General features: G+C 38.5%; 2 protein-coding genes and 1 long non-coding RNA gene across 4 annotated transcripts in view; 1 reads left to right on the forward strand and 2 right to left on the reverse strand.

Moving 5' to 3' along the window:
* The window catches only part of slc35a5 (solute carrier family 35 member A5), a 23320-nt gene extending 6636 nt beyond the window's left edge, over positions 1-16684 (forward strand). The window contains exons 2-10 of one of the 2 annotated variants that reach the window (XM_062059730.1): positions 2567-2715; positions 2799-2897; positions 2977-3110; positions 3335-3402; positions 10423-10611; positions 10682-10882; positions 12070-12197; positions 14130-14398; positions 16214-16684. In XM_062059730.1, the coding sequence (XP_061915714.1) occupies positions 2595-2715; positions 2799-2897; positions 2977-3110; positions 3335-3402; positions 10423-10611; positions 10682-10882; positions 12070-12197; positions 14130-14398; positions 16214-16282 (1278 nt within the window). In that variant the 5' untranslated portion in view covers positions 2567-2594 and the 3' untranslated portion in view covers positions 16283-16684. The remainder of the gene's footprint in view (positions 1-2566; positions 2716-2798; positions 2898-2976; positions 3111-3334; positions 3403-10422; positions 10612-10681; positions 10883-12069; positions 12198-14129; positions 14399-16213) is intronic. The other variant, XM_062059731.1, reaches the window with a different exon arrangement.
* A 6652-nt stretch (positions 16685-23336) lies between these two features.
* On the reverse strand, positions 23337-61104 carry ccdc80 (coiled-coil domain containing 80). The gene is made up of 10 exons (XM_062061661.1): positions 60014-61104; positions 42933-43130; positions 42439-42848; positions 39572-39883; positions 36358-36514; positions 30358-30494; positions 28589-28740; positions 28155-28258; positions 27239-27322; positions 23337-24361 (listed from the first exon to the last, which is right to left on the reverse strand). Exons 1-10 carry the CDS (start codon positions 60606-60608, stop codon positions 24051-24053), a joined length of 2460 nt encoding a protein of 819 aa, XP_061917645.1. The 5' UTR covers positions 60609-61104; the 3' UTR covers positions 23337-24050.
* Positions 61105-65396: 4292 nt separating this feature from the next.
* On the reverse strand, positions 65397-113899 carry LOC133659039 (uncharacterized). The gene is made up of 3 exons (XR_009827592.1): positions 113538-113899; positions 69578-69662; positions 65397-66254 (listed from the first exon to the last, which is right to left on the reverse strand). It is a non-coding gene; the product is annotated as an uncharacterized LOC133659039 (long non-coding RNA).
* Positions 113900-144179: the final 30280 nt, after the last annotated feature.

The following is a 144179-nucleotide window of genomic DNA, read 5'->3' on the forward strand; positions in this document are numbered from 1 at the left end:
TTGACCCCACAAATGTGATGCTCCAGAAACTCAATCTGCTCAAAGGAAGGTCAGTTTTGTAGCTTCTGTAACGAGCTAAACTGGTTTCAGATGTGTGAACATGATTGCACAAGGGTTTTCTAATCATCAATTAGCCTTCTGAGCCAATGAGCAAACACATTGTACCATTAGAACACTGGAGTGATAGTTGCTGGAAATGGGCCTCTGTACACCTATGTAGATATTGCACCAAAAACCAGACATTTGCAGCTAGAATAGTCATTTACTACATTAGCAATGTATAGAGTGTATTTCTTTAAAGTTAAGACTAGTTTAAAGTTATCTTCATTGAAAAGTACAGTGCTTTTCCTTCAAAAATAAGGACATTTCAATGTGACCCCAAACTTTTGAACGGTAGTGTAGATGTTCATACAGGACTTTAGATGGATTTTGTCCAAAAAACAGTGGTTTTACACTATTTTATTAAGATTTGGTACAAAATTTACGCAGATATTCTCGCAAGACTAATCAGATTTCGTACAAAATTTACACATTGATGTTCTCAAAAGACTTTAGTAGGATTTTGTACAAAATATAGTAGATTTTACTCTAATTTTATCAGGATTTTGTTCCAAATTTACACAGATTTTCTCGCAAGACTTTAGTCAGATTTTGTACAAAATTTCTACATTTTTATTTTTTTTTAAAGACTAGTATAATTTTGTATAAACTACAATATTCCAAGGTTTCTCATAGTCATTCACATTGACATCCCACTGGGTTGTGAGTTTTTCCTTGCCCTTATGTGGGATCTGAACCGAGGATGTTGTTGTGGCTTGTGCAGCCCTTTGAGACACTTGTGATTTAGGGCTATGTACACTACCGTTCAAAAGTTTGGGGTCACATTGAAATGTCCTTATTTTTGAAGGAAAAGCACTGTACTTTTCAATGAAGATAACTTTAAACTAGTCTTAACTTTAAACAAAATACACTCTATACATTGCTAATGTGGTAAATGACTATTCTAGCTGCAAATGTCTGCTTTTTGGTGCAATAACTACATAGGTGTATAGAGGCCCATTTCCAGCAACTATCACTCCAGTGTTCTAATTAGGGATGTCCGATAATGGCTTTTTGCCGATATCCGATATTCCGATATTGTCCAACTCTTTAATTACCGATACCGATATCAACCGATACCGATATCAACCGATATATGCAGTCGTGGAATTAACACATTATTATGCCTAATTTGGACAACCATGTATGGTTTTTCCTTGCCCTTATGTGGGATCTGAACCGAGGATGTTGTTGTGGCTTGTGCAGCCCTTTGAGACACTTGTGATTTAGGGCTATGTACACTACCGTTCAAAAGTTTGGGGTCACATTGAAATGTCCTTATTTTTGAAGGAAAAGCACTGTACTTTTCAATGAAGATAACTTTAAACTAGTCTTAACTTTAAACAAAATACACTCTATACATTGCTAATGTGGTAAATGACTATTCTAGCTGCAAATGTCTGCTTTTTGGTGCAATAACTACATAGGTGTATAGAGGCCCATTTCCAGCAACTATCACTCCAGTGTTCTAATTAGGGATGTCCGATAATGGCTTTTTGCCGATATCCGATATTCCGATATTGTCCAACTCTTTAATTACCGATACCGATATCAACCGATACCGATATCAACCGATATATGCAGTCGTGGAATTAACACATTATTATGCCTAATTTGGACAACCATGTATGGTGAAGATAAGGTACTTTTTAAAAATAATAATAAAATAAGATAACTAAATTAAAAACATTTTCTTGAATAAAAAAGAAAGTAAAACAATATAAAAAGGGTTACATAGAAACTAGTAATTAATGAAAATGAGTAAAATTAACTGTTAAAGGTTAGTACTATTAGTGGAGCAGCAGCAAGCACAATCATGTGTGCTTACGGACTGTATCCCTTGCAGACTGTATTGATATATATTGATATATAATGTAGGAACCAGAATATTGATTACAGAAATAAATGGGGGGAGGGAGGTTTTTTGGGTTGGTGCACTAATTGTAAGTGTATCTTGTGTTTTTTATGTTGATTTAATAAAAAAAAACAAAAAAAAAACAGATACAGATAATAAAAAAAACGATACCGATAATTTCAGATATTACATTTTAACGCATTTATCGGCCGATAATATCGGCAAGCCGATATTATCGGACATCCCTAGTTCTAATGGTACAATGTGTTTGCTCATTGGCTCAGAAGGCTAATTGATGGTTAGAAAACCCTTGTGCAATCACGTTCACACATCTGAAAACAGTTTAGCTCGTTACAGAAGCTACAAAACTGACCTTCCTTTGAGCAGATTGAGTTTCTGGAGCATCACATTTGTGGGGTCAATTAAACGCTCAAAATGGCCAGAAAAAGAGAACTTTCATCTGAAACTCGACAGTCTATTCTTGTTCTTAGAAATGAAGGCTATTCCACAAAATTGTTTGGGTCACCCCAAACTTTTGAATGGTAGTGTAAATAAACATTGATTGATTGATTGATAAATCTTACCACTGTTTTTTGTGTTTTTGGTGTTCAGTTTTGTGTGTCCTCATTTTAGAGCAGCCATGACGTGCTCTTGCCCTCGCCTGTGCTCCCGCTCGTCGGCCTACACGCTGGCCTTGGGCGTGGGTTTTGTCACCCTGGGCACGAGTCGCATCCTGCTGCTTAAATTCTCCGCCAATGCCGGTAAGCGGCAACAGAATGTGCCCCGGTCGTCAACCGTCGTTTAAAAAAAAAAAAGAAAAAACGTTTTGGTTTGTAACGTGCAGAGAACAAATACGACTTCCTGCCGGCGTCTGTCAACTTGCTGGCGGAGGCGCTGAAGCTGGTCTTCTGCCTTATCATGTCAGTCAGGGTGTTCATCCAAGGTAAACACGGACGCCATTGTTGTCTTTCTCACTGTGTTTGCATGTGTGATTATGAGTGTTTGTTTTTTACTCCTTTCAGAGGGGCGCTCATGCAGAGAGCTTCGCTCGTCCTCTGTCTTGTCTCTCCTCGGAACTCTTAAGTGGGCGATCCCTGCTTTCCTCTACTTTCTTGACAACCTCATCATCTTCTACGTCATGACCTACCTACAGCCTGTAAGTCACTTTCTCGGCCTTGTTCACACTCATTGGACACCTCACTGCTACTAAAAGCCTCATACTCTCCGCAGTGGAGGAGTTAAACCCCCATAAAAAATACCCCAAACATATTGGATCTTATTAGACTGCACTAGTTTCCCATGTTTGTTGTCTGGCCAAGAAGATTTGGTTGTCTTCCGTGTCCTTCAGTTTTATCTCCAAGTTGTTGTTCTTGTCCCCAGGCCATGGCTGTACTGTTCTCCAACTTTGTTATCCTCACCACGGCTGTTCTCTTCAGGATTGTTCTTAAGTAAGCAACCAGTCACTCAAACAAAAGAGTGCTACTGTCCACCTTAAAAAAACAGCCGAGCCCTCATTTACAGAGGAAGTTTGACTAGTTCTTGGCATAGATGAGTGGTTTTCAAACTTTTTTTCACCAACTACCACCTTTTAGAAAACACTTGGCACTCCCAAGAACCACCATAATGACCAACATTAAAACACAGTAGCACACTAGGCTTAAGTATTCATTAAATACAAGGCAGAGTTTATTTTTAACAAGTATATTCAATATTTTTGGCCAATCTAACATTACACATAATTTGAACAGTTACACTTAGAGATGTCCGATAATGGCTTTTTTGCCGATATTCCGATATTGTCCAACTCTTAATTACCGATTCCGATATCAACCGATACCGATATACACAGTCGTGGAATTAACACATTATTAGGGATGATGTTTGATAAGAAATTATCGAGTTCGAGTCTATTATCGAATCCTCTTATCGAACCGATTCCTTATCGATTCTCTTATCGAGTCCAGATAGGTTGTTGTATATGGAAAACCCCCCCACAATATTTGGTTTAACAAAAGCTCACTTTTATTATATAAGAAAAAAAAAAAATCTAATAAATAAATATTGACTGTTACCCCCCTAAAAAAATTTAATAAAATAAACAACTAATTACTGTTGTTACCCAAAGTATATTAAGTGGGATTTTTCATAAAAACAAATATTTACAGTAACACAAAAACAACCTGTCTCTGTGATCACTATAGGTGTATAAATAATAATATAGTGTTAAATAAAATCAGTCCCTTGGGCACAAAACTGAGAATAATACAGCTCTCCAAAAAGTGCACTTCTGCTGCTATTGGAACATAACTGTTTGTTATGATGCTTTGACATTTTTGCACTTTATTTCTTTATTGAAAGAAAATTCTATGAAGAGAAAAGTTGTTTGCAAATGTGGTTACAATGCTAAAAAATGAAAAGTTAAAGCTAAAAAAAGAAATACACTTTATTGAGTTAACGTTATTTCTTTATAGGGGGAAAGATGTGATGTTATGAGCTAGGGAATATAACAACTACACTACCCAGCATGCAACGGGAGTGACGAGCATGCGCGGTAGCCCCGAAAAGAGTTGTAGCATGTCGCCAACCAGGCAGCTAAGAATGAGGTTAAGAGCACGCTGTGAAAGTAAACGTCAAGAACCCAGCCAACACGCCTCGTCTGCATTATTTATAATTAGACAGACAACACATATACAGTGTGATTTTGTTTTGTTTACAAGCAAAGAAAAACAAAAGTTAAAAAAGGGAGATGTGTTGTATATATATGTATGTGCTGCAGTTGCTTAAAGAACGTTGCGACAGCTGCCGTAAAGGAGGTGCGTTGCTAGCCTGGTTGCTATGTTTCCGGTTGGTCGTAAAAGTGTTCGTCATGTGTTTGTACCCTGCTAAAATCTCTCAGTAAAGTTATTCATTGGATTATACCTTTTGTTTTGTACTTTATTACACCTTTGAGCGCTTTTTCCGGTGCATTGTTTTTCCTGCTTTCCCTATCTGCGCCTAATGACTGAGCTACGTGACGTCATTTCTTGTGATGTCCCACGGGGCATTTCTGGTCGGGACGGGATTCGTTCCGAGGGATTCGAATAAAGAACCAACTCTTTTTCTTTACTATAGTGGTCTCGATAACGGGTACCGGTTCTCAAAAAGGAATTCGAGTCCGAGGACTCGGTTCTTTTCTTATCGAACAACCGGGAAAACCGGTTTCGAGTATCATCCCTACACATTATTATGCCTAATTTTGTTGTGATGCCCCGCTGGATGCATTAACACGCGAAGTCCCAGAGAAGGGTCAATTGACATTTTTACCTAGAAAACACACAAGAGGGTCATTTGACCCCTAGTCCCCCCTGTGGACACTCCTTTTGTTATGAAAATGTGGCTGTTAGTGGCACACGGCAGGGGGACACTTGAGCCTGTGTGGGGGAGGGGACCTTACAGCTCAAGCTTTAGTTCTGAGGTAGGTTGTGTGTGTTTTTGCAAGGATCAACAGAATGAAGGGATCAACACTCTGACATTTATTGTTAAAAAAAATACAAAACAAAACATATTTACAAAGAATGAAAAAGCAACTGTTTTCCCAGTTTTGGTGTGGAGGGTTGTTGCAGAAGCAATTGTTATTTTTGTGTGCCAAAAATAGTTTAAAAAAAAAAATTTACAAAGAAAAAAGCATATTTACAAAGAATGAAAAACCATGTCCATGTAAACGTGACTGACATACATTTGAGCAGTCACTCACAATCCTGGCACTGCCATTGCTCCTTTCGGCATTTCCCACATGTATAATTTTTCTGTCTACCTAGACAAACTGCCCCTAACAGCCTCATTACCATAACAAAATGAGTGATTAGTGTATTCGGGAAAAGCGTCGGGCCAAATGACCCCTCTCTGGGTCTTCTAGGTAGACAGAAAAATGCTGGGACTTCTAGTGTTAAACAATGTAACAAGGTTTTCCAAAATAAATCAACTCAAGTTATGGAAAAAAATGCCAACATGGCACTGCCATATTTATTATTGAAGTCACAAAGTGCATTATTTTTTTTAACATGCCTCAAAACAGCAGCTTGGAACTTGTGACATGCTCTCCCTAAGAGAGCATGAGGAGGTTGATGTGGGCTGAGTTGGGGGGGAGAGCGCTAGGGGGTAGCGGGGGGTGTATATTGTAGCGTCCCGGAAGAGTTAGTGCTGCAAGGGGTTCCGGGTATTTGTTCTGTGTGTTTATGTTGTGTTACGCTGCGGATGTTCTCCCGAAATGTGTTTGTCATTCTTGTTTGGTGTGGGTTCACAGTGTGGCGCAAATTTGTAACAGTGTTACAGTTGTTTATACCGCCACCCTCAGTGTGACCTGTATAGCTGTTGATCAAGCATGGCTTGCATTCACTTGTGTGTGTGAAAAGCCGTAGATATTATGTGATTGGGCCGGCACGCAAATGCAGTGTCTTTAAGGCACGCCCCCTATATTGTTGTCTGGGTGGAAATCGGGAGAAATTCGGGAGAATGGTTGCCCCGGGAGATTTTCGGGAGGGGCACTGAAATTCGGGAGTATCCCGGGAAAATCGGGAGGGTTGGCAAGTATGACTGGGAGACGCAACTGCTCTGTACTTCTCCCTACGTCCGTGTACCACTCCGTACAGCGGCATTTTAAAAAGTCATAAATTTTACTTTTTGAAACCGATACCGATAATTTCCGATATTACATTTTAAAGCATTTATCGGCCGATAATATCGGCAGTCCGATATTATCGGACATCTCTAGTTACACTGTGTCTGAATAGAGGAAACAAAACACTGTACTTCAATCAAGTGATTCTTTGGCGTACCACTACATGGAGCCTTTCGTACCACTACTGGCAAAATGGTGTATAAAGACAGTATGGCCAACTAAACAACAGGCGCCATGATTGCTACCAAGGAGGTGTGCGGCTGTGCCCGGATGCATGCAATTGCTGTCGTTTTGACCTTAGTTTTTCTGACGAAATAAACCAAAATAATATGTTTATATACAGTACAGGCCAAAAGTTTGGACACACCTTCTCATTCAATGTGTTTTCTTTATTTTCATGATTATTTACATTGTAGATTGTCACATCAAAACTATGAATGAACACATGTGGAGTTATGTACTTAACAAAAAAAGGTGAAATAACTGAAAACATGTTTTATATTCTAGTTTCTTCAAAATAGCCACCCTTTGCTCTGATTACTTTTTCGCACACTCTTGGCATATTTTCACCTACAAAACCATTCTGGGTATCACTGCATCTTATCTGTCTTGTCTTTTAACAAAGAAACAAGGAAGTCACAATCTTCGTTCAATGAATGTTCTGCAATTTGTCGTCCCCAAAGTAAGAACTGAACTGGGCAAGAAAGCATTTAGGTTTTCAGCACCGAAGGCTTGGAATAACCTACAATCCAATATTCAACTTCAAACCCGTGTTACATTAAATGAGTTTAAAGCTTCTGTGAAAGGACTGCAGTCTACCTTGTCTGTATGCACATGTGTCATGTGAGCAAGTTTTAATGTTGTACATTTCATGTTTACTGTTTTTAATGTAACCTTGCTGCTGCCCTTTTGGCCAGGTCTCCCTTGGAAAAGAGATATTTGATCTCAATAGGATTTTTACCTGGTTAAATAAAGGCTAAATAAAAAAATGAAAAATTCTCTCGTTGACCTTCAAGAGTTAGTCACCTGAAATGGCTTTCACTTCACAGGTGTGCTTGAAGCTCATCAAGAGAATGCCAAGAGTGTGCAAAGCAGTAATCAGAGCAAAGAATGACTTTTTTAAAGGAACTAGAATATAAAACATGTTTTCAGTTATTTCAATTTTTTTTGTTTAGTAGATAACTCCACATGTGTTCATTCATAGTTTTGATGCCTTCAGTGACAATCTACAATATACTAATATTGTATTTAATATAATATTTATAATTTATAATATTGTATTTTAGTATGATTTTATGATTACATCGATATTTTTTAGCATCACAAAATCTTTTTTCATTTAAAAAAAAATAAATTCATGTTATGTTTATAAACTCAGGAAATATGTCCCTGGACACATGAGGACTTAAATTATGACCAATGTATGATCCTGTAACTACTTGGTATCGGATCGATTCCCAAATTTGTGGTATCATCCAGAAATAATGTAAAGTATCAAACAAAAGAAGAATAAGTGATTATTACATTTTAACAGAAGTGTATATAGAACATGTTGAAAGAGAAAGTAAGCAGATATTAACAGTAAATGAACAAGTAGATTAATAATTCATTTTTGTACCACTTGTCCTTAATAATTTTGACAAAATAATAGAATGATAAATGACACAATATGTCACTGCATATGTCAGCAACTAAATTAGGAGCCTTTGTTTGCTTACTTACTAATTTTACTAATTGTCTCCTATGTTCACTATTTTATTTAAGAACAAAATTGCAATAATAAACATATGTTTAATGTACCGTAAGATTTAAAAAAAAATAAAATAAAGCCAATAATGCCATTTTTGTGGTCCGCTTGATTTAGAAAAATATCGAAAAGTATCGAAATACATTTTGGTACCGGTACTAAAATATTGGTATTGGGACAACCCTATAAGGCAGTGGTCCCCAACCACCGGTACCGGTCCGTGGATCGATTGGTACCGGGCTGCACAAGAAATTTAAAAAATATATATATATATATATTTTTTTTTTTATAAATTAAATTAAAAAAAACAACAAAAGATACACTTACAATTAGTGCACCAACCCCAAAAACCTCCCTCCCCCATTTACACTCATTCACACTCATTCTCACAAAAGGGTTGTTTCTTTCTGTTGTTAATATTTCTGGTTCCTACATAATACATCAATATATATCAATACAGTCTGCAGGGATACAGTCCGTAAGCACGCATGATTGTATTTTTTTATGACAAATTTTATGGGGCAAATTTTCAAACGTTGACCGCAGCTACAAAAAGGTTGGGTACCACTGCTATAAGGCACACTGTCGATTTTTGAGAAAATGAAAGGATTTCAAGTGCGCCCTATTGTCCAAAAAATACGGTGATAGAAAATGCATATACATTATATAGCGTTGATGAATTGATTTTGATTTATTTATCTATTTTTATTAATTTGACAGTTTATGTCAAACTGTCAGCTGTCACTCTACAACTAGCATGCACACCCACAAAACAACAGACACAAACGGATGTCGAAGCCCACCCTTAGGTGTCACTGTTTCACAAACAGAACTCTTAACATTACAATAAGCATCAAGGTGGTTATGTAAACAAGTAAATAAATAGGAAAATAATGTATAGGAAATAGGGATGTCCGATAATATCAGGCTGCTGATATTATCGGCCGATAAATGCTTTAAAATGTAATATCGGAAATTATCGGTATCGGTTTCTTAATTATCGGTATCGGTTTCTAAAAGTAAAATGTATGACGTTTTAAAACGCCACTGTGTACACGGACGTAGGGAAAGGTACAGAGCGCCAATAAACCTTAAAGGCATTTTCCTTGCGTGCGTGCCGTCCGAGTCACATAATATCTACCGACTGTTCTCATCACGAATTAATGCAAGGCATACTTGTTCAACAGCCATACAGGTCACACTGAGGGTGACCGCATGAACAACTTTAACACTGTTACAAATATGCGCCACACTGTGAACCCACACCAAACAAGAATGACAAACACATTTCGGGAGAACATCCGCACCGTAACATAACATAAACACAACAGGACAAATACCCAGAATCCCTTGCAGTACTAACTTTTCCGGGACGCTACAATATTAAATTCCAGCAGCAGTGTACGGAATTGAGATCGAATTTAAAAAGTAAAAAGTAAATAATGGGGGTATAAATGGAAACAGAATAGAAAAATATTACAATAAGAATAAAAATAAAAAGCAACAATGACAATAAAAATATAACAGTAAAATAAGAACATAAAGAGAAACTAGGCAGTAGTGACCATGTTATGAAAAAGTATTGCACTGTTATTGTGTTGAGGAATGTATAAAAAAATAATGCACTTTGTGACTTCAATAATAAATATGGCAGTGCCATGTTGGCATTTTTTTTTCCATAACTTGAGTTGATTTATTTTGGAAAACCTTGCTACATTGTTTAATGCATCCAGCGGGGCATCACAACAAAATTAGGCTTTTTGATTGATTGAAACTTTTATTAGTAGATTGCACAGTACAGTACATATTCCGTACAATTGACCACTAAATGGTAACGCCCGAAAAAGTTTTTCAACTTGTTTAAGTCGGGGTCCACGTAAAAAGGCATAATAATGTGTTAATTCCACGACTGTATATATCGGTTGATATATCGATATCGGTAATTAAGAGTTGGACAATATCGGATATCGGTAAAAAAGCCATTATCGGACATCTCTAGTAGGAAACACTGGAATCATTGGCGAGCTTTGAACGTTTCCGTGTTTCTCCTCCTTCCACCACCAGGCGGCGTCTGTCCTGGGTGCAGTGGGCAGCGTTGGTCATGCTCTTCCTGTCCATCGTCTCCTTGACAACAGGATCAGGGTCCAGCCAGAAGTCCGTGTCCGTGCTTGGTGTCCACTCCAACTCCCTCTCCAGCCCGTCCAACTCCTGCCGGCTGTACACGCAGCTGCTGGAGCAGATGAAGAACAGCAGGTGGCGTCTTAGCGACACCGTCTCTATAAAGACAGCAGGGACGTGAGTTTTTAATGTTCCTCCCCCACAGCGCCAACGGCTCGTGGTTGTCCGCCCTGCCCGGCCAAGCGTGGAGGGACAGCCTGTTGGAGAAGCTGCGCTCCCTGGGCGTGGGCCACATCCTGCTCCTCCTGCAGTGCTTCATCTCGGCCATGGCCAACATCTACAACGAGAAGATCCTCAAGGAAGGGGACCAGCTCACCGAGAGCATCTTCCTCCAGAGCAGCAAACTGTGAGGCGTCGCTGCAGCAACATCTAAAGCAGGGGTCACCAACCTTTTTGAAACCAAGAGCTACTTCTTGGGTACTGATTAATGCGAAGGGCTACCAGTTTGATACACACTTAAATAAATTGCCAGAAATAGCCAATTTGCTCAATTTACCTTTAACTCTGTTATTATTAATAATTAATGATATTTACACTTAATTGAACGGTTTAAAAGAGGAGAAAACACGAAAAAAATGACAATTAAATTTTGAAACATAGTTTATCTTCAATTTCGACTCTTTAAAATTCAAAATTCAACTGAAAAAAAGAAGAGAAAAACTTAAAAAAAGAATTTATGGAACATCATTAGTAATTTTTCCTGATTAAGATTAATTTTAGAATTTTGATGACATGTTTTAAATAGGTTAAAATCCAATCTACACTTTGTTAGAATATATAACAAATTGGACCAAGCTATATTTCTAACAAAGACAGATCATTATTTCTTCTAGATTTTCCAGAACAAAAATTTTAAAAGAAATTCAAAAGACTTTGAAATAAGATTTAAATTTGATTCAACAGAATTTCTAGATTTGCCAGAATAATTTTTTTGAATTTTAATCATAATCAGTTTGAAGAAATATTTCACAAATATTCTTCGTCGAAAAAACAGAAGCTAAAATGAAGAATTAAATTAAAATGTATTTATTATTCTTTACAATAAAACATTTTTTTTACTTTAACATTGATTTAAATTGTCAGGAAAGAAGAGGAAGGAATTTAAAAGGTAAAAAGGTATATGTGTTTAAAAATCCTAAAATAATTTTTAAGGTTGTATTTTTTCTCTAAAATTGTCTTTCTGAAAGTTATAAGAAGCAAAGTAAAAAAAAAAAAGAATTTATTTAAACAAGTGAAGACCAAGTCTTTAAAATATTTTCTTGGATTTTCATATTCTATTTGAGTTTTGTCTCTCTCAGAATTAAAAATGTCGGGCAAAGCGAGACCAGCTTGCTAGTAAATAAATAAAATTAAAAAAATAGAGGCAGCTCACTGGTAAGTGCTGCTATTTGAGCTATTTTTAGAACAGGCCGGCGGGCTACTCATCCGGTCCTTACGGGCTACCTGGTGCCCGCGGGCACCGCGTTGGTGACCCCTGATCTAAAGACACGGGTGGCATCTATTGACTTTGTTATTTTTCCTCCAACATTGCAGGTATGCCTTCGGTTTGATGTTTAATGGATTGACCCTTGTCACTGGTCCAGAGGCTCGGGGTCTCACCGTCCACTGTGGCCTCCTTCATGGACATAACGTCTACTCTCTCGCTTTGGTGGTGGTCACTGGTGAGTAGCACATAAATATTGCTCAAATAAGTCAAAACTGAGCATGGTTTTCTTTGTAAATACATATTTTTCCCATACAGCTTTTGTGTTTAAAATAATAAATGGCTACTATGTGGACGTGGGCCTAGTGAAGTTGCAGAGTTGTATCAGTAGGTGGCACTGTAGTACCGCCAAATATTATCGTGGTGGTGTAGATCTATATATTAATATTTTCATTACAGTATGATTGGAATAGTATTGTTTTATTTGGTTGCATAGTACTATTTTATACATATGTTTCTATGATATAACCAGAAATCATCATACTATTTTTTTATTTAATAATAGTATTGCTGGTATAATAATGTATATTATTAAAATACCAATATACTATGAATATAATATAAAATCAAATGTAAATTTTTTAAACTCATTTATGTATGAGGTATTTAATGTGCTTTGTTTACCGGTTTTATTCAATATACTGTATTGATTTTCTTACTTATATATCTATATGTACATTTAATTTATTTATTTAACTATTTTATTTTTAAAATATATACATTAATACAGTATTATGTATACTATATTTATCAAATGATTATAGCCTGTCAATGGGGATGTGAATCTTTGGGCAACTAACTATTCAATGCGATTCCAATTCCTGGTGTGACAATTCGATTCAGAATCGATTCTTGATTCAACACGATTCTCAATTCAAACAGATACTTGCAATGTATTATTTGTAGAGATGTCCGATATTATCGGCCGATAAATGCTTTAAAATGTAATATCGGAAATTATCGGTATCGTTTTTTTTATTATCGGTATCGGTTTTATTTTTATTTTATTTTTATTATTAAATCAACATAAAAAACACAACATACACTTACAATTAGTGCACCAACCCAAAAAACCTCCCTCCCCCATTCACACTCATTCACACAAAAGGGTTGTTTCTTTCTGTTATTAATATTCTGGTTCCTACATTATATATCAATATATATCGATACAGTCTGCAAGGGATACAGTCCGTAAGCACACATGATTGTGCATGCTGCTGGTCCACTAATAGTACTAGCCTTTAACAGTTAATTTTACTCATTTTCATTACCGGTAATTACTAGTTTCTATGTAACTGTTTTTATATTGTTTTACTTTCTTTTTTTATTCAAGAAAATGTTTTTAATTTATTTATCTGATTTTATTATTATTATTTTTTTTTAAATGACCTTATCTTCACCATACCTGGTTGTCCAAATTAGGCATAATAATGTGTTAATTCCATGACTGTATATATCGGTATCGGTTGATATCGGTATCGGTAATTAAAGAGTTGGACAATATCGGAATATCGGATATCGGCAAAAAGCCATTATCGGACATCCCTAATTATTTGGTATAATAATTATAATGAAACTTTTTCAAAACGGGTTACAGGTTAGAATAGCTACCTCTGGTTGCTTGGAAATGGCCAAGAATTAATTTAAAAAAATGTATCTTATGAAAAAAAAATGGTTTTAAATAACCAATTTTTTGAAATTATGAATCAATTAAGAATCGCAATTTGGATGTGAATCAATTTTTTTTTTTTTGCTACCCAAGCTGTCAACATATTATTGTTCAAAATAATTAATTATTAATATTTAATAAAGTATGATTACAACTATTTTAATTGTGTCTGAATAAATATGTAATTATTTTTATTTCATATGGTGATAATTAATGTAGATTTTTGATATAAATACCTCTTTGACCGTGTCAATCAAATAGGATTTATTTTTTAGGGCATTTTATCAGATTATGCTGTACCTAATTAAGTGGCTAGGCTGGTGAAAATGGTGTTGTCAGTAAATGTAATGTTTTACTAGACTAAAAGTAATTGTCGGTGCTTTATGATGCATGCTAATGACAGCACCTGAGCCTTCAAAATCAATTGTTCCTCTCCGCCAGCTGCCCTGGGTCTATTCGTGGCCTTCATCTTGAAGTTCCGAGACAACATGTTCCACGTGCTGTCGGGCCAGATCACCACGGTCCTGGTCACCGCCCTCTCCCTCTTGCTCTTCGACTTCCGCCCCTCTCTGGACTTCTTCCTGCAGGCTCCCATGGTCCTACTGGCCATCTTTATCTACAACGCCAGCAGGCCCCGGGACCTGGAGTACAGCCTTCAGCAGGAAAAACTGCGGGTCATCAACGGGGAGGTGTTAAAGCGGTCCAGAGGGGTAAGAAGGGCAAAACACACACACTTGTTAAGCTGTCCGTGGGAAAGGGACTTCATGTATTTTGTGCCTTTTTAAAAAAATTCTTCAGGAGTTGTACAGGCATGTGATTTTTCCGTCTAAAGTCGGAATTCCGTCTTTTTTAATCTCGGGAAAAAAAAAAAAAAAATCTTCCGTTTTTCCGTTTTTTTTGCCGACCCTAAATCAAGATTCGAGACGTAGTTTATATTACGCCGTAGTTGATTGGTCGATATGTTCCTTGTGACCAATCAGGACATCTGTTATAACGTCATCATACCGCCATTTTCCATATGTAAACGATGTCGGTTCTCGAGAGAAAGGACGCTTTACGAGTAAAATAGATTGATAAACATGTCAAAAATAAGTTTCGATGGGACTGGATGGAAAGGGAAATCACTGATACTGTTGGGAAGAAGGAAGTTACGACTTTGTTCGGTGATTTTATTCGGAAAATCGATCGTCCCGGAAAGGTTTTGTGCACGTGGTGTCATGATAATATTGACTATGGATCACGAGGTTTCAAGGCTTTGGAAGTACATGCGAAACGCCAAAAACATATGAAACAACTTGAAGCAAGGAAAACTAACTTTTCACTAGCTGGTACTTTTGGATGTCAACCGAAAGTGACATGGAGAGGAAAGATCCACCCACAACCCACTTCAGTTGCAGACAGGGTTGTTAATAATGAGGTAAGCTAAAAAATATTTGCTTGCGAAATACGCATGTTTGTTTTAAATATTAACCAATTATTGCTTAGCGAAATATAAATGTTTTTTTCTACAAATAAAAAGCCACGTGAAAATATATTATGAAATTACAGAAATTCAAAGAGTCGCATTATTGATTCCAGTTAACAATTTATTTGAAATAAATTTGCATATAATACTATTTTGTAATATTAAGTTCTTATGTAGTCTGTTGAAACTATTGTCAGTGGTGTAACAATCTTGAAGGTCAATATTTTCACACCTGTTTCATGCAATATGTCAGTGTCCTCACATTATTATTATTTCCTATATTCAAATATGAGTAAACAATACTAAACATGTTTAACTATTTTCATAAATTTATATCCTATTTTGGCGAAAAGAATGAAATGTTTACATTTGGTATTTTGTTATATTTATTCAAAAATCCAAAAAAGAAGCTACAAAAGCAGAGACCAAAAGGAAAATGCAGGCTGCTCAGAAATTTGCAAGGAAAGCTCATGTTAGGGCTGGGCTCTCCGAGAAAGCTAATGTGTGAAGTGAACTGAAGTAATGTGGTAATACTTTAAATAAACTGTAGATAATAACACTGATCAATGTGACACCTGTGGATGTGAAATGAACACAAGATGTAAATATTAGTGACTAAATACTGTTGGGACTGAACCATATACAGTGATTCATTATTACAATTGGGTTATGTATGTTCTATTAATGATGTTTTCATGTCTTTAAACACTAAAATATTTTCTTGAAATGGTGTTGTCTTTGTTAATTTTAGCATGTTAAATTGGTGAAAAACCAGGAGCTTCGGGGGGCGTTGCCCCCCTTGTCCCCCCACCCTGGACCTGGCTGGGGGCCTTCGTCCCCCAGACCCCCGGAAATTTTTTCAGTCTTTTTCATTGTGGTCAAATCACATGCCTGGTTGTAGGTATTTTAGGAGAAAAAGCAACATTCTCACCAGTGCGATTGTGCATCAAACACGTACAGTAGAGTATCTCCACTCCTGCTAAAATCACCTTCGCTGTCTCCAGCGTTAAACGATGTACTTTTAGCTGGATTCCCTGAACGCACCACTTCTGCGTTTCAGGACGGCGAGGAGCTGGAGCTGCTGACGAAGACCAACACGGACAGCGATTCCGAAGAGTCGTCTTTGTAGCGCACAGGAGTGTTCAACTAGGAAAAATGTTGTCTTCTCGTGGCTGGCCCGGCGCAGGGCCGAGTTACAACGTCGGTGCCGTGATGAACTCGTGACAGGTTTGTCTTGTCCTGCGGTCCAACCTCAGTAAGGAAAGGACGTAAGTCTTCTGCTGTATTTCGTTCCATTTGGAATCGTCACCATTTTTTTTTTCAAATCTTTGCTATCGTGACCAATCTAATATTTCAAAAACGTTTCCATCTTAAGGCATGAAACAACAAATATTTCTTTTTTGTGACCTTTTTTTGTCCTGTCACACCGCAAGTATTATTTTTTTGAGTATTTATGTATTAAAAATGAAGTCTTTGTTTGTGCCGCTTGTGCTAAATGGCTAATTGTGCAATAAACTGCAAGTATTCTGCATGTTTGGTATTTGATTGTGACAGGAGAAAAGGAACATGATGATTTGAAAACATGCTTTTCTGTTAAAAGATTCCTCCAGAAATTCGGAGCCAAATCCAACCGTAAACTCATTTATGAGCGTTAACATGTCTTAATCCTGATAATTGAATGCACTAAATGGTTGCTCACAAGCCACAACAAGTCATACAAAATTCTGCCTTGAAAAAGATTATTTAAACCTGGGGTTCTTAACCTTTTTGACGTCGGGGCCCAACTTTTCCACTACAAAAGGGCCCGGGGCCCACTCAAATATTAACACTGAATTAGTAATTTTATTCTTGACTTTAATCATATTGAATAATTATACGTACCCTACTTCATACTTGCCAACCTTGAGACCTCCAATATCGGGAGGTGGGGGGGGGGGCCTTGGTTGGGGCGGGGGCGTGGTTAGGGGCGTGGTTAAGAGGAGAGTATATTTACAGCTAGAATTCACCAACTCAAGTATTTCATATATATATATATATATATATATATGTATATATATGTGACGGTCCACAACTGTATGTGGCAAAATGCAGCTCCACACTGCTGTCGCTTCAACATATCACTGGCACCAGGTGGATTATGAATTTCTTTTATTACAGTGTCCTGCAAAACAGTGCAAATTGTGAGACTGTGGGGCCACTTGGGTCACGGGATTATCAATTGGAAGGCGTCACAGTTCTGAGCACTTCCCGCAGGTAAAGTACATACCACTTCTCGCCAGCAACAGGCGCTGTTGCAACACTTCATTCATAATTTAAAGGCCTACTGAAATGAATTTTTTTTATTTAAAAGGGGATAGCAGATCTATTCTATGTGTCATACTTGATCATTTCGCGATATTGCCATATTTTTGCTGAAAGGATTTAGTATAGAACAACGATGATAAAGATCGCAACTTTTGGTATCTGATAAAAAAAGGCTTGCCCCTACCGGAAGTAGCGTGACGTAGTCAATTGAACATATACGCAAAGTTCCCTATTGTTTACAATGATGGCCGCATGAAGTGAGAGAGATTCGGACCGAGAAAGCGACGATTTCCCCATTAATTTGAGCGAGGATGAAATATTTTTAAATGAGGAAAGTGCAAGTGAAGGACTAGTGGGGAGTGGAAGCGATTCAGATAGGGAAGATGTTGTGAGAGCCGGGGGTGACCTGATATTCAGCTGGGAATGACTACAACAGTAAATAAACACAAGACATATACAGTATATACTCTATTAGCCACAACACAACCAGGCTTATATTTAATATGCCACAAATTAATCCCGCATAAAAACACCTAGGGGTTTGTTATGCTAGCTCCTAGCTACTAGCTCGAGCTAGTTATAGCTCGAGCGGGTAATATGGACGGGATCCTGTATATATAACCCGCCAATACAATTCAAACACCTGCACAACACACACACTCACTCAGCCCAAACAACCGTTCACCTAACCCAAGGTTCATAAAGCTTATATATTTAATCAAAGTTACGTACATGACACGCACGTACTGGCAAGCAATCAAATGTTTGGAAGCGCGCGGGTGGGACCTGATATTCAGCTGGGAATGACTACAACAGTAAATAAACACAAGACATATATATACTCTATTAGCCACAACACAACCAGGCTTATATTTAATATGCCACAAATTAATCCCGCATAAAAACACCTAGGTGTTTGTTATGCTAGCTCCTAGCTCCTAGCTACTAGCTACTAGCTCGAGCTAGTTATAGCTCGAGCGGGTAATATGGACGGGATCCCGTATATATAACCCGCCAATACAATTCAAACACCTGCATAACACACACACTCACTCAGCCCAAACAACCGTTCACCTAACCCAAGGTTCATAAAGCTTATATATTTAATCAAAGTTACGTACATGACACGCACGTACGGGCAAGCAATCAAATGTTTGGAAGCGCGCGGGTGGGACCTGATATTCAGCTGGGAATGACTACAACAATAAATAAACACAAGACATATATATACTCTATTAGCCACAACACAACCAGGCTTATATTTAATATGCCACAAATTAATCCTAATGCTAGCTCCTAGCTCCTAGCTACTAGCTCGAGCTAGTTATAGCAAGCGATCAAATGTTTGGAAGCGCAGCTACGTACTCACGTTATTGCAACTGTGTATCCAAATCAAAGTCCTCCTGGTAAGAGTCTCTGTTGTCCGAGTTCTTCCATCTTGACTGTATCTTTCGGGAATGTAAACAAAGAAGCGCCGGCTGTGTACGTGTTGTTGCTGACTTCCCTCGCAAAATAGACACTTCGCACCGACAACTTTCTTCTTTGCTTGCTCAGCTTCTTTCTCCATAATGCAATGAACAAATTGCAACAGATTCACCAACACAGATGTCCAGAATACTGTGGAATAATGAGATGAAAACAGAGCTATTTCGTATTGACTTCAATGGTGTCCGAATACTTCCGTTTCAATGATTGACGTCACACGCATACGTCAACCCTCAGAGGCGCTTCGAACCGGAAGTTTAGCGGGAAATTTAAAATTGCACTTTATAAGTTAACCCGGCCGTATTGGCATGTGTTGCAATGTTAAGATTTCATCATTGATATATAAACTATCAGACTGCGTGGTCGGTAGTAGTGGCTTTCAGTAGGCCTTTAATCAACCATAATGAACGTCTGTTTCTACACCGTTACATATATATATATATATATATATATATATATATATATATATATATATATATATATATATATATATATATGTATATATATATATAAAAAAAAAGAAATACTTGAATTTTAGTGTTCATTTATTTACATATATACACACACACACACAACACTCATCTACTCATTGTTGTACTTGAAAGTACAATGCTTTGTTAAGGGTTGAATTGTCCATCCTCTTTCTATTCTCTGTCACTATTTTTCTAACCATGCTGAACACCCTCTCTGATGATGCATTGCTGTGTGGCACGCACAAAATTGCTTTCATCAAATGCACGAGAGTGTGGAATCTTCCATCTCTCCCTAGCATGGCCCAAAACCGGTCAATCCTTGCTTCCTGGGGAAGATCTTCCCTGGCAAGCAATTGGTACTCCAGTACTTGTACCCGGAGGCTGGTCAGGTCCAATCGCAGCTGCGGCAGACTTTTTTTTTGGGGGGGGGGGGGGGGGGGGGCGTGGCCTCCAGCTCCGGCTGAATACCGGGAGTTTGACGGGAGAAAATCTCTGTCGGGAGGTTGTCGGGAGAGGCGCTGAATATCGGGATTCTCCCGCTAAAAACGGGAGGGTTGGCAAGTATGCCCTACTTACAGATTGCAACCTTGTCAAATGATATGAAAGCATGTGTTAATCACAAAGATTATAATTCATATACCGTATTTTTCGGAGTATAAGTCGCATGGGCCGAAAATGCATAATGAAGAAGGAAAAAACATATATAAGTCGCACTGGAGTATAAGTCGCATTTTTGGGGGAAATTTATTTGATAAAACCCAACACCAAGAATAGACATTTGAAAGGCAATTTAAAATAAATAAAGAATAGTGAACAACAGGCTGAATAAGTGTACGTTATATGAGGCATAAATAACCAACTGAGAAGGTGCCTGGTATGTTAATGTAACATATTATGGTAAGATTCATTCAATTAACTATAACATATAGAACATGCTATACGTTTACCAAACAATCTGTCACTACTAATCGCTAAATACCATGAAATCTTATACGTCTAGTCTCTTACGGGAATGAGCTAAATAATATTATTTGATATTTTATTGTAATGTGTTAATAATTTCACACATAAGTCGCTCCTGAGTATAAGTCGCACCCCCGGCCAAACTATGAAAAAAAACTGCGACTTATAGTCCGAAAAATACGGTATTTAAACCTGGGGTTCTTAACCTTTTTGACGTCGGGGCCCAACTTTTCCACTACAAAGGGGCCCGGGACCCACTCACATATTAACACTGAATTAGTAATTTTATTCTTGACTTTAATCATATTGAATAATTATACCTACCCTACTTACAGTTTGCAACCTTGTCAAGTGATATGAAAGCATGTGTTAATCACAAAGATTATAATTCATATAGCTGTGATGAAATAAGTAAGCTAAATTAATAGTGAATATTTCTTAACTAAACTGTCAATACAAGTAAAATGAAAATACAGCTTCACCACTTTAATCATAATTATTGCGCTTAAGAAACTTGTCTTTGACTTTAGCTTCAGACTTCTTCTGTTTGTTTGATATTGACATTACTGCCATAAGTGGGGGAAAAGTGTAGTACAACTGCGGCTGCGGCTCATACGGACCACAGCTGAGAAACAGGTGTTTGTGGCGGCCCTCTAGGGGGCGCTCCCGGCCCAACAACGGTCAGTGTTAAGAAACCTTGATTTAAATAATACATTACTTTTAGTTTAGTTTGCACTGCATTATTCTGAGAACTTCTCTTGCATTAGTTTTCATCAGCAGGTGCTTTTCAAGACTTTTTTTTTGTCATGCCCCCCAAATTGAAATACAACTTTATTTATTTTTAATTTATCCGTATAAACCACCATTATGAGTTGCTGGTACCAGCACCTACATGTCACTGAGCTACAGACTTGTGTATTGTTTTCTCACGCTTACCCTAACACCTTATCACGCCCGACCCACAATAAGAAGTACCCGGTGTAATTATTATAAAACTTTTGGAAATTTCCGTGTAAATACAAAGTCCTGAATGTAGTATACATTTAACACCTCAAGTACTGGATCAAGGTCTCTGTCCTCTGCGTAGGTCGTCCATCCATCCATCCATTCATTTCCTACCGCTTGTCCCTTACGGGGTCGCAGGAGGTGCTGGAGCCTATCTCAGCTGCACACGGGCGGTCTGTGTAGGTCAGTGGGTCTCATTTCTTTTCTGTCACGCCCACTCTAGCAGACAAACATTTTTCACACACTCCCTGAATTTAAATCCTACTGAAAACCTGACAATATTGGTTTATTTATTGTTTTTAAATGAAAAATTCCTGGAATTTCTGGAAAAAAACAACGAGAATTTTTCTAGTTCCTTAACCAACTTGGTTTTGTCCTGACTATAAAGAGTGTTTTTACGGTTGAACGGTTGAAAATGATTGAAAAATGTGAAAGGAGTAGTCGAACTTAAGGGTGGAAATAGGTTATCGAAAAACGGGAATTCCTGGAAATTTGTTCAATGTGGAGTAATGGTAGTTTGAATGTCCAGGACAGGCCTGGCCCTAACCAATCTGGCGCCCTAGGCAAGATTTTAGGTGGCGCCCCCCCACATCGGCAGTGAAGTGTATATACTCACAAGAAACCGAATAGCTTTGTCTTTGACCTTTTTTTTTACTTAAAGAAAGCAAATTAACATATTATATGAGAATGTTATGTTATGATTATCTTTAACCGAATCACAGCAGTGCTCAAATTAAAAAACAGCATTCCCTCTCATGTGATATTGCTTAATGATGTGCACTTTAACAACTAGGCTTACAACTATACCTAATATATAAAGGAGTGGAAAAGTGACTATTACCTGCAGGGCAAACATTAGCTAACCAGAAGGCAATAACAATGTAAACAGAAAACACCTGCTTAAAAGATCTAATACAAATGTCCCTGAGGAATGTAAGGTGGGAGTACTGTAATTACCTAACGTTACATTATTTTCCATAACAATTTAGCCCCCTCCACAATATTAACCCGACGTTAAAACAGAACTAGCTATTTATTGATGAGCAATTGCCAAATCATGTAACATTAGCTTAATGCTAAAAAGCCAGGTTACTATCACATTCTGTAACAGACAAATAATTTCATGTAGGCTAACGTTACCTACCTGCTACCTCTGTCTTTTTCTCGTTTCTCCTCTTCTTTTCTCTTTTTTCTTCCCTGGGCACCTGACAGTTTTGGCCGTTTTGACATCTTGTGTTGATTTTTTGATGCGGTGACGTCCATAAACAGTCATGATACGGGAAGGGAGGGGGCGCACCGTGCGGGGGGGGGGGGGGGGGGGGGGGGCGTAATGTTGTAACAAATAATATTTCTATTAAATAGGCTTTACTTTGCATTTTAATTAACGTGGGATTATTTTTTGTATTTAGAAATAATAGTACCAACTTTTTTTTTTTTCTCTCCAACATTTGTGGCACTGGCGTGGCGCCCCCTGATGGACGGCGCCCTTAGCATTTGCCTATACGGCCTATGCCACGGCCGGCCCTGGTCCAGGATACGTTTAATGTGTTGAAGGTGGAATGGTTTCAATCGGTTGAAAAATGTGGGAATTGTGAAAGTAAAAAAAAAAATCATTTTGAATGGGGAAAATGAAAAACAAAGAAGGAATCATGGGAAATCCGGGAATTTTTTTTAGAATTGTTGAGCTAGAGCACACAATTCCTGAACAGGCTGAATATTTTGAAGTTGGAACATTTTGAATCAGATAGAAAAATGTGGGAATTGTGGAACTTTGAAAAAAGTCCCATTGATTTCATTGGGAATTTCGCCAAAAATTTGGGAATTTCGGGAAAAGCGGGAATTTTTTTGAAAGTGGTTAAAAAAAATGCCTCTCACGCCCTCTCTGACACCTCACCGCACCCTCCCGGGGGGGGTCCACCCCACTATTTGAGAAGCACTGACCTAATCCAAGCGAATATTTCACATTTTATTACAAGAAATGTCATTATTTTAACACATCGTCTTATGGTATTACACATATTTTACACAAATATCTCTCCAGAGGCCAGGATTTCATATCATACTCATAATTCAATAGTGTAAGCTTCTGAGAACCAGCATCCTCCGCAGTGGATGTTTGTGTCTAGCATAACGCGGCAATTTCTTTCCGAAATGTGAGACTCTGACTTAAGAAATAAATGTCCACTGTAGTAGACGCTGGTTCTCAGGAGGATAAAAAGCTAACAAAACAAAACAAAAACAGATTGACACTGAAATTGATAGCATTGCTAGTAAGAAAGTGATGTATTACATAGCCACAATAGAATATAAATAATAATGCAACACAAGAGCAGCTGAATAACTGCAACAGAAGTCCAATAAATACATATTATGACTCCAATAATAAAACTGAATTCAAAATACAACCATTTCCCTCTAAGCTCGGCTACTTTTATTGGCGAACCATCTCTTGATTAGATGGAGCCTCTTGCAAATGACCATTAAGTGGCGCCATACTGAACTATACTTGGGAGAAGTGGTGAGGTGAAAGCTGTCATTTGACTGCCTCCACTTTGTACTGCAAAAACACCCAATGACCTCATCTTGGGGAAATTAAAGGGCTGCCTACGGAAGGAGAGCGAGTGCTCTCATGTACTGCGGTGAGCATCCACATGTTTAAAGAACCAGCTAGTAACCGTAGCCCTGGTGATAGCCGTCCTGGTAGCCGTGCTGGTGGTAACCGTAGCCGCCGTACTCGTCCTCAGGGCAGCGCATGCCCAGCGACTGCTGGATGGCCATTTCCTGTCGCCGCAGCTGCATGGAGTCCACTAGGTCGTAGATGATCGCCATGGACCACATGGGCGAGGGGTACCACGACTTGACGTTGCCGTCCTTCCCGACCAGCAGCATGGAGAAGTATTCCGGGCTGATTTGGAAGTAGTTCCTCATGTCCTTGACGAGGGTGGCTGTCATGCCTTCTCGTTCCACCGTGGCGCTTCCTGGATGGAGCAGAAGCCTAGACGTTAGGACCAGGCCTTGTTTTCCCAAACAGTTGGATTAACGACACGTTTTATAGAATGAACTGTCCTGAGCCTCATTAACATGCTTTATGGGGGTTATACGATGTAAATCACAGCAGCTCAAATGGTGCTTGGACTTGGGGCCGCTTGATATGTTTGGCGAACCGATGGAGCAGAGCAACAATAAGAAGCAGGACACACAACGCTCTGGGAATTCTGAGTAAGAACAGCTTTATTAAGAAAAGCTGTCTTGGAATCAGAATGTCAGCCTTTCTTTGAAGAATTCTGTGTCCCTTTAAACCAGGGGTCACCAACGCGGTGCCCGCGGGCACCAGGTAGCCCGTAAGGACCAGATGAGTAGCCCGCTGGCCTGTTCTAAAAATAGCTCAAATAGCAGCACTTACCAGTGAGCTGCCTCTATTTTTTAAATTGTATTTATTTACTAGCAAGCTGGTCTCGCTTTGCTCGACATTTTTAATTCTAAGAGAGACAAACCTCAAATAGAATTTGAAAATCCAAGAAAATATTTTAAAGACTTGGTCTTCACTTGTTAAAATAAATTAATATTTTTTTTTACTTTGCTTCTTATAACTTTCAGAAAGACAATTTTAGAGAAAAAATACAACCTTAATGATTTTAGGATTTTTAAACACATATACCTTTTTACCTTTTAAATTCCTTCCTCTTCTTTCCTGACAATTTAAATCAATGTTCAAGTAAATTTATTTTTTTTATTGTAAAGAATAATAAATACATTTTAATTTAATTCTTCATTTTAGCTTCTGTTTTTTCGAGGAAGAATATTTGTGAAATATTTCTTCAAACGTATTATGATTAAAATTCAAAAAAAATATTCTGGCAAATCTAGAAAATCTGTAGAATCAAACTTAAATCTTATTTCAAAGTCTTTTGAATTTCTTTTAAAATTTTTGTTCTGGAAAATCTACAAGAAATAATGATTTGTCTTTGTTAGAAATATAGCTTGGTCCAATTTGTTATATATTCTAACAAAGTGTAGATTGGATTTTAACCTATTTAAAATATGTCATCAAAATTCCAAAATTAATCTTGATCAGGAAAAATTACTAATGATGTTCCATAAATTATTTTTTTAATTTTTTTCCAAAAGATTCGAATTAGTTAGTTTTTCTCCTCTTTTTTTCGGTTGAATTTTGAATTTTAAAGAGTCGAAATTGAAGATAAACTGTTTCAAAATTTAATTGTCTTTTTTTTTTCGTGTTTTCTCCTCTTTTAAACCGTTCAATTAAGTGTAAATATCATTAATTATTAATAATAACATAGAGTAAAAGGTAAATTGAGCAAATTGGCTATTTCTGGCAATTTATTTAAGTGTGTATCAAACTGGTAGCTCTTCGCATTAATCAGTACCCAAGAAGTAGCTCTTGGTTTCAAAAAGGTTGGTGACCCCTGCTTTAAACCATTAAGAGATACAGATCACTGTTCGGAACACTACTCAGTGGCCTAGTGGTTAGAGTGTCCGCCCTGAGATCGGTAGAATGTGAGTTCAAACCCTGGCCGAGTCATACCAAAGACTATAAAAATGGGACCCATTACCTCCCTGCTTGGCACTCAGCATCAAGGGTTGGAATTGGGGGTTAAATCACCAAAAATGATTCCCGGGCGTGGCCACCGCTGCTGCCCACTGCTCCCCTCACCTCCAAGGGTGATGGGTCACATGCAGAGAATAATTTCGCCACCCCTAGTGTGTGTGTGACAATCATTGGTACTTTAACTTTAACTTTTTTTGTAACCCGTTGACCATGGACCAAAATACCTGTAGATCCCTCACAGTGACACGACATACAATGTATTTTAGAAACATGTCTCATTCGAGTATTCCCTGGTGGTCACGACCCAGAAGGTGCCCTACCTGAGAAGCTACTATACCTCAAGTCAGATCATTCTCCGGTAAGTGGCTGATCCTTAAACAAGTTCACTGATTAGGACTCTCCTGAGAAGCTCCTACGAAGTCTGTTCATACCAAATATTTTTTTCATGGACTTTGCACCAAAAAAGTTCAGTATAACACCTAACAACATCTCCAGATCAGGTGCAGGATGCCATGGTACGTGAACTTTGACAATTTAGCAATGTTACACCTTATATTTTTTCAAGAAGCCGATTGTTTTATGCAAAGTTGTTCTATCAGTACAGGAGAACTGGCTACGGCTTTGAAGTCCTAATGCAAGTACACCAAGACTAAAGATTTTGACTTTCCTTGTTTTGGATGTCCATCACGCAAACACTCCACACAGGTTCAAGGACTCGCTTGGTTCGCCCTCACATCTGTTGACTTCATTAGCACAGTCACCAGAAGACGAGACCGGTCAAAGTAGGTCGACCTGTCTATGATTTCCACGTTCCTACAACCCCACGCACACTGAGTTATATTTTCTTCAGGTTTGACCTCATACTCATCTGGCAAACTACACTGTCATTTGGCAATAGTTCATTTCTTAGTTGAAGGGTACAGGCAAGGCTGCTTTAACGCATGGGCTTAACACCCCCCCCTACACACCACCCCTCCGGTTAAGACGAGCCTGAGTACAAGAGAATGTTATGGTATGGATCAGTTAGTTTTGGTACTTTTAGCATGGAAGATGGACAGATTTCCAGGGGCTTTTGATGAAGAGGTTTCTGGTGATCAATTCTAAAGTTTAGACTTCCTTTCGTCCTAAGTTGCTTGTTTGGTTCAAGTCCTTGCCATAACCCTGAACAGGATGAACTATGGAAAGCAGATTTAGTCCCTTGATGTTTCGTAGAAGTAGGTTTCTTAGGAGTTGTACAACTCCACAGTCAAATCAGAATGTCGTGTTTGTCAGAGAGGGCTCTTACCATTAAAAGGATATAGTTCCAAGACTCCTCCCATGTCCAGCAGGTCTGTCCCAACCAACTTCAGAACGGAAATGTGCCTTAAACCTACAAAGATACAAAGTGCATTAGATTAAAAAGTCCAGATGTTAAAATACCGTTTTGCCTCCGAATCCTAATTCTTTCTGCTAATCTACCATGACCTCACTATGCCTGTTTGTTTTTGTAGCCATCCTAAACTAAGCAGGCGGTTGCTAGGTAAGAGGAGAAGGAAGTGGTCTGGGGATTGTGAGCCAAAGAGATTTTTTTTTCTTTTGGAACACGATAAGCATGTTTTTGTCTTGTTGAGAAGTGCTGAATAGCACAATCAAATCTTTTTAGGCCTTGTCAGCAGGACGGGTCTTTGTTTGGGATGTGACGGGAGGGAGTAGTCCTGAAACCTGGCCAAGAACAACTTGATATCTAAAAACAAAATGTCTGAACATGCTGATAAGGAATCCCTCCATTGCCTGGCAACTTTTAAAATGAAGATTTTTAGATATTTACAGCATAATCTACACTGTTAATGGTAAAAAATATATATATTGTTGTAGTCAACTAGCGAGTTGTGAACACCTAACCGACACACTACAGTGACTCACTATTGTCGCTTGTGGTTCAAAACCACCGCTATTTTTATATTTATTGTGTTTCCATGGTAAAGAGTCCCAGCATATTATCTCTGTCTTGACTGGTTAAGCCTAGTCAGGGTTTTGCTGATCCAACTCAAACCTTGGTGACCTGAACCACTGCTTTGTGTAAATGTGGCCTTTGTTTAATTGTCAGTTTGAGTCGTCTGCCCATTTTGTTATTTGAAAGTCGCAGTTAATTTGAAAAACTATTGACCATTTGAGGCAGGTGTAGCCGCCCTTGTTAGAAGTCCATTTTAGGCTACACTCACCCAGGTTGCAGGCCTGGCTGCTCAGGCCGTAGAGCTGCTGCTGATAGGCCCACTCTTCGTCATTTGGGGTGGAGATGATGAAGAGACGACGCCTCCATCGGAACCTGTGATCGTAACAAATTTAGAGACTTGAGTGGAAGTGAATGCTGAATACTTTGGACATTTTCTAAGTTATGGCCAAAACAGATCGCTTCATTCTTGATCCAGGTTTTTGTGGCAATAAAAATATCTCCGGTTACGGAATGCCTGTTGTTTAAATTACTGCAGAAATCTGGGGGTTATAAACCGGCTGTCAGAGTCACTGTAAATTGTGGACAAATTCATAACAGAGCACAGGAACAGGTGCTTGAAAGAGGAAAGAGTCCAATGGGACCACCCAAGCAAGCAAGGCCAAAAATGTTATTCAGGATCCACTCCCAGAGTCCAGTCTTTACCTCGAGAGGAAGTTCTCCAACGATCTCGGCTTGTCTTCTTTCTTGCAAACTACGTCGTCTCGCTTCTGCTGCTCCATCTCTCGGATGCGCGAAGAGAACGTGTCGATGTAGTTGAACACGGCCTTCATGGCGATGGGAACCTCGTAGGATTGCTGACAGAAGAAGACCATCATTGATCACTCGGGTTGATTTGAACGTGAGTAAAAACCACATAGACCGACACAGCTAAGGAGGGGGAATCATTTACAGAAAGTTTTAGAATATTTATCCTGTAATTTTGGTGTGGCCTGTCACATATTTTGCATTCTTGATCCTGAATTCTGGGAAGCAACACCCAAAATGCTGAGCTATCAGTATTACAAGAAAAAGCCTAGAAGCCACATCCAACACTTATTTCCTCAGGGCTACGGTGAATCCACTGCACACCCATCTCCCGCCCACGTTCTTCGCAAGTCCACAGACGTCCCTGTCTCTGTCTCTGGCGGCTGTCAGCGGAGCTGGCGAACACTAGCCTCTTTGATGGATTCGTCCAAAAACAACCTGCTGATTTTTTCCTGGCATGAGCGCACACATGCACAAGCAGCTGTCGGGCAAATGTTAAGTTGTGTGAATTAAAAGGGTTTTTGCGTCAATGCAAGGACTAGGATAGTCCATGGGACGTGATGGACAGATGCTTTAAAAATGAGAGGAAAGATATCAGGACAGTTCTTTGAATAGTTATCCAATGCACAGAAGGGATGGTTTTAGCTTAAAAAAAGATCAAGCCTTGCATGAGAACTGCAAGAACTTTCCACGGAAATCTGGCGTGTTTGGACCACAGGAATCATAGTCCAAATTTTGTGTTGGGATAATTTTATCTAGTCCTAAAATAGTACATATGGTAATCATAATATACTTGAATGTTTTCAAACAGCATCACTGTCAGACAATCCCAGCAACAAAGAAAGTCTGTCATTTATGGCCACGAAAACATTCGGATGTATTTACTACTTTTCTGAAAAAATCCGTCCAGGTTTAGGATTATGAGCAGACCTGTCAACCCTCCAGTTTTTGCCAGTAAATCACGTTTTTTGTCCTTTAGTCTGGCTCTAGTTCTGCCGCTGGTGCAGCAATCTTAACTTAACCCTCAACAACACTCGGGGGTTGGCTCGTAACAGCCGTGGGGCGAGTTGCATGTTCCAAGATTCAATCAGATCAATGTGTAAACAATATCCAACTGAGAAACATTAGATCAAACTGGCTAACTGCCCATCATCAGAGTGGCTAGTGCAGTTGTCAGTGACACTCCTGTGTAAAACAATGGACATGGGTTTGAGTGCCGCCTCAGGGATGTCATTTTTTGTCTAATTATTTAACCGTGATTTGTGACGAAAAGGAAAATCCCTTATTTTTACCCATGTTCCCGAAGAAAATTCCTCTATTTTCCATTCAGACGCTGTAATTTTAGCTGGTTCTAAGGCGCTTCAGTCTGGAAACCGGCACCCTACTGGTCAAAAACATTTACTGTAATTTGCAGACTATAAGTCGATACTTTTTCCCCACACTTTGAACCCTAAAGACTTTTACAAACCTGTGGCTGATTTATGGATTAGTCCAGGTTCACAGGCTTCACATGTCGGCAATAAACTTAGCCTCGTCACATCAATGGTGTAAAAAAAACCCCTCTGTTTTGCTTCAAGAGTCAGTCTGTCAGAATCCACCTTAGGTGAACCTTTGACTGGTTCCTGCAGTATACACAAACTCTTTCCGTTGGCCGTCCAACATCTTACCTTCACCCTAATGTCTGTGTCAGTCAGTACCATGTTGAAATCATCGTGGATCATACTGAATTCTTTTCTCAACTCGGTAATCAGGTCCTGGTTGACGAGATCCTCCTGACGCAGCCCCTTCATTGGCTTGTCATTCTCTAGACGAGGGAAAGCAAGCAGGGAAAGATCTGTGAGCGTGTTTCCAGACAGGACCGGACGTGAATTAGGTATTTGAAGGACACGAGGTAAGTCAATCGAGGACAAACTTGACAAAGAGTTGCTTTTACTCGCAGACTTATTGGCGTGCTGGTTGGTAGACGCCATGCTAGCTCCTAAAAGAGAGGTCTTGATTGTGGTGCTGGTTATCTTTGTTTGACTAAAACAATACAGATAAGGGTACCTTTTTAGCTTGAGCATTTATGTGTCCAACAGTTTGTGTTTTTCTACTGTAGTTCTAAAATAAGTCACTCCAAATGCCCTAGAGGTCGCTACTTTCCGATGTGTTTAGGTTTGCGTGCGGTTAGGTAATGATAGCGATTTAGATTGCTAACGTTAGCGATCTATAATTGTATATTCTATCGTAACAACAAGACTGCAAATTGTTAGTGTGTTCTCTGGGGTTGCTTTTGTGTATGTGCGAAGGACATCTGTGAGCGGCAAATAGGGCTGCAACAAGGGGTGTAACGGTACACAAACATTTCGGTTCGGTACGTACCTCGGTTTAGAGGTCACGGTTAGGTTCATTTTGGGTACAATGAGAAAACAACAAAATATAAATTTTTGGGTTATTTATTTACCAAATTTGCAAAATCTTCCACCAAAAATATTTTTTAAAGTGGAATATTTGATGTGAAGTAATGGGAACCTTGGATAGGTCAATAATTCATAATAACATTGATTTTGATTCAATATTATGTTTTGAGCAATGACAGTTTGAAAGGAAAAAAAAAACAGCTTTGTTTTATTAGTCAACATTGCAACTTTTTCTAAATTACATTTAACCTTTAAGCTTTTTTATTTCACTTTTGTTATGTTTTTGTTTATTTTAATAGTATTTTTAGAATGTCGGCCTTTAAAACATTAGCTGTGGGCCGCAAATGGCCTCCGGGGCACACTTTTGACACCCCTGCTATAGATAATAAAAAATTAAATCTGATAAATCTATGGATAAAAAGCAGAACCTGGCGACGCATGCGCATTTATCATAACTCTCTCGCTCTCTCTGTCTCTGCCCCTCCTGCGCTCGCAATTTGTTTTGTTTTCAACCCCTTCTTAACCCTGAACGTACATTGAAAATACACGCAACCCTAACTCAAAATGCCGGACATTTGAGGCATTTAAGAAACTCCGCCCTGACAGCTCCGCAAAAGAGGACATGTCCGGTGAAAAGAGGACGTATGGTCAGTCTATTGTAGCCCGTTAGCTGCTAGCATGCCGTGTGTTGTGCCTCGGTGTGCATTGTTTACACAACGTGCGTTACGCTACTTAATATGTCCGTGTGGAAACTCGTTCGGTACACCTCCGAACCGAACCGGAACCCCCGTACCGAAACGGTTCAATACAAATACACGTACCGTTACACCCCTAGCTGCAACGATTAGTCGTCATGATCGACAACGTTGATTATAAAAAATAATTCGACAAAGATTTGTTATTGTCCACAAGTCGCTTGAAGGGGTCGTATTATGATTTTTCTCTACATTTAAACCACTTTCTTGTGGTCTACATAACATGTAACGGTGGTGCTTTGCTTTGGTCAAAATTTTGCATAGATTATGTTTTACAGACCGTCTTTCAAGCCGCTTTCTGACCGTTGCTCCACTTCGACTGTTTTTTCTCCCGATCAGCCATGTCATATAACTTTGAACTATACGCAAATTTGTATTAGAAAAGGCAAAAGCGGAGGATGCATGCTTATTGACCACAACGTCAGACTACAATACATTTTTTCCATATATGGATAATCCGCTGACGTCACCAATGGGAACAACGTCACCAATGGTAACAATGTCACAATTGGGGAAAATTCCAAAGGTCTTGATTAAAGGAAATATGAAGGAAGGCAAGGTTGTTTTTTTAAATATCTTCGCAATGCCTCTATGGTTTTACATAACATTTTTGTGACTTATGCAGATCCCAACTACACAACAGCAAGTACCAAAAGGTAAGAAAATATGATTTTGCATAAGTCCCCTTTAATTGCATTTTAATTCACAGACCGCCAGGAATGTTCTCGTTTATACTTTTATCACTTTAGATCAGTGGTTCTCAAACCTTTTTCACCAAGTACCATCCTTCAGCGTACCACTAGTTTGAGAATCACTACATTCGATGAATAATTGCAGCTAAATAACCCTAACAATACTGGATACACATACTTTTTGTACTGAATGTCATATTTACAGTGCATATTTTTTCACTGTGGTTATAAACTTTGTGCGGTATCGTCAAACCATTAGTTTCTTATTCATTTGTTTCATTTGTCACAATGGAATTTTCCATAATACGTTTTAAAAATGAGTTAAAATCAACACCATAGTCGAATGTGTACAACCGATCATAATAAAAATTATCTAGTTAGTTGTATCCCTGAATGCCGGCCAAATTCTTCGGACCGACGAGAAATTTTCATTCAATATTATTAATAATTGTGAACTTTAAAAATATACAGTACAGGCCAAAAGTTTGGACACACCTTCTCCTCATTCAATGTGTTTTCTTTATTTTCATGACTATTTACATTGTAGATTGTCACTGAAGGCATCAAAACTATGAATGAACACATGTGGGGTTATGAAAACCATTTCAGGTGACTACCTCTTAAAGCTCATCGAGAGAATGCCAAGAGTGTGCGAAAAAGGGTGGCTATTTTGAAGAAACTAGAATATAAAACATGGGTAACACTTTAGTATGGGGAACATATTCTAAGTAACAAAGACTTAATTTAGAGATATTTGGTTAGGGTTAGAATTAGAGGATTTGGGTTAGGGTTAGAGTTAGTAATGGTGAATATGTTCCCCATACTAAAGTGTTACTGGCTTACTGGTTGTATAATAAGGCCATGCAGAATAAGGCATTAATAAGTACTTAATAATGACTAATTAAGAGCCAATATGTTACTAATTTGCATGTTAATAAGCAACTAATTAATAGTGAATATGTTCCCCACACTAAAGTGTTACCAATACATGTTTTCAGTTTATTCACCTTTTTTTTTGTTAAGTACATAACTCCACATGTGTTCATTCATAGTTTTGATGGGACAATCTACAATGTACAAAGCTACGAACAATGGGAGGCCGGGCTTTCTGCTCCGCCGCTCCCAGTCTGTGGAACGCTCTCCCTGACCACCTGAGGGCACCACGGACTGTGGATGCTTTTAAAAAAGGCTTAAAAGCCCTTCTTTTTAAAAAAGCATTTTTTTTAGATATATGCATACTAGTTATAGCTATTTGGCTGTTCTAGTTTTTACTTTTATTTATTTCTTTATTATCTTTTTATTTATTTATTTATTTTTAATACACTGTAGCACTTTGAGATTGTTTACTCAATATAAAGTGCTTTTTACAAATAAAATCTATTATTATTATTATTATTATTATTATTAAATAGTCATGAAAATAAAGAAAAGACATTGAATCCAAACTTTTGGCCTGTACTGTACATGTTCTGGTAAACCACTAAGTTAGCCCTTGTTGTCCATGTTGTATTTTTATGGTTTTGAATAATTAACTGTGAGCAAGTTGCAAAGAGCCCCATTAAATGGTGAAGTCCACTTAAACCAGGGAGGGGTGCCCCTTAAAAGGCCCAGTTGTTTTCTACACGCAAGTTTGTTTTTTCCTAGTACGGAAAATTAGCATGTGGGTGCACAGTGACATCACCTTCCAGTGTTTTCCCCCCAAAATTCCATGTGGATGAAACCTTGTCTTGCGGTGGGACATGCAGACTCATAAAGTTAAAAAAAAAGTGTATTTTCTCTTTGGTGGAGGTACAATATGTGGTACAATGGTCAAGACAGAGACTTTTCATGTAAAGTCTACACTGCAAAAAGTCAGTGTTCAAAAACAAGAACAAACAAAAAATAGGGGTATTTTATTTGAAGTAAGCAAAATTATCTGCCAATAGAACAAGAAAATTTCGGCTTGTCAAGACTTTCCAAAACAAGTCAAATTAGCTAACCTCAATGAACCCAAAAATACCTTAAAATAAGTAAATTAACACTAATAACAAGTGCACTTTTCTTGGTAGAAAAAAAAGAGACCTTTTTGCTCAATATGTTGAAAAATATTCTTAAATGAAGTAAAAGCTAGTGGCATTATCTTGACATAATGGTTTGTTGATTTTATATTTAATTTTATATATTTTTTTATATTTATATTTTTAAATATATAATTTCATGCTTGAAGTAAGAAATTATTACTTTTAAAAAAGTAGCATATTTTTCGGACTATAAGTCACAGTTTTTTTCATAGTTTGGCCGGAGGTGCGACTTATACTCAGGAGCGACTTATGTGTGAAATGATTAACACATTAGCGTAAAATATCAAATAATATTATTTAGCTCATTCACGTAAGAGACTAGACGTGTAAGATTTCATGGGATTTAGCGATTAGGAGTGACAGATTGTTTGGTAAACGTATAGCATGTTCTATATGTTATAGTTATTTGAATGACTCTTACCATAATATGTTACGTTAACATACCAGGCACGTTCTCAGTTGGTTATTTATGCCTCATATAACGTACACTTATTCAGCCTGTTGTTCACTATTCTTTATTTATTTTAAATTGCCTTTCAAATGTCTATTCTTGGTGTTGGCTTTTATCAAATACATTTCCCCCAAAAATGCGACTTATATATGTTTTTTTCCTTCTTTATTATGCATTTTCGGCCGGTGCGACTTATACTCCAGAGCGACTTATACTCCGAAAAATACGGTAGTTTTTGTTTAGTCATTGTGCACTAGACACTTTATTTTGTTAAAAAAAAAAATGTAAACAGCATTCAATACGACACATACATCATCTGATTTACAACAATACTAGCAAATTCTAAATTTATAAAGATAAGCTTTATAAAAATGTGTTATTTTGCTAACTTTGGTTACTTGCTATTTACATTTTCAGTCCTATAATCTATCGTCAATGTTTTGGATCGGAGGTCAAAAAAAAAAAATTGGATCGGAATCGGAGGCCAAAAAATAAATAAATCGGATCGGGGTCGGAGGCCAAAAACAAAAAATCGTAATAGGACGGGATGAGAGGCTGAATAAAAAAAATCGGTGACAGATTGTTTGGTAAACGTATAGCATGTTCTATATGTTATAGTTATTTGAATGACTCTTACCATAATATGTTACGTTAACATACCAGGCACCTTCTCAGTTGGTTATTTATGCCTCATATAACGTACACTTATTCAGCCTGTTGTTCACTATTCTTTATTTATTTCAAATTGCCTCTCAAATGTCTATTCTTGCTGTTGGCTTTAATCAAATACATTTCCCCCAAAAATGCGACTTATACTCCAGTGCGACTTATATATGTTTTTTCCCTTCTTTATTATGCATTTTCGGCCGGTGCGACTTATACTCCGAAAAATACGGTAGTTTTATACTTGTGAGTGTTGATGACACAGCTTTGCAACAGTTGATATTCTAGTTTCAAGCATGTTTTACTCAATATAGGTCATCAAATCTCAGCAACAAGCTGTAATATCTTACTGAGATCACTTAGGACCAAAACCCTTAAAACAAGTAAAACACTCTAACATAAAATCTGCTTAGTGTGAAGAATTATCTTATCAGACAGAAAATAAGCAACTATCACCCTTATTTGAGATATTTAATCTTACTTAGATTTCAGTTTTTGCAGTGTAGTGTTGTGTTTACAAAGCTCCAATCGCTACATGTCTGGAAAACATCCCCAGAGTGGGCGTATGACTCAGCAACTGCAAGCTGTTGCCAAAAAAGCGGTCGGTCCGGCGCACAGCAGTACAACGCGCGAGCCTACTTACTTACCCAACTGGTAGTGGTCAATTTTCATGGTGGAGTTGACGAGCGAGCCAAAGATGGTGATGATGGAGACTTTCCTGATGGCCATCTCGCACACTGACTCCAAGTACTCGTCCCTCTGCTGGACATACATCTTGTTCTCCTCGCCGGGTGATGTAATCAGCTGCAGGGGAGGGGGGAAAGTCAATGCGTAGAGGTCACACTCCTACGTGGCACGCTGCAGAGTTGGTGTTTACGTTAACCTGCGAGCGGAGGACCCGGCCATATTTTCCCAGCCTTTACCCGCGCGATAAGAATCTATGGGGGCTGCAAAACAGAGACGCGCAGTCTGGCTAGCGGATGATAGCGCCGTGTGAAGCAAACCTCGACGGCGAGTGCGTCACTACGAACAGAAGTGCAGTTGTTACTGCGCCCGGATCTAAAGTCTCGGAAAGATCCAGCTTGCACAACTATTTTCAAGAGTGTAATCGGTCTTGCCGTTGAACTCCCCCCCCCACGCCCCCCTCAAAAAACAATAATAAACAATAAAATGCAAATTTTTGCCACTAAAATGTTGCCACTAAAGGCCTACTGAAATGATTTTTTAAAATTTAAACGGGGATAGCAGATCCATTCTATGTGTCATACTTGATCATTTCGCGATATTGCCATATTTTTGCTGAAAGGATTTAGTATAGAACAACGACGATAAAGTTCGCAACTTTTGGTCGCTGATAAAAAAAAAAGCCTTGCCTATACCGGAAGTAGCGTGACGTCACAGGAGGTAGGATTCCTCACAATTCCCCGTTGTTTACAATGGAGCGAGAGCGATTCGGACCGAGAAAGCGACGATTACCCCATTAGTTTGAGCGAGGATGAAAGATTCGTGGATGAGGAACGTTAGAGTGAAGAACGAGAGGCAGTGCAGGGTGTATCTTTTTTCGCTCTGACCGTAACTTAGGTACAAGCTGGCTCATTGGATTCCACACACTCTCCTTTTTCTATTGTGGATTACGGATTTGTATTTTAAACCACCTGGGATACTATATCCTCTTGAAAATGAGAGTCGAGAACGCGAAATGGACATTCACAGGGACTTTTATCTCCACGACAATACATCAACGAAGCTCTTTAGCTACTGAGCTAACGTGATAGCATCTGGCTCCAATGCAGATAGAAACAAAATAAATAAATCCCTGACTGGAAGGATAGACAGAAGATCAACAATACTATTAAACCATGGACATGTAACTACACGGTTAATAATTCTCAGCCTGGCAAAGCTTAACAATGCTGTTGCTAACGACGCTGAAGCTAACTTAGCAACCGGACCTCACAGAGCTATGATAAAAACATTAGCGCTCCACCTACGCCAGCCAGCCCTCATCTGCTCATCAACACCCGTGCTCACCTGCGTTCCAGCGATCGACGGCGCGACGAAGGACTTCACCCGATCACAGATGCGTTGGCGGCTAGCATCGGCTAGCGCGTCTGCTATCCAAGTAAGTAGTCCTTGTTGTGTTGCTACAGCCAGCCGCTAATACACCAATCCCACGTACAACTTTCTTCTTTGCAATCTCCATTGTTCATTAAACAAATTGCAAAAGATTCACCAACACAGATGTCCAGAATACTGTGGAATTGTTCGATGAAAAGAGAGCAGTTTGTATGGTGACACATTGGGTACGTTGCCGTCGTGACGTCACGCGCATACGCATCATCCAAAGACGTTTCCAACCGGAAGTTTAGCGGGAAATTTAAAATTGCACTTTATAAGTTAACCCGGCCGTATTGGCATGTGTTGCAATGTTAAGATTTCATCATTGATATATAAACTATCAGACTGCGTGGTCGGTAGTAGTGGCTTTCAGTAGGCCTTTAAAGCAGGGGTGTCAAAGTCATTTTAGCTCAGGGGTCGCATGGAGGAAAATCTGTACACACGCGCGCCGGGCTATTAAAATCATGGCATTAAAACTAGAGATGTCCCATATTCCGATATTGTCCAACTCTTAATTACCGATTCCGATATCAACCGATACCGATATATACAGTCGTGGAATAAACACCTTATTATGCCTAATTTTGTTGTGATGCCCCTGCTGGATGCATTAAACAATGTAACACACGTTCCACATGTTTTTCACCATGTTTTCTGTAACCAACCGGACCAAACTCACACGCATTACAAACATAGCAGCTAAAATCATCGGCCTACCCACACCCAACATTTCAGATTTAAACCACAGGTCCATCACTCGACTGGCAAAAACGATAGTCCAGGATATCAGTCACCCACTACAGCAATACATAATCCCACTACCATCAGGGCGCAGGTACAGAACCATCAAATTCTGGAGGGTCCGCCTCAGGAAAAGCCTGATCCCTGCAGCTATAGCCACCCTTAACAGCAGGGCCGACCGACCTGTCTGACAAGCCTATAAATGTGTTGGTCATGTATGATGTCTTTTTGTTATTTTTGTTTTGTGATGTGTAATGTCTATTGTTTAAATGTACGGCAGTGAAAATGAATTTCCCCAACGGGGACCAATAAATCTAAATCTAAATCCAGCAAGGTTTTCCAGAATAAATCAACTCAAGTTATGGACAAAAAATGCCAACATGGCACTGCCATATTTATCATTAAAGTCACAAAGTGCATTATTTTTTTTAACATGCCTCAAAACAGCAGCTTGGAGTTTGGGACATGCTAGAATCGGCTTAAATAAGAATCACGATTCGGATGTGAATCGTTTTGATTTTTTTCAGCGCCCCTATTTTTTATGGTACATTGTCATAAACAATTTTAAGATGCCTGGTGGCAAACTTTGTTGACATTAAGGACCAAGCCTTCCTAGGTTTTGTAAGTCCATCTTATTGGCTGTAGTGAGTTGACTGAAGGTTCAGTCCTAAACTTCAGTCCTGCACTTTCTCTGGATTTATTACTAATATGGTAAGAAATATATTCTTGTACTGCTATTTTATGCACCAGTACCGCTCTTATCTGGAAGGATATGATCCAGATGTATCGTACGTACTCTGTATCACCTAATTCCAACAAGACAGCAATGCTGCCTTCAAAGACGTTATTCTTGCTGGGTGTGTCCTAGATTATGGATTCTATTGTGATGCAATTAGGTTTAGCACCACTGAGGGTCTTGGTAGGGTTACTTAGATCCAGATGTTAGGAATGCTGGCTCTACCTCTCCCTCCCAGTGTATGATGGACAAGAATGTTCTCTTACCAGCAGTCTTCTCCGGTTCTCAAAGTAATCCAGGAAGGAGGCAAGAGATCCCTTCGGAGGAGGTGTTGGCTGCTTCGTGGGTTTGGGGTAGTCATCCTTCTCCGGGTACTTTGACAGCTTCTTTCCATTCTTCTTGCCGCCTTTGCCCACCTTCCCCCCTCGCCTCTCAGCCTTCTTGGCCGCCTTCTCGTTCTTGTTCTTCTTCTTCTCGTGCTTGGCCTTCACCTTCTTGGTAGGGCTGATGTCCGGGAAGCCTTCGTTCTCCTCGGGATAGGTGACCGTAGGCTTGTCTTCATACTCGTTTGTTAGCACCTGTATGGATGTGTATGATAAGAAACGACTTGTTAATAGGAATTTTCCTGATCAACATGGCCTTGTTACGGCGGGTTGCAGCTGGCTGCGCGGTTCGTTCTCCCGGGATGCAAACTGACGACTCTGGACAGGACTTGCAGGTAGGAACGTGATTTAATCTTCGAAAATCAACGAAGCACCAAAAACAGAAAGTGCCGATCGCACTGGATGCTATGGCTAACACTTAGCATAGACTAGAGATAGGAATACTCACGTAACAGAAGCGTGACGCAAACAAAGACGCCCGACCGACTGACTGGCAAAGGCAGGCTTAAATAATGTCTCTTGATTAGCAACAGGTGAGCGTCCCGGACACAAAAGGCAGGTGAAAATACGTAGCCATGGTAACAAATCAGAGGTGCATAAACAGGAACTAAAGGAGTCAAAAATTAACAGAAAACACAAAACATGATCCGGACCAGGGATCATGACAGGCCTCCGATCCCAATCCGATTTTTTTTATTGTGTTCTTCAATCCCGATCCGATTTATTTTAAATTTTTTGGCCTCCAATCCCGTCCTGATTCGATTCTTTTTTTTGGGGCCTCCGATCCCAATCCAATTTTTTTTTATAATGACCTCCCTTCCCTATCCGCTTTTTTTTATGGCCTCCGATCCGATTTTTTTTATTATGGTCTCTGATACCGATCCAATTTTTTTTTGGCCTCCTATACCAGGGGTCGGCAACCCAAAATGTTGAAAGAGCCATATTGGACCAAAAAAACAAAAACAAATCTGTCTGGAGCCGCAGAAAATTAAAAGCCATATTACATGTGTCATGAGATATACATTTAATTAAGAGGACTTAAAGGAAACTAAATGAGCTCAAATATAGCTACAAATGAGGCATAATGATGCAATATGTACATATCGCTAGCCTAAATAGCATGTTAGCATCGATTAGCTTGCAGTCATGCAGTGACCAAATATGTCTGATTAGCACTCCACACAAGTCAATAACATCAACAAAACTCACCTTCGTGCATTCACGCACAACGTTAAAAGTGTGGTGGACAAAATGAGACAGAAAAAGAAGTGGCATAAAACACGTCCTAGAAAGTCGGACAAAGTTATACATGTAAACAAACTATACGGTGAGTTCAAGGACCGCCAAAATAAGTAGGACAAAACGGCGCTCGCCAAATACTTGAATCAGTGAACCATATTTAATATAAACAGTGTGATTTATAACAATTACGGAGGTTTGTGTCATGTTTGTCCTCCTACACAAACCATACTAAAACAAAAAAATTGATTTTTTTTCCCCTCATCTTTTTCCATTCTTCATACATTTTTGAAAAATCTCCAGAGAGCCACTAGGGCGGCGCTAAAGAGCCGCATGCGGCTCCAGAGCCGCGGGTTGCCGACCCCCGTCCTATACCAATCCGATTGTTTTATTATGGCCTCCAATCCCGATTCCGCCTTTTTTTTTGGCCTCTGATCCTGTTCCGCCTTTTTTTTTTTTTTTTTGGCCTCTAATCCCGATCAGATTTTTTTTATTAGGGTCTACGATCCCGATCCAATTTTTCTTTTTCTTTTGGCCACTTATCCCAATTCGATTTTGTTATTTATCCTCTGATCCCATCTTGATACGATTACATTTTTTTTTGGCCTGCGATCCCAATCCGATTTTTTTTTATTATGGCCTCCGATCTTGATCCGCCTTATTTTTACATTTTTTTGGCCTCTGTTTCAATTTTTTTTGGGCTTCCGATACTGGTCATATTTTTTTTTTTTGGCCTCCGATTCCAATCCAATTTTTAAAATTATGGTCTCAGATCCCGATCCGTCTTTTTTTTTTTTTTTTTTTTTTTGGCCTCTAATCCCAATCCGATTTTTTTTATTCAGCCTCTGATCCCGTCCTATTACGATTTTTTGTTTTTGGCCTCCGACCCCGATCCGATTTATTTATTTTTTGGCCTCCGATTCCGATCCAATTTTTTTTTTTTGACCTCCGATCCAAAACATTGACGATAGATTATAGGACTGAAAATGTAAATAGCAAGTAACCAAAGTTAGCAAAATAACACATTTTTATAAAGCTTATCTTTATAAATTTAGAATTTGCTAGTATTGTTGTAAATCAGATGATGTATTAAATGTGTCGTATTGAATGCTGTTTACATTTTTTTTTTTAACAAAATAAAGTGTCTAGTGCACAATGACTAAACAAAAACTACCGTATTTTTCGGAGTATAAGTCGCTCTGGAGTATAAGTCGCACCGGCCGAAAATGCATAATAAAGAAGGAAAAAAACATATATAAGTCGCATTTTTTGGGGAAATTTATTTGATAAAAGCCAACACCAAGAATAGACATTTGAAAGGCAATTTAAAATAAATAAAGAATAGTGAACAACAGGCTGAATAAGTGTACGTTATATGAGGCATAAATAACCAACTGAGAACGTGCCTGGTATGTTAACGTAACATATTATGGTAAGAGTCATGGAAACAATAACCTGGAGGACCACAATCCCAACAATTAACCGTGAAAGTATGGCAAAGTTCTGCTCACCTTCTCTCTGCCGTTCTTTCTCTTGGAGGGTTTCCGCGTGACGGGGACCAGCTTGTGACCGTGCGGAGCCTTGTGGTCCTTGTCTGTGTGGTTATCTCCGGACGGTGTGGTTTTGGCTGGGTAGCGCTCCCTCTCCCTTGGGTTGTAGTAATAGGAATCGGCAGTGGTTCTCGGTGGTGGGGGTTCCACCATAACCGGGGTGTGGGGTCTGGTCGGTGTCAGGGTGGTTGTGGTGGTGGCGGTTCGTTTGGTGGTGGTTCTTCTTGTGGTCGTCGTGGTCTTGGTCGTTGTGGTGGTAGTTGTTGGTCGAGTTGTGGTTGTTGTTGGTCGAGTTGTTGCCACAGATACGGTTGTTGTTGTGGGCTTTCTGAGGATTTTCTTTACTGGTTTTCTTTCAACTGGTGTATCCACTGCCCAGACACACACATTATCAAATGACCTAAAAATCAGGTTTTAGTTCATGATTTGAAAAGTTTTATACGGTTGATATTTACCAGGTAGTGTGCCCTCTTCCACTTGACCTTCCACGCCCGCTCCTTTACACTTCTGGACAAAACCTTTCTGGCGAAGCTTCTCCAGCCTCCTCATGGGCACCTGGTCGATCACCTCGTACATGGCCTCCAGCCTGACGGGGTAGGGGTACCGCTCCTGCACTTGCAGGGTCTTCTTCAGCAGTACCATGCCAAATTTACCTACAGGGTTAAAGATACAACACACTGGTCAAACTTGGGTCCATCCCACACTGCAAAAACTGAAATGTAAGTAAGATTAAATATCTCAAATAAGGGTGATGTTTGCTTATTTTCCGTCTGATAAGATAATTCTTCTCACTAAGCAGATTTTATGTTCGAGTGTTTTACTTGTTTTAAGTGTTTTGGTCCTAAATGATCTCAGTAAGATATTACAGCTTGTTGCTGAGATTTGATGACCTATATTGAGTAAAACATGCTTGAAACTATTTTTGTCCAAATGTCCAAAACACACCCAGCAATGGTGCACAGGAAGGCGGGGAAGAAAAGGGGAAAAGGCGGCCAAAATGGTCAAAAGTCTCAATTGTGTCCAAAATACCTCGAACATAAAATCTTATGTATGGCCGCGCAAGTTTCGTGATGCCCAAAATGTCCATAACACACCCTGCCGAGTCCCACGGGGAGGGGGGATAAAAGTTGGAAAAGTCTGCAAAAGTCCCAAAAATGTTAAAAATACCTACCCAGGTTCCAGTCCCACGAGTCCCGCCGCCGGCCGCACAAGTCCCGGGATGCAAAAAATTTCCAAAACGCGCCCAGCAAAGTGCCACGGGAAGTGGGGGATAGAAGTGAGAAAAGTTGGCAAAAGTCCCCAAAAATGTTCACAATACCTACCCAGGTTCGATTCCCACATGGATTTTTTTTAACATTTTACCGACTTTTCTCACTTTTCTCCCCGCCTTCCCGTGGCACTTTGCTGGGCGCGTTTTGGACATTTTGGGCATCCCGGCCGGCGGCGGGACTTGTGGGACTCGAACCTGGGTAGGTATTTTTAACATTTTTGGGACTTTTGCCGACTTTTCCAACTTTTATCCCCCCTCCCCGTGGGACTCGGCTGGGTGTGTCATGGACATTTTGGGCATCCCGAAACTTGCGCGGCCATACATAAGATTTTATGTTCGAGTGTTTTACTTGTTTTAAGTGTTTTGGTCCTAAATGATCTCAGTAAGTTATTACAGCTTGTTGCTGAGATGTTATGACCTATATTGAGTAAAACATGCTTGAAACTATTTTTGTCCAAATGTCCAAAACACACCCAGCAATGGTGCACAGGAAGGCGGGGAAGAAAAGGGGAAAAGGCGGCCAAAATGGTCAAAAGTCCCAATTGTGTCCAAAATACCTCCCCGGGTTCCGGTCCCACGAGTCCCGCCGCCGGCCGCACAAGTCCCGGGATGCAAAAAATGTCCAAAACGCACCCAGCAAAGTCCCACGGGAAGTGGGGGAGAAAATTGAGAAAAGTCGGCAAAAGTCCCCAAAAATGTTCACAATACCTACCCAGGTTCGAGTCCCACATGGATTTTTTTTTAACATTTTACCGACTTTTCTCACTTTTCTCCCCGCCTTCCCGTGGCACTTTGCTGGGCTCGTTTTGGACATTTTGGGCATCCCGGCCTGCGGCGGGACTTGTGGGACTCGAACCCGGGTAGGTATTTTTAACATTTTTGGGACTTTTGCAGACTTTTCCAACTTTTATCCCCCCTCCCCGTGGGACTCGGCTGGGTGTGTTATGAACATTTTGGGCATCCCGAAACTTGCGCGGCCATACATAAGATTTTATGTTTGAGTGTTTTACTTGTTTTAAGGGTTTTGGTCCTAAATGATCTCAGTAAGATATTACAGCTTGTTGCTGAGATTTGATGACCTATATTGAGTAAAACATGCTTGAAACTATTTTTGTCCAAATGTCCAAAACACACCCAGCAATGGTGAACAGGAAGGCGAGGAAGAAAAGGGGAAAAGGCGGCCAAAATGGTCAAAAGTCTCAATTGTGTCCAAAATACCTCGAACATAAAATCTTATGTATGGCCGCGCAAGTTTCGTGATGCCCAAAATGTCCATAACACACCCTGCCGAGTCCCACGGGGAGGGGGGATAAAAGTTGAAAAAGTCTGCAAAAGTCCCAAAAATGTTAAAAATACCTACCCAGGTTCCAGTCCCACGAGTCCCGCCGCCGGCCGCACAAGTCCCGGGATGCAAAAAATGTCCAAAACGCACCCAGCAAAGTGCCACGGGAAGTGGGGGATAGAAGTGAGAAAAGTTGGCAAAAGTCCCCAAAAATTTTCACAATACCTACCCAGGTTCGAGTCCCACATGGATCGAACCCGGGTGTGATTTTTTTTAACATTTTACCGACTTTTCTCACTTTTCTCCCCGCCTTCCCGTGGCACTTTGCTGGGCGCGTTTTGGACATTTTGGGCATCCCGGCCGGCGGCGGGACTTGTGGGACTCGAACCCGGGTAGGTATTTTTAACATTTTTGGGACTTTTGCCGACTTTTCCAACTTTTATCCCCCCTCCCCCCGTGGGACTCGGCTGGGTGTGTCATGGACATTTTGGGCATCCCGAAACTTGCGCGGCCATACATAAGATTTTATGTTCGAGTGTTTTACTTGTTTTAAGGGTTTTGGTCCTAAATGATCTCAGTGAGATATTACAGCTTGTTGCTGAGATTTGATGACCTATATTGAGTAAAACATGCTTGAAACTATTTTTGTCCAAATGTCCAAAACACACCCAGCAATGGTGAACAGGAAGGCGGGGAAGAAGAGGGGAAAAGGCGGCCAAAATGGTCAAAAGTCCCAATTGTGTCCAAAATACCTCCCCGGGTTCCAGTCCCACGAGTCCCGCCGCCGGCCGCACAAGTCCCGGGATGCAAAAAATGTCCAAAACGCGCCCAGCAAAGTGCCACGGGAAGTGGGGGATAGAAGTGAGAAAAGTTGGCAAAAGTCCCCAAAAATGTTCACATTACCTACCCAGGTTCGAGTCCCACAAGTCCCGCCGCCGGCAGCGCAAGTCCCGGGATGCCCAAAATGTCCATAACACACCCAGCCGAATTCCACAGGGAGGAAGATAAAAGTTGGAAAAGTCTGCAAAAGTCCCCATTTTTTTTTAAATACCTACCCAGGTTCGAGTCCCACATGGGTGTGATTTTTTTAACATTTTACCGACTTTTCTCACTTTTCTCCCCGCCTTCCCGTGGGACTTTGCTGGGCGCGTTTTGGACATTTTGGGCATCCCGGCCGGCGGCGGGACTTGTGGGACTCGAACCCGGGTAGGTATTTTTAACATTTTTGGGACTTTTGCAGACTTTTCCAACTTTTATCCCCCCTCCCCCCGTGGGACTCGGCTGGGTGTGTTATGGACATTTTGGGCATCCCGAAACTTGCGCGGCCATACATAAGATTTTATGTTCGAGTGTTTTACTTGTTTTAAGTGTTTTGGTCCTAAATGATCTCAGTAAGATATTACAGCTTGTTGCTGAGATTTGATGACCTATATTGAGTAAAACATGCTTGAAACTATTTTTGTCCAAATGTCCAAAACACACCCAGCAATGGTGAACAGGAAGGCGAGGAAGAAAAGGGGAAAAGGCGGCCAAAATGGTCAAAAGTCCCAATTGTGTCCAAAATACCTCCCCGGGTTCCGGTCCCACGAGTCCCGCCGCCGGCCGCACAAGTCCCGGGATGCAAAAAATGTCCAAAACGCACCCAGCAAAGTGCCACGGGAAGTGGGGGAGAGAAGTGAGAAAAGTCGGCAAAAGTCCCCAAAAATGTTCACATTACCTACCCAGGTTCGAGTCCCACAAGTCCCGCCGCCGGCAGCGCAAGTCCCGGGATGCCCAAAATGTCCATAACACACCCAGCCGAATTCCACAGGGAGGAAGATACAAGTTGGAAAAGTCTGCAAAAGTCCCAATTTTTTTTTAAATACCTACCCAGGTTCGAGTCCCACATGGGTGTGATTTTTTAACATTTTACCGACTTTTCTCACTTTTCTCCCCGCCTTCCCGTGGGACTTTGCTGGGCGCGTTTTGGACATTTTGGGCATCCCGGCCGGCGGCGGGACTTGTGGGACTCGAACCCGGGTAGGTATTTTTAACATTTTTGGGACTTTTGCAGACTTTTCCAACTTTTATCCCCCCTCCCCGTGGGACTCGGCTGGGTGTGTTATGGACATTTTGGGCGTCCCGAAACTTGCGCGGCCATACATAAGATTTTATGTTAGAGTGTTTTACTTGTTTTAAGGGTTTTGGTCCTAAATGATCTCAGTAAGATATTACAGCTTGTTGCTGAGATTTGATGACCTATATTGAGTAAAACATGCTTGAAACTATTTTTGTCCAAATGTCCAAAACAAACCCAGCAATGGTGAACAGGAAGGCGAGGAAGAAAAGGGGAAAAGGCGGCCAAAATGGTCAAAAGTCTCAATTGTGTCCAAAATACCTCGAACATAAAATCTTATGTATGGCCGCGCAAGTTTCGTGATGCCCAAAATGTCCATAACACACCCTGCCGAGTCCCACGGGGAGTGGGGATAAAAGTTGGAAAAGTCTGCAAAAGTCCCAAAAATGTTAAAAATACCTACCCAGGTTCCAGTCCCACGAGTCCCGCCGCCGGCCGCACAAGTCCAGGGATGCAAAAAATTTCCAAAACGCGCCCAGCAAAGTGCCACGGGAAGTGGGGGATAGAAGTGAGAAAAGTTGGCAAAAGTCCCCAAAAATGTTCACAATACCTACCCAGGTTCGAGTCCCACATGGATTGAACCCGGGTGTGATTTTTTTTAACATTTTACCGACTTTTCTCACTTTTCTCCCCGCCTTCCCGTGGCACTTTGCTGGGCGCGTTTTGGACATTTTGGGCATCCCGGCCGGCGGCGGGACTTGTGGGACTCGAACCTGGGTAGGTATTTTTAACATTTTTGGGACTTTTGTAGACTTTTCCAACTTTTATCCCCCATCCCTGTGGGACTCGGCTGGGTGTGTTATGGACATTTTGGGCGTCCCGAAACTTGCGCGGCCATACATAAGATTTTATGTTCGAGTGTTTTACTTGTTTTAAGTGTTTTGGTCCTAAATGATCTCAGTGAGATATTACAGCTTGTTGCTGAGATGTTATGACCTATATTGAGTAAAACATGCTTGAAACTATTTTTGTCCAAATGTCCAAAACACACCCAGCAATGGTGAACAGGAAGGCGAGGAAGAAAAGGGGAAAAGGCGGCCAAAATGGTCAAAAGTCTCAATTGTGTCCAAAATACCTCCCCGGGTTCCGGTACCACGAGTCCCGCCGCCGGCCGCACAAGTCCCGGGATGCAAAAAATGTCCAAAACGCACCCAGCAAAGTCCCACGGGAAGTGGGGGAGAAAAGTCGGCAAAAGTCCCAAAAATGTTCACAATACCTACCCAGGTTCGAGTCCCACAAGTCCCGCCGCCGGCAGCGCAAGTCCCGGGATGCCCAAAATGTCCATAACACACCCAGCCGAATTCCACAGGGAGGAAGATAAAAGTTGGAAAAGTCTGCAAAAGTCCCCATTTTTTTTGAAATACCTACCCAGGTTCGAGTCCCACATGGGTGTGATTTTTTAACATTTTACCGACTTTTCTCACTTTTCTCCCCGCCTTCCCGTGGGACTTTGCTGGGTGCGTTTTGGACATTTTGGGCATCCCGGCCGGCGGCGGGACTTGTGGGACTCGAACCCGGGTAGGTATTTTTAACATTTTTGGGACTTTTGCAGACTTTTCCAACTTTTATCCCCCCTCCCCGTGGGACTCGGCTGGGTGTGTTATGGACATTTTGGGCATCCCGAAACTTGCGCGGCCATACATAAGATTTTATGTTCGAGTGTTTTACTTGTTTTAAGTGTTTTGGTCCTAAATGATCTCAGTAAGATATTACAGCTTGTTGCTGAGATTTGATGACCTATATTGAGTAAAACATGCTTGAAACTATTTTTGTCCAAATGTCCAAAACACACCCAGCAATGGTGAACAGGAAGGCGAGGAAGAAAAGGGGAAAAGGCGGCCAAAATGGTCAAAAGTCCCAATTGTGTCCAAAATACCTCCCCGGGTTCCGGTCCCACGAGTCCCGCCGCCGGCCGCACAAGTCCCGGGATGCAAAAAATGTCCAAAACGCACCCAGCAAAGTGCCACGGGAAGTGGGGGAGAGAAGTGAGAAAAGTCGGCAAAAGTCCCCAAAAATGTTCACATTACCTACCCAGGTTCGAGTCCCACAAGTCCCGCCGCCGGCAGCGCAAGTCCCGGGATGCCCAAAATGTCCATAACACACCCAGCCGAATTCCACAGGGAGGAAGATACAAGTTGGAAAAGTCTGCAAAAGTCCCAATTTTTTTTTAAATACCTACCCAGGTTCGAGTCCCACATGGGTGTGATTTTTTAACATTTTACCGACTTTTCTCACTTTTCTCCCCGCCTTCCCGTGGGACTTTGCTGGGCGCGTTTTGGACATTTTGGGCATCCCGGCCGGCGGCGGGACTTGTGGGACTCGAACCCGGGTAGGTATTTTTAACATTTTTGGGACTTTTGCAGACTTTTCCAACTTTTATCCCCCCTCCCCGTGGGACTCGGCTGGGTGTGTTATGGACATTTTGGGCGTCCCGAAACTTGCGCGGCCATACATAAGATTTTATGTTAGAGTGTTTTACTTGTTTTAAGGGTTTTGGTCCTAAATGATCTCAGTAAGATATTACAGCTTGTTGCTGAGATTTGATGACCTATATTGAGTAAAACATGCTTGAAACTATTTTTGTCCAAATGTCCAAAACAAACCCAGCAATGGTGAACAGGAAGGCGAGGAAGAAAAGGGGAAAAGGCGGCCAAAATGGTCAAAAGTCTCAATTGTGTCCAAAATACCTCGAACATAAAATCTTATGTATGGCCGCGCAAGTTTCGTGATGCCCAAAATGTCCATAACACACCCTGCCGAGTCCCACGGGGAGTGGGGATAAAAGTTGGAAAAGTCTGCAAAAGTCCCAAAAATGTTAAAAATACCTACCCAGGTTCCAGTCCCACGAGTCCCGCCGCCGGCCGCACAAGTCCAGGGATGCAAAAAATTTCCAAAACGCGCCCAGCAAAGTGCCACGGGAAGTGGGGGATAGAAGTGAGAAAAGTTGGCAAAAGTCCCCAAAAATGTTCACAATACCTACCCAGGTTCGAGTCCCACATGGATTGAACCCGGGTGTGATTTTTTTTAACATTTTACCGACTTTTCTCACTTTTCTCCCCGCCTTCCCGTGGCACTTTGCTGGGCGCGTTTTGGACATTTTGGGCATCCCGGCCGGCGGCGGGACTTGTGGGACTCGAACCTGGGTAGGTATTTTTAACATTTTTGGGACTTTTGTAGACTTTTCCAACTTTTATCCCCCATCCCTGTGGGACTCGGCTGGGTGTGTTATGGACATTTTGGGCGTCCCGAAACTTGCGCGGCCATACATAAGATTTTATGTTCGAGTGTTTTACTTGTTTTAAGTGTTTTGGTCCTAAATGATCTCAGTGAGATATTACAGCTTGTTGCTGAGATGTTATGACCTATATTGAGTAAAACATGCTTGAAACTATTTTTGTCCAAATGTCCAAAACACACCCAGCAATGGTGAACAGGAAGGCGAGGAAGAAAAGGGGAAAAGGCGGCCAAAATGGTCAAAAGTCTCAATTGTGTCCAAAATACCTCCCCGGGTTCCGGTACCACGAGTCCCGCCGCCGGCCGCACAAGTCCCGGGATGCAAAAAATGTCCAAAACGCACCCAGCAAAGTCCCACGGGAAGTGGGGGAGAAAAGTCGGCAAAAGTCCCAAAAATGTTCACAATACCTACCCAGGTTCGAGTCCCACAAGTCCCGCCGCCGGCAGCGCAAGTCCCGGGATGCCCAAAATGTCCATAACACACCCAGCCGAATTCCACAGGGAGGAAGATAAAAGTTGGAAAAGTCTGCAAAAGTCCCCATTTTTTTTGAAATACCTACCCAGGTTCGAGTCCCACATGGGTGTGATTTTTTAACATTTTACCGACTTTTCTCACTTTTCTCCCCGCCTTCCCGTGGGACTTTGCTGGGTGCGTTTTGGACATTTTGGGCATCCCGGCCGGCGGCGGGACTTGTGGGACTCGAACCCGGGTAGGTATTTTTAACATTTTTGGGACTTTTGCAGACTTTTCCAACTTTTATCCCCCCTCCCCGTGGGACTCGGCTGGGTGTGTTATGGACATTTTGGGCGTCCCGAAACTTGCGCGGCCATACATAAGATTTTATGTTAGAGTGTTTTACTTGTTTTAAGTGTTTTGGTCCTAAATGATCTCAGTAAGATATTACAGCTTGTTGCTGAGATTTGATGACCTATATTGAGTAAAACATGCTTGAAACTAGAATATCAAGTGTTGCAAAGCTGTGTCATCAACACTCACAAGTATAAAACTACTTTTTTAAAGTAATCATTTCTTATTTCAAGCATGAAAAAAAAAAATCATGACTTTGACACAATTGTGTCTCATAATTAAAACAGATGACAGCCAAATGGACTTTGCTGTTTTATTTTCAATGAAACAAGAGAAAATACGTACTCATATAGTAGTACAATTGTTATTAGTGAGAATATACTTATTTTAAGGAATTTTGGGGTTCATTGAGGTTAGCTAATTTTACTTGTTTTGGAAATTCTTGACAAGCCAAATTTTCTTGTTCTATTGGCAGATAATTTTGCTTAGTTCAAATAAAATACCCCTTATTTTTGTATTTTTGTTGTTGTTTTTGAACACTGTTTTTTTTGCAGTGCAGCTGAACTGGATCAAATACACACTTGTCAATAAGGACTGCTTGCCTTCACCCTGACACCGATGGAAAATGTAGTCTTGAGTTAACCTAACGTACATTCCGGTAAATGCCAAGGACAATTTAGAGTCCTTGATAAACCGTTACTGACATTGTGTTTTACAGTAGAAATAGAAGCTAACATACAGTCGTGGTCAAAAGTTTACATACACGTGTAAAGAACATAATGTCATGGCTGTCTTGAGTTTCCAATCATTTCTACAACTCTTATTTTTTTTTGTGATAGAGTGATTGGAGCACATACTTGTTGGTCACAAAAAAACATTCATGAAGTTTGGTTCTTTTATTAATTTATTATGGGTCTACTGAAAATGTCAAGTCCAATGTCGGGTCAAAAGTATACATACAGCAATGTTATCTGTCAACTGAGTCTTAGATAAAAATTATGCGTTTTGTTAAAAACAAATACGATTTTAGTAAAACTATCGAACGCGTTTTTTGAAAGGCCTGAAAAAATGTCTTGATAAGATACTAACTTATGTATTTCCGGAACCATAAAGAACTTAATTTATCATTAAGGTACGTTTTCTCATAAACCTTGATGGCGACTGAGTCTTAGAGGAACCTAATAATGCATTTTCTAAAAAACTAAAAACAAATACGATTTTAGTAAAGCTATCAAACGCGTTTTTTGAAAGGCCTGAGAAAATGTATTGAGAGATACTAACTTATGTGTTTTCGGAACCATAAAGAACTTAATTTACCATTAAGGAACCTAAGGTACGTTTTTCTCGTAAAAATTGATGGCAACTGAGTCTTAGATAAAAATGACGCATTTTCTTAAAAACAAATACGATTTTAGTAAAACTATCGAACACGTTTTTTGAAAGGCCTGAGAAAATGTCTTGATAAGATACTAACTTATGTGTTTTCGTAACCATAAAGAACTTAATTTATCATTAAGGTACGTTTTCTCGTAAACCTTGATGGCGACTGAGTCTTAGAGGAACCTAATAACGCATTTTCTAAAAACACTAAAAACAAATACGATTTTAGTAAAACTAACAAACGCGTTTTTGTCAAGGCCTGAGAAAATGTCTGGAGATAACATACATATGTGTTTTCGGAAACATAAAAAACTAATACATCATTAAGGGACCTAAGGTACGTTTTCTCATAAACATTGATGGCGACTGAGTCTTAGAGGAACCTAATAACGCATTTTCTAAAAAAAACTAAAAACAAATATGATTTTAGTAAAACTAACAAACACGTTTTCGTAAAGGCCTGAAAAAATGGATATACTAACTTATGTGTTTTCGGAACCATAAATAATTTAATTTATAATTAAGGTACGTTTTCTCGTAAACCTTGATGGCGACTGAGTCTTAGAGGAACCTAATAACGCATTTTCTAAAAAACTAAAAACAAATACGATTTTAGTAAAACTAACAAACGCGTTTTTGTAAAGGCCTGAGAAAATGTCTGGAGAGAACATAACGTACATATGTGTTTTCGGAAACATAAAAAACTAATACATCATTAAGGACCTAAGGTACGTTTTCTCGTAAACATTGATGGCAACTGAGTCTTAGAGGAACCTAATAACGCATTTTCTAAAAAAACTAAAAACAAATATGATTTTAGTAAAACTAACAAACACGTTTTCGTAAAGGCCTGAAAAAATGGATATACTAACTTATGTGTTTTCGGAACCATAAATAATTTAATTTATAATTAAGGTACGTTTTCTCGTAAACCTTGATGGCGACTGAGTCTTAGAGGAACCTAATAACGCATTTTCTAAAAAACTAAAAACAAATACGATTTTAGTAAAACTAACAAACGCGTTTTTGTAAAGGCCTGAGAAAATGTCTGGAGAGAACATAACATACATATGTGTTTTCGGAAACATAAAAAACTAATACATCATTAAGGGACCTAAGGTACGTTTTCTCGTAAACATTGATGGCAACTGAGTCTTAGAGGAACCTAATAACGCATTTTCTAAAAAAACTAAAAACAAATATGATTTTAGTAAAACTAACAAACACGTTTTCGTAAAGGCCTGAAAAAATGGATATACTAACTTATGTGTTTTCGGAACCATAAATAATTTAATTTATAATTAAGGTACGTTTTCTCGTAAACCTTGATGGCGACTGAGTCTTAGAGGAACCTAATAACGCATTTTCTAAAAAACTAAAAACAAATACGACTTTAGTAAAACTAACAAACGCGTTTTTGTAAAGGCCTGAGAAAATGTCTGGAGATAACATACATACGAATGTGTTTTCGGAAACACAAAAAAAACTAATACATAAATTAGGCACCTCGGGTACGTTTTCTCGTAAACATTGTTGGCAACTGAGTCTTGTATGAAAATTACGCATTTTCTTAAAAACAAATACGCGTTTTTGTCAAGGCCTAAGAAAATGTCTGGAGATAACATAACGTACATATGTGTTTTCAGAAACATAAAAAACTAATACATAATTTAGGGACCTCAGGTACGTTTTCTCGTAAACATTGTTGGCAACTGAGTCTTAGATAAAAAATTACGCATTTTCTTAAAAACAAATACGATTTCAGTAAAACTTTCGAACGCGTTTTTTGAAAGGCCTGAGAAAATGTCTTGATAAGATACTACTTCATGTGTTTTCGGAACCATAAAGAACTTAATTTATCATTAAGGTACGTTTTCTTGTAAACCTTGATGGCGACTGAGTCTTAGAGGAACCTAATAACGCATTTTCTAAAAAACTAAAAACAAATCCGATTTTAGTAAAACTAACAAACGCGTTTTTGTAAAGGCCTGAGAAAATGTCTGGAGAGAACATAACGTACATATGTGTTTTCGGAAACATAAAAAACTAATACATCATTAAGGGACCTAAGGTACGTTTTCTCGTAAACATTGATGGCAACTGAGTCTTAGAGGAACCTAATAACGCATTTTCTAAAAAAACTAAAAACAAATATGATTTTAGTAAAACTAACAAACACGTTTTCGTAAAGGCCTGAAAAAATGGATATACTAACTTATGTGTTTTCGGAACCATAAATAATTTAATTTATAATTAAGGTACGTTTTCTCGTAAACCTTGATGGCGACTGAGTCTTAGAGGAACCTAATAACGCATTTTCTAAAAAACTAAAAACAAATACGACTTTAGTAAAACTAACAAACGCGTTTTTGTAAAGGCCTGAGAAAATGTCTGGAGATAACATACATACGAATGTGTTTTCGGAAACACAAAAAAAACTAATACATAAATTAGGCACCTCGGGTACGTTTTCTCGTAAACATTGTTGGCAACTGAGTCTTGTATGAAAATTACGCATTTTCTTAAAAACAAATACGCGTTTTTGTCAAGGCCTAAGAAAATGTCTGGAGATAACATAACGTACATATGTGTTTTCAGAAACATAAAAAACTAATACATAATTTAGGGACCTCAGGTACGTTTTCTCGTAAACATTGTTGGCAACTGAGTCTTAGATAAAAAATTACGCATTTTCTTAAAAACAAATACGATTTCAGTAAAACTTTCGAACGCGTTTTTTGAAAGGCCTGAGAAAATGTCTTGATAAGATACTACTTTATGTGTTTTCGGAACCATAAAGAACTTAATTTATCATTAAGGTACGTTTTCTTGTAAACCTTGATGGCGACTGAGTCTTAGAGGAACCTAATAACGCATTTTCTAAAAAACTAAAAACAAATCCGATTTTAGTAAAACTAACAAACGCGTTTTTGTAAAGGCCTGAGAAAATGTCTGGAGATAACATACATATGTGTTTTCGGAAACATAAAAAACTAATACATCATTTAGGGACCTCAGGTACGTTTTCTCATAAACATTGACTGAGTCTTCGATAAAGATGACGCATTTTTTTAAAAACAAATACGATTTTAGTAAAACTAACAAACGCGTTTTTGTCAAGGCCTGAGAAAATGTCTGGAGATAACATACATATGTGTTTTCGGAAACATAAAAAACTAATACATCATTAAGGGACCTCAGGTAAGTTTTCTCGTAAACCTTGATGGCGACTGAGTCTTAGAGGAACCTAATAACACATTTTCTAAAAAACTCAAAACAAATACGATTTTAGTAAAACTAACAAACGCGTTTTTGTCAAGGCCTGAGAAAATGTCTGGAGATAACATACATATGTGTTTTCGGAAACATAAAAAACGTATACATCATTTAGGGACCTCAGGTACGTTTTCTCGTAAACATTGATGGCGACTGAGTCTTCGATAAAAATGACGCATTTTCTTAAAAACAAATACGCATTTTTTTCAAGGCCTGAGAAAATGTCTGTAGATAACATACATATGTGTTTTCGGAAACATAAAAAACGTATACATCATTTAGGGACCTCAGGTACGTTTTCTCGTAAACATTGACTGAGTCTTCGATAAAAATGACGCATTTTCTTAAAAACAAATACGATTTTAGTAAAACCAACAAACGCGTTTTTGTAAAGGCCTGAGAAAATGTCTGGAGATAACATACATATGTGTTTTCGGAAACATAAAAAACTATTACATCATTTAGGGACCTCAGGTACGTTTTCTCGTAAACATTGATGGCGACTGAGTCTTCGATAAAAATGACGCATTTTCTTAAAAACAAATACGATTTTAGTAAAACTAACAAACGCGTTTTTGTCAAGGCCTGAGAAAATGTCTGGAGATAACATACATATGTGTTTTCGGAAACATCAAAAACGTATACATCATTTAGGGACCTCAGGTACGTTTTCTCGTAAACATTGATGGCGACTGAGTCTTCGATAAAAATGACGCATTTTCTTAAAAACAAATACGATTTTAGTAAAACTACAAACACGTTTTTGTCAAGGCCTGAGAAAATGTCTGTAGATAACATACATATGTGTTTTCGGAAACATGAAAAACGTATACATCATTTAGGGACCTCAGGTACGTTTTCTCGTAAACATTGATGGCAACTGAGTCTTCGATAAAAATTACGCATTTTCTTAAAAACAAATACGCATTTTTTTCAAGGCCTGAGAAAATGTCTGTAGATAACATACATATGTGTTTTCGGAAACATAAAAAACGTATACATCATTTAGGGACCTCAGGTACGTTTTCTCGTAAACATTGACTGAGTCTTCGATAAAAATGACGCATTTTCTTAAAAACAAATACGATTTTAGTAAAACTAACAAACGCGTTTTTGTAAAGGCCTGAGAAAATGTCTGTAGATAACATACATATGTGTTTTCGGAAACATAAAAAACTATTACATCATTTAGGGACCTCAGGTACATTTTCTCGTAAACATTGATGGCGACTGAGTCTTCGATAAAAATGATGCATTTTCTTAAAAACAAATACGATTTTAGTAAAACTAACAAACGCGTTTTTGTCAAGTCCTGAGAAAATGTCTGGAGATAACATACATATGTGTTTTCGGAAACATAAAAAACTAATACATCATTTAGGGACCTCAGGTACGTTTTCTCGTAAACATTGACGGCAACTGAGTCTTCGATAAAAATGACGCATTTTCTTAAAAACAAATACGATTTTAGTAAAACTAACAAACGCGTTTTTGTAATGGCCTGAGAAAATGTCTGTAGATAACATACATATGTGTTTTCGGAAACATAAAAAACGTATACATCATCTAGGGACCTCAGGTACGTTTTCTCGTAAACATTGATGGCAACTGAGTCTTCGATAAAAATTACGCATTTTCTTAAAAACAAATACGCGTTTTTTTCAAGGCCTGAGAAAATGTCTGGAGATAACATACATATGTGTTTTCGGAAACATAAAAAACTAATACATCATTTAGGGACCTCAGGTACGTTTTCTCGTAAACATTGACTGAGTCTTCGATAAAAATGACGCATTTTCTTAAAAACAAATACGATTTTAGTAAAACCAACAAACGCGTTTTTGTCAAGGCCTGAGAAAATGTCTGGAGATAACATACATATGTGTTTTCGGAAACATAAAAAACATATACATCATTTAGGGACCTCAGGTACGTTTTCTCGTAAACATTGATGGCAACTGAGTCTTCGATAAAAATTACGCATTTTCTTAAAAACAAATACGTGTTTTTGTCAAGGCCTGAGAAAATGTCTGGAGAGACCATAACGTACATATGTGTTTTCGGAAACATAAAAAACTAATACATCATTTAGGGACCTCAGGTACGTTTTCTCGTAAACATTGACTGAGTCTTCGATAAAAATGACGCATTTTCTTAAAAACAAATACGATTTTAGTAAAACTAACAAACGCGTTTTTGTCAAGGCCTGAGAAAATGTCTGGAGATAACATACATATGTGTTTTCAGAAACATAAAAAACTAATACATCATTAAGGGACCTCAGGTACGTTTTCTCGTAAACATTGATGGCAACTGAGTCTTTGATAAAAATGACGTATTTTCTTAAAAACAAATACGATTTTCGTAAAACTAACAAACGCGTTTTTGTCAAGGCCTGAGAAAATGTCTGGAGATAACATACATATGTGTTTTCGGAAACATAAAAAACGTATACATCATTTAGGGACCCAGGTACGTTTTCTCGTAAACATTGATGGCAACTGAGTCTTCGATAAAAATGACGCATTTTCTTAAAAACAAATACGATTTTAGTAAAACTAACAAACGCGTTTTTGTCAAGGCCTGAGAAAATGTCTGTAGATAACATACATATGTGTTTTCGGAAACATAAAAAACGTATACATCATTTAGGGACCTCAGGTACGTTTTCTCGTAAACATTGATGGCGACTGAGTCTTCGATAAAAATTACGCATTTTCTTAAAAACAAATACGATTTTAGTAAAACTAACAAACGCGTTTTTGTCAAGGCCTGAGAAAATGTCTTGAGATAACATACATATGTGTTTTCGGAAACATAAAAAACGTATACATCATTTAGGGACCTCAGGTACGTTTTCTCGTAAACCTTGATGGCGACTGAGTCTTAGAGGAACCTAATAACACATTTTCTAAAAAACTCAAAACAAATACGATTTTAGTAAAACTAACAAACGCGTTTTTGACAAGGCCTGAGAAAATGTCTGGAGAGAACATAACGTACGTATGTGTTTTCGGAAACATAAAAAACGAATACATCGTTAAGGGACCTCAGGTACGTTTTCTCGTAAACATTGATGGCGACTGATTCTTAGATGAAAATGATGCATTTTCTTAAAAACAAAAAACAAATAAAATTTTAGTAAAACTAACAAACGCGTTTTTGTCAAGGTCTGAAAAAACGTCTAGGAGAACATAACGTACATATGTGTTTTCGGAAACATAAATAACTAATACATCATTAATGACGTCAGGTATGTTTTCTCGTAATCATTGATGACAACTGAGTCTTAGAGGAACCTAACAATGCATTTTCTAAAAAAAACTAAAAACAAATACGATTTTAGTAAAAATAACAAACGCGTTTTTGTCAAGGCCTGAGAAAATGTCTGGAGAGAGCATAACATACATATGTGTTTTCGGAAACATAAAAAAGTAATACATCAGTAAGGGACCCAAGGTACGTTTTCTCGTAAACCTTGATGGCGACTGAGTCTTAGAGGAACCTAATAACGCATTTTCTAAAAAACTGAAAACAAATACGATTTTAGTAAAACTAACAAACGCGTTTTTGTCAAGGCCTGAAAAAATTTATAGAGAGATACTAACTTATGTGTTTTCGGAACCATAAATAACTTAATTTATCATTAAGGTACGTTTTCTCGTAAACCTTGATGACGACGGAGTCTTAGAGGAACCTAATAACGCATTTTCTAAAAAACTAAAAACAAATACGATTTTAGTAAAACTAACAAACGCGTTTTTGTAAAGGCCTGAGAAAATGTCTGGAGATAACATACATATGTGTTTTCGGAAACATAAAAAACTAATACATCATTTAGGGACCTCAGGTACGTTTTCTCGTAAACATTGATGGCGACTGAGTCTTCGATAAAAATGACGCATTTTCTTAAAAACAAATACGCGTTTTTGTCAAGGCCTGAGAAAATGTCTGGAGAGACCATAACGTACATGTGTTTTCGGAAATATAAAAGACATTTTTTTTCTCGTAAACTTTGGCGGCAACTCTGAATCGTGTTACGTATTTCCGTAAAAACTGAGAACGAGCTGGTCTATGGTAAAGAGAAAATGATCACCTTCAAAAAAACAACTAATGTACGCGTTTTAGTAAACGCGAAACGCGTAGTCTTGATTGAACCTTGGACGTTACCTTTCTCCAGCTTGAGGAAGCTCATGAGTCTGGGGATGATTGCGGTGTCCAGCGGCTCTTCCACCACTTTGCCCTCGTTGGTGATCCTTCGCACCTTCCCGCCCATCTCGCCCTCCTGGTGGAACATCACGATCTGCTGGACGTGTCTCTCCGCCAACTCGCAGTAGACGTCGGGTTTCAGGAGCGACATCATCAAGCGGTAGTAGCCTTCCGAGTCGTGCGGCGCCGTGATCACCAGGACTCGGTTCTTCCCGGCGAAACTGGCCAGCAGGTTGGGCGACCGGGCGCCGGCGGGCATCCTCGCCACCCGGGACCTCGCCAGGTGGGCGCCCTGGTCCTGCAGCATCCCCGCCCGGGCTCCTCTCCTCCCCGCCCTGCGTGTGCCCTCGTCCGCCTGCACGTCACGGCCCTCTACGGAGCTGTGCACGGAGATGGCGGACGCAAACCCGGGGCGCGCACGCTCCAGCGGGCGCCCCCTGGCGGGCCTCGGTCGCCGGTGCAGCTGCGCCCGAATGCGACGGGTGTGCGTGTCGGCCTCGCCTGTGCACGTCAGGAGGAACATTAGCGCCAAGGTGAGCGCGGAAACTTGACACATTATGCACCAATTACAGCATTTGAAGGCAAAAATAAATAAATTTTAAAAAAAATAAATAAAAAATGTATTAACTCCAGACGAAGATGCACATCTGATAGTGAGTGTGACTCACAGCATGAGGAGGGGGGAAAAAAGTGTTTTTAAAAAAGTTAATCGTGCGTAAAAAGTGACGACTAGACGCAAAAACGCATCTCAAGTGAATAAAATCCCGAGGCGTTTAGTGATATTCTTCATTGTTGCCACTAATTCAAACCTGCGTTTTTAAAAAACACGTCCACGTCGCATCTCGCGGGGAATCGAAACTCCACTTCTTTTGTTTTAATTCCAACTTTGTGTGAATATCCTCCAGTGGATTCTGAAGCTCCTCGCCGCCTTTCCAACCTTCCCCGTCGGAGTCCTGCTTGACAACAAAAGTCCTCATCCACCTCCGGAGCTCCACTTTCCTGACGCCTTTGAACTCAACACCACGCCTCTTCATAGAAGCAGTAAGTAAAAAAAAAAAGAAAAATGAAAATATCCCCTCCTGTTGGCCGCAATGATCACTCAGTGTCAAGTTCCTCCTCTTAAGCCAGCGGATGAAGAACGCCCCTTTTTTTTCCTCCTAAAGTACTTTGGATATTTTCTAACATAAATATTAGGGCCACACCAAAAAGAACTATAACTATACTACAGAATAACATAGTTTTTTTAACTTTTCAAAAGTTGTATTTGTGTTGACCTCTCAAAAAAGCCCAAATTTTACAAGAATAAAGTATCATTTTTATTTTTATTTAAAAAAAAAAACTTTTTTTTTTAACCGAAAAAAACCTTAAAAGTTGTATTATATTTTTTAGGATTTTTTGTAATATAACTAGGAAATAAAGTGAATAAATTAAATTCCACTTAATTTTTTCCTATTAATACTATTAGGACAACTATAACTATACTACAGAATAACATTGTTTTTTTTTACTTTTCAAGCTTTATTTGTGTCGACCTCTCAAAAAAAAAAAAAAAAAGTTTACAAGAATAAAGTTTAATATTAATTTTAATTTTTTAGAAAAAAAATAAAAAATTTAAACCGAAAAAAAAATTAAAAGATGTGTTATATATATATATATATATATTTTTTGTAATATAACTAGGAAATAAAGTCAATAAATTAAATTCCACTTAATTTTTTCCTATTAAAATGTTAACAGCTTTTTTTGTCTGGAGAATATGCTTTTTCTTGTAGTGTTGTGTTTTGCTGGAAAAATGTGCATTCTTAATTTTAAATGTATGATACAATATTTTCCTAGATGAAAAGAAATAAAACATCAAAAATGCAATTTTTTTAATGTAAAAAAAAATAATACAGCTTTTATGGTGTAATATAAGGTTTTTGCAAGATAAAAATATTTTTTTTCCCTCAAAAAATGTATGCCTTTTCAATATTGCATTTTTTTTTCTAGAAAATATTCATGTTTTTAAATAAAAAAGCATACAACTATGTAATTTTTTTCCCAGGCAAAAAAACTATTTTCTTAGAACAGTAACCTCCTTAAAAATTGTTTTTGTCTCAATTTATATTTTTTTCGCTAATATATTCTTGTTCTTTCTTCTTATTTTTTATAAGCACCCCCTAAAAAGACATTTCTCCAATACACATTTTTTTCCAGATCACTCAGTGTCAAGTTCCTCCTTTTAAGCCAGCGGATGAAGAACGTCCCTTTTTTGTCTCCTAAAGTACTTTGGATATTTTCTAACAAATATTAGGGCCACACCAAAAAGGACAACTATAACTATACTACAGAATAACATTGTTTTTTTTACTTTTCAAACGTTTTATTTGTGTCGAACTCTCAAAAAAAAAAAAAAGTTTACAAGAATAAAGTTTAATTTTTATTTTTATTTTTTAGAAGAAAAAAAACAATTTTTTTAAACCGAAAAAAAAAATTAAAAGATGTGTTATATTTTTGGGGGATTTTTTGTAATATAACTAGGAAATAAAGTGAATAAATTAAATGTCACTTAATTTTTTCCTATTAAAATGTTAACAGCTTTTTTTGTCTGGAGAATATGCTTTTTCTTGTAGTGTTGTGTTTTGCTGGAAAATTGTGCATTCTTAATTTTAAATATATGATACAATATTTTCCTAGATGAAAAGAAATAAAACATCAAAAATGCAATATTTTTAATGTAAAAAATAAATAAAATACAGCTTTTAAATATAAGGTTTTTGCAAGATAAAAATATTTTTTTTCCCTCAAAAAATTGATGCCTTTTCAATATTGCATTTTTTTTTTCTAGAAAATATTCATGTTTTTAAATAAAAAAGCATACAACTATGTAGTTTTTTTCCCAGGCAAAAAAAATATTTTCTCAGAAAAGTAACCTCCTTAAAAATTGTTTTTGTCTCAATTGATATTTTTTTCGCTAATATATTCTTGTTCTTTCTTCTTATTTTTTATAAGCACCCCCCAAAAAGACATTTCTCCAAAACACATTTTTTTCCAGATCACTCAGTGTCAAGTTCCTCCTTTTAAGCCAGCGGATGACGAACGCCCCTTTTTTTCTCCTAAAGTACTTTGGATATTTTCTAACAAATATTAGGGCCACACCAAAAAGAACTATAACTATACTACAGAATAACATTGTTTTTTTTACTTTTCAAAAGTTTTATTTGTGTTGACCTCTCAAAAAAGCCCACATTTTACAAGAATAAAGTATCATTTTTATTTTTATTTTTTAGAAAAAACTATTTTTTTTTAACCGAAAAAAAAACTTAAAAGTTGTATTATATTTTTTAGGATTTTTTTGTAATATAACTAGGAAATAAAGTGAATAAATTAAATTCCACTTAATTTTTTCCTATTAAAATGTTAACAACTTTTTTTTGTCTGGAGAATATGCTTTTTCTTGTAGTGTTGGGTTTTGCTGGAAAAATGTGCATTCTTAATTTTAAATATATGATACAATATTTTCCTAGATGAAAAGAAATAAAACATCAACAATGCAATTTTTTTAATGTAAAAAAAAATAAAAATACAGCTTTTATGGTGTAATATAAGGTTTTTGCAAGATAAAAATATTTTTTTTCCCTCAAAAAATGTATGCCTTTTCAATATTGCATTATTATTATTTTCTAGAAAATATTCATGTTTTTAAATAAAAAAGCATACAACTATGTAATTTTTTTCCCAGGGAAAAAAAACTATTTTCTCAGAACAGTAACCTCCTTAAAAATTGTTTTTGTCTCAATTTATATTTTTTTCGGTAATATATTCTTGTTCTTTCTTCTTATTTTTTACAAGCAACCCCAAAAAGACATTTCTCCAATACACATTTTTTTCCAGAAAATATCACACTTTTTCTGTAAAATATAACAGACATTTGTAGAAAAGTATGCTTTCTCCAAAAAATGTAACCTCGTTTAAAAAAGAAATATTGCTTTCGTCTTGAAAATACACACACTTAAAATGGAAAATATCACAGAAATTTCTTGAAATAATGAATATGTTTTTCTTAAACATTTAACATCGTTTAAAAAAATACTGCTTTTATCTGTGAAATATTACAGAATTTCTGTGATTTTTGTTGAATCTGTTAAAAAAAAAAGTTAAATGTTTAAAAACATTTTAAAGTTCATACAAATTTAGATTTTTTTTAAGTTTAAGTTTTTTATTTTTACTAAGAAATTGTATAAATATTTTTATGTATGGATACCTCGTTTAAAAAAAACAAAAACAAATTTCGGATTTAAAATTATTGTATTTTATTTTGAAATAATGTTTTATTTTTAAGTTGTATATGTATATATATTTGGATTTTTTTAACCTAAAAAAATAAAAAAATAATAATTTTCTGTTTAAGAAATTATATAAATATTTTTAAAGGGTGCGACTTTTTTCTGGTTTACTTCCAGAAAATACACAAACCCTTCTCCCCTAAAAGAAAATAAATGTTTCCAATTTACAACTTTTTTTTTTTTTAGAAATATAAACTTTTTTCTGTTGTATATATATATATCAGACTTTTCTAGAAAAGTATGCTTTCTCAAAATTACTTAACCTTGTTTAAAAAAAAGACATTGCTTTTGTCTTAAAAATACACACACTTTTTTTTTGTCCTTATATGTTTTTTTCCTAATGGTAAGAATAACTCTTTTTTTTTTTTCTAGAAAATGTACAAACTTATTTCCCTGAAATTATATTTTTGTTTTTCTAGGATTTTTTTCTATGTGAAATATAACAGAAGTTTCTGTAAGGTATGCATGTTTTATTTTAATTTTTTTAAAAACATGTACCTTGTTTAAAACAATTAATTAAAAAATACTGCTTTTGTCTTCAAAATACAGAACTTTTTTTCCGTGAAATGTAACATTTTTTTAATTTAAAAATGTTTTTATTTTTCAAATAATGTTTTATTTTCAAATGTTTAAAACATTTTTAAAGATATATATATATATATATATATATATATATATATATATATAGATTTTTTTTTTACAATTATTATAAATTATATACATATTTTTTAAGGGTATGACTTTTTCCTTCAGAAAATATAAGCTCAACTTACACCCCCAAGTAGATATTTCTCCAATATACAACTTTTTGTAGAAAATAATCTTTTTTTTTCTGTGAAGTATAACAGACATTTCTAGAAAATTACACTTTCTCAAGCATATTTAACCAGACTTTATAAAAAAAAAATTGCTTTTGTCTCGAAAAAATTTAATTTGTAATATTTGTCCTTTTTATTTGATGTTTGTATTACTATGCAGCGTAGTTCTGCAACCACAATTACAAACATAGCACACGCCGGTAGACATGGTGGTCCTCCTGCTGCTTCCTGGACGCTAGACGTTCTGTTGACACTTTTAGGAGGACGGAAGCTTGGAGCATCCTGTGAAGTTCTCCTGATGCTGGCCGATAAGAGCATGAGGAAGACTCCCCTATGGGATTTTTTCACGTGTGCGTGTCCGAGTCAACAAAAAAAGACAAGGCCATGTTTTCATGATGGTGGACATACTGTACTGGACTGTTTAACTTCTAGGTCTGTTTGTACGCAGGCTTACCATAAAACTGTCTAATGAGAAGACCGTGGCACGCGCGAAGGCAAAGACCCCAGTGGGAAAACATTTTTTTTCCTTCACAAAACCTTGTTTTCAACATCCTGCCCCCTCTGCCAGTGCATGTCTTTCTGTTGACGGCAACCAACTGAGGACAGACGTCCAAAACGCGCTGGCCACCATGACCTCTGAACCGGCCGTCCGCCCGCTGACACGTCCGTTCTGAGAGGTGAGCGCCTGACCAGACATCACATGGGATGTGTATTTTCATTGGAGGGATGATGGTTGACTCTTGTAACCTCCAGCCGTCAATATGTCCACGCTCAGTGGGAACGCAGGCCAGCGAGCACCAGGAAGGGGGGGTGGAATCGCACCCATAGTCCAACACGCTATACCAATGTCCTAGTGTGAGTACGCACTCAAAGTCTACCGGTGAGACTTTCCTTCTCCTTCTTGGGTAATAACCTTTTTTTTGTCATTTTCTCTGCATGTCAGCAGAACAAGAAGGTGTGCAGCAGACGTGGACTCTCGTTTGACGGTAATATGGAGGTTAGTAGGTCAGGAACTGAATGAGTCCGTGTACTGTCAAGTCCTCCCAGGTGATGCAGGTCCTGAAAATACACACACTTTTTTGTGCTAATGTTTTTTTATTACTAGTATGAATAACACTTCCTTTCTTTTTTCCTAGAAAATTTACAAGCTTATTTCCCTGGAATTTTCTTTAGGATTAAAAAAAAAAAAAAAGTGAAATATAACAGGAATTTCTGGAAGGTATAAATGTTTTTTCTTAAACATTTAACCTCGTTTAAAAAAGTACCAATCTCCAAAATATTTTTTTTCTGTGAAATATTACATAATTTTGGGGATTTAAAAAAAAAAAAAAAGTATTTATTTTTTCAAAAATGTTTTTTAAAATTATACATATTTATATATAACATTTTTGGGATTACATTTTTTTTTTTTTTTTTAATGTTTTATTTTCAAATGTTTAAACTTTTTAAAAAAAAAGTTATATATGTATTTGTATTTTTTAACCTAAAAAAGTTTTGTTTTTTTAAAGTTTTTTTTTGCTAAGAAATTATATAAACATTTACAAAGGGTATGACTTTTTTCTGTTTTTCTTCCAGAAAATATACAAATCCCTCTCCCCAAAAATAAAATACAATTTTCCAATATTCAACTGTTGTTTTTTTTAGAAATATAAACTTTTTTCTGTTAAATATATCAGACTTTTGTAGAAAAGTATGCTATTTAACTTTATTTAAAAAAAAAATATTGCTTCTGTCTTAAAAATACACACACTTTTTTTTGTCCTGATATGATTTTTTCTTACTGGTATGAATAACACTTTTTTTTTTTTCCTGGAAAATGTATAAGCTTATTTCCCTGAAAATTTCTATAGGATTTAAAAAATAAATAAATAAATATAACAGAAATTTCTGGAAGGTATAAATGTTTTTTCTTAAACATTTAACCTCGTTTAAAAAAGTACCAATCTCCAATATAATTTTTATTCTGTGAAATACTACATATTTTTGGGAATTTAAAATTTTTATTTTTTATTTTTTTTTTTAATTTGTTGAATTATACATATTTATATATAACATTTTTGGGATTACATTTAAAAAAAAAAAAATTATGTTTTATTTTCAAATGTTTAAACTTTTTTAAAAAAAAGTTATATATGTATTTGTATTTTTTAACCAAAAAAAGTTTTTTTTTTTTTTTTTGCTAAGAAATTATATAAATATTTACAAAGGGTATGACTTTTTTCTGTTTTTCTTCCAGAAAATATACAAACCCCTCTCCCCAAAAAGAAAATACATTTTTCCAATATTCCACTGTTTTTTTTTTAGAAATATAAACTTTTTTCTGTTAAATATATCAGACTTTTGTAGAAAAGTATGCTTTCTCAAAATTATTTAACTTTATTTAAAAAAAGGATATTGCTTTTGTCTTAAAAATACACACACTTTTTTTTGTCCTGATATGTTTTATTCTTACTGGTATGAATAACACTTTTTTTTTTTTTTCCTGGAAAATGTATAAGCTTATTTCCCTGAAAATTTCTGTAGGATTTAAAAAATAAATAAATAAATATAACAGAAATTTCTGGAAGGTATAAATGTTTTTTCTTAAATATTTAACCTTGTTTAAAAAACACTGCTTTTATCTCCAATATACTTTTTTTCTGTGAAATATTACAGAGCTTGGGGGATTTTATTTTATGTTTAAAAACATTTTTTAAGTCATATATATTTATACATCACATTTTTGTGATTTTAAAATTTTTTTTTTTTAAATAATGTTTTATTTTCAAATGTTTTAACATTTTTTTAAAAGTTATATATGTATTTGTATTTTTTAACCTAAAAAAGTTTTTTAAAAAATAATATTTTTTTTGGCTAAGAAATTATATAAATATTTACAAAGGGTATGACTTTTTTCTGTTTTTCTTCCAGAAAATATACAAACCCCTCTCCCCAAAAAGAAAATACATTTTTCCAATATACAACTGTTTTTTTTTTTTTTAGAAATATAAATATAATATCAGACTTTTGTAGAAAAGTATGCATTCTCAAAATTATTTAACTTTATTTAAAAAAAAGATATTGTTTTTGTCTTAAAAATACACACTTTTTTTTGTCCTAAAATGTTTTTTTTCTTACTGGTATGAATAACACTTTTTTTTTTTTTCTTGGAATATGTACAAGCTTATTTCCCTGAAAATTTCTTTAGGATTTTTTTTTTTTTAAATGTGAAATATAACAGAAATTTCTGGAAGGTATAAATCTTTTTTCTTAAACATTTAACCTTGTTTAAAAAGTACCGCTTTTATCTTCAATATACTTTTTTTCTGTGAAATATTACAGAATTTGGGGGATTTTGTTTATCTGTTGAAAACAAGTTTTTTTTTTTTTTTTAATGTTTAAAAGCATTTTTTAAATCATATACATTATATTTATATATAACATTTTTGGAATTGAAAAAAAAATAAAAATAAATAATGTTTTATTTGAAAATGTTTAAAAACATGTACAAGCTTATTTCCCTGAAAATGTCTTTAGGATTATTTTTTTTTAATGTGAAATATAACAGAAATTTCTTCTTTTTTTAAAAAAATGTTTAAAAGCATTTATTAAGTTATATACAATATATTTATATATAACATTTTTGGGATTAAAAAAAAAAAAAATGTAATAATGTTTTATAACACTTTTAATTTTTTGCGGCTCCAGACAGATATTTTTTTCAGTTTTTTCGGTCCAATATGGCTCTTCCAACATTTTGGGTTGCCGACCCCTGCCTTAAACTAATAAAAATATTCTTGTAATATTACAACATTGAGACTTCTTTATTGTATCAGTAATATATATTGTAACACCATAACATTTTTTGTCATTATGACCTTGTTTCCGTAACGTTACGTTTTTTCCCCATAGTACTACAACTTTATTCTTACACTTTGCAACGTTTTTCTTGTCATTTTTTTCTGGTCGCATAACAGTTTTTCCACATACGAAGACTTTATTCTCAAGTTATTATGCCTTTTTTCCTCAGTTAATTTTTGTAAGAATATAATATATATATATATTTTGTTTAATTTTGCAGTTATTTTTATTTAGTGTTGCCCGAATTATGATTTTACAAAGGCGACTGTCAGGTTCAAACACTGATGACATCTATTAAACAAGACAAGAAGCAAACAATCAAACAGAGACAGAATTCAATTCGGACTCAATATTGAGGAGAGTCGTCTTTACACTGTACCCTTGTACAGTATCTTAGCGCGCTCTTGCCAAAAGATTTGCATGCCTACATGGTCACTTTTGTATCCAAAGGTGACCAAAGTTCACAGAAAAGGTTGTAAACAATTCACAGGAAAGGTTAGTTCAAAAAGAGTTCCATAAAATAGTTCAAAAAGAGTTCGTACAATACTTCAAAAAGAGTTCGTCTGGAAATTGGGCAGATCCTGTCATCTCTCCGCTCTGAAGTCCTTGGGCCAGAACAGCATCCTTCTGTTGATTACCATACATGAAAGAACACAGGAACACCTTCATCTTGCGCCCCCCCCCAACACAGTGTAGTTTTACGAGTCTTACTCTTGGTAGGTTTCAAAGACAGCCTTTTGTCTTCTTGTCATTATCGTGCAAGAAAACACCCTGGCACTGCTCGGTTGGTCAAATTGTCGTCTATTTACGTTGACGTTTCCCGAAGACTGAGCTTGTTTGGGTCCCTAATCCGAACGTTTAAGGTGGCTCTCAGCGTACCTGGACTGTTCCGGAAAGCCTCCAGCTGAAAAAGCTGGCGTGGCGGACAACGCGTCCTTTGACCCGCGTGAATAGATTCTTCAGTGGCGTTTGCTCAGCTAAGTAGCCTCTTAATGCACGAGCGTATTGGGATGGTTAGTAATCCAAGACCACGGCGTCCATCTTGGCCCATTCATGATGTCAATAGGGAAGTCTTTCAACGTCGCTCGGGCAGACGACAAGTCCAAACCTCGCTGAGTGTTTGGTCAGGCTAATGATGTTAACGTGCTAAGCTTTCTGTTTGTATGGATTTAAAAGCTGGACGTTTGTGAGAAGTTGTGTCCCAATTTTGGGCATCTCAGAGGGTTGCTCTGGTCTGATTTGATGCTTGGTCTTACCCTTAGCTATGATGCTAGGTGGCTACATGGTAGCATTACTAACATCATATACTCTTGTTATTTTGCAGTTTGAATGTGTAATATGAAATGTACCTTATTTACGTAACATTAATAATTTCCAGCTGGCTAGCTAACGAGCTACAGTATGTAGCTACGTCGTAGCAATACTAACATTGTGTACTCTAAGTCATTTTAAAGTTTGAATGTCCCCTGAAATAACATATTTTGTGTAACGTAAACATTTAAAATGTACTTTATTTACGTATTTAGCTAGCTAGCTAGCTATGTGGCTACATGCTAGCATTACTGACATAGCGTACTTTAAGTTATCTTACAGTTTGAATTCTCCAAGAACATATTTTGGGTGATTATGAACATTTAAAAAGTCAAATGTAATTGTTTTACATAACAGTACTACTTTGTAGCTTGCTAGATAACTAGCTATGTGGCTACATGCTAGACAGATGACCAGTCCAAACCTCGCTGAGTATTTGGTCAGGCTAATGGTGTCAACATGCCGAGCTTTCTGTTTCTATGGATTTAAATGCTGGACGTTTGTGACAAGTTGTGTACAAATTTTGCGGCATCTCATGTTGGCGGTTTATGAAGGCCTCGCCTGTCAAAATTCCTCCAAAGTGATCTGATTTGATGGTTGTCACCACCTGTCCTTGGTCTTACCCTTAGCTATGATGCTAGGTGGCTACATGATAGCATTACTAACATCATATACTCTTGTTATTTTACAGTTTGAATGTGTAATGTGAAATGTACCTTATTTACGTAACATTAATAATTTCCAGCTGGCTAGCTAACGAGCTACAGTATGTAGCTACGTCATAGCAATACTAACATTGTGTACTCTAAGTTATTTTAAAGTTTGAATGTCCCCTGAAATAACATATTTTGTGTAACGTAAACATTTAAAATGTAAAATGTACTTTATTTACGTATTTAGCTAGCTAGCTATGTGGCTACATGCTAGCATTACTGACATAGTGTACTTTAAGTTATCTTACAGTTTGAATTCTCCAAGAACATATTTTGGGTGAATATGAACATTTAAAAAGTCAAATGTAATTGTTTTACATAACAGTACTACTTTGTAGCTCGCTAGCTGACTAGCTATGTGGCTACATGCTAGACAGACGACCAGTCCAAACCTCGCTGAGTGTTTGGTCAGGCTAATGGTGTCAACACACCGAGTTTTCTGTTTCTATGGATTTAAATGCTGGACGTTTGTGACGAGTTGTGTACAAATTTTGCGGCATCTCATGTTGGCGGTTTATGAAGGCCACGCCTGTCAAAGTTCCTCCAAAGTGGTCTGATTTGATGGTTGTCACCACCTGTCCTTGGTCTTACCCTTAGCTATGATGCTAGGTGGCTACATGATAGCATTACTAACATCGTATACTCTTGTTATTCTACAGTTTGAATGTGTAATATGAAATGTACCTTATTTACGTAACATTAATAATTTCCAGCTGGCTAGCTAACGAGCTACAGTATGTAGCTACGTCATAGCAATACTAACATTGTGTATTCTAAGTCATTTTAAAGTTTGAATGTCCCCTGAAATAACATATTTTGTGTAACGTAAACATTTAAAATGTAAAATGTACTTCATTTACGTATTTAGCTAGCTAGCTAGCTAGCTAGCTATGTGGCTACATGCTAGCATTACTGACATAGCGTACTTTTGCCTGTCCTTGGTCTTACCCTTAGCTATGATGCTAGGTGGCTACATGATAGCATTACTAACATCGCATACTCTGTTATTTTGCAGTCTGAATGTGTAATATGAACGTTTAAAAAGTGAAATTTACCGTATTTACGTAGCATTAAAAATTTCTAGCTGGCTAGCTAACTAGCTACAGTATGTAGCTACATAATAATAATAATAATAATAATAATGGATTAGATTTTATATCGCCCTTTTCTATTATTAGATAGTCAAAGCGCTCACAGAGAAGTGGGAACCCATCATTCATTCACACCTGGTGGTGGTAAGCTACATTTGTAGCCACAGCTGCCCTGGAGTAGACTGACGGAAGCGAGGCTGCCAGTTTGCGCCTAGGGCCCCTCCGACCACCACCTATCATTCATTCACCAGTGTGAGCAAGGGTGAAGTGTCCTGCCCAAGGACACAACGGCAGTGATTTGGATGTCAAGAGGCGGGGAGCGAACCTGCAACCCTCAGGTTTCTGGTACGGCCGCTCTACCCACTACGCCATACCGCCCCTAATCACCACACGGGCTCCGGAACACTTCAGAAACCCACTGTCAGTAACTACAGTTGGTCGCTACATCTGTAAGTGCAAGTTAAAACTCTACTATGCAAAGAGAAAGCCATTTATCAACAACACCCAGAAACGCAGCTGGCTTCGCTGGGCCCGAGCTCATCTAAGATGGACTGATGCAAAGTGGAAAAGTGTTCTGTGGTCTGACGAGTCCACATTTCAAATTGTTATTTGGAAACTGTGGATGTCGAAAAGAATCATCCGGATTGTTCTAGGCGCAAAGTGTAAAAGCCAGCATGTGTGATGGTATGGGGGTGTATTAGTGCCCAAGACATGGGTAACTTACACATTTGTGAAGGCGCCATTAATGCTGAAAGGTACATACAGGTTTTGGAGCAACATATATTGCCATCCAAGCAACGTTATAATGGACGCCCCTGCTTATTTCAGCAAGACAATGCCAAGCCACGGACTGTTGAACAACTTAAGCTGTACATCAAGCAAGAATGGGAAAGAATTCCACCTGAGAAGCTTCAAAAATGTGTCTCCTCAGTTCCCAAACGTTTACTGAGTGTTGTTAAAAGGAAAGGCCATGTAACACAGTGGTAAAAATGCCCCTGTGCCAACTTTTTTGCTATTTGTTGCTGCCATTTAATTCTAAGGTAATGATTATTTGCAAAAAAAAAATCAGTTTCTCAGTTGGAACATGAAATATCTTGTCTTTGCCGTCTATTCAATTGAATATAAGTTGAAAAGGATTTGCAAATCATTGTATTCTGTTTTTATTTACCATTTACACAACGTGTCAACTCCACTGCTTTTGGGGTTTTGTACTAATTACAGCATCAATCAGTTGTGTCGCCGCTGGGATGAACCGATGTGAACGTGTACAGCATTTCAGCAAAAGTAAACAAATAAAGCAGCCGCACGTGTCACTTGCACACATAGCGGCCTGCTCGTTCGCCCCCAGATGGCATGATAATGACTTGCACATTTCCATGTCGAGAAAGAGAGAGAGAGAGAGAGAAAGAGCGCTGCGACCGGTGCTCTTGAATAAAACCCAATAAATCTCAACCTTATTCATCATCCAAAAGCATGATCAGAACACAGACGCCCCCAAAAAGGCCTCAAGATGTGTAATGAAGCGCAGATGATGTTGCCTTGGAAGGAGATCCAAGCGCATGAGGACGCTTGGTTTGTGTCCTAAATGGTTCTGTTAGCTTGTTTACTCTTCAAGAGAAAATACCTCCTTATGAGATCTGCTTCTTGGCTTGGCAGCATCGTGGACGCTCCTCCATTCCTTTAATAGAGACATCTCTATTACAAACCCCGTTTCCATATGAGTTGGGGAATGGTGTTAGATGTAAATATAAACGGAATACAATGATTTGCAAATCCTTTTCAAGCCATATTCAGTTGAATGCACTACAAAGACAACATATTTGATGTTCAAACTCATAAACTTTATTTTTTTTTGGCAAATAATAATTAACTTAGAATTTCATGGCTGCAACACGTGCCAAAGTAGTTGGGAAAGGGCATGTTCACCACTGTGTTACATGGCCTTTCCTTTTAACAACACTCAGTAAACGTTTGGGAACTGAAGAGACACATTTTTGAAGCTTCTATATATATATATATATATATATATATATATATATATATATATATATATATATATATATATATATATATATATATATATATATATATATATATATATATACATATACATATATATATATATATACATATATATACACATATATATGTGTGTATATATATATATATATATATACATATATGTGTGTATATATATATATACATATACTGATGATGTGTCCAGGTTGCACCGTAAGGTGTATTTATGAAACCTATATATATATATATATATATATATATATATATATATATATATATATATATATATATATATATATATATATATATATATATATATATATATATATATATATATATATATGTATATATATGTATATATGTGTGTGTGCGTGTGTCTGTATAAGCATATGCACATACACTGTGCATTCGGAAAGTATTCATTTTTCCACATTTTGTTCTGGTACAACAGCTTTATTCCAAAATGCAATAAATTCATTTTTGTCCTCAAAATTCTATAGACAATACCCTATAATGACAATGTTTAATTATTATTTTTTTTTTTTGCAAATGTATTAAAACTAAAAAAATCACATGTACATAAGTATTCACATCCATTGCTCAATTTGTATTGATGCACCTTTGGCAGCAATTACACGTTTTTTGTAATACGATCCGGCACACCCGTCTTTGGGCCGTTTCGCCCATTCCTCTTTGCAGCACCCCGACTCAAGCTCCATCAGGTTGGATGAGAAGCGTTGGGTTTTTTTTCAGGATGTCTTTGTCCATTAATCTTTGTCATCAACACATGCTTGCATAATATTTTACAAGGATTATCCTATTCGACTATAAGTAGGTTTGATATAATTATTAAATAAGATTAAAATCAAGAGTTAATGACTAATTCAGTGTTAATATTTGAGTGGGCCTGGGTCACCTCGGTAGCGGTAAAGTTAGGCTCCAAGGTCAAAAAGATTAAGAACCCCCTGCTTTAGACCGTGGTCAGTTTACCCTAAAACTGTTTTTTAAAAGAAGGGCCTAAAACGAACAAACAAAAAACATAAACAACAGTAAAACTTAGAATTGACGGACAGATCTGAAGCTGATCTGGAGATTATTGTGCTAAAAGTAATCAGTAAAAAAAAAAAGGATGATTTATTTTTTAACACTTTAATGAGTAGGACCCTTTTGGATCCCCAATCATTTTAGTGGGATTTTTTTTTGCGTGTGTCATTGCTCAATAAATGTCAATGTTGTTATGAGTTATTGACCTTTTTAAGGCTCCAATTATTTTATAATCTGAAATATTCTACTTTAAAATTTAATTGGGGGAAAATATTGCATATTAGGTGGGTTTTTTTCCATAAAAAAACTGGGTTTTCTTTGACAAAAAGGGCGTACAACTTAAATGTTTAAAAACGTTTTTTTGACGGATAGACCTAATGTTGATCTAGAGCAGGGGTCACCAACCTTTTTGAAACCAAGAGCTACTTCTTGGGTACTGATTAATGCGAAGGGCTACCAGTTTGATACACACTTAAATAAATTGCTAGAAATAGCCAATTTGCTCAATTTACCTTTAACTCGATGTTATTATTAATAATTAATGATATTTACACTTAATTGAACGGTTTAAAAGAGGAGAAAACACGAAAAAAAATGACAATTAAATTTTGAAACATACTTTATCTTCAATTTCGACTCTTTAAAATTCAAAATTCAACCGAAAAAAAGAAGAGAAAAAGTAGCTAATTCGAATCTTTTTGAAAAAATTAAAAAAATAATTTATGGAATATCATTAGTAATTTTTCCTGATTAAGATTAATTTCAGAATTTTGATGACATGTTTTAAATAGGTTAAAATCCAATCTGCACTTTGTTAGAATATACAACAAATTGGACCAAGCTATATTTCTAACAAATCATTATTTCTTCTAGATTTTCCAGAACAAAAATTTTAAAAGAAATTCAAAATACTTTGAAATAAGATTTAAATTTGATTCTACGGATTTTCTAGATTTGCCAGAATATTTTTTTTGAATTTTAATCATAATAAGTTTGAAGAAATATTTCACAAATATTCTTCGTCGAAAAAACAGAAGCTAAATTGAAGAATTAAATTAAAATGTATTTATTATTCTTTACAATAAAAAATAAAAAAATTACTTGAACATTGATTTAAATTGTCAGGAAAGAAGAGGAAGGAATTTAAAAGGTAAAAAGGTGTTTAAAAATCCTAAAATCATTTTTAAGGTTGTATTTTTTCTCTAAAATTGTCTTTCTGAAAGTTATAAGAAGCAAAGTACAAAAATTAATGAATTTATTTAAACAAGTGAAGACCAAGTCTTTAAAATATTTTCTTGGATTTTCAAATTCTATTTGAGTTTTGTCTCTCTTAGAATTAAAAATGTAGAGCAAATCGAGACCAGCTTGCTAGTAAATAAATACAATTTAAAAAATAGAGGCAGCTCACTGGTAAGTGCTGCTATTTGAGCTATTTTTAGAACAGGCTGGCGGGCGACTCATCTGATCCTTACGGGCACCACGTTGGTGACCCCTGGTGTAGAGATTTAAACTTTGAATAATAATAATAATAATAATAATAATAAATAATGACACATTTTTTCATATTTTTTTGACCAAAACTCTTTGGGTTCCCCAGGATCAAGCCTGAGTGGCGGCCTAAATGTATATTTTTTTATACATTTATCGTATTGGTTTTCAAAATAAAAAATATCAAAACGGCCCCCGCTTGCTTTGATTTGTCAGTGTGCGGCCCTCAGTGGAAAAAGTGTTGATTAGACCCATCCAGCGCCCTTCTGCGAGGATGTTGCCGTGGTAACGTCTTTTTCATGCAACAAACTGAGCGAGGTTAAACGGCGAAGAGCCGAAAGAAACACACAGTTGACTCGAGAGCGGGCGGAGGAATGTCAATAAAAACGTGTTGTGCATTCGACAGTAACGAAGCCTTGGAAGTTGAGCGCAAACATTTGCTGAAAAAAAAAAAAAAAAAAAAAAAAGTCCGCCACTCCACTGTAGGAAATATTAAATCAGCCCTGAGTGCTGTACTGTAGAATAAGCCAATAAAAGACCTTTGAGCAAATGTTAATGTAGTGTCAGGCAGCGTGCCATATGCACTAATATAACACTGAAGAAACATTCCAAGACACTGATTTGAAGAATCTGAAGAACTTTTTTCCTAAAATGTAATCCCACATATGTGCGGCGTGTTGAGGGGAATCATAGTGCAGAGTGAGTGCGGCTCTATAATGTTTGACCAGCGCATTCCACGGTCGGCCTTTAGAACAACATTCCCTTCACGCGGCTCCTGCTGCGAATGACGCCAAGGGCTCTCCGGGCCTCATGATGGCTTACACCTGCGACGTTGCACACCGTAATGTAATCCATACGACTATTTGAAGTTGGAGGGAAAGTCATTTGACGTCTGGGAAGAGAGTTCAAGAGCAATGCAAGTGGAATCTATGGCAAACTTGGCTATGGGGAAGTACTGTATGTAGAGGATGAACTCAAAGGGCTCTTAGGTGGACCCCTGAGGAACGCCACTCGCTCAATCAATCACAGTTTATATATATATATATATATATATATATATATATATATATATATATATATATATATATATATATATATATATATATATATATATATATATATAAAGCCTTTAATCACAAATGCCTCAAAGGGTTTCACAAACCACGACGACATCTTCGGATCTGAACAAGAAAAATCTCGACCCAACGGGCACAATGAGAAACCTTGGGAGGGACCGCGGATGTGGGGACCCTCTGTGGGGATGTTTTTTTTTTTTTTTGTCATAAAAAAATACAATCATGTGTGCTTACGGACTGTATCCCTTGCAGACTGTATTGATATATATTGATATATAATGTAGGAAGCAGAATATTAATAACAGAAAGAAACAACCCTTTTGTGAGAATGAGTGTAAATGGGGGAGGGAGGTTTTTTGGCTTGGTGCACTAATTGTAAGTGTATCTTGTGTTTTCTATGTTGATTTAATTAAAAAAAAAAAAAAAAAATTAATTTTTTTATTTTTTTAAATTTATTTCGTGTAAGGCCATTGCACACGCAGTTTTAGTAGATCACACGCTATTTTATAGATTGCACACGATGTTTAGAGCGAGGTGTTTGGATCTTAGTAAATCAGGCCCTAAATGTGTTGGTTGGTATTCATGACGTCCCAAACAAGTCCTTTCCCAGCTTCTTTACTCTTCTGTGTCAGCTTCTTTGCACGTTGTGGACAATTAATGGATGTACCAACCCAGAAAATACAACATTTGAATTGTGTGACTAAGGAAAGACTATAGAACAGGGGTCACCAACGCGGTGCCCGCGGGCACCAGGTAGCCCGTAAGGACCAGATGAGTAGCCCGCCGGCCTGTTCTAAAAATAGCTCAAATAGCAGCACTTACCAGTGAGCTGCCTCTATTTTTTAAATTGTATTTATTTACTAGCAAGCTGGTCTCGCTTTGCTCGACATTTTTAAATCTAAGAGAGACAAAACTCAAATAGAATTTGAAAATCCAAGAAAATATTTTAAAGACTTGGTCTTCACTTGTTTAAATAAATTCATAATTTTTTTTACTTTGCTTCTTATAACTTTCAGAAAGACAATTTTAGAGAAAAAATACAACCTTAAAAATGATTTTAGGATTTTTAAACACATATACCTTTTTACCTTTTAAATTCCTTCCTCTTCTTTCCTGACAATTTAAATCAATGTTCAAGTAATTTTTTTAATTTTTTTTATTGTAAAGAATAATAAATACATTTTAATTTAATTCTTCATTTTAGCTTCTGTTTTTTCGCCGAAGAATATTTGTGAAATATTTCTTCAAACTTATTATGATTAAAATTCAAAAAAAATATTCTGGCAAATCTAAAAAATCTGTAGAATCAAATTTAAATCTTATTTCAAAGTCTTTTGAATTTATTTTAAAATTTTTGTTCTGGAAAATCTAGAAGAAATAATGATTTGTCTTTGTTAGAAATATAGCTTGGTCCAATTTGTTATATATTCTAACAAAGTGTAGATTGGATTTTAACCTATTTAAAACATGTCATCAAAATTCTAAAATTAATCTTAATCAGGAAAAATTACTAATGATGTTCCATAAATTCTTTTTTTTAAGTTTTTCTCTTCTTTTTTTCGATTGAATTTTGAATTTTAAAGAGTCGAAATTGAAGATAAACTATGTTTCAAAATTTAATTGTCATTTTTTTCATGTTTTCTCCTCTTTTAAACCATTCAATTAAGTGTAAATATCATTAATTATTAATAATAACATAGAGTTAAAGGTAAATTGCGCCAATTGGCTATTTCTGGCAATTTATTTAAGTGTGTATCAAACTGGTAGCCTTTCACATTAATCAGTACCCAAGAAGTAGCTCTTGGTTTCAAAAAGGTTGGTGACCCCTGCTATAGAATACAAAAGTTTGCACACAGACGACTAAAAAGCCACATTGCAATGTCTTCCCAGAAGGAACTGAGAGAGAACTGCCGGTCCAGCGTCCTCTGCAGAAGGTCAAGGATGAGAATGTTTGCCGTGCAGCAGCTCGCGCGGCTAACGGAATTCAGAGACGCCTCGATGCCAGGTCCAGGGCAGAATCGGAAGTAAACACGCTCACTTCTTGCTCACACCTGTGTAAACACATTCAGACTTAAATGAGACCGAAATGCACGCACAACTGTGTTATTTTTCTCTCCTGTCAGCAACACCATGGATGAAAGTGGTCTTTTTGCATGTATTTTTTTATTGAATGCAGATGTTTGCACGCATGAGAACATGAGCATGAGAAACCCTTTAAATGAGTCAAAGAATGACTATTAGACTGTAGGTTTCTGCTTGACATTAGGAAAACATTAGGAAAAGCTCACCAGGGACGCATTAAAACGGCGGATTTGTCTTTGTGTAGAATGTGTGTTGCAGTCAACAACACTTGCAACGTGTATCAAACATTTTGGAAGCATCTAAGACAGGGGTCACCAACCTTTTTGAAACCAAGAGCTACTTCTTGGGTACTGATTAATGCGAAGGGCTACCAGTTTGATACACACTTAAATAAATTGCCAGAAATGGCCAATTTGCTCAATTTACCTTTAACTCTATGTTATTATTATTAATTAATGATATTTACAATTAATTGAACGGTTTAAAAGAGGGGAAAACACGAAAAAAATGACAATTAAATTTGGAAACATAGTTTATCTTCAATTTCGACTCTTTAAAATTCAAAATTCAACCGAAAAAAAGAAGAGAAAAACTAGCTAATTCGAATCTTTTTGAAAAAATTCAAAACAGAATTTATGGAACATCATTAGTAATTTTTCCTGATTAAGATTAATTTTAGAATTTTGATGACATGTTTTAAATAGGTTAAAATCCAATCTACACTTTGTTAGAATATATAACAAATTGGACCGAGCTATATTTCTAACAAAGACAAATCATTATTTCTTCTAGATTTTCCAGAACAAAAATTTTAAAAGAAATTTAAAAGACTTTGAAATAAGATTTAAATTTGATTCTACAGATTTTCTAGATTTGCCAGAATATTTTTTTGAATTTTAATCATAATAAATTTGAAGAAATATTTCACAAATATTCTTTGTCGAAAAAACAGAAGCTAAAATGAAGAATTAAATTAAAATGTATTTATTATTCTTTACAACAAAAAAAATAAATGTACTTGAACATTGATTTAAATTGTCAGGAAAAAAGAGGAAGGAATTTAAAAGGTAAAAAGGTATATGCGTTTAAAAATCCTAAAATCATTTTTAAGGTTGTATTTTTTCTCTAAAATTGTCTTTCTGAAAGTAATAAGAAGCAAAGTAAAAAAATTCATGAATTTATTTAAACAAGTGAAGACCAAGTCTTTAAAATATTTTCTTGGATTTTCAAATTCTATTTGAGTTTTGTCTCTCAGAATTAAAAATGTCGGGCAAAGCTAGACCAGCTTGCTAGTAAATAAATAAAATTAAAAAAAATAGACGCTGCTATTTGAGTTATTTTTAGAACAGGCCAGCGGGCTACTCATCTGGTCCTTACGGGCTACCTGGTGCCCGCGGGCACCGCGTTGGTGACCCCTGATCTAAGACTATAAGACAGGACTTATTGATTAAAGATCCATTTGCACCCCCGGGCCCCTGCAGGACAGATACGGACTGCCGCGTGATGCAATGCAAAATGAGAAAAAAAGCACAATAATCACCATCATAGTATTAACAGTAAGACACGGTGAGGTTCTGGGAAAGTTCATATTCCGTGCGGAGGATTCAGTTTTATTGCATGGGAGTGACATTTCTTTTCGAAGACAAGGGCGAAAAGATACACTCCAACAAATGTCTCGAACGAAACATCTGCAAGGTCTCAACTATCTGCCAAAGCTGAGACAAAAAAAGAAAAGATCCACACAGTTTTTAACAGTGTCTTCCCACGTGTTTTTTTTCTTTTTTTTTTTTTTTTTTTCTTTCCACTTTTGTGGTGCAAATTTCCTGTTGCTCTCTGTTGTCGTTTGGGTGTTTTCACTGAAATTCTATTCCATATGCCAGCACCTGTATATGGCAATCAGATGCAGTATAAGACAAAACATATGTTTTGTTGCATCCGTGTGGACTAATAATTAGAGATGTGGCTTTTTTTGCCGATATCCAATATTCCGATATTGTCCAACTCTTAATTACCGATTCCGATATCAACCGATACCGATATATACAGTCGTGGAATGAACACATTATTATGCCTAATTTTGTTGTGATGCCCCGCTGGATGCATTAAACCAGTGGTCCCCAACCACCGGGCCGCGGCCCGATACCGGTCCGCGGACCGATTGGTACCGGGCCGCACAACAATGTTAAAAAAAAAAAAAAAAAAAAAAAAAAAAAAATTTTTTTTTTTTTTATGAAATCAACATAAAAAACCCAATATATACATTCTATATCAATATAGATCAATACAGTCTGCAGGGATACAGTCTGTAAGCACACATGATTGTATTTATTCATGTTAAAAAAAATAAATAAAACATTTTTTTTTTTTTTTTTTTTTTAAATACCCCCCTGGGACAAATTTTCAAGCTACAAAAAGGTTGGGGACCACTGCATTAAACAATGTAACAAGGTTTTCCAAAATAAATCAACTCAAGTTATGGAAAAAATGCCAACATGGCACTGCCATATTTATTATTGAAGTCACAAAGTGCATTCTTTTTTTTTTTTAACATGCCTCAAAACAGCAGCTTGGAATTTGGGACATGCTCTCCCTGAGAGAGCATGAGGAGGTTGAGGTGGGGGTGATATTATTTTTTTATCTGGATAGATTGAAAATTAACACCAATGAGTTGACTGATAAACATTATCACATCATTTTTTTCAGAAAGTATAAATAACGACAAATAAAGATAGAATACTACTAACAGCAACATGTACCGTATTTTCCGCACTATAAGGCGCACCGGATTATAAGGCGCACCTTCAATGAAGGGCATGTTTTAAAACTTTGTTCATATACAGTGTTTCCCATAAACTGCCAAGATACCTGTGGCGGTGGGGGCGTGGCCATGGGCGTGGCCACCATGACGTCATCGAGTAATTTGCATAATTAACTACAATGATTTGATTTTCTCTAAAAAGGCTAAAAAAATGTATACTTACTAATTAATAATAACAGTTTTGTTTTAAACGTCCATCCATCCATCCATCCATTTTACAATATATTTACAACACTTTATGTACTTATTTATGTACAGATTTGAACAATAAGTTATTCACTGAAATATATTTATTAATTGTGGTTCTTACAAAAAATATATCTTATAAAATATAAAAGCTAAAATGTCTCTCAAAGCTCTGCCCCTTTAATTAGTGCATACTGTGTGTGAGTGTGTGAATTACATTTATATAGCGCTTTTTCTCAAGTGACTCAAAGCGCTTTACATAGTGAAACCCAATATCTAAGTTACATTCAAACCAGTGTGGGTGGCACTGGGAGCAGGTGGGTAAAGTGTCTTGCCCAAGGACACAACGGCAGTGACTAGGATGGCGGAAGCGGGGATCGAACCTGCAACCCTCAAGTTGCTGGCACGGCCGCTCTACCAACCGAGCTATACCGCCCCTTTATACTAAATAATTTAACTTTAGCCTACTACTACAACCATATTATTTACCAGCAACATAAAGTGAAACAGAGGCAGAGGTGTCCTGCCACAGTCAGTAACAAATAAACAGAAAACAGTAGTGGTCAAATACAAATAAGGCAACAAGAGAAGTATCCTACACTTCTCGTTTGTAAAGTAAATCTGAACAGCCTATATGGGCATCTACATAAACTATATGATTTGCCTGAGAAGCTGGACAGGACAAAAAAATAAAAATAAAAATAAAAATAAAAATAAAAATAAAAATAAAAATAAAAAATAAAATAAAAATAATAATAATAATTTTTTATTTTTTTAAATTTTATTTGTGGCGGACGTAATTATTTCGTGGCGGGCCGCCACAAATAAATGAATGTGTGGGAAACACTGATATATAAGGTGCACCGCATTATAAGACACATAGAATAGATGCTACAGTAGAGGCTGGGGTTACGTTATGCATCCATTAGATGGAGCTGCGCTAAAGGGAATGTCAACAAAACAGTCATATAAGTCAGTCAAACTTTATTAATAGATTACAAACCAGCGTTCTGACAACTCCGTTCACTCCCAAAATGAATAAACAGCTGTTTTGTTATTTTCCCCGAGGTAAAGTCAGTGACATGGTGTTTTGTTTATCTTTTAACAACAGCAAGGTATAACATGTAGTGCAACATTTAAATCACATAGTGGAGAGCTGCCTACCGTAGTTGCGATTGATTGATTGATTGAAACTTTTACCTGTTGGAGGCTCAATATTGGTCCATATATAAGGCGCACCGGATTATAAGGCGCACTGTCAGCTTTTGACAAAATTTGAGGTTTTTAGGTGCGCCTTATAGTGCGGAATATACGGTAAGTGTAAAAAAACCCCAACAACATTTTCATTTGTGCATTTTCAGAATGCGCTTGTTTTATTTTTAAACAAAGAAAACAATCTGAAGTTGTCTTTATTTTTAAGTTATCGTGCCGTGATTTTACCAGTCCGGCCCACTTGGGAGTAGATTTTTCTCCACGTGGCCCCCGATCTAAAATGAGTTGGACTTTCTCTTCTTAAAAGCCGTCACTGTCCTCTTAATATTTGCACATTTTGTAAATGGCTGTCCGCGGGTATATCTGCAATATGTATAAAAATCCCGTCCACATCGCAGCCATTGCTGAAAAGGCTCCAGACAAGGGCATGCGTTTTGTTTACATCCGGTTTTGGTAGCGCGATTTTTGGTGATCAAAGTATTTTTTTCCCGGTGGTCAAGTTTTCGGTACATCACTTGGCAATAGTGCGCAAATAAATAGGCTATATATATTAATTAATACTGTAACAACCAGCTGGTGTGGTTTGGATTTGATGTCAGTTTGTCCCATGTTTGCGAACACACCGTCCATGCCTGAAAGGTGATTGGCGGAAAATGAGGAAGTGTTGTTGTGTGTCGGGGGAAGCGCGGACTCACGAGACAAAAGTGTTTGCACGGGAGGTGAAACCTGTTGGAATTGTGCCGTTTGTTATCATAGGATTGGTAATAAAACTTAAAAATAGCGTCAGGCTTTTTGTGATTTCTTCTGGGAGCTACAATATATTACTTTAATTTGTTTTCAAGTAAAAAACAAAACAAAACGTATTTTCAAAGTGTGGCGGTAACAAAAATGTTGTGGCGGCGTGCCACATTCAGTTACCGTATTTTTTGGAATATAAGTCGCTCCGGAGTATAAGTCGCACCTGCCGAAAATGCATGATAAAGAAGGAAAAAAACATATATAAGTCGCACTGGAGCCCGGCCAAACTATGAAAAAAACTGCGACTTATAGCCCGAAAAATACGGTACATTAGGGTAAACTCTGGTGTTTAAAAATATATATCGAAGTCATCGCCGTACTTTTGTTTCCAGACACCGTTGAAGATAAACTTTGTAAACATTATGTAGATTCACCCGGCCACAACATTAAGTACACTTGCACACTTAACGATCGATACAGACCTGCATAAAAACAGCTGCTTTAAAGGCCTACTGAAAGCCACTACTAGCGACCACGCAGTCTGATAGTTTATATATCAATGATGAAATCTTAACATTGCAACACATGCCAATACGGCCGGGTTAACTTATAAAGTGCAATTTTAAATTTCCCGCTAAACTTCCGGTTGAAAACGTCTATGTATGATGACGTATGCGCGTGACGTCACTAGATAAACGGAAGTATTGGTACCCCATTGAATCCAATACAAGAAAGCTCTGTTTTTATCTCACAATTCCACAGTATTCTGGACATCTGTGTTGGTGACTCTTTTGCAATTTGTTTAATGAACAATGAAGACTGCAAAGAAGAAAGTTGTAGGTGGGATCAGTGTGTTAGCAGCTGGCTGTAGCAACACAACCAGGAGGACTTTTTAAAAAATTTTTATTTTTATTTTATTTTAATTTTTTTTAATTTTTTATTTTTATTTTTTTTGTTTTTTTGTTTTTTGTTTGCTCCATGCTTTTTAACCTGTAAAGCACTTTGGTTCAATCTAAAAAGTTGTTGAAAATGTGCTATATAAATAAAGTTGACTTGACTTGACTTGACAGGACTTTGAGATGGATAGCAGACGCGCTAGCCGACGCTAGCCGACGCTAGCCGACGCTAGCCGACGCTAGCCGACGCTAGCCGACGCTAGCTGACGCTAGCCGACGCTAGCCGCCAACCGCAGGGATGATCGGGGGAAGTCCTTCGTCGCGCCGTCGATCGCTGGAACACAGGTGACCACGGGTGTTGATGAGCAGATGAGGGCTGGCTGGCGTAGGTGGAGCGCTAATGTTTTTATCATAGCTCTGTGAGGTCCTGTTGCTAAGTTAGTTTCAATGGCGTCATTAGCAACAGCATTGTTAAGCTTCGCCAAGCTGGAAAGCATTAACCGTGTAGTTACATGTCCATGGTTTAATAGTATTGTTGATCTTCTGTCCATCCTTCCAGTCAGGGATTTATTTATTTTGTTTCTATCTGCATTTGAGCCAGATGCTATCACGTTAGCTCGGTAGCTAAAGAGCTTCGCCGATGTATTGTCGTGGAGATAAAAGTCACTGTGAATGTCCATTTCGTGTTCTCGACTCTCATTTTCAAGAGGATATAGTATCCGAGGTGGTTTAAAATACAAATCCGTGATCCACAAAAGAAAAAGGAGAAAATGTGGAATCCAATGAGCCAGCTTGTACCTAAGTTACGGTCAGGGCGAAAAAAGATACGTCCTGCACTGCACTCTAGTCCTTCACTCTCACTTTCCTCATCCACGAATCTTTCATCCTCGCTCAAATTAATGGGGTAATCGTCGCTTTCTCGGTCCGAATGTCTCTCGCTGCTGGTGTAAACAATGGTAGAATGTGAGGAGTCCTTCCTCCGGTGACGTCACGCTACTTCCGGTACAGGCAAGGCTTTTTTTAATCAGCGACCAAAAGTTGCGACCTTTATCGTCGATGTTCTCTACTAAATAATTTCAGCAAAAATATGGCAATATCGCGAAATGATCAAGTATGACACATTGAATGGATCTGCTATCCCCGTTTAAATAAAAAAAATGTCATTTCAGTAGGCCTTTAAACAGCATTGTTGTCACTGCATGTCACAGTTGGATGAAAATAATACTCATGCATGTGCTTAACTGAGAGTATTATTAGGTGTGCTGACCAAAATGCGAGTCTGAACTCAAACCAGACCGCAATTATCTTCTTGAAACGTTGGTCCGTACTACGCTTATGTGTGGGTGTGCAAGAAGTGTCTTGTAGTTCACCCAAGCCGTGGTGGCACAGAGGCATGGTTTTCGGCTCCAGAGCCATTGATGCTGCTTTAGACCTCTTCCTTTAGTCCCAAAAACACACAGACATAATCCAGATCAGAGCCCAAACTAAGCTTTCCCAAAGTGTCCCACCACCTTTTGAATAGTGCGACGCCGTGACAACAGTGCTGCCACTGCGGCGCAGAAATTGCCGCCGTTGACGTTTCACAGAGACGCCGTCGCAAAACTTTCTCACACCATTAAGCAAATAAGAGGCCGCCGATGACGACGATGTCAACAGACGAGCGTTATGCAACGCGTTGATTGCTGCTGTCTGTTTCCACTCGTCACGCGGTCCGCCTGGGTGGTCCTCACCGCAAGTCTCATTTGAGACCGAGAAAGACTCCAAAGTGCAGCATTCTTTAATTCCGGGGGAAAACAACATCCACCGCACTACACAATATCTGTCTGTACACAGTAACTGACAGAATACCTTATGCTAGGTTCACACCAACTGCGCTTTGACGGCGCTTTAAAGGCCTACTGAAATGAATTTTTTTTATTTAAACGGGGATAGCAGATCTATTCTATGTGTCATACTTGATCATTTCGCGATATTGCCATATTTTTGCTGAAAGGATTTAGTATAGAACAACGACGATAAAGATTGCAACTTTTGGTATCTGATAAAAAAAGGCTTGCCCCTACCGGAAGTAGCGTGACGTAGTCAGTTGAACATATACGCAAAGTTCCCTATTGTTTACAATGATGGCCGCATGAAGTGAGAGAGATTCGGACCGAGAAAGCGACAATTTCCCCATTAATTTGAGCGAGGATGAAAGATTTGTGGATGAGTAAAGTGCAAGTGAAGGACTAGTGGGGAGTGGAAGCTATTCAGATAGGTAAGATGCTGTGAGAGCCGGGGGTGACCTGATATTCAGCTGGGAATGACTACAACAGTAAATAAACACAAGACATATATATACTCTATTAGCCACAACACAACCAGGCTTATATTTAATATGCCACAAATTAATCCTGCATAAAAACACCTGCGTGTTTGTTATGCTAGCTCCTAGCTCCTCTGCTAGCTCCTAGCTCCATAGAACACGCCAATACAATTCAATCACCTGATCAACACACACAATCACTCAGCCCAAAAGACCGTTCACCTAACCCAAGGTTCATAAAGCTTATATATTTTAAAAAAGTTACGTACATACGCAAAAAAAAAGTTGCGCACATACGGTCAAGCGATCAAATGTTTAGAAGCCAAAGCTGCATACTCACGGTAGCACGTCTGCGTCTTTGTCATCCAAATCAAAGTAATCCTGGTAAGAGTCTGTGTTGTCCCGGTTCTCTACAGGCGTCTGTGTATCGAAGTCAAAAGTCCTCCTGGTTAGAGTCTCTGTTATCCGAGTTCTTCCATCTTGACTGCATCTTTCGGGAATGTAAACAAAGACGCGCCGGCTGTGTACTGTTGTTGCTGACTTCGTTCGAAAAATACGTCCGTTTCGCACCGACAACTTTCTTCTTTGCTTGCTCAGCTTCTTTCTCCATAATGCAATGAACATAATTGCAACAGATTCACGGACACAGATGTCCAGAATACTGTGGAATTATGAAATAAAAACAGAGCTTTTTCGTATTGGCTTCAATGTGGAAGGCATACCCGTGTTCGCCGGTCCACGTCACGCGCATACGTCATCCTCAGAGGCGTTTCGAACCGGAAGTTTAGCGGCAAATTTAAAATGTCACTTTATAAGTTAACCCGGCCGTATTGGCATGTGTTATAATGTTAAGATTTCATCATTGATATATAAACTATCAGACTGCGTGGTCGGTAGTAGTGGCTTTCAGTAGGCCTTTAAAGCGGCATGCAAAGCGGCGTTATAGCGTAACAGAGCGTGATTAAAGCGTGAGGGTCCTAATGGATCATGGGAAAGCTTGTAGTGAAGCGGGACATGCGGCAAGTTCGCCAACATTTTTTAAACGGTTTAAAAAAATTCTGCGCTCTGTCAAGAATGGAATAAAACGCTGAGAGCGTATCAAAGCGTGACAAAGCCTGACAAAGCTCAGCAAAACTTGACAAATCTTGGTTCAAAGCGCGGACCCCTACAAATAGGAAGTGACTGTGATATTGACTAGTGACATGTAAAACCAACACAGGATTACAAATCCATTCTCTTTTGCATCATTGCCTTTTTTATACGATGATCATTGTTTCTGTACTTCTGTTAGAGTTTGCTGTTTGATGTTGCAGTTTGACATTACTGTCTATAATTTTTCTGTATGAAAATGTTAATAATAAAGAGAATATGTTACGTTTTATAAAAGAAATGCCTTTAATTAATTTCAACTAGCATAAGAAATGAAAGATAGATATTTATTAAGATGACAAAAATAAAAGAAATGAAGATATAAAACATAATATAACGACAAAAAAAAGAGAAATTGAAAAAAATAAATGAATATAAAAAATGGGTGGATAAAACAAATGCCTTTTATTATTTTCAACTAGCATGAAAGATAGATATTTATTAAGATGACAAAAATAAAAGAAATGAAGATATAAAACATAATATAACGGGAAAAAAAAAGAGAAATTGAAAAAATAAATGAATATAAAAAATGGGTGGATAAAACAAATGCCTTTTCATATTTTCAACTAGCATGAAAGATAGATATTTATTAAGATGACAAAAATAAAAGAAATGAAGATATAAAACATAATATAACGGGGAAAAAAAGAGAAATTGAAAAAATAAATGAATATAAAAAATGGGTGGATAAAACAAATGCCTTTTAATATTTTCAACTAGCATGAAAGATAGATATTTATTAAGATGACAAAAATAAAAGAAATGAAGATATAAAACATAATATAACGGAAAAAAAAGAGAAATTGAAAAAATAAATGAATATAAAAAATGTGTGGAAAACAGTATACTGAGTTTTTCACATTTTTTTCTTTTTTGTTGTTGTAACAATGCACAACAGAGCTTGATAATCGTGTCAGAGCCTGATTTAAAGCGTCAGGATCGCATCAAAGCGTAATAAAGTTCAATAAAGCGTAATAAAATGTATCAAAACGTGATTTAAAGCGTATCAAAGAGGGATCAAAGCGTGAGGAACGGTAAGAAAGCGGCAACTAATTCGTATCAGAGCGTATCAGAGCGTATCAGAGCGTATCAAAGCATAACATTACTTCAGAGATCGGGATATTCGTGGAAAAATTGACAAAATTGACAAAAATGACGGCGCTTTGCTCGCCGCTTGAAAGCGCGGCAAGCGCCGTTGGTGTGAACCAGGCATTAGTCTTCTGGCCTCAACATGGATGGACTCCACTGACAGTTCAATAACGTTTACCGTATTTTTCGGACTATAAGTCGCAGTTTTTTTCATAGTTTGGCCGGGGGTGCGACTTATACTCAGGAGCGACTTATGTGTGAAATGATTAACACATTAGCGTAAAATATCAAATAATTTTATTGATCTCATTCACGTAAGAGACTAGACGTATAAGATTTCATGGGATTTAGCGATTAGGAGTGACAGATTGTTTGGTAAACGTATAGCATGTTCTATATGTTATAGTTATTTGAATGACTCTTACCATAATATGTTACGTTAACATACCAGGCACCTTCTCAGTTGGTTATTTATGCCTCATATAACGTACACTTATTCAGCCTGTTGTTCACTATTTTTTATTTATTTTAAATTGCCTTTCAAATGTCTATTCTTGGTGTTGGCTTTTATCAAATACATTTCCCCAAAAAATGCGACTTATACTCAAGTGCGACTCATGTATGTTTTTTTCCTTCTTTATTATGCATTTTCGGCCGGGGCGACTTTTACTCCGGAGCGACTTATAGTCCGAAAAATACGGTATCACGGTTATCATTAATATCACGGTATTGTTGAATTCAGCAATCAAATTCGGTTTATATAGCCCTTAATCACAAGTGCCTCAAAGTGCTTCACTGATCGTGTTTTATTCTTATTTTATCTATTTCAATGGTTAAGCTTTTGTTGTTTTAAATATTAGTTGGTACTGTAGCACTTAAGGATTTACAGTATTTAAATGAAAAGGGCGTAAGAAATAAAAATATATTATTATTATTCATCATTTGTGGCGGGCATTGTGTCCCACTCTGTTCAGTGGTCCTTGAATACCTCGTCACGTGTTCCTCTGAGTATAGAACGATCACACTGTTCTAAGAGAGCACAGCTGGTAGGTTCAATGTGAACGATTGACTATCTTAGTTGCTCAGACAGCAATGTGTTTTTATACGTATAGATTGGGGTACCGTATTTCCTTCAATAGCCGCAGGGGCGCTAATTAATTTAAAACCTCTTCTCACCCCTGCGTTTACCAAAAGCAGGCGAGATTGCCATGCATGCGGTAATTATTTTAAAATCTCTTCTCACTTACCTTATCATGAAAAGCACAATTAATAAAAAAAACGTTATTATGGTCTTACCTTTAGGTATAAATGAGTCCATGCCAGCTCCTTTTGAAGAAAAGCATCGATATAGAAGTCTTCCTTCAGTTTTAAAAGTCTCTCTGTCTCGATGGAGATCTTCCTTTTAAGTATTACCTCCTGCTTCGATTGAAAGTCCAGTTTAGAAAACTGTTTTATTTTAGATATGTAATCCTCTATGGTAAAATAAATGGCTGCGCACTATTGCTGCTGTTGTCTTCTTCTGCAGCACAGGTCTTCTGCAGTACCAGCAGTCGCAAGAAGGATCACCAGCGCCCTCTACCACCAGGAGGCGGGAGTCATTTGATGACTCATGTTTGACCCGGCGGAAGTGCCAAGCATGCGCTAATTATTTTGCGAAACGAGTTTGACCCGGCTGTAATTCTAGGCATGCGAATACCACATTCCCGGCGCCAATTCAAGGAAATACGGTATGTTGTTTCTTAATGGAGAAAGACGTTAATGTTTCTTGTTTTTAGCATTTAAGCTAGCGAGCTGATGCCAGTCAGTCCATAAGTCATATTTTAAAAAAAATCAATTAAATCAAAAAAGGTAATACTAAGCATCAGGCGTGTTTTACCATGTTGGTATTGACTCGGTATCAATGTATCGATACTTTTGACCACCATACATTATTTGTTGTATTCATGTCAAATATTGCAATATCGTACAGCATGTAAGTCTATTTGAGACATCAGGCAATGTAGATCTGATGTTGGTGTACTGATACATCGCAATATGGATCATTTATCTTTAAAAAACATGCGTGTCATTGAAAGTTACATTTAATAGCAATAATGGCCGGGGGCTAGGACCAGGGCCTTGGAGGACTCTATTTTTTTATATTTCATTTAGTTTTTTTTCTTCTTTCCATTTAGCGTTCAGTGTTTCCCATAAACTGCCAAGATACCTGTGGCGGTGGGGGCGTGGCTATGGGCGTGGTCACCATGACATCATCGGGTAATTTGCATAATTTACTACAATGATTAGATTTTCTCTAAAAAGGCTCAAAAAATGTATACTTACTAATTAATAATAACAGTTTTGTTTTAAACGTCCATCCATCCATCCATTTTACAATATAATTACAACACTTTATGTACATATTTATATACAGATTTGAACAATAAGTTATTCACTGAAATATATTTATTAATTGTGGTTCTTACAAAAAATATATCTTATAAAATATAAAAGCTAAAATGTCTCAAAACTCTGCCTCTTTAATTAGTGCATACTAAATCATTTAACTTTAGCCTACTAGTACAACCATATTATTTACCAGCAACATAAAGTGAAACAGAGGCAGAGGTGTCCTGCCACAGTCAGTAACAAATAAACAGAAAACAGTAGTGGTGGTAGATAGACACAGAGCTTCATCAAACATCTGATCCACTGAACAAAGAGCTCCAAAAATCTTGAACTTTAGACTAGCATCAGTTTTACTCCCTACACTTAACCATGTGTTTCCTACTGCCTGCAGACTTTGCACCCTTTGTTATATACACATGTTGTGTTTCTAATAGAAATACATTTAATAAAGTCAAATACAAATAAGGCAATAAGAGAAGTATCCTACACTTCTCTTTTGTAAAGTAAATCTGAACAGCCGACATGGGCATCTACATCAACTATATGATTTGCCTGAGAAGCTGGAGAGGACAAAAAATTTTTTTTTTAAATTAAAAAAAAAATTTAAATTTTGTTTTTTTAAATTTAAAAAAAAAAAAAATATTTTTTTTTATTTGTGGCGGACGTAATTCTTTCGTGGCGGGCCGCCACAAATAAATGAATGTGTGGGAAACCCTGGCGTTCCACATCATAAAATGCTGCTGCCAGGGTTCCAGAAGGTTCGTTAGGGTGTGTGACACATAATCACCGTGTGGACAGTCAACATAAAACACACAATAAAGACTAAAGTTCACCTGTTTATGCTTGAATATGTCAAGCGTGTGTACCTAAAACCTAAATAACTCCCATAGTCCCTTAGCGTACGGTTTAAGACAGACATCTGGTCATTTGGACTTGAGCACTTTTATTAAGGGTCTGGAAATATAAAATGTATATTTAAAACAACACCAATTAACGACAGGCTTTTTGCAGCCCGTTTCATCGTAGCCATAATTGAGGGTTTGGACTATTGGATGTGGAGGGGATGGGAGGGGGTGCTCATTTCTAACCGGCTCGAGTCTTTTTCCTCAAACATCTGTATCTGCCTCAGTTGGATCTGTGGGAAGTAGCGGGCGCAGGCACCCAGCCGGACAGATGGTTTGGCAACCGAGAGCTTTTCAATGGCGGGCCTGTGCTTTGTGGGCTCCCAGATGGAGACGACCAGGCTGAAAAAGCTCCTCGCGGTGGCCGTCCAATCCATAAACGGCACAGATGGCGCTGTGAGGGAATTGCTTACATTTGGTGCTCGCGGAAAAGGGAGTGGGGTGGCGTGCGACAATGTCTGTCAGTCTCTTACAGTCGGACATCGGTGGTCCAGGGTGCAAAATACCCCAGCATTGGACCTTTAACACGCGAAGTCCCAGAGAAGGGTCAATTGACACTTTTACCTAGAAAACACACAAGAGGGTCATTTGACCCCTAGTCCCCCCTGTGGACACTCCTTTTGTTATGAAAATGTGGCTGTTAGTGGCACACGGCAGGGGGCCACTTGAGCCTGTGTGGGGGAGGGGACCTTACAGCTCAAGCTTTAGTTCTGAGGTAGGTTGTGTGTGTTTTTGCAAGGATCAACAGAATGAAGGGATCAACACTCTGACATTTATTGTTAAAAAAAATACAAAACAAAACATATTTACAAAGAATGAAAAAGCAACTGTTTTCCCAGTTTTGGTGTGGAGGGTTGTTGCAGAAGCAATTGTTATTTTTGTGTGCCAAAAATAGTTTAAAAAAAAAAATTTACAAAGAAAAAAGCATATTTACAAAGAATGAAAAACCATGTCCATGTAAACGTGACTGACATACATTTGAGCAGTCACTCACAATCCTGGCACTGCCATTGCTCCTTTCGGCATTTCCCACATGTATAATTTTTCTGTCTACCTAGACAAACTGCCCCTAACAGCCTCATTACCATAACAAAATGAGTGATTAGTGTATTCGGGAAAAGCGTTGGGCCAAATGACCCCTCTCTGGGTCTTCTAGGTAGACAGAAAAATGCTGGGACTTCTAGTGTTAAGGGTGTGTTCACACTGGTCATGTCAGTTTGGTTCAATCAATCAACCAATCTAAGTTTATTTACATAGCCCTTGATCACAAATGCCTCAAAAGGCTTCACAAACCACAACGACATCCTCAGATCTGATCCCGCAACCGGGCAAGAAAAAACTTAAAGGCCTACTGAAATTAAATTTTTTTTTATTCAAACGGGAATAGCAGATCCATTCTATGTGTCATACTTGATCATTTCGCGATATTGCCATATTTTTGCTGAAAGGATTTAGTATAGAACAACGACGATAAAGATCGCAACTTTTGGTATCTGATAAAAACAACCCTTGCCCCTACCGGAAGTAGCGTGACGTCACAGGAGGAAGGATTCCTCACAATTCCCCGTTGTTTACAATGGAGCGAGAGACATTCGGACCGAGAAAGTGACGATTACCCCATTAATATGAGCGAGGATGAAAGATTCGTGGATGAGGAACGTTAGAGTGACGGACTAGAATGCAGTGCAAGACATATCTTTTTTCGCTCTGACCGTAACTTAGGTACAAGCTGGCTCATTGGATTCCACACTCTCTCCTTTTTCTATTGTGGATCACGGATTTGTATTTTAAACCACCTCGGATACTAAATCATACTTGCCAACCCTCCCGTTTTTAGCGGGAGAATCCCGGTATTCAGCGCCTCTCCCGACAACCTCCCGGCAGAGATTTTCTTCCGACAAACTCCCGGTATTCAGCCGGAGCTGGAGGCCACGCCCCCTCCAGCTCAATGCGGACCTGAGACTGAGTGGGGACAGCCTGTTCTCACGTCCGCTTTCCCACAAAATAAACAGCTTGCCTGCCCAAAGACGTCATAACATTTAGGGCTTTTATAGAGTGCACAACTGCGCACACAACAAGGAGACGAAGCAGAAGAACGAGGAAATTACAGACATGGTGGCCAAAATGATATACTCATCATGAACGGAGAAGTTAAACAGGACAATACTGCCATCTAATGGATAGCCACTGGAACACTGAAATTCAAGTTGTTTTTTTTTCTATGTAAATAAAATAAAAATTAAAAAAATATATATATATAGCTAGAATTCACTGAAAGTCAAGTATTTCATATATATATATATATATATATATATATATATGTATATATATATATATATATATATATATATATATATATATATATATATATATATATATATATATATATATAAATAAACATTGATTGATTGATTGATTGATATATGAAATACTCGAGTTGGTGAATTCTAGCTGTAAATAACCACGCCCCAACCACGCCCCCCGCCCCCATGGGCGTGGTCACCATGACATCATCGAGTAATTTGCATAATTTACTACAATGATATGATTTTCTCTAAAAAGGCTCAAAAAATGTATACTTACTAATTAATAATAACAGTTTTGTTTTAAACGTCCATCCATCCATCCATTTTACAATATAATTACAACACTTTATGTACGTACACTACCGTTCAAAAGTTTGGGGTCACCCAAACAATTTTGTGGCATAGCCTTAATTTCTAAGAACAAGAATAGACTGTCGAGTTTCAGATGAAAGTTCTCTTTTTCTGGCCGTTTTGAGCGTTTAATTGACCCCACAAATGTGATGCTCCAGAAACTCAACCTGCTCAAAGGAAGGTCAGTTTTGTAGCTTCTGTAACGAGCTAAACTGTTTTCAGATGTGTGAACATGATTGCACAAGGGTTTTCTAATCATCAATTAGCCTTCTGAGCCAATGAGCAAGCACATTGTACCATTAGAACACTGGAGTGATAGTTGCTGGAAATGGGCCTCTATAGACCTATGTAGATATTGAACCAAAAACCAGACATTTGCAGCTAGAATAGTCATTTACCACATTAGCAATGTATAGAGTGTATTTCTTTAAAGTTAAGACTAGTTTAAAGTTATCCTCATTGAAAAGTACAGTGCTTTTCCTTCAAAAATAAGGACATTTCAATGTGACCCCAAACTTTTGAACGGTAGTGTATGTATGTTAATTGTGGTTCTTACAAAAAATATATCTTATAAAATATAAAAGCTAAAATGTCTCTTAAAGCTCTGCCCCTTTAATTAGTGCATACTAAATAATTTTTACTTTAGCCTACTACTACAACCATATTATTTACCAGCAACATAAAGTGAAACAGAGGCAGAGGTGTCAATAACAAATAAACAGAAAACAGTAGTGGTCAAATACAAATAAGGCAACAAGAGAAGTATCCTACACTTCTCTTTTGTAAAGTAAATCTGAACAGCCTATATGGGCATCTACATCAACTATATGATTTGCCTGAGAAGCTGGACAGGACAAAAAACAAAAACAAAAAAAAAAACGAATTATTATTATTTTTAAATTTTTTTAAATTTGTGGCGGACGTAATTCTTTCGTGGCGGGCCACCACAAATAAATGAATGTGTGGGAAACACTGTAGTTTGTTTTTGGCGACACTTAGCGGTCACAGTAATTAATTAAGTTAAACTTATGTTGCAGGAAATTGAATGATGCAGACATGTTTGTTACTGGATTCTTTCTATACTTCTGGCTTGGAGACTTTCTACCTGTGAGTAATATGCAATGTGATATGCAACTATAATTATTTGATACTTGTTTACATTCAAAATGTGGCGTTTTAAACTGCAATTATGTTCAATTAACATTTATATCTAGCTTGTGTGCTGTTGTGTACTTCTCTGCTGTGCAGCGGCTAGACCCTAGTAGCCTGTAGCCTACCACAGACCTGGGCAAATAACGACCTGCGGGCCCGTGAAGATTTTCAATTAATCCATTTTTTTTAGACCTTTAATATCGAAACTGTAAATGCCATAATGATGTGCAGCACTCTTTTTAAATTACCATAAGTCGTGAACTGTATAAAGTATTCCAATGGTTGGAATCTGCTCTTTTGTATGATATACGAGCATTAAAGCAGTGTGGACGGTGTTTGTTTCCACAAAGTGTTTCCAGAGCGGCCAGCCTGAGAGGCAGGTGTCAGGGACAGACGCGGAAGCAGATTTTTACAGCAAAGTTATGCAGAAAAGTGATATTATATCAGATTGTAGGTGTTTTTTTTTTTTGTTTTTTTTCCTTGTCCAGCTTCTCAGGCAAATCATATAGTTGATGTAGACGCCAATATCGGCTGTTCAGATTTACTTTACAAAAGAGAAGTGTAGGACAGTGGTCCCCAACCACCGATTGGTACCGGGCCACACAAGAATTAAAAAAAAAAAAAAAAAAAATTTTTTTTTTTTTTTTTTTTTAAATGAAATCAACATAAAAAACACAATATATACATTCCATATCAATATAGATCAATACGGTCTGCAGGGATACAGTCCGTAAGCACACATGATTGTATTTATTTATGTAAAAAAAAAAAAAAAAAAAAAAAAAATTAAATCCCCCCCCCACCGGTCCGTGGGACAAATTTTCAAGCGTTGACCGGTCCGCAGCTACAAAAAGGTTGGGGACCACTGGTGTAGGATACTTCTCTTGTTGCCTTATTTGTATTTTGACTTTATTAAATGTATTTATATTATCATTTGGTGCAGCCGGGCCGGAGCAGGAGGGGATAGAAAGAGAAAAAAAGGAAGACAGAGGGGGGAATTGTGGGGACAAGAGGGGGATTAGACAGATAGACAAAAACAACAACAGCAAACACAACAACAACAACAACAACAACAATAGAGCAACATCAGCAAATACGACATGTACAAATATGATGGTAAAAGTAATAGGAAATAAGCAGTTAGCGAAAATAAAAAATAATACAGAAATGACAATGAGCATTATTACACTAAAAATGGAGCAATACAAATACCAATAGAAATAGCGCTATTGATAATGAACAATACCAATACTTTACCTTTACCTGTTTTTTGTTTTTTTTACCACTTATGTGCATATTTCGCCATGTTTGTTGCATTTCGCTTGATTGTAAAAGATGTCGATCGAGGAGGTGGTTCCATCCATCCATCCATTTTCTACCTCTTGTCCCTTTTGTGAGAAGTAAAAGTGGAACAACGTTCATATGTTGTTAATAATCAGTGTTTTATTGTGAATAGTTGTTATTGTAAATCCCAGAATGTACATTCTGGGTGTCTCATTAAGTAAAAAGCCATATTGTTTTTAGCATTCTATCGGACATTATTGTCAAAAAGGGACCTAGGCACACATACTGTGCAGCAGATTTTTACACACATATTTGTTTATTTATTTTACACACATACACACCGTCCCCCGAACACATTTTTTCTCTCAATGTGGCCACCAAGTTAAAATAATCGCCCATACTTGGCCTACCATGTTTACGTTTTGTACCATATTTCCTTGAATAGCCGCAGGGGCGCTAATTAATTTAAAACCCTCCTGTCACTCCGGCGTTTACCAGAAGCCTGCGGGATGGCCATGCATGCGCTAATTATTTTAAAACCCTCTTCTCACTCCGGCGTTTACCAAAAGGAATGCGGTAAATTTAGGCGTGCGCTTTGAGTGTGATGTAAGCATACCGGTACCATCATGAAAAGCACATTTAATAAAAAAAAACGTTATTATGGTCTTAGCTGTACTTATAAATGGAGTCCATTTGCAGCTCCTTCTGACCAAAAGCATCGATAACTTGTTTATAGAAGTCTTCCTTATTTTCTTTCTTCAGTTTTAAAAGTCTCTCCGTCTCGATGGAGATATTCCTTTAATTATTACCTCCTGCTTCGATTGAAAGTCCAGTTTAGAAAACTGTTTTATTTTAGATACCGGTATGTAATCATCCATGTTAAAAGTTCAGGCGAGAGGAAAAAAAAGACGATCTGTTGCTACTTGTTGTCACTTCTTCTGCAGTACCGGTAGTCGCAAGAAGGATCACTAGCGCCCTCTACCACCAGGAGGCGGGAGTCATTTAATGACTGATATTTGACACACGCAGCTACGGTGTATTAATAAAACATAGCTGCTTACTGTTCTTTTTAGCATACTGTACCGGTATTCAATAGCTTGTACCTTAAATCCTATTGAATAGCTCTTAATCTTTTTTCCTTTGTGCGATTGTAAACTACTGAAATCAGCTTCCTCCATTTTGAAAATGACGACTAGTAAATCGTCACTCGTGACGTAACGAGTTTGACCCGGCGGAAGTTCTAGACATCTGCTAAATATTTTGCGAAACGAGTTTGACCCGGCGAAAATTCGAGACATGCGGTAATAAAATTAATATTTTGCGAAGCGAATTTGATCCGGCGTTAATCCTGAACCGGCGATAAGGCCAAGCATGCTTTAATTATTTTGCTAAACGAGTTTGACCCGTCTGTAATTCTAGACGTGCGAATACTATATTCCCTGCGCCAATTCAAGGAAATACGGTAAATGACTTCACTAAAATACGAGAAAAGACCAACCTTGTTTGCTTGTTGGAGGATATTAGCTATTGGAGATTTGATATCCAAGCCGATACTTGTTTTTTTTTTGCGAATATCCAACTGTTATCAATATCAGATCGGGGTAACCCTAATATTCAACCCAACAGATGGTGTCTTGGTTTGGAATATCTAAGTTAGGTCACGAAAACATCAGCAAAGTTGCCCATAAAGTCCTTGCTTTATGTTCTTTAATGCAGTCTTTGGTCCCGTGACAAAAATACCCGTTTTTAGAGCATTGAATCAATCGCAACTGGACTGTTCAGTTTGGGTGAGAGGACATTTCTCCGCGACTCTGTGCAGGCTTCATCAGTTCATGCTCACAGACGTTGATGGTCTGACTAGATATGACTAGTCCAAGTCTGTAATTGGTGATTGTCTGACCAATCTACGTCTACGACCATTAACCGATGAAACCTGCTAAGACAAACTGAACAGTCCAGTTTTGATCGATTGAATACACTGAGAATACAATGAACTGGATCAGTGTGAATATCCATAGACCATGTGAAGTTGTGAACCGCATCGAGTATCTTTTTGTACTCTTGGTACTGAAACTGCAATTTGAGTTCAAGCCTAAAACAGTCAAAGAAATGTTTTTTCTAAAACTCTGGACGCTGGATGCATCCTATTACTCTTGAATGCTGGAACAATTGACTCTTTTAGCCTCAGTTGGCGGAATGACTCAACTTTGACTCAGCTGGGGTTCGGAAACTGTTGTCTTGGGAAGCAGGGGGGAAGCTGTTAGTCACATTAAACATACACGTGTGATGGTGTCGTTGGTAAAGAAATGAACGATAGCTTCTGTGCTTAATGCTTTCCTGTCCTGCTGTTTTCTCCACAGCGTTTATGTCTTTCAGGGTTGATGACACAAACAGTCCACCCTCGAATTCCTTGGCGAGGAAGAGTGTAATAATAGAGAAGTATTCTGTACTCTCTCTAAGTTTAGCTGTGTGTTTGCTTTCAATACATACAGTAAAGGCTGCGAGCATAGTGCAGCTCTCTGTCCAGGTTTGTTTGTGTAGTTTCTGCAGGTTATGTTGATTCAGCAGATTAAATTTAGCTGATGGACTCCAAGGTGTTTTAAACGCCAGACTGTAAGCCGCTGACCAGATCCATAGATGTGTCCGATTCTACGGTTTAGTACTTCACTTTAGAACTTTAGTACTTCAGCTTGTTTACCATATATGATATGCAGTATGAGATATTGTACACATAGTAGGGCTGGGCGATATGGCCTTTTTTTAATATCTCGATTATTTTTAGGCCATATCGCGATACACGATATGTATCCCGATATTTTGCCTTAGCCTTGAATGAACACTTGATACATATAATCACAGCAGTATGAAAAAATAAAAAAAATAAAATAAAATAAATTGTCAAAATAAAAATAAATACCTAAATATTTGCTTATTATTTCAAAGCAATTTATGCATCACATTGTATGTAAAAAATAAATAAATGCGGAGGCAATTGTGTAATAATATCATTCATATGTATTAATAATACATTCATATGTATTCATTAGGTCTGTGAATCTTTGGGTACCACATGATTCGATTCAGTTCTTGGGGTTAATTATCCGATTCAGAATCGATTCTCGATTCAAAACGATTCGGGATTCAAAACCAATACTTTTTTAGACGACATTGAATGCCAGTTCTATGATTAACTACATTCCTCCATAAAATAGATAACAGCTCTGATACATTTGTATATTACTTAAAAGAAAACTGGTTTTGTTATATAAAAAATTCAATCCAAACATTTGATAAAGTCAAATACAAATAAGGCAACAAGAGAAAGTTAAAGTTCAGTGTTTCCCATAAACGGCCAAGATACCTGTGGCGGTGGGGGCGTGGCTATGGGCGTGGTCACCATGACATCATCGAATAATTTGCATAATTTACTACAATGATTGGATTTTCTCTAAAAAGGCTCAAAAAATGTATACTTACTAATTAATAATAACAGTTTTGTTTTAAACGTCCATCCATCCATCCATTTTACAATATAATTACAACACTTTATGTACATATTTATATACAGATTTGAACATTAAGTTATTCACTGAAATGTATTTATTAATTGTGGTTCTTACAAAAAATATATCTTATAAAATATAAAAGCTAAAATGTCTCAAAGCTCTGCCCCTTTAATTAGTGCATACTAAATAGATTAACTTTAGCCTACTACTACAACCATATTATTTACCAGCAACATAAAGTGAAACAGAGGCAGAGGTGTCCTGCCACAGCCAGTAACAAATAAACAGAAAACAGTAGTGGTCAAGTACCAATGATTGTCACACACACACTAGGTGTGGTGAAATTTGTCCTCTGCATTTGACCCATCCCCTTGTTCACCCCCTGGGAGGTGAGGGGAGCAGTGGGCAGCAGCGGTGCCGCGCCCGAGAATATTTTTGGTGATATAACCCCCAATTCCAACCCTTGATGCTGAGTGCCAAGCAGGGAGGCAATGGGTCCCGTTTTTATAGTCTTTGGTATAAGTATCCAACACTTCTCTTTTCTAAAGTAAATCTGTACAGCAGATATGGTTTGCCTCAGTGGATGGACAGGACAGATAACAAAATAAATATATTTTTTAATCGATTAAGAATTGCGATTTATTCTAAAATAAATGTTTTCGTCACCCCTAATATTCATGTATATTGACTGTTACAAGCGGCCCTTTGAAGGCAGGCATTACTGCGATGCGGCCCTCAATGAAAACGAGTTTGACAGAACATCAAATTTGCAAGGTAGAGTACCTTTTATTGCATCATGCACCGGCCTTTTGCGAAGAATGATGAAATGTTCGCTAAAACAATTCCAGGACAGTTCTATGATCGCACTAGCTTGACATAGGAACAGACTATTTTCTATTTACTGGTAGAATGTCATTTTCCTGTACCATAAACATGCAAGTTGTATAAAAAAAAGTCAGTTTTTTATTGAGGTGCAGTCTGGTGTGCCGTGGGAGATTATGTAATTTCACCTAATTGGGTTAAAAATATTTTTTGCAAACCAGTAATTATTATAATCCGCAAATGTGCCGTTGTTGAGTGTCTGTGCTGTCTAGAGCTCGGCAGAGTAACCGTGTAATACTCTTCCATATCAGTAGGTGGCAGCAGGTAGCTAATTGCTTTGTAGATGTCGGGAACATGGTTTGTCGTGATCACAATATGCGGGAGGCAGCGTGTAGGTAAAAAGGTATTTATCACTTAAACCAAAACTAAACGTAAAACTGAACTGGCTGCAAAGTAAACAAAAACAGAATGCTGGACGACAGCAAAGACTTACAGCGTGTGGAGCAGACGGCGTCCACAAAGTACAGCCGTACATGACATGACAATCAACAATGTCCCCACAAAGAAAGATTGCGTCCGCACAACTTAAATAGTCTTGATTGCGAAAAAAAAAAGCAGGTGCGGGGAATAGCGTTCAAGGAAGACATGAAACTGCTACAGGAAAATACCAACAAAAGAGGAAAACACTACCATCATCGGCGGTCACTCGAACGTGTATGACGATCCTCCTGGTAGGAGTGTATCCCTTTATGGAGGATGCCTGTGCGTGACTTTGTTTAGCGTGGGGAGACTGGTGCACAGACAGTCACCACACGATCCTTGACAGAATCGGGTCTTGGAGTCCCAAGACGACTGGGGACCCTTTTCTGCTGCAGCCTTCTTCCGCCATCGCAGCCGTTGTGGTAGTTCTTAAATCTACTGTCTTCCGCCTGCTCCGCCGTTGATGTCTTCACCGTATCCCTGGCTAGGGGGCAGTCAGGTACTAGGCCTTTGCCAAGGGCCACCTGGGGTAACAGTAGTAAAGGGGTTAACCTCCTAGTGCCCCAAGGAGCCTCCGCTGCCGGATGCACTTTAACGTCATGCCCAGGACTACACACTACACACAGGAAAACACCAAAAAACTCAAAATAAGTATACCCATACTTGCCAACCCTCTCGTTTTTACCGGGAGACTCCCGGTATTCAGCGCCTCTCCCGATAACCTCCCGGCAGAAATGTTCTCCCGACAAACTCCCGGTATTCAGCCGGAGCTGGAGGCCACGCCCCCTCCAGCTCAATGCGGACTTGAGTGGGGACAGCCTGTTCTCACGTCCGCTTTCCCACAATATAAACAGCTTGCCTGCCCAATGACGTCATAACAGTAGAATGATCGAGGGCGAGTTCTTGGTTTCTTATGTGGGTTTATTGTTAGGCAGTTTCCTCAACGTCCTCCCAGCGCGGTAACAACACACAACAACAGCAGTCACGTTTAGTCTACCGTGAAGCAGTTTGTCTGCCGTAAACAGCAATGTTGTGACACTCTTAAACAGGACAATACTGCCATCTACTGGATAGCCTCCAGAACACTGAAATTCAAGTATCTATTTTATTTATATGTATAATAAAATAAATATATATATATATATATATATATATATATATATATATATATATATATATATATATATATATATATATATATATATATATATATATATATATATATATATATATACTGTATATATATATATATAATATATATATATATATATATATATATATATATATATATATATATATATATATATATATATATAGCTAGAATTCACTCAAAGTCAAGTATTTCATACATATATATGTATACATATGTATATGTATATATATATATATATATATATATATATATATATATATATATATATATATATATATATATACATATATATATATATATATATATATATATATATATATATATATATATATATATATATATATATATATATATATATATATATATATATATATATATATATATATATATAATACTATGGAATGCCCTCCCGGTAAAAATTACAGAGGCTACCTCAGTAGAAGCCTTTAAGTCCCATCTTAAAACTCATTTGTATACTCTAGCCTTTAAATAGACTCCCTTTTTAGACCAGTTGATCTGCCGTTTCTTTTCTTTTCTTTTCTCCTCTGATCCCCTCTCCCTTATGGAGGGGGAGTTGCACAGGTCCGGTGGCCACGGATGAAGTGCTGGTTGTCCAGAGTCGGGACCCGGGGTGGACCGCTAGCCTGTGCATTGGTTGGGGACATCTCTACGCTGCTGACCCGTCTCCGCTCGGGATGGTTCCTGCTGGCCCCACTATGGACTGGACTTTCGCTGATGTGTTGGATCCGCTGTGGACTGGACTTTCACAATATTATGTCAGACCCACTCGACATCCATTGCTTTCGGTCTCCCCTAGAGGGGGGGATTACCCACATATGCGGTCCTCTCCAAGGTTTCTCATAGTCATTCACATTGACGTCCCACTGGGGTGAGTTTTCCTTGCCCGTATGTGGGCTCTGTACCGAGGATGTCGTTGTGGCTTGTACAGCCCTTTGAGACACTTGTGATTTAGGGCTACATAAATAAACATTGATTGATTGATTGATTGATATATATATATATATATATATATATATATATATATATATATGAAATACTTGAGTTGGTGAATTCTAGCTTAAATATATTCCCCTCTTAACCACACCCCCAACCACGCCCCGCCCCACCCCCGACCACGCCCCGCCCCAACCCCCCACCTCCCGATATCGGAGGTCTCAAGGTTGGCAAGTATGAGTATACCTACAAGAGCTATATTGATGCATGGTTGGTTATGGTTTGAATATACATCAAAATTTGGAGAACAACTTTTTATTGTCAATAAAACTACTGAGTTTCATTTTTTTTTTAATGTTTTCTGCTGGTGGTGTGCGTCAGAATTGTTTCAAAGAAAAAAATGTGCCTTGGTTCAGAAAAGGTTGAGAAACACTGCACTAAGTGATCTGATCAAACAGTGCAACACTGCCATCTGCTGGCCACTGCTGGCAACTATGTTTCTTTAAAATCACCAGCACCAGTTGCCCTCATGAACCCCGGTTGACCTTTTTTTTATTTTTTTATTTTTTTTATTGGCGAAGCCTCCTCAATAGTCTGCCACCTTATGGTCAAACTGGGAATTAAACCACTTGCTAAATGGTGTGGATTTCTTTTTTTTTTGGCCAAAAGGGGGCGCCGTTATATCACGTTTACTCCATCCTGACCCAAAGTAACCCCAATTTTGACGGGCTTGTGATTCTCAACTAGGATGCATAATTCCCCAGAGAGTGTTTAGATGTGACTTGAAATAATTAACACATCAAGTGGACTTCATTTATGTTGCTACAAGTGAATTTGTGTGGGTTTTATAGCCTGATTTGGACTGTTATTGGTGCATTAGCATTGTATGATTATAAGTTATAATCGGCCCCATAGGCCGTATAGGCAAATGCTAAGGGCGCCGTCCATCAGGGGGCGCCACGCCAGTGCCACAAATGTTGGAGAAATTTTTTTTAAAATAATTGGTACTATTATTTCTAAATACAAAAAAATAATCCCACGTTAATTAAAATGCAACGTAAGCCTATTTAATAGAAATATTATTTGTTACAACATTACGCGCCCCCCATCCCCCCGCACGGTGCGCCCCCTCCCTTCCCGTATCATGACTCTTACCACATCAAAAAATCAACACAAGATGTCAAAACGGCCAAAACTGTCAGGTGCCCAAGGAAGAAAAAAGATAAAAGAAGAGGAAGTGAAACGAGAAAAAGACAGAGGTAGCAGGTAGGTAACGTTAGCCCACATGGAATTATTTGTCTGTTACAGAATGTGATAGTAACCTGGCTTTAGCATATTAAGCTAATGTTACATGATTCGGCAATTGCTAATCAATAAATAGCTAGTTCTGTTTTAACGTCAGGTTAATATTGTGGAGGGGGCTAAATTGTTATGGAAAATAATAATGTAACGTTAGGTAATTACAGTACTCCCACCTTCAGGGACATTTGTATTAGATCTTCTAAGCAGGTGTTTTTGTTTACATTGTTATTGCCTTCTGGTTAGCTAATGTTTTCCCTGCAGGTAATAGTCACTTAACCACCTAAAATCTTGCCTAGGGCGCCAGATTGGTTAGGGCCAGGCCTGATTATAACCGTTGATAACCGTTATTAACTGTATAATGTCTTTAAAAAATAAAAAAAAAGGGTTTGACAAGATGAAACGCGCCCTCACGTCTCCCTCCCAGCCATTAAATATGTGATGTTTTTACGACTTGGAAGTTGCGCACATGCCTTCCATTGTTGGACTGTTCTCTGGGGGGCTAAATTGTGAATGGCACTCATGAGGGCTCCAGGCCGTCTTCTGGTGTCTCTTGATTTATCTCCTTCCCTGGGTGCACCCTTGCATTGCCCCGGCTTTCCTCTGGCTTTCCCCTCCTAAGGGGCCTGCTGTCAACTTTGACCCGCACAAAGAGCTTGTTATAAATGCCTGCGTAATCCCCGTGTCTGTGTTTGCGAGTATACTGCGGGAATATTTTTAAAAAAAAGGAAGAGCCTGTCCCTGGTCTGAGCCTCTGGGAGCTCCAACTGCGTCCTGAATGAAGACAGATGATCCGGGGTGGTCTGAACACTCTGACTCACTGAGATCCTCACCACAGACATGCCTGGCTCTTCCCCTCAAAGCCTGATGTTCACCCCAGCGTGGAATGCAAAGGAATGCTCTCCAGCTCTCATGGCTAACGACCCGGGATAGGAACCGACTCGCCCGCCAGGGACGCGGGAACGTGCGCGCACATGTTTGCCCGGCCCCGCGTGGAACGCTCGCCGCTCTGAGCGTTTATTCTCCAGCAGGAAAGTCGGCGAACACGTCGCTTAAGTGCGCGGCCCAAATACCGCGCATACTCTCGTTCCAGCCGCAAAAGAGGACAGGGCGTTAATTGGAAGCAGGCGATAATTGGTTGCTATTTCAAAAATCTCAAAACTCCTTATGTATAACAACTTTTTTTTGTTAACCTTTTAATAATCATTCGGAATGCATGAGAAAGTGGGGAAAAAAACACGTGGTGATTTATTGCCAAATATCACAGCAGCAACAGAACCAACTGCATTGTATTGTACAAACCCCGTTTCCATATGAGTTGGGAAATTGATGTAAATATAAACGGAATACAATGATTTGCAAATCCTTTTCAACCCATATTCAGTTGAATGCACTACAAAGACAACATATTTGATGTTCAAACTCATAAACTTTATTTTTTTGTTGCAAATAATAATTAACTTAGAACTTCATGGCTGCAACACGTGCCAAAGTAGTTGGGAAAGGGCATGTTCACCACTGTGTTACATGGCCTTTCCTTTTAACAACACTCCCTAAACGTTTGGGAACTGAGGAGACACATTTTTGAAGCTTCTCAGGTGGTATTCTTTCCCATTCTTGCTTGATGTACAGCTTAAGTTGTTCAACAGTCCGGGGGTCTCCCTTGTGGTATTTTAGGCTTCATAATGCGCCACACATATTCAATGGGAGACAGGTCTGGACTACAGGCAGGCCAGTCTAGTACCCGCACTCTTTTACTATGAAGCTACGTTGATGTAACACGTGGCTTGGCATTGTCTTTCTGAAATAAGCAGGGGCGTCCATGTTAACCAGTGTTTCCCATAAACTGCCAAGATACCTGTGGCGGTGGGGGCGTGGCTATGGGCGTGGTCATCGTGACATCATCGAGCAATTTGCATAATTTACTACAATGATTTGATTTTCTCTAAAAAGGCTCAAAAAATGTATACTTACTAATTAATATTAACAGTTTTGTTTTAAACGTCCATCCATCCATCCATTTTACAATATAATTACAACACTTTATGTACATATTTATATACAGATTTGAACAATAAGTTATTCACTGAAATATATTTATTAATTGTGGTTCTTACAAAAAATATATCTTATAAAATATAAAAGCTAAAATGTCTCAAAGCTCTGCCCCTTTAATTAGTGCATACTAAATAATTTAACTTTAGCCTACTACTACAACCATATTATTTACCAGCAACATAAAGTGAAACAGAGGCAGAGGTGTCCTGCCACAGTCAGTAACAAATAAACAGAAAACAGTAGTGGTGGTAGATAGACACAGAGCTTCATCAAACATCTGATCCACTGAACAAAGAGCTCCAAAAATCTTGAACTTTAGACTGCCATCAGTTTTACTCCCTACACTTAACCATGTGTTTCCTACTGCCTGCAGACTTTGCACCCTTTGTTATATACACATGTTGTGTTTCTAATATAAATACATTTAATAAAGTCAAATACAAATAAGGCAACAAGAGAAGTATCCTACACTTCTCTTTTGTAAAGTAAATCTGAACAGCCGATATGGGCATCTACATCAACTATATGATTTGCCTGAGAAGCTGGAGAGGACAAAAAAAAAAAAATATATATATATATATATATATATATTTTTTTTTATTTTTTAATTTTTTTTTTTTAATTTGTGGCGTACGTAATTCTTTCGTGGCGGGCCGCCACAAATAAATGAATGTGTGGGAAACCCTGGTAACGTTGCTTGGATGGCAACATATGTTGCTCCAAAACCTGTATGTACCTTTCAGCATTAATGGCGCCTTCACAGATGTGTAAGTTACCCATGTCTTGGGCACTAATACACCCCCATACCATCACACATGCTAGCTTTTCAACTTTGCGCCTAGAACAATCCGGATGGTTCTTTTCCTCTTTGGTCTGGAGGACACGACGTCCACAGTTTCCAAAAACAATTTGAAATGTGGACTCGTCAGACCACAGGACACTTTTCCACTTTGTATCAGTCCATCTTAGGTGAGCTCAGGCCCAGCGAAGCCGACGGCCTTTCTGGGTGTTGTTGATTAAACGGTTTTCGCCTTGCATAGGAGTGTTTTAACTTGCACTTACAGCTGTAGCGACCAACTGTAGTTACTGACAGTGGGTTTCTGAAGTGTTCCTGAGCCCATGTGGTGATATCCTTTACACACTGATGTCGCTTGTTGATGCAGAACAGCCTGAGGGATCAAAGGTCACGGGCTTAGCTGCTTACGTGCAGTGATTTCTCTAGATTCTCTGAACCCTTTGATGATATTATGGAGCGTAGATGGTGAAATCCCTGAATTCCTTGCAATAGCTGGTTGAGAAAGGTTTTTCTTAAACTGTTCAACAATTTGCTCACGCATTTGTTGACAAAGTGGTGACCCTCGCTCCGTCCTTGTTTGTGAATGACTGAGCATTTCATGGAATCTACTTTTATACCCAATCATGGCACCCACCTGTTCCCAATTTGCCTGTTCACCTGTGGGAGGATCCAAATAAGTGTTTGATGAGCATTCCTCAACTTTATCAGTATTTATTGCCACCTTTCCCAACTTCTTTGTCACGTGTTGCTGGCATCAAATTCTAAAGTTAATGATTATTTGCACAAAACATTTTTTTTTATCAGTTTGAACATCAAATATGTTGTCTTTGAAGCATATTCAACTGAATATGGGTTGAAAATGATTTGCAAATCATTGTATTCTGTTTATGTTTACCAACTCATATAGAAACGGGGTTTGTATCAACACAGTGTTTTTCAACCTTTTTTGAGCCAAGGCGCATTTTTTTCATTGACACCACCAGCAGAAAACATTAAGAAATTAAACTCAGCAGCTGATATTGACAATAAAAAGTTGTTCTCGCAAGTGTTGGATAAGAATTCAAACCATAACCAACCATGCATGACTGTAGCTCTTGTCTCAAAGTACTGTCACATCACGCCGTGACTTATTTGGAGGTTTTTTTGCTGTTTTCCTGTGTGTAGTGTTTTAGTTCTTGTCTTGCGCTCCTATTTTGGTGTGTTTCCCTGTTTTGTTGGTATTTACCTGTAGAAGTTTCATGTCTTCCTTGAGCGCTATTCCCCGCACCAGTTTTGTTTTGGCAATGAGGGATATTTAAGTTGTCGCTATACTTCTTTGCGAGGACATTGTTGATTGTCATGTCATGTACGGATGTACTTTGTGGACGCCGTCTGCTCCACACGCTGTAAGTCTTTGCTGTCGTCCAGCATTCTGTTTTTGTTTACTTTGCAACCAGTTCAGTTTTTAATTTCGTTTTGCATAGCCTTCCCTAAGCGGGGGTGTATATTGTAGCGTCCCGGAAGAGTTAGTGCTGCAAGGGGTTCTGGGTATTTGTTCTGTTGTGTTCGTGTTGTGTTACGGTGCGGATGTTCTCCCGAAATGTGTTTGTCATTCTTGTTTGGTGTGGGTTGACAGTGTGGCGCATATTTGTAACAGCGTTAAAGTTGTTTATACGGACACCCTCAGTGTGACCTGTATGGCTGTTGACCAAGTATGCGTTTGCATTCACTTGTGTGTGTGTGAAAAGCCGTAGATATTATGTGACTGGGCCGGCACGCAAATGCAGTGCCTTTAAGGTTTATTGGCGCTCTGTACTTCTCCCTACGTCCGTGTACTAGAGATGCGCGGTCTGCGGACACACCCGCGGAGTCCGCGGGTGTGTCCGCGGGTCGGGCGGATGAATGACGAAAAAAATAGATTTTAAATAGATTCGGGCGGGTGGCGGTTAAACCAATTCGGAAATATATATACATAGTAAATGTATAAAGAGAATCCTATGTGTCCCAAAAACAATTGAGTGCCGCAAGTGAGCGCTCCTTCAGCGCAGCAGGGCGCATTTTAGAGGCCAGGCGCTCCCGCCTGAATCCCGGCACTGTAGATACCATTTTATTCCTGCATAGTGCTAAAAAAAAAGAAGTAAGTAGACATACGGTTGGATATGTTAAACGAATTAGTCTACGTTACCTAGGCTATACCAAATAAGCCCATGTCTAACCTATATTGAGTTCGGTCAGCTGAATAATTGTGATGGTTACGTGTTGTTTGGGCGCACTACAATGCAAAGGAATTAAGGCAATTGCGTTGTTTATTGTGTTTTTTTTTTTCTATTGGAGATATACTACTGTGTGTTAATTATTTGGCCTCGCTTTCAAGTGAAGCGCATCTCCGATTGGCTACAATGTAAAGCTATTTAGCCTGCTTTGTTCGTCGCGACCGTCTATTTTCATTATAATTCAATTATTATTATTTATTTAATTTATTTTTGTTTAAATAGGGATGACATACATATATTCTTTAACCTCACTAATGCCTTACATCGTCTATATTAGATATATAACAACGGGCCGGTGGCGGGTGGGTGTGGTTTTGATAAAATGTTGGTTAGGGTGGATGGCGGGTGGATGACGACTTTTGTGATGCGGTTGCGGATGAAATAATTGCCTATCCGCGCATCTCTACTGTGTACACAGCGGCGTTTTAAAAAAGTCATCAATTTTACTATTTGAAACCGATAATTTTGAAGCCGATACCGATAATTTCCGATATTACATTTGAAAGCATTTATCGGCCGATAACATCGGCAGTCCGATATTATCGGACATCTCTAGTTATTGTCAATAGTAAGTTGCAAGTGCTCTGTTCCAGAGTCAAACTGTGTCAAGTGTAGAAATACACAAATCTCTGTTATAATAATAAAAAACTCTGATAACTGAAGGCAAATTGAGCAATTGTGTTGAAGGGGTGTAAAATGTGCGAGTCATTCAAGTGTAAAAATAAGTGAAACACTCTTAAAGGCCTACTGAAATGAATTTTTTTTAATTTAAACGGGAATAGCAGATCCATTCTATGTGTCATACCTGATCATTTCGCGATATTGCCATATTTTTGCTGGAAGGATTTAGTCGAGAAAATCGACGATAAAGTTCGCAACTTTTGCTCGCTGATAAAAAAAACCTTGCCCCTACCGGAAGTAGCGTGACGTCACAAGCGGTAGTGCTGCTCACAATTCCCCGTTGTTTACAATGGAGCGAGCGATATTAGGAGCGAGAAAGTGACGATTACCCCATTAATTTGAGCGAGGATGAAAGATTCGTGGATGAGGAACATTAGAGTGACAGACTAGAATGCAGTTCAAGAGATATCTTTTTTCGCTCTGACCGTAACTTAGGTACAAGCTGGCTCATTGGATTCCACACTCTCTCCTTTTTCTATTTTGGATCACGGATTTGTATTTTAAACCACCTCGGATACTATATCCTCTTGAAAATGAGAGTCGAGAAGGCGAAATGGACATTAACAGTGACTTTTATCTCCACGACAATACATCGACGAAGCTCTTAGCATGAGCTAACGTGATAGCATCTGTCTCAAATGCAGATAGAAACAAAATAAATAAGTCCCTGACTGGAAGGATAGACAGAAGATCAACAATACTACTATCAGGAGACACCGAACCAAACACTGGACATGTAAATACACGGTTAATGTGTATTCGACGCCTGTCGAAGCCTAGCAATGCTGTTGCTAACGACGCTAACTTAATAACGGGACCTCGTCAGAGCTATGATAAAAACATTAGCGCTCCACCTACGCCAGCCAGCCCACCTCCGCTCATCAACACCCGTGCTCACCTGCGTTCCAGCGATCGACGATGCGGTCGGCGGCCCGGAGACGTAGGAAGTCAAGGTGAGTTCGCTGCTAGCGCGTCTTCTATCCAACAAAGTCCTCCTTGTTGTGTTGCTACAGCCAGCCGCATACACCGATCCCACCTACAACGTTCTTCTTTGCAGCCTCCATTGTTCATTAAACAAATTGCAAAAGATTCACCAACACAGATGTCCAGAATACTGTGGAATTTGGTCGAAGAAAACAGAGCTCTGTGTATTGTGTCCAAAAGGGTCCAAACAATTCCGTGGACCTCGCGACGTCACGCGCATACGTCATCCTCCAAAGGCGTTTTCAACAGGAAGTTCCCCGGGAAATTTAAAATGGCACTTTATAAGTTAACCCGGCCGTATTGGCATGTGTTGCGATGTTAAGATTTCATCATTGATATATAAACTATCAGACTGCGTGGTCGGTAGTAGTGGCTTTTAGTAGGCCTTTGATATTACATCACAAAACAATAAAACACTGGCTTTGAGTGACATGTTTAGATTATTTTTAAAATGTGAGAGACACCGGACACATCCAAAGACAAAGCGAACACGTCCTGAGTGATGAGTGTGGCGCGCTGAGGTCGTCCGCAAGCTCCAAAGTTTTCTGCGACGTCAGCGGCAAACTTTGCCCGTCTTTTCTGAGAGCCAGAAGAGACGGCTGCTTAGTTTACAAGCGTGGCGTGTGTTGCATTTAGCCTTCAGGACGCATACCAATATGTGTGTTTGCCCGCGTGTCATCCCCAAGTGGCGGTGAAGGTTACCGGCGACTAATCTCTATCTAAACTTCCCTGACAAGCTTTTTGTCGGGAACGGAGCGAAGGAGATGACCCAGATTAGACGAGTGAAGACGCTATCAGCCGTCGGCGCCGATTGGCCGCTCACTGCGGAGGTGAGGAATGCAGGCCGCTGCTGTGGCCGCTCAGCCGTAATAACTCGATGGACACTTGTTAGCCGCTGAACACAGCCACGATTGGACGTCAACGTGCCAGCGAAATTCACTTTTAACCCTTTAAAGGCCTGTTTTGTTCCAGAGCGCCACATTATCATTGTTTTATTAGCACCCTTGCAGAAAACACTGAAAAATGTTGCTGCATGCTTCGAATGGGGAACCTCTAGCGCAGAGCTGGGCAAATATTTTGACTCGGGGGGGGCCACATTGAGAGAAAAAAATTGTCTGGGGTGGGGGCCCAATGTGTATGTGTGTATAAATTATATGTACATGTTTAGCTGTACATTTAGCTTTGTTTGGGTCCATTTTTTTTCAGGAACACTAATACCATCCATCCATCCATTTTCTACTGCTTATTCCCTTCGGGGTCACGGGGGGCGCTGGAGCTTATCGTCACAATCAATCAATCAATCAATGTTTATTTATATAGCCCTAAATCACAAGTGTCTCAAAGGGCTGTACAAGCCACAACGACATCCTCGGTACAGAGCCCACATACGGGCAAGGAAAAACTCACCCCAGTGGGACGTCGGTGAATGACTATGAGAAACCTTGGAGAGGACCGCATATGTGGGTAACCCCCCCCCCTCTAGGGGAGACCGAAAGCAACGGATGTCGAGTGGGTCTGACATAACATTGTGAAAGTCCAGTCCACAGTGGATCCAACACATCAGCGGGAGTCCAGTCCACAGCGGGGCCAGCAGGAAACCATCCCGAGCAGAGACGGGTCAGCAGCGCAGAGATGTCCCCAACCGATGCACAGGCTAGTGGTCCACCCGGGGTCCCGACTCTGGACAGCCAGCACTTCATCCATGGCCACCGGACCTATGCAACTCCCCCTCGCAAGGGACAGGGGAGAAGAGGAGAGAAGAAAAGAAACGGCAGATCAACTGGTCTAAAAAAGGGGGGGTCTATTTAAAGGCTAGATTATACAAATGAGTTTTAAGATGGGACTTAAATGCTTCTACTGAGGTAGCATCTCTAACTGTTACCGGGAGGGCATTCCAGAGTACTGGAGCCCGAATAGAAAACGCTCTATAGCCCTCAGACTTTTTTTTGGCTCTGGGAATCACTAATAGGCCGGAGTTCTTTGAACGCAGATTTCTTGTCGGGACATATGGTACAATACAATCGGCGAGATAGGCTGGAGCTAAACCGTGTAATATTTTATACGTAAGTAGTAAAACCTTAAAGTCGCATCTTAAGTGCACAGGAAGCCAGTGCAAGTGAGCCAGTATAGGCGTAATATGATCAAACAAACAAAGTCCGATAGAGTTCTAAAAACGTTATGACAGACCACCTCAAAAAACAGAATGGAATTTTACTTTTTTTTTTACCGAACGGGACACCGTTAAATGCATGCATAGGTTACTTGCTGTCACAACAGTTGCCGCCAATGTTTCTTTACCCGACGCTTATTAGAGACTGTTTACTTTTAAGGACCATGCCTCCGCCGACTCGAGAGGATTTTTTTGTTTCTGAATAGCAGCGTTAATTGTGTCCCTGTGATCTACGCAGGGTTAATTACACTCTGCACCGTTCACCACGGCGTTGTTTGTCGGCCATTTGCGCAATTAGACGTCCAAGTGGCGGCGAATGTAGGCCGGGTGGCCAGATGAAGCCTTCATGAACTGCAACAAGGCACCCCCAGTGTCAGGGTTCAAGCTACCGATTTGGCCTTCTGGACTCTCCACACATGGAACCCTTCCCACTCGGCGCACTTCAGAGGGCAAAGCGAGCGTATCATGACCTGACAGCGGGAGGGTGGGGGGGATAGTACTCACACAAGGTGCATACCCCAACCTGGTGTTTTTTCTTCGGGGTAAACCAACAGGATTGGAACAAATCTATCTTGATCTCCCCTCCCGTTTCGCCTGGTTTTGACGCCGTGTTTCCCCCCCCCCCCAGGACCCTCACTGTCCGCTCCTTTCTGCACGGAGCATGTGGAATGTCAGCCCCGTCCACCTAAGTGTCACTGAAGAATGTTCCATCATTTAAACGGGGGAGAATGCCGGGGCTAATATATAACCAATTACACCGGTCACATTTCCTGTGTCCTCCTTTGAGCTCTCGGCGGGCTCAAAGTGCCAATCAGGCCTGGAATGCCAGAACATGGCTCTTATTTGCCAGGGGTCAGCGCACCAGTAACCTCGCATTCTAAAGGACCATTGTTCCCAGGGCCAGGGAAAAAAACCCCGGGAGAGACGTACACACGCACTCGCACTCGCACACAACCTGCGGCCCCCGGGGACCCCACATCAAGGGCCCGCTCCGTTTAAACAGCATCCGCCTGCCCCGCCACCCGCCATGAGAGGGATTAAACAAGGTGTGTGTGTGTGTGTGTGCCAAATAAAAGGCCACGTTTAGGGCTTGTTTAGACAGGTATTAGGCTCATTTCCTAAATCCTGCATTTGGCCTTTCTCGCATGACACCTCGGCTTTTGGGACTCCTTTCGTTCTTTCCGTTTCCATTCGTCCACATGTCGGGCAACGCGCTCCAGGCAGAGGCAAAGGAATAATTTGCTTACCGTGTACCACGTCACAGTTGCAGGGTGTCAGCTTCCAGGTTAATATGTCTTCGAAAATGTGCTAATCATTTTAGCGCACACCACACACACCGCGCGCACGCAGCTCAGTAACATTACGCCGCAAAAAGTCAGTGTTCAAAAAGAAGAAAAAAATTAAAGCTGCAAGCAGCGTTGGTCGGGCCCACATATTTGGCAGGTGCTAGTCCTAAGTGGTCAGTGTATGAAATCTAGCTCTAAGTCAGACCTACATAGAGGTTTTTGTTTCATGTCTCTACGATATTCGTACTGGGAGTTAGAGGAAGTTGTGTCTGTGTTTTTTTCCTAGGTGCTGCGGCACAGTAGTTCTTTGAAGGCTCGTAAAATAAAAAGCGTAGCACTTATCCAAACTCTTTGAGTATCCTTTAATCAGAAGGGTTCAATCTCTCTCCTGTAGTAGTTTGAAGCCGAAACGACAAACGCGCTCAGAGGAAATAATGTTTGATGTTTGGTGACCGTTTTTTTTACAAAAATGTTGTTTTGAAGGGGAGATTGCAAACTTCCTGTTGATTTTTGCTGAAGGATGTTAATCTATGAAATGTAGGTCTAAGTAAGACCTACAAAGAGGTTTTTGTTTCATGTCTCTAAGACGTTCCTACCGGAAGTTACAAGCAGTTTTATCAGAGTTTTGGGGTTTGGTTTTTTTTTTAGATCGCAATTTCCACCAGTCCCGATGTGTGTGAAAAGTTTGGTGAGTTTTGAAGTATTTTAAGGGGGTCAAATTACAGCTCAAAGAGGCAAAAAAGAGTGTTTTTAGTCATGTTTTGTCTTGAAGGGGAAATTGCCTACTTCCTGTTGGTTTTTGCCCGAGGATGTGAATTATGAAATGTAGGTCTAAGTGAGACCTACATAGAGGTTTTTGTTTCATGTCTCTACGACCTTTCTAGTGGGAGTTACAGGCAGTTTGTTTTTGTTTTTTTCCTAGGGGGCGCTAGAGCGCAATTTTGATTTTTGGGGTTTTTTCACTAAAGTGTTATGTCAGCGTTTTTCTATGTGTGTGTAAAATTTGGTGAGTTTTGAAGCATGTTAAGGGGGGCAAAGTAGTGCGCAAAGCTGCGGAAGAATAATAATAATAAAGAATAATAATAAAACCTTACAATTTCAATAGGTCCTTTCATCCCATTGCAAAAGGACTCCCTTTGGGATTCCTTTGACAATGGGCCGTGCGGGCCCTAAATATAAAAAATTAGGGGTATTTTACTTGAATTTAGCAAAATTATCTGCCAATAGAACAAGAAAATTTGACTTGTCAAGACCTTCCAAAACAAGTAATATTAGCTAACCTCAGTGAACCCAAAAATACCTTAAAATAAGTATATTCTCACTAATAACAAGTGCACTTTTCTTGATAGAAAAAAAATTAGACCTTTTTTCTCAATATGTTGAAAAATATTCTTAAATGAAGTAAATGTAATAGTAAAAAAAAAAAATATATATATATATATATATATATTTTTTTTTTTTTGTCATAAAGAAATACAATCATGTGTGCTTACGGACTGTATCCATGCAGACTGTATTGATTTATATTGATATATAATGTATGTATTGTGGTTTTTATGTTGATTTGATTAAAAAAACAAACAAAAAAAAAAACATTTTTTTCTTTTTCTTTTTTCTTTTTCTTCTAAATTTCTTGTGCGGCCGTGGACCGATTGGTACCGGGCCGCGGCCGCACAAGAAATAAAAAATAAAAAAAAAATAAAAAAAATATATATGTTTTTACTACCAATTCACCGGTAGCGGGCCGCGGCCCGATGGTTGGGGACCACTGCCTTATAAGGTCTAGGAGGGGGCCCCAAGTTTTATGGAAAGATGACACATATCCTTTCTGCGAGAACCGAAGCCCTGGGACCCCATTTTGACAATTCCTACCACCGACACTGCCACTCAAATGTCACATAGTGACAGTATGTTCAGTTAGGCCTCTTCGAAGGGTTACGTAGTCCCACTTTATTGGGGTTCCTGGAATTATGTAGAGAAGTTCAAAGGTTAGTTGAAGAATTATTGGTTGATGAAGGTTTTATGATCAAGATCTGCCGTTGGCTTTACATTATACAGTATCTTGTGGGACAGTTAGTTTGAAAGTGAAATCGTCACCACGGATGTGAACGTGTTTCACGTTGGGGCGTACGCAGCGGTGCAGAAAGTAGCTGATAGAGGGTTGCCATGGCAACAAGGGCGATGCCATACTCCTGTGAGGCTGAAGGTAAAGTGTTGCATACCGCCGCTAGTTGCGTTGATTTCATCACGTGTTTAAAATGTCCTGAGTGCGTCCTCGTCGCTACTGTCATTGCGGGAAGAACAACAGCGAGGGGAAAGCTTTAGTGCACGGCGGCGGCTTTCAGAGACGCTTTTTGGTTTGCTTCCAAGCCGAGTGCATTAGCTTTAGATAGACAGTTGGACGGCGCGAGTGAGCACTTGTCATCGCGGTTTGTGTATGTATGGATGTTGGCTAAATCGCTTCATTGTATCATCTGTGCGCCGTGTCTTTCAGCTTTCAACGCCTTATGCAACGCCATCCGGGTTGGCTGTCATTAGTCTGTACACCCCACCACAGAATTTACATACATTCAACAGTCTTCAGGAAAGGTAAAAGTAATGAATGTTCATTAAATTTAAATTCACAATGTCGATTTCTGCATCTAAGATGATAATTACCGTATTTTTCGGACTATAAGTCGCAGTTTTTTTCATGTGCGACTTATACTCAGGAGCGACTAATGTGTGAAATTATCAACACATTAGCGTGAAATATCAAATAATATTATTTAGCTCATTCACGTAAGAGACTAGACGTATAAGATTTCATGGGATTTAGCGATTAGGAGTGACAGATTGTTTGGTAAACGTATAGCATGTTCTATATGTTATAGTTATTTGAATGACTCTTACCATAATATGTTACGTTAACATACCAGGCACCTTCTCAGTTGGTTATTTATGCCTCATATAACGTACACTTATTCAGCCTGTTGTTCACTATTCTTTATTTATTTTGAATTGCCTTTCAAATGTCTATTCTTGGTGTTGGCTTTTATCAAATACATTTCCCTAACAAATGCGACTTATATATGTTTTTTTCCTTCTTTATTATGCATTTTTGGCCGGTGCGACTTATACTCCGGCGCGACTTATACTCCGAAAAATACGGTATTATCTATAAAGTGTGTTTTGTGTAGGGATGTCCGATAATGGCTTTTTGCTAGAGATGTCCGATAATATCGGTCTGCCGATATTATCGGCCGATAAATGCGTTAAAATGTAATATCGGAAATTATCGGTATCGGTTTTTGTATTATCAGTATCGTTTTTTTTTTTTTTTTTTAAATTAAATCCACATAAAAAACACAAGATACACTTACAATTAGTGCACCAACCCAAAAAACCTCCCTCCCCCATTTACACTCATTCACACAAAAGGGTTGTTTCTTTCTGTTATTAATATTCTGGTTCCTACATTATATATCAATATATATCAATACAGTCTGCAAGGGATACAGTCCGTAAGCACACATGATTGTGCGTGCTGCTGGTCCACTAATAATACTAACCTTTAACAGTTAATTTTACAAATTTTCATTAATTACTAGTTTCTATGTAACTGTTTTTATATTGTTTTACTTTCTTTTTTATTCAAGAAAATGTTTTTAATTTATTTATCTTATTTTATTTGATTAATTTTTTAAAAAAGTACCTTATCTTCATCATACCTGGTTGTCCAAATTAGGCATAATAATGTGTTAATTCCACGACTGTATATATCGGTTGATATCGGTATCGGTTGATATCGGTATCGGTAATTAAAGAGTTGGACAATATCGGCATATCGGATATCGGCAAAAAGCCATTATCGGACATCCCTACTTTTTGCCGATATCCGATATTCCGATATTGACCAACTCTTTAATTACCGATACCGATATCAACCGATACTGATATATACAGTCGTGGAATTAACACATTATTATGCCTAATTTGGACAACCAGGTATGGTGAAGATAAGGTACTTTAAAAAAAAATTAAAGTTGAGGAATGCTCATCAAACACTTATTTGGAACATCCCACAGGTGAACAGGCAAATTGGGAACAGGTGGGTGCCATGATTGGGTATAAAAGTAGATTCCATGAAATGCTCAGTCATTCACAAACAAGGATGGGGCGAGGGTCACCACTTTGTCAACAAATGCGTGAGCAAATTGTTGAACAGTTTAAGAAAAAACCTTTCTCAACCAGCTATTGCAAGGAATTTAGGGATTTCACCATCTACGCTCCGTAATATCATCAAAGGGTTCAGAGAATCTGGAGAAATCACTGCACGTAAGCAGCTAAGCCGGTGACCTTCGATCCCTCAGGCTGTACTGCATCAACAAGCGACATCAGTGTGTAAAGGATATCACCACATGGGCTCAGGAACACTTCAGAAACCCACTGTCAGTAGCTACAGTTGGTCGCTACATCTGTAAGTGCAAGTTAAAACTCTCCTATGCAAGGCGAAAACTGTTTATCAACAACACCCAGAAAGGCCTTCGGCTTCGCTGGGCCTGAGCTCATCTAAGATGGACTGATACAAAGTGGAAAAGTGTTCTGTGGTCTTGACGAGTCCACATTTCAAATTGTTTTTGGAAACTGTGGACGTCGTGTCCTCCGGACCAAAGAGGAAAAGAACCATCCGGATTGTTATATAGCGCAAAGTTGAAAAGCCAGCATGTGTGATGGTATGTGGGTGTATTAGTGCCCAAGACATGTGTAACTTGCACATCTGTGAAGGCGCCATTAATGCTGAAAGGTACATACAGGTTTTGGAGAAACATATGTTGCCATCCAAGCAACGTTACCATGGACGCCCCTGCTTATTTCAGCAACACAATGCCAAGCCACGTGTTACATCAACGTGGCTTCAACTCATATGGAACAGAATATTACAAACCCCGTTTTGTAATATTCTTCCATATCAGTAGGTGGCAGCCGGTAGCTAATTGCGTTGTAGATGTCGGAAACAGCGGAAGGCAGGGTGCAGGTAAAAAGGTGTCACATGCTTAAACCAAAAATAAACAAAAGGTGAGTGCCCCTAAGAAAGGGCATTGAAGCTTAGAGAAGGCTATGCAGAATGAAACTAAAACTGAACTGGCTACAAAGTAAACAAAAACAGAATGCTTGTGAAAACAAGTCAAGGTCTCTGGAGGTGGACTGGATTCCTTGCGTGTCCTCCCCACATGGAAAAAATGCAAATGTGTCCTCAACAATACGCGACAGCATTGGCCACACATGCATCTTACTGCACAGGTATGCAGCCACGCTTAGAGAAACCTGACCTACCTGATGGATCGAAACTACTCTTACGCCACGCGTTTAACCCCTCGATGTTCAGCGTGGGAAAACAATGCCGCTAATTCTCGCTGAGACGGGCCGATTGCTATGTAAAGCAGGGGTGTCAAGCTCATTGTAGCTCAGGGGCCCGCATGGAGGAAAATCTATTCCCATGCGGACCAGACTGGGAAAATCATTGCATAATAACTTAAAAATAAAGACAACTTCAGATTTATTTTTTTTTGTTTTACTTTGGCTCACAATAGAACGAGCACATTCTGGAAATGTACATATCACAAATAATACTTTAAAGTTAGTAGAAAATTCTGAGGGAAAAAATCGGTACAGTTGCAAAATCACAACAAAGGACACAATGAACTTAGACTTTGTCTCGGTGTATCTACAAAGCGATGATTAAAGTCAAAGTTAAAGTACCACTGATAGTCACACACACACTAGGTGGGGTGAAATTACCCTCTGCATTTGATCCATCCCCTTGTTCCACACCCTGGCAGGTGAGGGGAGCAGTGAGCAGCAGCAGTGGCCGCGCTCGGGAATAATTTTGGTGATTTAACCCCCAATTCCAAACTTTAAGTCGCGGCCTATATAGGATTGAACAAAATGCTACATAGATAATAACAAATAATAAAAACTTTTCTAGGTATCAAATACGGTTTGTGTATGTCGGGGCCATTTGTTTTTCATTTGGAATAGAAAAACTATTCAACATAAAAATTAATTTGTTCAATTTTTTTGTTTAATAATAAAAGACGAAAAATGGATTGTTGTCTATTATCCCAATTTATTAATGTGTTTGGGAATTGAAAATGGAAATAAAAATAGCGAGTGGAAAACTATTTTCTCTATTATCCGTTCAATGTTTGGAGGTATGGTAGATAGGGATGATGTTTGATAAGAAATTATCGAGTTCGAGCCTATTATCGAATCCTCTTATCGAACCGATTCCTTATCGATTCTCTTATGGAGTCCAGATAGGTTGTTGTATATGGAAAAAAACACACAATATTTGGTTTAACAAATCACTTCACGTTCTCTACTGCTCGCTACTATAGTATTACCATATCTGAGTTATTGTGCAGAAATGTGGGGAAATAACTACAAATGTGCGTTGACTGTGTTACAAAAAAAATGTATTAGACTGATACATAATGTTGGATATAGAGAACATACAAACACTTTATTTATTGAGTCAAAAATATTAAAGTTCGATGATTTGGTAAAATTGCAAACAGCTAAAATGATGTGGAATTAAATGATGGAATGGATTAAGTAAAGAAGTTAAACTGTACTGATATGATCCACTTGAAGAGGTTGTTCAAATGAATAGTGCAAAGAAGAAGAATTATGAGAAATACTTTCAACCTTATTGAAAATAAGATATTCTTCATCTCAGTATATTAATAATGACTGAATTAATTAATTACATATTACAAAACTGTTGTATATACTAATTCACAGATATTTTATTATAAAAAGGTCAGTAAATGATGTATATATTTGTAAACGCTATGAAGTGGGAAAGGGGTAGGATTAAATAAGCTTTACTTCTTTCTACTCCTGTAAAGTGAAACTTTTAAATTAGAGTTATTTGGACACTAGGGGAACATATTCTAAGTAACAAAGACTTAATTTAGAGTTATTTGGACACTAGGGGAACATATTCTAAGTAACAAAGACTTAATTTAGAGTTTTTTGGACACTAGGGGAACATATTCTAAGTAACAAAGACTTAATTTACAGTTATTTGGACACTAGGGGAACATATTCTAAGTAACAAAGACTTAATTTACAGTTATTTGGTTAGGGTTAGGGTCAGGGTTAGAGGGTTAGGGTTATAATAAGGCCATGCCGAATAAGGCATTAATAAGTACTTAATAATGACTAGTTAAGAGCCAATATGTTACTAATTTGCATGTTAATAAGCAACTAATTAATGGTGAATATGTTCCCCATACTAAAGTGTTACCATGTTTTTTTTACTGGTGCACAAAATGAACCGTGCATGAACATCACCTTGTTCAAACAACAAAACCAACACAGTTCATAAACTCACAACAAATTACACACCTGCAAATCAGTCTGACTTCTGCTGTTGCCGTATCCGTAATACGCCGATAGGGAGAAGTTTTTATTCACACGATGAGTCGGGTGTGTCTTGACTTCCGTCGAAGCCCCGAGGCCGACTCACCGAACCCCTAGGGTTCGATCGAACCCAGGTTAAGAACCACTGCTATAAACCCTATGGGTGCCTAACAGTATTGCTATAGCGACATCCAGTGGATTCATTTAGAAATTGCAGCTCATTAAATGTTGGCCCATGGTCCGTACGTTTGACACCCCTGATCTAGATGGATTGATTGATTGATTGAAACTTTTATTAGTAGATTGCACAGTATAGTACACATTCCGTACAATTGACCACTAAATGGTAACACCCGAATCAGTTTTTCAACTTATTTAAGTCCGGGTCCAAGTAAATCAATTTATGGTATGCACGTATAGATGGTGGTTTGTCGCAAGGCATCGTATTGACACACGGCCTTGAGAGTCTATAAAAAGAATGGCGAGAAAGAAGTGAAAGGATGGCAAAGGTTGTAAATATACTTTTTGTGTGATTTATTTCCCTCGCCTATACACGAGATATGTAAGGGCAAAGGGCGGCCTTCTTTTCAGAGAGACATGATTGCATCCTTGTTGCCTTTTATTCACAAGTATGTGACTTCTGCTTTGAAGAGGAGAAAGCTGAAACATTTCCTTTCCGTCGGCGCTTTTTCACAAAACCGCCGCGGCGAGAGACCTTGCTTCTGTGAAAAGAAGCCCAGCGCTTTCAAGGTCCTGCCTTGAAAGGCTTTAGACTGATAAAAGTTTGAGCGGAACTTTTTTTTTCTTCTTCCCTTTTTATACCGCGGCCATTTTAATTTCAAAATTCTACAAGCAGAGGAGGTCTTTCAGAAAGAAAAAAAAAAAAAGAAGCTGTGTCATGCTTCCGTGTTGTTATTCGTCCCCTCGTGCACTTTGGAGATCACGTAGCACGGGGTCGATGCCACCGACGCGTGGGCCGTCGCGTGATGTCACATGGTTTGGGAAAGAGTGCTCTTTGAGCGCCGCCCGTTTTCCAAAGGGGAAAAAAAAAAAGGTGGCCTGTGTGCTTATCAGAGAGTGCATGGAAATGTCCGCGCAAAGGTACAACGTATCGTCATGTGTCGGGGCTTTTCCAAAGAGATGCCGCAAAACAGTCGCATCAATGGAAAGCAGAAGGCGTCGCCATGTCCGCCATCGCTTTTTTTTGCAGATCCCAGATTAAATACATTAACTCTTTGTGCCTTACCACAGCGACATGGTGAAATCAGACCAATTACATCACCCTCTAAAAATATGTGTATGAGAATCGAGTCCGAAAACGTCACAGTCCCCCGTTCACCATCGACACATGCATTGTCCCCCTTGTCCCGGATGTGGAGGTCTTGCTCCTCCGGGTTCCTTGGACCACCAATAACGGACATGCCAGGCTCTTCCAGGTTTACAACAATGTTTATTTTACAATAAATTATTGTTGTCTCGTCAGGCCTGGCCCTAACCAATCTGGCGCCCTAGGCAAGATTTTAGGTGGCGCCCCCCCCACATCGGCAGTGAAGTGTATATACTCACAAGAAACCGAATAGCTTTGTCTTTGACCTTTTTTTTTACTTAAAGAAAGCAAATTAACATATTACATGAGAATGTTATGTTATGATTATCTTTAACCGAATCACAGCAGTGCTCAAATAAAAAAAAACAGCATTCCCTCTCATGTGATATTGCTTAATTAACATTAATGATGTGCACTTTAACAACTACGCTTACAACTATACCTAATATATAAAGGGGTGGAAAAGTGACTATTACCTGCAGGGCAAACATTAGCTAACCAGAAGGCAATAACAATGTAAACAAAAAACACCTGCTTATACAAATGTCCCTGAGGAATGTAAGGTGGGAGTACTGTAATTACCTAACGTTACATTATTATTTTCCATAACAATTTAGCCGCCTCCACAATATTAACCCGACGTTAAAACAGAACTAGCTATTTATTGATTAGCAATTGCCGAATCATGTAACATTAGCTTAATGCTAAAAAGCCAGGTTACTATCACATTCTGCAACAGACAAATAATTTAATGTAGGCTAACGTTACCTACCTGCTACCTCTGTCTTTTTCTCGTTTCTCCTCCTCTTCTTTTCTATTTTTTCTTCCCTGGGCACCTGACAGTTTTAGCCGTTTTGACATCTTGTGTTGATTTTTTGATGTGGTGACGTCCAAAAAGAGTCATGATACGGGAAGGGAAGGGGAGGAGGGGGCGTAATGTTGTAACAAATAATATTTCTATTAAATAGGCTTTACTTTGCATTTTAATTAACGTGGGATTATTTTTTGTATTTAGAAATAATAGTACCAATTTATTTTTATTTTTTTTCTCCAACATTTGTGGCACTGGCGTGGCGCCCCCTGATGGACGGCGCCCTTAGCATTTACCTATACGGCCTATGCCACGGGCCGGCCCTGTGTCTCGTGCAAAGTCTCTCTTAGGCTTTTCAGCAAATGTCTTTCCGTCTCGCTCTCCCTCGGCTCGTGCTCGTCATCCAGCATTGACCTCTCTCTCCTTCCCAGCTGCTGCCTTTAACAGAGCGACAGGTGATTAGATAAACGCGCCCAGGTGGGCCATCTACGCACCTGTCGCTGATCTCGAAGCCGGTCCTGGCACACCCCGCTTCGCTGCAGGTCCGCAGGCCACGACCCCCCACAGCGGAATATCGCCGAAACAATCAATTTCGTGTCTGTGCTGTTTATAAATCAATCAAAGTTTATTTATATAGCCCTAAATCGCAAGTGTCTCAAAGGGCTGCACAAGCCACAACGACATCCTCGGCTCAGATCCCACATCAGGGCAAGAAAAAACTCAACCCAATGGGATACAATGAGAAACCTTGGAGGGGACCGCAGATGTGGGGAACCCCCCTCCCCCTGGGCGACCGGTGCAATGGATGTCGAGTAGATCTAGTTAATAGTGTAAGAGTCCAGTCCATAGTGGATCTAACATAATAGTGAGAGTCCAGTCCATAGTGGATCTAACATAATAGTGAGAGTCCAGTCCATAGTGGATCTAACATAATAGTGAGAGTCCAGTCCATAGTGGATCTAACATAATAGTGTGAGAGTCCAGTCCATAGTGGATCTAACATAATAGTGTGAGAGTCCAGTCCATAGTAGATCTAACATAATAGTGAGAGTCCAGTCCATAGTGGATCTAACATAATAGTGAGAGTCCAGTCCAGAGTGGATCTAACATAATAGTGAGAGTCCAGTCCATAGTGGATCTAACATAATAGTGTGAGAGTCCAGTCCATAGTGGATCTAACATAATAGTGAGAGTCCAGTACATAGTGGATCTAACATAATAATGAGAGTCCAGTCCATAGTGGATCTAACATAATAGTGAAAGTCCAGTCCATAGTGGATCTAACATAATAGTGTGAGAGTCCAGTCCATAGTGGATCTAACATAATAGTGAGAGTCCAGTCCACAGTGGGGCCAGCCGGAAATTGTCTTGGGTGGAGACACGTCAGCAACGCAGAGACATCCTCAACTGATGCACAGATGAGTGGTCCATCCCCAGGTCCCCCCCCCCCCCCCCGCCGCCCCTCTCCACAAAGGAGAGGAGAAAAGAGACGGCAGATCAACTGGTCTAAAAGGGGGGTCTATTTAAAGGCTAGAGCAGTGGTTCTTAACCTTGTTGGAGGTACCGAACCCCACCAGTTTCATATGCGCATTCACCGAACCCTTCTTTAGTGAAATATAAAATTATGTTTTTTTTCAAATTCAAGACAAAGTTTTAAGTTTTTGGTAACACTTTAGTATGGGGAACATATTCTAAGTAACAAAGACTTAATTTAGAGTTTTTTGGACACTAGGGGAACATATTCTAAGTAGGGCTGCAACTAACGATTAATTTGATAATCGATTAATCTGACGATTATTACTTCGATTAATCGATTAATAATCGGATAAAAGAGACAAACTACATTTCTATCCTATCCAGTATTTTATTGAAAAAAACCGGGCATACTGGCACCATACTTATTTTGATTATTGTTTCTCAGCTGTTTGTACATGTTGCAGTTTATAAATAAAGGTTTATTTAAAAAAATAAATAAATAAATACATTAAAAAAAAAAAAACTGCGCATGCGCATAGCATAGATCCAACGAATCGATGACTAAATTAATTGACAACTATTTTAATAATCGATTTTAATCGATTAGTTGTTGCAGCCCTAATTCTAAGTAACAAAGACTTAATTTAGAGTTATTTGGTTAGGGTTAGGGTTAGAGGGTTAGGGCCAGGGTTAGAGGGTTCAGTGACGTGCAGCTAGGGGAGGCAGGTGAGGCAGTGCCTCACGTGCCATCATGGAAAGAAAAAAAATGTAAAATGAAAAAAAAATAATTAAATTGTTATACTGTATGTATCCAGTGATTATACTATAAAGTTATTTTCCATTTTACTTCACCAGTTTTAGATTATTTTTATTCAAAATCGCTGAATTTTCACATTTTCCGTTCAAATACTGAGAAGAGACTTGCGGTGAGTCACCAGCCAGTTGAGCCTCACCATGGATTGCGCAATGACTCGGCTAACTGCTGGCCTGCTGTGCAGTAAGACCGTATTGCTATATAAATTATATTATACATTTCCATAGTTTAGTTAGCTGAGGTATATGTACGGTGTATTTTGTCAACAACTGTATGTGTGTAACGTATTTCTTGTGCTGAGCGATCATAAAACTGCTGCGAAGACGCACTGTGTGAGGGACGCCTCATGGTGGTAGAGGGCGCTAGTGATCCCAGGGAGCATTCTTGCGACTACTCGGCTGCAGAGTAAGTGACAACAAGCTACAGTTAGCAAGTCAAGTGCAGCGGCAGCGATCGTTTATTTTTTTCTCTCGCCAGGACTTTTAACATGGAGGATTACATATCTAAAATAAAACAGTTTTCTAAACTGGACTTTCAATCGAAGCAGGACGTATTAATTAAAGGAAGACCAACGCCGGAGCTAAAAGGTTTGCTTCAGACTTCGGGACAGAAGACCCGTTCTTTTCAAACGGCGTGGTACACACGAAAAGGCTGGCTGTGTGGATTAATTTATAAGTAAAGGTAATACCATAATAAGGTTTTTTTTAATTAAATGTGCTTTTTTGTGTGCTACAGTTTGTATGTGTAAAGAATGCTGGTATGAGCTTTTAAACAACCCGTTAACTGCTGCCAATCAAATGGTGAATAAGATACTCTTTAGGGTTCATATGTTTGTAAATCTGACTGTGATGAAGTCAGTGCCTCACCTGCCATGAACCTCACCGCACGTCACTGAGAGGGTTAGGGTTATAATAAGGCCGAGTCGAATAAGGCATTAATAAGTACTTAATAATGACTAGTTAAGAGCCAATATGTTACTAATTTGCATGTTAATAAGCAACTAATTAATGGTGAATATGTTCCCCATACTAAAGTGTTACCATGTTTTATTACTGGTGCATAAAATGAAGCGTGCATGAACATCACCTTGTTCAAACAACAAAACCAACACAGTGCATAAACTCACAACAAATTACACACCTGCAAATCAGTCAGCTGTTGCCGTATCCGCAATACGCCGATAAGGAGAAGTTTTTATTTACACGATGAGTCGGGTGTGTCTTGACCTCCGCCGAACCCCTGAGCCCGACTCACCGAACCCCAAGGGTTCGATCGAACCCAGGTTAAGCACCACTGCCCTAGGGGTTCGGTGAGTCGGCCTCAGGGGTTCGGCGGAGCCTCCGCCACGGAGGTAAAGACACATCCGACTTATCGTGTAAATAAAAACTTCTCTCTATCAGCGTATTACGGATACCCCCAAACAATGTTCCCTCTAATTTTCCATCTGATTTGCAGGTTTTTTGATCGATCGATTGAAACTTTTACTAGCAGATTGCAAAGGAAGAGACTACATTATATGAAACAGTACAGTTTACACAGTACAGTACATATTCCGTACAATTGACCACTAAATGGTAACACCCGAATAAGTTTTTCAACTTGTTTAAGTCGGGGTCCACGTTAATCAATTCATGGTAATGTGTGTAAGGTGTGTAATTTGTTGTGAGTTCATGCACTGTGTTGGTTTTGTTCTTTGAACAAGGTGATGTTCATGCACGGTTCATTTTGTGCACCAATAAAAAAAACTAGGGATCTCCGATAATGGCTTTTTGCCGATATCCGATATTCCGATATTGTCCAACTCTTTAATTACCGATACCGATATCAACCGATACCGATACATACAGTCGTGGAATTAACACATTATTATGCCTAATTTGGACAACCAGGTATGGTGAAGACAAGGTCCTTTTGAAAAAAATGTATAAAACAAAATAAGATAAATAAATTAAAAACATTTTCTTGAATAAAAAACAAAGTAAAACAATATAAAAAAAAGTTACATAGAAACTAGTAATTAATGAAAATGAGTAAAATTAAGTGTTAAAGGTTAGTACTATTAGTGGACCAGCAGCATGCACAATCATATGTGCTTACGGACTGTATCCCTTGCAGACTGTATTGATATATATTGATATATAATGTAGGAACCTAGAATATTAATAACAGAAAGAAACAACCCTTTTGTGTGAATGAGTGTACCGTATTTTCCGCACTATAAAGCGCACCGGATTATAAGGCGCACCTTCAATTAATGGCCTATTTTAAAATGTTATTCATATATAAGGCGCACCGCATTATAGGGCGCACCGCATTATAAGGCGCATAGATTAGACCAGGGGTCACCAACCTTTTTGAAAGCAAGAGCTACTTCTTGGGTACTGATTAATGCGAAGGGCTACCAGTTTGATACACACTTAGATAAATTGCCAGAAATAGCCAATTTGCTCAATTTACCTTTAACTCTATGTTATTAATAATGAATGATATTTACACTTAATTGAACGGTTTAAAAGAGGAGAAAACACAAAAAAAATGACAATTAAATTTTGAAACATAGTTTATCTCCAATTTCGACTCTTTAAAATTCAAAATTCAACCGAAAAAAAGAAGAGAAAAACTAGCTAATTCGAATCTTTTTGAAAAAATAAAAAAAATAATTTATGGAACATCATTAGTAATTTTTCCTGATAAGATTAATTTTAGAATTTTGATGACATGTTTTAAATAGGTTAAAATCCAATCTGCACTTTGTTACAATATATAACAAATTGGACCAAGCTATATTTCTAACAGAGAAAAATCATTATTTCTTCTATATTTCCAGAGCAAAAATTTTAAAAGAAATTCAAAAGACTTTGAAATAAGATTTAAATTTGATTCTACAGATTTTCTAGATTTGCCAGAATATTTTTTTTTTATTTTAATCATAATAAGTTTGAAGAAATATTTCACAAATATTATTCGTCGAAAAAACAGAAGCTAAAATGAAGAATTAAATTAAAATGTATTCATTATTCTTTACAATAAAAAAAATTAATTTACTTGAACATTGATTTAAATTGTCAAGAAAGAAGAGGAAGGAATTTAAAAGGTAAAAAGGTATATGTGTTTAAAAATCCTAAAATCATTTTTAAGGTTGTATTTTTTCTCTAAAATTGTCTTTCTGAAAGTTATAAGAAGCAAAGTAAAACAATTAATGAATTTATTTAAACAAGTGAAGACCAAGTCTTTACAATATTTTCATGGATTTTCAAATTCTATTTGAGTTTTGTCTCTCTTAGAATTAAAAATGTCGGGCAAAGCGAGACCAGCTTGCTAGTAAATAAATACAATTTAAAAAATAGAGGCAGCTCACTGGTAAGTGCTGCTATTTGAGCTATTTTTAGAACAGGCCAGCGGGCTACTCATCTGGTCCTTACGGGCTACCTGGTGCCCGCGGGCACCGCGTTGGTGACCCCTGGATTAGACGCTACAGTAGAGGCTGGGGTTGCTTTATGCATCCCGTAGTTGCGAGACCTGTTGTGGCTCAATATTGGTCCATATATACACTACCGTTCAAAAGTTTGGGGTCACATTGAAATGTCCTTATTTTTGAAGGAAAAGCACTGTACTTTTCAATGAAGATAACTTTAAACTAGTCTTAACTTTAAAGAAATACACTCTATACATTGCTAATGTGGTAAATGACTATTCTAGCTGCAAATGTCTGGTTTTTGGTGCAATATCTACATAGGTGTATAGAGGCCCATTTCCAGCAACTATCACTCCAGTGTTCTAATGGTACAATGTGTTTGCTCATTGGCTCAGAAGGCTAATTGATGATTAGAAAACCCTTGTGCAATCATGTTCACACATCTGAAAATAGTTGAGCTCGTTACAGAAGCTACAAAACTGACCTTCCTTTGAGCAGATTGAGTTTCTGGAGCATCACATTTGTGGAGTCAATTAAACGCTCAAAATGGCCAGAAAAAGAGAACTTTCATCTGAAACTCGACAGTCCTTATTCTTGTTCTTAGAAATGAAGGTTATTCCACAAAATTGTTTGGGTGACCCCAAACTTTTGAACGGTAGTGTAAGGCGCATCGGATTATAAGGCGCACTGTCAGCTTTTGAGAAAATTGGAGGTTTTTAGGTGCGCCTTATAGTGCGGAAAATACGGTAAATGGGGGGGGGGGGGGGGGGGGTTTGGGTTGGTGCACTAATTGTAAGTGTATCTTGTGTTTTTTATGTTGATTTAACAAAAATACCCAAAAAAACTAGAGATGTCCGATAATATCGGCAGACCGGTATCATCGGACATCTCTAGTTTTTTCTCTAGATAAATGCGTTAAAATGTAATATCGGAAATTATCGGTATCGTTTTTTTTATTATCAGTATCGTTTTTTAAATTTTTTTAATTTTTTTTTATTAAATCCACATAAAAAACACAAGATACACTTACAATTAGTGCACCAACCCAAAAAACCTCCCTCCCCCATTTACACTCATTCACACAAAAGGGTTGTTTCTTTCTGTTATTAATATTCTGGTTCCTACATTATATATGAATATATATCAATACAGTCTGCAAGGGATACAGTCCGTAAGCACACATGATTGTGCGTGCTGCTGGTCCACTAATAATACTAACCTTTAACAGTTAATTTTACAAATTTTCATTAATTACTAGTTTCTATGTAACTTGTTTTTATATTGTTTTACTTTCTTTTTTATTCAAGAATTTTTTATTTATTTATTTATCTTATTTTATTTGATTCATTTTTTTAAAAAGTACCTTATCTTCACCATACCTGGTTGTCCAAATTAGGCATAATAATGTGTTAATTCCACGACTGTATATATCGGTTGATATCGGTATCGGTTGATATCGGTATCGGTAATTAAAGAGTTGGACAATATCGGCATATCGGATATCGGCAAAAAGCCATTATCGGACATCCCTAAAAAAAACGATACCAATAATAAAAAAAACGATACCGATAATTTCCGATATTACATTTTAAAGCATTTATCGGCCGATAATATCGTCAGGCCGATATTATCGGACATCTCTAAAAAAAACAACATATGACTTTTTCTTGAATTTGAATTTTTGTATTTTTCACTAAAGAAGGGTTGGGTGAATGCGCATATGAAACTGGTGGGGTTCGGTAGACTCCAACAAGGTTAAGAACCACTGCTCTAGCGTTAAAAAACAGGAGTTCAGAACATTCGGAAATGGATGATTTTATCATTCAGTCAAGGAAATTCCCACGCTGACTCAGGAGGGGGAAACAATAGAAGTTTGTCAGTAGTCATAGATGCCCTAATATTGCTTGGCCAAGGCACGCATATCAGCCATTGGTCAATAAAGATAACGTTTGATCATTTTTATCAGGCTTATTTCCTGTGTTCTACATCAGCACGCGTGGGCTCGCCCTGAGCGCAGTTTGTGATGTTGCCGGAGCAGATAAGCACCTAGGTGAGAGCGTGACTGTGCACTGGGGTTTTTTTTTTGTGATTTTTTTTTTTTTTTTTATCACCTGCCTGTGCACTTTGATACAATTTCACTAAAAGGCAACCATCAAAGCAGCCGGCTGGCTTGTGTCGCTGCGTCAACTTTCGTTGGCGCCCTCTTGGACCTTGGACGTCACCGTTTACTGTACGTGTCCGCTTTCCATATTTGGGATTTCCCTCGCTCGTACAGTAGGTCAGATGGACGCCTTTTTTTTTTTTTTTTTTTTTTTTTTTTAGCCCTGTGGATCCCAGCGGGAACTTCACTTTTTTTTTTTTTTACCAAGGTTATCAAAACATGTTTTTCACCTGCGCTTTTTGACCCTTGGCTTCCAGCTGGAAGGATTCATTTGAAGGTCGTTTAAAGATAATGACTGAGTCAGACCTGACCTCAGAGTTGATACAGATGAAACTGAATTTGTCATTAGGGCAGACCTGGGCAAATTAAGGCCCATTGAGCTTTTCAATCCGGCCCGCCGGACATTCCCAAATAATTTGTTTACATCTTTAAGATGGAAAGTGTAGCTGCCATTATGATGTGCAGCCATGTTTTCTAATGACTGTAAGTCTTCTACTATACAAAGTATTTCAATGGTTGGAATCTGCGCTTATGGATGATATACCAGTTACTATGGTAATCTAATTAGTTGCTATGGTAATCTAATTAGTTACTATGGTCATCTAATTAGTTACTATGGACGGCGTGGCGAAGTTGGTAGAGTGGCCGTGCCAGCAATCGGAGTGTTGCTGGTTCCTGGGGTTCAATCCCCACCTTCTACCATCCTAGTCACGTCCGTTGTGTCCTTGGGCAAGACACTTCACCCTTGCTCCTGATGGCTGCTGGTTAGCGCCTTGCATGGCAGCCCCCGCCATCAGTGTGTGAATGTGTGTGTGAATGGGTGAATGTGGAAATAGTGTCAAAGCGCTTTGAGTACCTTGAAGGTAGAAAAGCGCTATACAAGTATCACCCATTTATCATTTATCTACGTCACAGCAGCTCAGGCGAGGCACCAAGCAGTGTGGGCGGGAAGCGTTTCCACAGACGCGGAAGGAGATTTTCACAACAATAGTTCTGAAGCTTAGTGATACATAGCAGTGGTCCCCAACCTTTTTGAGGTAAACCCCTCATGAAACAGGCCTGTAGAGATGAAATAGTCTTGTGATTTTTTTCCCACACATACATATTACGCTCTACCACGGTATCGAGCACTATTTTTCTAGCTATATATATATATATATAAATTTATGTTATTTACATAAAAGAAATACTTGAATTTCAGTGTTCCGGTGGCTATCCGTTAGATGGCAGTATTGTCCTGTTTAACTTCTCCGTTCATGATGAGTATATCATTTCGGCCACCGTGTTCAATGGAGAAGTCTGTTCTACATATTTACAGGCAACATACACCTTCCCCTTCGAACTGTCCTGGATGAACTGAAATTCTTGTTTCCATTCGTTTTGGAACTTGCAAGCGTATTTCATCATCTTGCTCGTCGACGGCGTCGCCATGTCTGTAATTTCCTCGTTCTTCTGCTTGTCTCCTTGTTGTGTGCGCGGTTGTGCACTCTACTCTCTAAAAGCCCTAGATGTTATGACTTCATTGGGCAGGCAAGCTGTTTATATTGTGGGAAAGCGGACGTGAGAACAGGCTGTCCCCACTCAGTCTCAGGTCCACATTCAGCTGGAGGGGGCGTGGCCTCCAGCTCCGGCTGAATACCGGGAGTTTGTCGGTAGAAAATCTCTGCCGGGAGGTTGTCGGGAGAGGCGCTGAATACCGGGATTCTCCCGCTAAAAACGGGAGGGTTGGCAAGTATGGAATGGACGCTAGCGCCGCATACCCAGGAGCGACGCCGAGGAGGAAGATTTCATGTTATTTAGCGATCGGGAGTAGGGTTGGGTATCGTTTGAATTCGAACGATTCCGATTCCGATTCTTCTTGTACCATGCCGGGATCAATGTGTTTGACAGGTAGTCCCCGGTAGGTGGTATGTATTTTGGGTTGAGAGTTTTCACCATATCCCTGCAAACATAAACAAACATGTAATGTTGCTGTTACTGTTTAGCCCAGTATCAATTAGCTTAGCTCTAACGTTATTGCTTAACTAACCTAAATGTTGGAGATTCCACCTCTGAAAAGGGATGCAGTCTTTTGACTACGTGTGCAGTGACCTTTCTGTGGCACTCTTCCGTCTGTGGCACCGACATCTTCCCCATTGCCGCTACGGTGAACGCTGAGAACATCGCGGAGCCTGGCTAGCAGGTTGTAAATTGTCTATGAAAAAATACGCGGGCTAATTTGTTAGCTGCCTCGACGTTGGCGCAAAACACATTATTTATTGCAGATCCAAGATGGCTGCGCTTCAGAGCAGCGGCTTCGTGCGAGCGCTCCTGGAAGTGAGGGCAAAAATACCCCTCAATTCAGTCAATTTCATGGCTGGCTCACAGCGTGTTCACTCCGTGATCACTTACGACCGACTTACGATTCTGGATGTGGAGAGATCGGGCCATTTTGGGCTGATAGATGCGTGTACGATGGACCTGCTCGCTAGCTTGGGAATTCTTCGCGAGCTACATCCAGCAGTGGCCTTTGAAGCAGCGGCGTCGACTTCCAGCGGAGACGGTCAGCGAAAGAGACGTAAGCGGTGCGCTCGGAAGCAGAAGCGGGGGTGTCGGGCGGGGCTAACAACAAAGCTAAATGCTTTGTTGTTAGCGGGGCTAACGAAAAAGCTAAATGCTAATCCACAAAGAAGCGCTAATAAGGAGTCTGTTAAGCTAGAACTAGCCAGCGCCAGGCTGGATAATCCCTGCACACATAGCAATTCTTCTAGAATAATATACAACTCACATAATGTTTTTTCTGCGTCAGAGGTGGACATGCATTTTACTGAGGTGGCAAACAATCTAAAAATTCCTGTCATATCAATTCCTAGATATGGTCGAAATTATTTAAAGTGCACTATGCATAATAAACGTAACATTATTAATATTGCTACTACGGATACTTTCAACAAAAACTCCTCAAAACAGCCCACTACCTATAATATGGGCTTTTTAAACATAAGGTCATTGTCTTCCAAAACGTTATTAGTTAATGAAGTCATCAGAGACAACAATCTTGATGTCGTTGGTTTAGCCGAGACCTGGCTCAAACCAGACGAATTTTTTGCGCTGGGTGAGGCGTCTCCTCCTGGCTATGCGGGAACGCATATTGCCCGCCCCATTAAAAGGGGTGGGGGTGTTGCACTAATATACAACAAAAACTTTAGCCTTACCTCGGACCTAAATAATAAATATAACTCGTTTGAGGTGCTCACTATGAGGTTTGTCACACCGCTACCTCTCCACCTGGCTGTCATCTACCGCCCCCCTGGGCCCTATTCGGACTTTATCAATGAATTTTCAGAGTTCGTTGCTGATCTAGTGATGCACGCCGACAATATAATCATAATGGGAGACTTTAACATCCATATGAATACCCCATCGGACCCTCCATGCGTGGCGCTCCAGACTATAATTGATAGCTGTGGTCTTACACAAATAATAAATGAACCCACGCATCGCAACGGTAATACGATAGATCTAGTGCTTGTCAGGGGTGTCACCACCTCTAAAGTTACGATACTCCCGTACACTAAAGTAATGTCCGATCATTACCTTATAAAATTCGAAGTTCTGACTCATTGTCAACAAACTAATAATAATAATAATAACTATTATATCACCCGCAACATTAATGCTGCCACAACGACGACTCTTACTGACCTACTGCCTTCAGTAATGGCATCATTCCCAAATTATGTGGGCTCTATTGATAACCTCACTAACAACTTTAACGACGCCCTGCGCGACACCATTGATATTGTAGCACCGCTAAAGCTAAAAAGGGCCCCTAAAAGGCGTACCCCATGGTTTACAGAAGAAACTAAAGCCCAGAAATTATCATGTAGAAAGCTGGAACGCAAATGGCGTGCGACTAAACTTGAGGTTTTCCATCAAGCATGGAGTGATAGTTTAATAACTTATAAACGCATGCTTACCTCAGCTAAAGCTAAATATTACTCAAATCTCATCCACCTCAACAAAAATGATCCTAAATTTTTGTTTAGTACAGTAGCATCGCTAACCCAACAAGGGACTCCTCCCAGTAGCTCCACCCACTCAGCAGATGACTTTATGAATTTCTTTAATAAGAAAATTGAACACATCAGAAAAGAGATTAAAGGCCTACTGAAACCCACTACTACCGACCACGCAGTCTGATAGTTTATATATCAATGATGAAATCTTAACATTATAACACATGCCAATACGGCCGGGTTAACTTATAAAGTGACATTTTAAATTTGCCGCTAAACTTCCGGTTCGAAACGCCTCTGCGGATGACGTATGCGTGTGACGTAGCCCGGCGAACACGGGTATGCCTTCCACATTGAAGCCGATACGAAAAAGCTCTCTTTTCATTTCATAATTCCACAGTATTCTGGACATCTGTGTTCGTGAATCTGTTTCAATCATGTTCATTGCATTATGGAGAAGGAAGCCAAGCAAGCAAAGAAGAAAGTTGTCGGTGCGAAATGGACGTATTTTTCGAACGTAGTCAGCCACAACAGTACACAGCCGGCGCTTCTTTGTTTACATTCCCGGAAGATGCAGTCAAGATGGAAGAACTCGGATAACAGAGACTCTAACCAGGAGGACTTTTGATTTGGATACACAGACGCCTGTAGAGAACTGGGACAACACAGACTCTTACCAGGATTACTTTGATTTGGATGACAAAGACGCAGACGTGCTACTGTGAGTATGCAGCTTTGGCTTTTTTTTGCGTATGTACGTAACTTTTTTAAAATATATAAGCTTTATGAACCTTGGGTTAGGTGAACGGTCTTTTGGGCTGAGTGATTGTGTGTGTTGATCATGTGTTTGAATTGTATTGGCGTGTTCTATGGAGCTAGGAGCTAGCAGAGGAGCTAGGAGCTAGCATAACACGTACCGTACCGTACGTGCGCGTCACGTACTAACTTTTTAAAAATATATAAGCTTTATGAACCTTGGGTTAGGTGAACGGTCTTTTGGGCTGAGTGATTGTGTGTGTTGATCAGGTGTTTGAATTGTATTGGCGTGTTCTATGGAGCTAGGAGCTAGCAGAGGAGCTAGGAGCTAGCATAACAAACACGCAGGTGTTATTATGCAGGATTAATTTGTGGCATATTAAATATAAGCCTGGTTGTGTTGTGGCTAATAGAGTATATATATGTCTTGTGTTTATTTACTGTTGTAGTCATTCCCAGCTGAATATCAGGTACCGTGAGTATGCAGCCTTGGCTGCTAAACATTCGATAACTTGACCGTATGTGCGCGTCACGTACGTAACTTTTTAAAAATATATAAGCTTTATGAACCTTGGGTTAGGTAAACGGTCTTTTGGGCTGAGTGATTGTGTGTGTTGATCAGGTGTTTGAATTGTATTGGCGTGTTCTATGGAGCTAGGAGCTAGCAGAGGAGCTAGGAGCTAGCATAACAAACACGCAGGTGTTTTTATGCAGGATTAATTTGTGGCATATTAAATATAAGCCTGGTTGTGTTGTGGCTAATAGAGTATATATATGTCTTGTGTTTATTTACTGTTGTAGTCATTCCCAGCTGAATATCAGGTCACCCTCGGCTCTCACAGCATCTTCCCTATCTGAATAGCTTCAACTCCCCACTAGTCCTTCACTTGCACTTTACTCATCCACAAATCTTTCATCCTCGCTCAAATTAATGGGGAAATTGTCGCTTTCTCGGTCCGAATCTCTCTCACTTCATGCGGCCATCATTGTAAACAATAGGGAACTTTGCGTATATGTTCAACTGACTACGTCACGCTACTTCCGGTAGGTGCAAGCCTTTTTTTTATCAGATACCAAAAGTTGCAATCTTTATCGTCGTTGTTCTATACTAAATCCTTTCAGCAAAAATATGGCAATATCGCGAAATGATCAAGTATGACACATAGAATAGATCTGCTATCCCCGTTTAAATAAAAAAAATTCATTTCAGTAGGCCTTTAAAGACAATGCATCCCAGCCACAACTGGGTTCTATTAACACAAATATGACTGTATATACGACGGACATTGCCCTCCAAAATAGTTTCTCTCTCTTTGATGAAATAACATTGGAGGAATTGTTAAAATGTGTAAATGGGGACAAAACAAACAACATGTTTACTTGACCCAATTCCTGGGAAACTTATCAAGGAGCTTTTTGTTTTATTAGGTCCATCAGTGTTAAATATTATAAACCTATCACTTTCCTCTGGTACTGTTCCTCTAGCATTCAAAAAAGCGGTTATTCATCCTCTACTCAAAAGACCTAACCTCGATCCTGACCTCATGGTGAACTACCGGCCGGTGTCCCACCTACCGTTTATCTCGAAAATTCTCGAAAAAATTGTCGCACAGCAGCTAAATGAACACTTAGTGACTAACAATCTCTGTGAACCTTTTCAATCCGGTTTCAGGGCAAATCACTCTACGGAGACAGCCCTCGCAAAAATGACTAATGATCTATTGCTGACGATGGATTCTGATGCTTCATCTATGTTGCTGCTTCTTGATCTTAGCGCCGCTTTCGATACTGTTGATCATAATATTTTATTAGAGCGTATCAAAACGCGTATTGGGATGTCAGACTTAGCCTTGTCTTGGTTTAACTCTTATCTTACTGACAGGATGCAGTGTGTCTCCCATAACAATGTGACCTCGGACTATGTTAAGGTAACGTGCGGAGTTCCCCAGGGTTCAGTTCTTGGCCCTGCACTCTTTAGTATTTACATGCTGCCGCTAGGTGACATTATACGCAAATACGGTGTTAGCTTTCACTGTTATGCTGATGACACCCAACTCTACATGCCCCTAAAGCTGACCAACACGCCGGATTGTAGTCAGCTGGAGGCGTGTCTTAATGAAATTAAACAATGGATGTCCGCTAACTTTTTGCAACTCAACGCTAAGAAAACGGAAATGCTGATTATCGGTCCTGCTCAACACCAACATCTATTTAATAATACCACCTTAACATTTGACAACCAAACAATTAAACAAGGCGACTCGGTAAAGAATCTGGGTATTATCTTCGACCCAACTCTCTCGTTTGAGTCACACATTAAGAGTGTTACTAAAACGGCCTTCTTTCATCTCCGTAATATCGCTAAAATTCGTTCCATTTTGTCCACAAGCGATGCTGAGATCATTATCCATGCGTTCGTTACATCTCGTCTCGATTACTGTAACGTATTATTTTCGGGCCTCCCTATGTCTAGCATTAAAAGATTACAGATGGTACAAAATGCGGCTGCAAGGCTTTTGACAAAAACAAGAAAGTTTGATCATATTACGCCTATACTGGCTCACCTGCACTGGCTTCCTGTGCACCTAAGATGCGACTTTAAGGTTTTACTACTTACGTATAAAATACTACACGGTCAAGCTCCTGCCTATCTTGACGATTGTATTGTACCATATGTCCCGGCAAGAAATCTGCGTTCAAAGAACTCCGGCTTATTAGTGATTCCCAGAGCCCAAAAAAAGTCTGCGGGCTATAGAGCGTTTTCTATTCGGGCTCCAATACTATGGAATGCCCTCCCGGTAAAAGTTAGAGATGCTACCTCAGTAGAAGCATTTAAGTCTCATCTTAAAACTCATTTGTATACTCTAGCCTTTAAATAGACTCCCTTTTTAGACCAGTTGATCTGCCGTTTCTTTTCTTTTCTTTTCTACTCTGCTCCGGGGTGGACCGCTAGCCTGTCCATCAGATGGGGACATCTCTACGCTGCTGACCCGTCTCCACTCGGGATGGTTCCCGCTAGCCCCACCATGGACTGGACTTTCGCTGATGTGTTGGACTTTCACAATATTATGTCAGACCCACTCGACACCGAGGATGCCGTTGTGGCTTGTACAGCCCTTTGAGACACTAGTGATTTAGGGCTATATAAATAAACATTGATTGATTGATTGATTGATTGATATATTGTTTTACTTACCGGATTCGGACCGCAATGCAGTCACCGAGGTGCCAGGCTGGGCGTCGAAGCCAGAGGAAGAGGCACTCGGAGGTGCTTCATAAGCACGAAACAGTCCTGTCGCACGTGTTACATTTCGCCGATATTTCATTTTTTTTTAGTAAAATAAAGCCACACTTCGACCGCCGACGCCCGCTATCCATGCTTGACTGACTCGCTCGGCTACATAGGCTCGGCTATGCTAACACTTCCGGCGGTGGGCGCTTCTTCGTTGGTGTTCAGCGGCTTCTTCTTCCGGTTGGCGGACTGGGTGTCGAAACTAGGAATGGAAATTTAAACTTTTGAACGATTCCGGGAGAATCGGAAAGTTAGTCCCGGTTCCAATCGATACTCGATACTCGATACCCGACCCTAATCGGGAGTGACAGATTGTTTGGTAAACGTATAGCATGTTCTATATTTGAATGACTCTTACCATAATATGTTACGTTAACATACCAGGCACGTTCTCAGTTGGTTATTTATGCCTCATATAACGTACACTTATTCAGCCTGTTGTTCACTATTCTTTATTTATTTTATTTTATTTATTTATTTATTATTTTTTTTTTTTTATTTATTTTTTTGTATTTATTTATTTTTTTTAATTTTTTTAATTTTTTATTTCTTTATTTATTTTAAATTGCCTTTCAAATGTCTATTCTTGGTGTTGGCTTTTATCAAATAAATTCCCCCCAAAAATGCGACTTATACTCCAGTGCGACGTATATATGTTTTTTTCCTTCTTTATTGTGCATTTTCGGCCGGTGCGACGTATACTCCGGAGCGACTTATACTCCGAAAAAGACGGTACTTTAAAAAGGTAGTTTTCTACTTGTGAGTGTTGATGACACAGCTTTGCAACAGTTGATATTCTAGTTTCAAGCATGTTTTACTCAATATAGGTCATCAAATCTCCGCAACAAGCTGTAATATCTTACTGAGATCATTTAGGACACTTAAAACAAGTAAAACACTCTAACATAAAATCTGCTTAGTGAGAAGAATGATCTTATCAGACAGAAAATAAGCAAATATCACCCTTATTTGAGATATTTCATCTTACTTAGATTTCACTTTTTGCAGTTTTAGCAATAGCTAGTTTGGGATGTATTTTTACTCAGTACCTTTCCAAGAACTAATAGTAAAACCACTTCCAGTTCTAATGACGGTAATAAAAACGTTGTTTAAGTTGCGGTTTGCCACCTTTACACGGATGCCAAAAGGGCACAAGTTGTACAGAGCATTGTCAGATTTATACCCCGCCCCCTTTTGGCTTTTAGCACGCCATGACGAAACTACGCCTCTGTTTAACGCAGTTCTTCTCAAATGGGGGCGGGGGGAGGCCGCGGTGCGATGCCAGTGGGGCTCGTTTGCCCCCGGGGAACATGCTTTATCAGTATCATGCAGTATCATACTTGGACAAGCTGTGCACTACAAAGCATGCTCATTGTAGCCATTAATCCTGGTTGTCTCATTTTGATGAAAAAAATATTCATTTTTGTTTTGTAGGTTCAAGTGTTGTATATATTGTGCTCCTGAGTTAATGTTGCTGATCAGTTTATTAATTAATTATTGAGTTTATTTTATTTTTCAATATCAAAGTGTTCTAGTCAGTCAAAAAATATGTTATTGTTTATTAATTTTATTGTATCTTTTTTATTTATTCAATAAAAAATAAATAAAAAATAATAATTTTGTTTATTTATTATTATTTA

Source organism: Entelurus aequoreus, linkage group LG10, assembly GCF_033978785.1.
Source record: "Entelurus aequoreus isolate RoL-2023_Sb linkage group LG10, RoL_Eaeq_v1.1, whole genome shotgun sequence".
Taxonomy (NCBI): domain Eukaryota; kingdom Metazoa; phylum Chordata; class Actinopteri; order Syngnathiformes; family Syngnathidae; genus Entelurus; species Entelurus aequoreus.

Excerpts from the sequence above, each read along its gene's own strand:
- ccdc80 (XM_062061661.1), bottom strand. The coding sequence starts at position 60,608 with ATGTGTCAAGTTTCCGCGCTCACCTTGGCGCTAATGTTCCTCCTGACG. Across the intron at positions 42,849-42,932 it reads GGAAGAGGGCACACTACCTG|TGGATACACCAGTTGAAAGA; the intron begins GTAAATATCAAC and ends GTGTCTGGGCAG. Across the intron at positions 24,362-27,238 it reads GGAACTATATCCTTTTAATG|GAAGCGCCACGGTGGAACGA; the intron begins GTAAGAGCCCTC and ends TGCTCCATCCAG.